Source organism: Sander vitreus, chromosome 22 (assembly GCF_031162955.1).
Source record: "Sander vitreus isolate 19-12246 chromosome 22, sanVit1, whole genome shotgun sequence".
In the NCBI taxonomy this organism is placed as follows: Eukaryota; Metazoa; Chordata; class Actinopteri; order Perciformes; family Percidae; genus Sander; species Sander vitreus.
The window spans coordinates 14,436,407-14,552,522 of NC_135876.1; the positions used below are offsets into that span (position 1 = coordinate 14,436,407).

At 40.3% G+C, this 116,116-nt stretch overlaps 7 protein-coding genes and 1 non-coding gene across 15 annotated transcripts in view; 5 read left to right on the forward strand and 3 right to left on the reverse strand.

Annotated features, from left to right (window-relative positions):
• The window catches only part of prex2 (phosphatidylinositol-3,4,5-trisphosphate-dependent Rac exchange factor 2), a 91,407-nt gene extending 87,939 nt beyond the window's left edge, over positions 1-3,468 (reverse strand). For both annotated transcript variants that reach the window (XM_078280451.1, XM_078280452.1), the window contains exon 1: positions 3,011-3,468. In XM_078280451.1, coding sequence (XP_078136577.1) covers positions 3,011-3,148 — 138 coding nt within the window. In that variant the 5' untranslated portion in view covers positions 3,149-3,468. The remainder of the gene's footprint in view (positions 1-3,010) is intronic.
• Positions 3,469-11,177: 7,709 nt separating this feature from the next.
• cpa6 (carboxypeptidase A6) lies at positions 11,178-29,727 on the forward strand. The gene is made up of 11 exons (XM_078280423.1): positions 11,178-11,550; positions 14,444-14,519; positions 20,363-20,487; positions 21,805-21,919; positions 22,856-22,957; positions 23,057-23,161; positions 25,186-25,296; positions 25,808-25,898; positions 27,534-27,736; positions 27,842-27,926; positions 28,458-29,727. Exons 1-11 carry the CDS (start codon positions 11,435-11,437, stop codon positions 28,670-28,672), a joined length of 1,344 nt encoding a protein of 447 aa, XP_078136549.1. The 5' UTR covers positions 11,178-11,434; the 3' UTR covers positions 28,673-29,727.
• Positions 29,728-30,680: 953 nt separating this feature from the next.
• Positions 30,681-86,058, forward strand: arfgef1 (ADP-ribosylation factor guanine nucleotide-exchange factor 1 (brefeldin A-inhibited)). 7 transcript variants are annotated; one of them, XM_078281274.1, is made up of 41 exons: positions 30,681-31,014; positions 51,715-51,745; positions 55,819-55,975; positions 56,152-56,298; positions 57,586-57,765; positions 58,226-58,279; positions 60,419-60,782; positions 61,523-61,642; positions 62,836-63,083; positions 63,607-63,740; positions 65,723-65,791; positions 65,943-66,177; positions 67,233-67,332; positions 67,614-67,753; positions 67,875-67,983; positions 70,020-70,221; positions 70,313-70,424; positions 71,789-71,994; positions 72,121-72,205; positions 72,347-72,512; positions 72,992-73,143; positions 73,232-73,360; positions 73,457-73,615; positions 74,126-74,270; positions 74,440-74,530; positions 74,714-74,754; positions 74,914-75,083; positions 75,650-75,801; positions 77,135-77,307; positions 77,504-77,670; positions 78,095-78,225; positions 78,479-78,608; positions 78,775-78,910; positions 79,422-79,560; positions 79,879-79,951; positions 80,110-80,269; positions 80,355-80,494; positions 80,641-80,812; positions 82,068-82,206; positions 83,954-84,071; positions 84,683-86,058. In XM_078281274.1, the coding sequence occupies exons 1-41, from the start codon at positions 30,891-30,893 to the stop codon at positions 84,902-84,904; spliced, it is 5,922 nt and encodes a 1,973-aa protein (XP_078137400.1). In that variant the 5' UTR covers positions 30,681-30,890; the 3' UTR covers positions 84,905-86,058. The 7 variants fall into 7 exon arrangements, with proteins under 7 accessions (XP_078137400.1, XP_078137402.1, XP_078137401.1 ...); XM_078281276.1 differs by having other exon boundaries at positions 77,504-77,664; XM_078281275.1 differs by having other exon boundaries at positions 61,526-61,642.
• A 144-nt stretch (positions 86,059-86,202) lies between these two features.
• Positions 86,203-97,956, reverse strand: cspp1a (centrosome and spindle pole associated protein 1a). The gene is made up of 28 exons (XM_078281282.1): positions 97,908-97,956; positions 97,714-97,811; positions 97,547-97,627; positions 96,886-96,987; positions 96,340-96,704; positions 96,137-96,214; positions 95,441-95,532; positions 95,209-95,305; positions 95,061-95,118; positions 94,414-94,703; positions 94,197-94,321; positions 93,250-93,337; positions 92,885-92,990; positions 92,382-92,529; positions 92,113-92,259; positions 91,896-91,966; positions 91,579-91,722; positions 91,337-91,486; positions 91,148-91,246; positions 90,990-91,050; positions 90,716-90,842; positions 89,657-89,790; positions 88,466-88,603; positions 88,357-88,391; positions 88,187-88,250; positions 87,498-87,607; positions 87,182-87,338; positions 86,203-86,729 (listed from the first exon to the last, which is right to left on the reverse strand). The coding sequence occupies exons 1-28, from the start codon at positions 97,954-97,956 to the stop codon at positions 86,536-86,538; spliced, it is 3,408 nt and encodes a 1,135-aa protein (XP_078137408.1). The 3' UTR covers positions 86,203-86,535.
• trnar-ccg (transfer RNA arginine (anticodon CCG)) lies at positions 97,199-97,271 on the reverse strand. Its single transcript has one exon. It is a non-coding gene; the product is annotated as a tRNA-Arg (tRNA).
• An 872-nt stretch (positions 97,957-98,828) lies between the features above and the next one.
• cops5 (COP9 signalosome subunit 5) lies at positions 98,829-103,835 on the forward strand. The gene is made up of 8 exons (XM_078280885.1): positions 98,829-99,124; positions 99,400-99,634; positions 100,574-100,702; positions 101,120-101,185; positions 101,436-101,521; positions 101,700-101,811; positions 102,547-102,695; positions 103,513-103,835. Exons 1-8 carry the CDS (start codon positions 98,988-98,990, stop codon positions 103,601-103,603), a joined length of 1,005 nt encoding a protein of 334 aa, XP_078137011.1. The 5' UTR covers positions 98,829-98,987; the 3' UTR covers positions 103,604-103,835.
• Positions 103,836-105,897: 2,062 nt separating this feature from the next.
• ppp1r42 (protein phosphatase 1, regulatory subunit 42) lies at positions 105,898-112,118 on the forward strand. The gene is made up of 8 exons (XM_078280886.1): positions 105,898-107,204; positions 107,311-107,477; positions 107,576-107,714; positions 108,516-108,632; positions 110,341-110,458; positions 110,636-110,770; positions 111,149-111,236; positions 111,718-112,118. Exons 1-8 carry the CDS (start codon positions 107,073-107,075, stop codon positions 111,728-111,730), a joined length of 909 nt encoding a protein of 302 aa, XP_078137012.1. The 5' UTR covers positions 105,898-107,072; the 3' UTR covers positions 111,731-112,118.
• Positions 112,119-113,934: 1,816 nt separating this feature from the next.
• On the forward strand, positions 113,935-114,867 carry tcf24 (transcription factor 24). The gene is made up of 2 exons (XM_078280319.1): positions 113,935-114,378; positions 114,752-114,867. Exons 1-2 carry the CDS (start codon positions 113,956-113,958, stop codon positions 114,857-114,859), a joined length of 531 nt encoding a protein of 176 aa, XP_078136445.1. The 5' UTR covers positions 113,935-113,955; the 3' UTR covers positions 114,860-114,867.
• The last annotated feature ends 1,249 nt before the right edge of the window (positions 114,868-116,116 follow it).

The following is a 116,116-nucleotide window of genomic DNA, read 5'->3' on the forward strand; positions in this document are numbered from 1 at the left end:
TTGCTTCATAGTTAGACAGGCTTTTTTTGGGGGGGAGGAGAGGAAGGAAGCAGCTGAGGGACCACTTAATGAACTGCAAAGCTCTTTGGATTGGAATATATTAAGTTAACTTGTGGCTCAGATCTCCCTCCAGAATCAGGACATAAAAGATGTCCTCCAATGTCCCGTCTTGCATTCTCCCTCCTAAGTGCTTATCATGCAAGCAAATGGCTTTCAATGTCTCTCTATCAACAGCGAACAATGTCAGACTGTGTAAATTATTTCATTTGACACTGTGACTAGAAAAGAAGAACTGAAAACAAAAACTGCAGAAAGGCGAAGACCTCATTAAAATGACTGCTTACATTATGTCTTGATTTGTTCCCATCATTTAGACATTTCTAAGAAATCATTTTATTGGCTCGTAGCTGTCCAAGATAAACACCAGTGTCCACCACCGCCAACTGTCTCCAGCTATAATTGTTCATTATGTGAGATAGGCCTGATATTTTTTAAACAGCTTCCCTAGAGCCTTCCTCTCACTGTCCGACTACTGTGGAAGTTTAGTACACACAGTTTGAAAAGTGGTCCTTTAATCCAAAGAAAGTCAAATTTAGACTTTCCAATAATGACACCTTCAAGATGTAATCTGCATATTTTCCCACGGGAGGTTAGGTACGGCCACACAATAGGCTCAGACTGTTCTGGGACAAATTGCTCTAATCATCCATGTTGTTTTCTACTACCTTAATAGTAAGGTATGTGCGAGGTGCATTGTGTTAGGGTCCCACAGATCAGCAGCAACAATCTCTGCTCTACAGTTCAACTTTGGCTACTGACCACCGCCTCATTGTTCCCCAGCATTTCCTAACCTCGGAGGAATTCCTCCTCCAGGAAATATGGTTTACAAGAGAAGGCACCAAGCCCAGCCACTTGCGGAGACTCAAGCCCCCACCCCCCACCACCCTTCACCCTCCTGGCAATATCTACTGTGTGATCAGCTCTACCCTTTTCCCTTCTCCCCTCAAGCAATATTCCATTCATCTCTCTCCCTGCTAGTACTCGGAGTCCCCTGGATTATCCCACCAGGGAGTCGCACAGAGGGGGGGCGAGGTGTCCTCCATTCTGACCTCCAGACACACAGAACCTTATGTGGTTCATAGCTGGTTCTAGCGTGGCAGTAGAGGAAGCGGGGGAGGCAACCGTGTGTGATCAGATGAAAGTCTTTAATATGACCCCTCTCCCCAGTGGGGCTGTCTTTGATCATCTTCCACAATACTCCCTAGGACCTACCAGATGATAAGACAGTGGATAATAGTGACTCTTTGTCTTTTTCTCTCACTTTCTAGCTTCTTTATTATCATTACCCAGCTCCAACACACAGCTAAACCAACAATTGCAATCTTTCGATGTCAGATCTTAATCTGATGCATCAATTCCGACATTCCTGGGCCAGAACAGAGTTGCCTTGTAAGGATCAGTCACTTCTGAAATAAATCCCAGTTCTAGCACCACAGGGGAGATAAAGGAGGGGTGGCTGCATTCCCTAAATCCCCCACCACCAGGACAGAGGACACATTCCCTCATGTAATCGCCTCCTCCATTTCTCCAGTGATGCCACTTCTAAGAAAGGGCAGCTAGAGCTCCATCCCCACCCTGGTCCCTCTGTACTCCATTGGAAACATCTGGACAGTGGGAGGGAGGTCAGGGTGTACACAATACATGTGGTCTGGGAAATAGCACTCTTAATGACACACAATAAGGCGCCCCTTCAACCTGAATTCCCCGCAAAGTTCCCATCGCACTAAGAAGATGAAACTGCTGAGAAAATACAGTGGAAGCCATCCAAATCGCACAGTCCAGATCACATCATATCAGTGTTTTAAAATCCTCAACAGCTACAGCTTTCTTTGTCAAATAAGACTTGATTACCAACTGTTACAACTTTTCACAGCTTTCCGCTTTTAACCGGGGGACATTTCCAATTTTTCCCTTCCCTCCTGTCTTTGATGTTAGGTGTTATTTTATGTAAAGCGAATAAGATGACATCCCATCATTCCTGTGTTGCAGCAACCAAGCGGTAAGGTCAGTGTGCAGCAGGAGATGTATTGCCAGCTGAGCGCCAGCTCCGGTGGTTCTCATTTGAGTCCACCTGTGCCGTCTCCCACACTTCTGGATTTGATCAGAAGTTGGCAAAAGAAGCAGCAAAATACACTCACGCTGTATTTTCTATGCTGTGTGAGAAGTGGGGTAATTACATGGATGGAATAGTAATGCTGTACAGCACAAGTTACAAGTCTGGCTGTTACAAAGACACAGTGAGCTGAAATACAGGTGTCAGATCTTTCTCTCTTTCAGATTAAAAGTTGCTTTCTAATATGGAATGATTGTAAAGGTGGACTGATAAACTGTAGGTAAGGTGTAGCTAGCTACATTGTAAACACTGCCTGAATAGAAAAAACAAATAAGAAAATGGTCATTTAAAAAAGAAAAGATAAAGTAAAAAAAAGTATTTGATTTTGTTTTGATTTTGTGGTTTATCTGCATTTTTAATTTTCAATAATCTAGTGCCCCAAACGACTTGAAATAGTTTCTGATCAGACAAACCACACATGAACCTCTAACAGCCTATGAGCAGACTGAGAAGAGGATTAAACATCCCACTGGCTGTGCAAGAACTAAAGCTGTGTGCCATGTCTCTTCGTGCCTACTTTCCCAATTTCACACTTGCAATCGGAAAAGTTAATATCTCCATCAAAAAGATGGGTTCAGAGAGTATTACAGGTAAACGTTGATTGTTATGTCAGACATCCTGCTGACAGTATTAGCATGCAGGGGCGTTTGCACAGGTTATTAAAGTTAACATGTAACACTTAACGTTAGTAGACGAATTCTTGCTCTGAAGCCCGATGCACCATGCATACTAAACAGGCTATTTTTGCTTGTTTGCTTGCTTTGGGGTTTCATATTCTTGAGTAAAATGTGCACTTTTGTTTGCTCATCTCTGGTTAAAATGATTCTCACAACTCACCGAGAGAAACTCTAGTGTCCCAACGTAATCCCGTTCAGTCTTTAAAAGTTCATTTAGGACGCACACTCGTAACCGGAGCTGCTTCTCCAAGTCCTTCCCGCTTTCAGCTCTGTGCTCACTTCTGCTCTCCTCAGTCATGGTGTGTAAATGAATGCTTAATTTCCTTCGGCAAACGTTTCACATCACAAAACAGGTTTCAGTTGTGTAAAGTTTGGAGCATGGCAAACACTGAGGACAACCGGGTCGGTGTCTGCACTGGAAGTCCACAGAAAGTAGAACAACAATTCCCGGATAAAAACGCGTGAAAAGCAAGTTTAAAAATGAAAAAAAATAAAAAATAAATGGAAACGACTCAACAGCGCGAGACAGTTTAATACAGAGCGTGACTGAAGAGCGTGCAACAAGTGGACACCAGTTAGAAAGTACATGTGACTCCTAAAATCTTCATCCTAATCCAGCCTCCGAACAACCTAATGCGGAGGACCAGTGTCAAGTTAGACACAGTGCACGCGACGACTTCCGGTTGGTGTTTTCAGTATAAAGCTGCAGCGACAGGTTTTGAGAAAAATAAACACCAACTCACACATTTAACCAAATTGTTTGTATGAGCATACAGACGACCTATAATCGATTCAAATTGCCGGTGAAAACCGTTGAAAACGACACTCAGGAAATAAAATGTACACTGGCTAAATTGATGCCATGGAGTAGCCTACTTATTTTTGATGTATCATTTTAATTTGAAGAGACCATTACAGTAGACTTCTGGGATTATCGTCGTAATCTCTGTTTGTTTTGACACGCCTGAATCTTGGATGAGACAGTTAGGCTACATGTTCACAGACTATAATAATATAATATGTCCTAACCTCATAGACTATTAACATATCACATCATAAACCTAAAGGAGTATCACTTAGGAGAAAATTACACAGTTTATTTCTGTAAAGATTAGGAGAATGTCAGATAAAAACCAAAGACAGTAGATCAGCACCGTTTAAAATGTTACTCCATTTCACTCAATCCCAATCCACTGAAATGTTTGGGGTGATCTAATGGAAGGAATAAAGTGCTCTTCACTTGTTTGAGAACTCCTTGTCCTTGTCAATGATCCTGGGTTCTGCCAAGAAGACCACGCTGAAACCAGTGTCACTCTAAAGGTTAACCATGTAAGAGAATTATGTTGCATTAATTTAATTGGTTTCTTTCTCCTTGTAGCCTAATAAAGCACAGCAGTCAGTTAATGAAGTAATGAAACACAGGCATAACACCTCTGCTTAGATCATTAAGTTGCAAATGAGCTTATCACCAATATATTTGTGTAGGGACCACAGGGAACCCTTTCCATGCTTTGCAATGCCATCAGTTCTTTGGATAACACATATACAATAAGATAACTTAAAGAAGAGGGGTAGTCACAGATGGGCCTGCATTGCATCAGACCTAAAGTCCTTCTCCACTCATAATGACAGCTCTCTCAACAGACTGTCGCTTCACTTTAGTTTCCTCACTGGTTGAGCTTGCACACAGGTTCAAAACACTTTATTACAGAGATAGCGGGAGAAATAAGATACTGTGGACTGTGAGGGTCTGGGACTCTGCACCAGCCAGAGTTTAGATATTAGGGCCTCAAAGAACAATGTGAGGTTCTTTTCTCCTAATGCGATTCATAAGAGATGGTTGCACTTGAAACACATTCAGACCTTTTTCTTCCAAAGTACCATCAAAATAAAGCTATTAAAAAGCTTCTTTTTAAAACAAAAAATTATATTTAAGATATTTCTCCTAATTAAGCACGGCTCATCTTTACAAGCTGGTAATGTGAGTCCTGTCCAGTTGCAATCCTATCGACTTCAAAAAGATGCAAAGAATCACACACAAAGACGTACAAACATGCGAACAGTCAGAGTGTGAATGAAATGTTCTGTCTTTACTACAGCATTACTAATCTTGAAACCTATTTTTTGTTCTACTATGCTGGAGTAGAGTTCACAGCATTAGTTGCAATATTTCCCCAGTAATAGAACTTTTTACAGTCAGTCAGAGAGACTGAGGGGAAATGACACAAAGTTGAAGGTATTTTAAAAACCTTAAAGATTCGTGGCTTTTGAGAAAACCTTTCGGGGATCGAGCCCTAGAAGCCACCCCCTTGCTCCGCCCCTGTCTTGGTAGGTGAAAGCTATGTTCAAATCCATTCTTGCTCCCTGCTAAAGCTGCAGTGCAGGAACAGGCACTTAATACGCTGGTTAAGTGTGTATATATTGAATTAGACACAGTCAGAATCATTTAGCGCCTGCGTAAATAGCAGCACAATCAACACTAGAACAAGCTTTAATTTCACCAGCCTGATAGTCTTTTGAGGGGATTGTAGGGGAGCCATTTGCAGCCTCCAATACTGATTGGATTAACATTTCAACACGTAGGGATTCCGTTTACTTCATTCTGCAGCAAATGTATACACTTTGTTCCGTGACATTCTTTTTTTATGTATCTCAGCTTATTCTGGAGTGTAGTCTGTCTATAAAAGCACATTCTACAAAAGAGAAAAATAATCCTAATGATGACTGCTTCCATAATTTATCAATGCTAGAGGGAGTCTTTACTTTATAGAGCTATTATATGTCTCAATTACAGGTTAGTGTCAGTTTTGTGTGACGAGACGAGACGAGGACATGGCTCTTAAACTTGAGTAAATGTTGACATGCAGTATACTCTGGTGGTTTAATGTAGTACTGCATGCTCTGGGTGTATTTCCTGATGATAAAGTTATGTGCTGTACTGTTTCTTTGCTGCCACCAGAGAGCACTGTTGTTTTTGACTAAAATACTGCTCCTGCTACGACTCAAAGGTTTTCCATCAAACAGAGCTGTAGCCTGTAGTCTTAATGAGTCTATTTATTGACAAAGCCCTGACAAAGTCTGAATGGGCCTGGGTCCCAGTCTGACAGTTAATGTACTAAATCTGGGTCCTAGTTTGAAAACATTTGAGAAACCTTGACGACATTTGCGGTAGGCCAATTTAATTATGGTTTTATATTAGCCATTCCAGTGCAGGTAAATTTCCAGACCTTCAACTTTTATTGCCCATGACTTTGGTCTGTGGAACTAACTTCTATTATTTGTGGTTTAGCTGTGGGGACGTGCAGAGTGCTGCCAGGAAGTGTTCTGTTCTTCCCATTGGAAAAGGAGTGTCAAACTGATGTAAGCTGCCTTTTCTGATTACTTGCTCTTAACATCAAACATGAGTGGTGATAACAGTGTTAATTTACACTAATATTGACATGTTAGTCCTTATTTCCACCCATGTGCCTTTCAGTGAATCAGTTTATGGCAGCCAAAACCAACATTCCTACATCATATCATATCATTCCTGTGCAGAGGTAATACAGTAGGGGGATGCTAAGGTGGGTTTATTACTTTGACTGGTCTGAATTTCATTTTGGCCTGTCAGGCCAGGCTGCAGTGTAGGAAAACACATATCTTTATGCATATCAATCAGATAAAACCTTTTCCTGGCAGATTTGTAATGCCTGTACAACATCTACATATGCCAGTTAAGAAAAGGAAAACAAGATATTTGCCAAAAAAAAGTAATTCTATGTTGTTGAATGGCAGAACTACAGCCATGAATGGGCAAATATTACAAAAAGGCTATTCATATCCCGCTTCAGGTCGTAGTAAGTAACAATCAATGCATTATGGTTAATCTGCACTAGTTCATATTGCAGTGGTGCGCAACATGCAGTCAAGATAAGCGCTTTAATAAAGTCATGGTGTGTTGCTAATTTATGTATTATTCTTAAAGTTTTGTAGTTAACCTGTTTTCTCCTCTTTCTGCCAAGTTTCTGTTTCCTGAGTGATTTATGTGAATACAAAGTAGTGATATCACTATCACAGGGATATCACTTACATCCCTGCAGCTATTAATCAAAATCTAGTAAAAAGTAGTATTACTGTATAGATTCCAATAAATAACAAGGCGTCTCTCTAATGAGAAATGATCGGTTCTCAACAGGCATAAAGGGCGCAATATGTTCAATCAATGGTATAAGAAAGAGATTAGGATTATCAATGATTTGCGGTGAGAAAATAGTTTAATATTAATTAATCTGATTCAATCTATATATGGAATACCTTTAGCTTACATTTCTGCTTTTCAGATTTAAAATATACCATCTCTATGCTATGTGGAATACATTTTGTTACACATGGGAGGAGTAATCACTTTATATTCCCTATTTATAAACTCTTTTTCCACAGAATCCACTAAAAGGACTGAATCACTTTGGAAGAGAGTATTGGTAATTTAACTTAATGAGGACGATTGGAGTAAATTCTATTAAGTCTGTGTTTATTTGTAATCGGCTATGTGAAGCACTTGCACATTTTCGTATATTTTTATAGACTTTTATCACACCTTCAATATTAAGCAAATTCAATTCCCTCTGTGTGCACTAAATCTAAGTTACACACTGCCTCCTTTGTACCTCCTGTTTGGTCTTGTCACATGATTCAATCTTTTTGGGAGGGTGATTCAGCAACATTAATTACGTTTTCCAGCGCTCTGTAAATGTTCACCGACCCTTTTTCTCCTCAATATTTATAAGAGGACATTGGACCTATTTAACTCTGAATTGAAATTTCTGCTTGCAAGATAAATCTGAAGGGTTGCAAGATGTTTAGATGTTCCTCTTTTTTCTTATGAATTACTGTATTATAATAGTTTTACCTTTTCAGTCAGTCAGTTTTTTGTTTTTTTTAAATGGGAAAACTCACTCATTTAAAGGACCAAAAAGCCAGAAAGGTTGGGAATCACTGACATATGATAATAGCCCGTTAATTCCTTGGCACCGTTTCTCTGCTGCCAAGGCCCCCTGTTCTTCATTTTGCCTCTCCCAACTTCACTGATTTCTATTACTGTAAGCAAGTCTTTGAGCTTTGTAATCTAACACATCGTCACCTTCCTAAAATAATGGCCTAAGTCATTTTTTGACAAAAATGATTTTTTTTTGCCTAAATCATCTCATGGTGCTGGCCACCTCTGGTAAAATTGCCGTCATCTTCAGTTGAACAGGTCTTGTGATTCTACACCTTTAGTATAATGGTCTATGTCAAGCGTGTGACTTAGGCCGTTTAGTTTTTTGTGTTTTCTGAAAAACCTGAAAATGACTTAGGCCATTATTTTAGGATTGTGACAATATGGAAATGTGTGGGCTGCAGATATCTGAGCAAAGCTTAGTGTAACTCATGTTTCATCTTTTGTCTCACCATGATGGATGATTGCAAACGAAGGTTCTCTTCATCGAGATTATCTTCCCCTAAATTCTCCATTGATTGTGAGAGTGACACATTTATATGGCTGCCAAATGGTCCACTTTGTGCAGCCTCCCAGACTGTGTCTAACCCCATCTATCCACTCTACTCATTTTCTTTACTTCTTCTCTCAGGGTCAAAAAGTCATAGATGTGCACTCAGGGTCAGCTGGGATCAATCAGATCCTGCAGAAGTCCTAAAGGCATCACAAAGAGCTGCAGTTAGCCCCACAGATTGACCAGAGCCCCCCCCCCCTCATCAACACCACAACCAGTGCAAGCCCCTGCTCTCTGACTGCATGCTTATCAAAGAGCTCATTCACACCCCTCAGCGCGGTTTGAGACTCACAGAGGAACATGGTGATTTATTGGACCTCGTGCCATTCTAAGATTGTACAGCGTTAGCTCTGAAAGATGCTTGGTTCTTCACCTTCCCACAGACCACAGCCAGCAGTGCCACACGCCCAGGTCTGCGTTCCTGTGTGTTAAAAACAACACGGAGACCATCACACTGACTCCCGGCGTTGCCCTCAACCTACGTCTCCGTGACCAACACGTCATGCTTAAATGACCAGCCAATTTAACAGCCTATACATGCAAGTGTTTTAACTCTTCCCACAAATCCCTGAACATGATATACATGGAACGCAAAGCAAGCATTTTATGAATATGCTTCTGTGTGCAGCTGTCGCGGTGCTCAAAAACACTTTCTGGGTTTATGTTATTTTTTGAAAAATAGCTCAGTCAGAAAACCCCTCTTTAAACCTTGGTACATTCAATTTACGATTTGACGAGATTTTCCAATAAAGATGTGGATTTTTTATGCTGTCTAAACCAACGATGTATTCACTCTGTGAAACATCTTTGATGTTATTCTAAAGTGCCCTTCACAGATGTATAGTAAATAAGAAATTAAGATCCCTTTAACCCTTGAGTTTGTTGACATTGGCTTTCCTTCCTAACTTGTTTGGGGTCCCACAGACCAAACTGCTATAGGCATGTATAAAAATAATATTGATAATAATTGCAAAATAATGTCTTTCTTTTTTTTTCCTTTTTATCTTACCTTATTTAAACTATTGTAAATATGCAGAAAATGATGACTCTTCCCATGGGCTTGCACATTTGATGAAGGTGATGAAATACAGAAATGACCATAAAGCTTTGTTATTTCACCAAATAGGGGAATATTTCATTCCTTTTGCTTGCCAAAAAGTCATCCGCACAAAAAAAATGTATAGTATGTTATTCCACATGGTGATGATACTTGTGTTTGGGGTCATGTTGTAGATCCCATAATGGTCTTATTCCCTCTTAAACTGCGGTTAAACTCCAGTTGCAGATATCCAAATAGACTTATTTGGGATTTGGGCTGAGTAGCTGTATATAAGGTAAAAGTCAACACCAAATTGAACCATGATTTAAAGCTGAGGCCAAGCAGAAGTAATGCGTCATTTTCTGAAGTGGGCTTCTGAAACATGCCATCAGTTCCAAATTATGTTTTGTTTTTAACAATTGTCATTAAAGTATAGGAAAAGTCATGAAGTATCAAGGCGATAAAACAATATTAAGTGTGTTTTTTAAATAGCTAATGACAAATGGCTGCAAATCTACTGTGAAGTCTTAAATCACAACAAACACACAAAGAACATTTTTATCTCAAAGCCATTGCGGCTATTGGTCTCAGGTTTGTATCATCAATAAATCTTTCAGCCTGTCCTGAGTTTAGAACTAAATGCAAGAGACAATGAGCCCACTCCACAAACTCCCTCCTCAAGTCATCAAACTATTTATTGCTATGCTGATTTGAGCACCTGTGTTCTGCAAATATCATTTATCACAACTGTATAATAAAGACCCTAATTCCACTTCTTCTTTGTGCAATGAAGTACGTGTTGTCAAAAACAGCATACTGTAATGTCTATGTGCAGCGAGCAGGGAGTTGTTTGGGGTCTGTTGTACAGTAATTGGGTGTAAAACAGGTGGTGCAATGTTGACACTGGAGAGAAGCATGTGAAAAATGTGCTGCTGCCATGCAACCACAAAAGAAAAAGGCTGGCAGTTGACTTAGACATTTAATCACTGTGTTGCGTGATAAGTAGAGGATCAAACGGAGGAACGAAAAGCCTGGACTAACAGGGAGAACCACCTTAAACTTCACAGAGGGATTCCTGGTAGAGCCAAGCCAAGGCACTGACAGACCTGGTAGCTGGTTATCAGTCATGGCTTTGAGGTGAAGAGGTATACAGGAAGCCGAGGATCCAGGAGCTCAATGAACAATACTCCTTTATTGTTTTCTGGATTCATTATGTTCTTCCTATCCCATGTGGGACATGCAGTACATTTGATTTGTACTGGTCAAGTTTGGTGACATGATGGCACTATAATAGGATTTTCATTGGGACATCCTGCTGTTCTTGCATGCATCAGAAAAACACAATTGTGCAGATGACAGCTACTTTGTTAGAGTCTGAACTGCATGTGTATCATTATATAGATGGGTCAAGGTATCATTGGATAACCCAGATGATCCAGTGGACAGCAGCACAACACATTTGACAGTTTTATCAAGACAAGAGCTGAGTGTCTTCTTCAAAGGACCTGAGCTGAGAACACTAGAAGAATAAGCCTGTTGTTCCGAAGTGATATAAAATGAGTTAGGCTACTTGATACAGTTCATGTCTCCACACAAAACTGTATGCATCACTTAACATGTTAAAAGAAACATCATTTTCATTTGGTGAACGTGTCCATGTGTTCCCGGCTCACTGTAGCTGATCCCTTAGAGCACACTGATGATCAGGGATCCAGTTACCAACTTCTCCGACACCGGGCCACGTGACTCAGGTCCTCCTCATTTTAAAAAGAGCTGCTACCCTGTAATTCCCTCCACAGCTTCAAAGAGGTGCTAAATGCTTCCCCTGTCCCAGATGACCGACTTTCGCACCTTTTGCACCTTCTGTGTCAGAGGGACAACTACTGGAGAGTGCACCGCGGCGAAAAAGTGACTTGTGCGCTGGACCGAGTCAATCACATTTCTTCTCCGATAAGTTGGCGTGCATCCTGCAAAGTAGCCTCATCGGTATCCTCCGTCTTTGATCTGCTGGCCAAAGATGGTACTGGACCATAGGAGCGCATTTCGCGCCTCCGTTTTACTGGCATGTGTGATAATCTGCGGTAACGTGCTATGTCCCGTCGGTGCCTATCTCTACAGCAACCGCTACGCAGGGTGAGTAAAGACCCCCCATTCATTTCTGGGGCTCACGAGAGCTTGCATTCTACAGGAAAAGCGCTCTGTTGCTATCAGAAGTTTTTCTGCAGAGACTTTACAGCAAGAGACGGGTTTTATCTTATGTTCTGAGTTGAGAGTATAAACAAAGAAAGTCTTTATGCTAACAATTTTCCTTATCGTTTTGGGACATATTTCCCCCTGTTTGAGACATAATATAATGTTTAAAGTTTACCCTACACTGATCTTGTTGTCTGATGGCATTTGGATAAGACTGTCTGCTGTGCTGCATTAAGGCATTCAGATTGCTCATGATAGGCACGGATGACACTGGGGATACTTGCAGCAAAAGTGGCCTGTCAAACTGCTTAAAATATTCATTTAAAAAAGTATAGCTGGAAGATGGCAGCAACTCCCAACTCTCTTTGTCTAGCCATGTGTTTCTGTAATCACAAGAGAAAACAAATTTGTCATTTTTATCAAAAGTCCTGGCATATCAGTCTGTCTGCTGTAAACATTATAGGTTGTTTAGGCTGAATGCGGGGCACACACGTAGCCCCTAAAAGTAGCTGGTAGCCTAATAGATGGTCTCCAATGGGACCACCTGGAGCTGGACGCGAATAGTAATTTGGGTAGACATGTAGAGGACATGACTGGACCATGTAAGGATTTATGGTCTGTTTTTCAAAAGAGCTTTTGATGCAATTTATCATAAGTGGAGGGAGACCACCTCTGATGGAAACCCCCTCCTTGTCTGTCTTAAACAACATATATTTTGGATATAGTCCAACAATTGCGTGCCTCACACCACCTCTGGTTTGACAGAACAAGTCCCAATGTGCAGCACTGTGTGTGTGTGTGTGTGTGTGTGTGTGTGTGTGTGTGTGTGGGGGGGGTGTTGTGGTGGGTGCTGTTTATGTCAGCCTCCCAATGAGCCTTTAGTCTAAAAGGAAGACTTCCATTGTCAAAATATTTCATATAATTCATTAACAGATTGTATTGTATTATATTACAGTTTCAAAACACTGCTGACAGTCAACTCTTGGCAACTTCTTGGTTTGAAACAAATTGCTTCCATTCCAGAGAGAGTACTGCTGTGGGAGTCAACAGACTGACAACTTAAGGACAGCTTTAGCTCCGAGAGCCCTGCAGCTGGTAGATTCAAAGCAAAAAGCATTTACCAGGCCAACACTGTAACAAAAACAGTCTGTCGTCTTTGAGAATCACTACAAGATGAAGAAATGGTTCACTGTGGACTACAGTAGAGCTCTGGGGTGCCACTTTATTTTCTCATGTGTGTGCATTGTGTTGTACTTACTCACATCAGTGAGGATCGATTGAAGATGTGGAAATGTGTATTTCTCTGATGTTTCAGACAGCGAGACTATATTACACTACAGGCTTGTTTTTAAAGTTTGCAGTCTGTCTAGATTGAGTTTGCCTCATTTCTATCACATGCAAACAATATTCTTACCTCCAAAAATGACTGACTGTCCACTTTAAAGTCTGTCTTCTATCACCATCGTTGCCATGGAAACAGGCTGTTTTTGGACAATTTGTTGTGGTGGTCACTGAAATGGGGTGGCCAGCCACTCACGTGGGACACCCGGACCCCTTTTGTTCCTCAAAACCTTAAAGAGGCCGACTGCCACCTTTGTTTAGGGGGCCCGACTTCCTGCGTGACACATTGTAAAAAGCTATTTGAAATAAGCAAAACATGAGAGAGGATGACACCGAGAGAGAGAACGAAAGGGGCTAAAAAAAACAGGGGAAGTGAGACATGGAAGTGGACATTTATACAACCTGGCAGACAGACAGGTAACTGGGAAGACACAGAGACTGTAATGAATTATTGGCAGCATGTTAGCTCTAAGGTCAACCCCGAGATCTGCAGAGTGAAAGCAACACTATGTGAGACTCATGTTGAGGATAATATAATATTGTTTTAATATAAAATATGTGGTTTGCAGGCTCTCAAGCTTATCTATCTACTTAAGTGTTTGTTTTAGTTATGTGCCTAGACCAACATGTGAAGAATAATACTACTGTGTAATTATGTTTTTATATTGAATTATAACTAATCTCTAATGTATACCATAACAAATGATTTCACGTTTTTCTGCATTTAACTAAAATGAAATTCTTTTTGATTCTCAATTAACACACTTAATTAAGTGTTATTATCTGACCACATATGTTTAAATACAGTACAGTACAGCTTTATTTAAGCCTCATCTTGTTTATAAATTCTAAAAACAAAAAACAAAAAAAAACCTTTTTGTGGTTTTAACCAACCAAACACCTTGTGCGGTGTTTCGGCCTTCACATTACAGTTTTATAAATCATAATGATGATGTTTTCTGTGTATAAACACTATACACATGAACAAAACAATGTTGCACTGTCAAACACATTAAAGTATTGGATTATACTTGTTCATATGTTCAGGTGTTTTTCACATCTAGCTACATCACATATTAGTATATGAGGGATATATTTCATATATCATGTGTGAAAATGTGAAACGGCTGCTGCTACTGTATCCTCCAAAGAATAGTTCCAGGTGCTACCTACAGAGCTGGAAACGATGAAATATAATCCTTTAATGAGGTCTCACCCAGCTTCTTTGACTGAGGTTTGACCCTGTCATCTATAGGACTCTGAAAGAGGAACCACCCATTTCACCATCAAACATCTGTTATTATAAGTGTCACCTTCAATCAGCACAAAAGCAGGTAGCATTACGTGTGACTTCATGGCCTAGATGTTTTTGAAATGATGTGCACTTAGTGAAAATTGATCCAAGGCCTGTTACAGTGAATTTTAGTGTGGTTAAAATCCCTTTGGGGCACTTTGAACCAAGCACTTAAAAAGAGCTCTGTTGTTTTTGCAGTGATCAAGTCTTCAGGATAACCCCGACTAATGATGAGGAGGTCCGAGTGCTCAAGAAAATTCTGGGACACATGGAGGTTGGTGCATATTCCCCCCCTCCCCCCAAAAAAAAACACACACACGCTGCTCACTATTCTGACTTATATTTATGACTGTATTCATCATCAGACACCATTTTAAATAGTTTCACTTAAATAAATCTGTTTGTTTTGACTTTTTATTGTTGTGTGTGTTTTCTGAAATGCCATATTAAAATGTCATATCAGTTATTATTCTGCTCACACCAGCCTATAGTCCCTTAGTGGTCTTTTCTATGACACTTGAACAGCAGTCACAGACAGAGTGAGGCGTGACACTGGTGGTAAAAGCGGGGTGATGTGACAGAGGGCTGGGGACAGAGAGGCAACGAGCAGCCGAGTGCAGTCATCAGTCACAGTCAGAACATATTCCCTGTCTGAAAGAGCCAGATACTGTTGAAAGGAGAACCCCCAGGAGAAGAATGGGAGAGGAATACAAAAGACTTCTTCATAATGACGTCTGAATGTTTGGATCTCTTGCAGTTACAAACTGTATGAACATGTGTTTCAAAGACACTGAAATAAGTGGGAATCCCTGGAGGACACGAAGCTTTGCTTCTTTTCCCAAACTCATTTGGCAGTAATTACCCATCAGCCTCAGGAGCATAGATGACCTTCCTTTGCACATTGTTTTAGTTTGCAAATATGCAGCAAAGATTGTTTGTAAAGCATAAACATTATGCAATTATAGACATTATTGTGCAGCAAATAGTCGAAGAACTTCTTTAAATAATTGGTTGAACTGTTGATTTAACTAAAAATCTGCGTTTCAAGTATTACTGTCCCTATGCAGATGAATGGTGCATTTAGAGGAATCATGCTTATGAAAGACCAACGCATATTTGTGAATATTAGAGTGATGCTGGTGATTCTTTTTTCCAGTAATAACCAATGACTAATAAATCAAAGACAACAAAAACCTCTGATAGCATAAAGGTTTCTAAGACAGGGCAGCCTTATGTCATACTTATTGGAATCAGTAAATCAATATTTGTAATCCATAATTGAAAAGCGTACACTTTTAAGTCTGATTCCAGTATTTGTAGACTTTAGATTTAAAATATACTAATTAAATAACTAATTCAGTATTTCTCCATCAGAAGTGTTTATCATGGCAGTGTGGAGAGGGCTTTGAAGCAGAATTTAGATTTCATGTTGAAATAAAACAGTAATGCTATAATCTCAACACAAGGCCCACTCACGTTTTTTAGGTTTAACTTTTATTGCCATCTCACACTTTATTTTACGGGTCTGTTTCCTAATAATTTTCTAGGAAGATTCCTGGAAGGAACTATGTAATCTTGTACTAATTATAGAGAAAATAGAGGCAAAGCTCTGTGAGTGTTTTTAGTTAGGTTTGTTGATTTGATATGTTTGGAACAATTTCCTTGAAATAACTGCTCCATTTAAATAAAACTTTCAGACAACATAATTGAACAGTTAATTGAGAAAATAAAATATGAAACTTTCTGGAGACTGTTGCAGAGATTTCAATGTGCCACATCTCTGTGGCAGCGTGGTCCGTTTCTCCAGTTTGGTTTGGTCCACTTGGGTTGTATTTGTGCAGCCAGATGCCACACCAACAGTTATGGAAGGCATCTGTTCAGGTTTAGGTCAGGCTATTGTTTAGTGGTCCAGAACCAATACAGCACTGAAAAGGGAACGAACAGAAGAGGACAAAAAAGAGGATTCAGTAAATGTTTATGATTTGTGGTGAGGGATAGTAGGAGAGAGCCAGGGTGCTGGTCGGGACCTGGCCGAAGCTTTACGTATGTAAGGGCAGCGGACACGGTGCTCCAAGGCCAACCGAGGCAGTGGCAGCCTATTGTTTGGACAGCTGTGGACTTGTGTTTTCAGTAGCTTAGCCACACTGCCATGACTCCAGTGCCAGAGTCAAATTTTTCAGCCTCAGGCTAGACATGGGGTCAAATAATAAACAACTACTGGCCACTACAGAATGCAAGAGAATCAAGAATCAGATCCATCAGCAACAAAATAACCCATTTCTTTCAGTAGTTATCCAAGATTTTTGTTTGGCTATGCTCTACGGTTGACTTTACATTGAACCTAAAACCCGTGAAGGATTTTACTTTTGCTTTTTTCCAAACACCTGTTGGTGGGTTGGTCATTCCCAAGAAAAATCTTCTGCTACACAAGAATCAATGTTTCTAAAAGCAGCAACAACAATAGTTTAGGATAAATGTAAGCAACCTAAATGGTAGACAGCACGAGCTGTGAAAGCCACCATTATTGGACAGAGTCTGATCTAGAGAAAGCATTAATACAGGTTTAAATTAAACCTCACAGTCCTGGATGCGGTGTTTTTTGACTCACAGGTGAACTCTGGGCAGCCTAGAGAAAAAACACAACTGCTCCTGAATGCACCCAGTAAAGCAAATACCTTCACCAAAGCTATGTATGCATTGTCAAGATAAGATATTTCTACAGTACATGTTGAATTTTCACAAAAAGTTAATAATTACCACTTCAGCTTCTGGAGAACATGTTTATGATTGTACCTGAAAGGGGACTCAAGATATTGACTGTTGATACTGTTTAATCATTATCAATTAATCATTTGATCTATAGTTTAACTTAATCTATAATTTCCTAAAACATAAGGTGATAAGGAGGTTAAATGTCTTATTTTGTCTGACAAACACTCCAAACCCCAGATGTTAGAAAGAAAAGCAAATTTTCACAATAGAGAAGCTGGAATTATGCATGGTGACAGGTGACTTAAAGCTATAGTGCGTAGTTTCTGTCTCCCCCATGAGGAATTCTAAGTAATGACAACAAAACTGTCGGCGCATCCACATGATACAAGCCTACGTGATCGCGCACGCCCACACAGTTGCTAGTAGCCAAGGAGGACACGGAGGATTAAAAAAACATGATGGACTCTTCAGAAGAGGTAATTATCTTCACTTGAGTTTCTGCGCGGGAAAGTAACCGGACGACACAATCTTTTGAACATAGCCATACTGAGAAATACAGAAAGAGTTGTGTGGAGCTGTGCTGATAGTCTTAATTAGTTTTGTAGCAACTAATTTGGCAATGGCTTGACTGTAACAGATGTTTATTAATATCAAAAAGTTACACACTAAAGCTTTAAAGAATTAATTGATTATCAAAATTGTTGCTGATTCTGTTGATCAACTGATCAATTAATCAGCTAATTGTTTCAGAGACCAAACTGAAACAAAGAGAAATCTCCAGTGACCCCTTGTTGTTTGAGGGGAGCGATGACAGAATGAGTGGCAGTCTCGTTCCTGGATCATAGAAGTTAGTTTGACGTGTTCCAGGGATGAAATCTGCTAAACAGATGCACCAATATCACAACCACAATGGCTGCTGTCATTGCTTCCTAGTTATTACATTATTTACTGTCTATCGAGCAGTTTCAGCATTTGTCTATTGATGACATCATCTCTCTGTCCTGCCGTCGGGGGGAAACTGACTGTTGTGGACATTGACATTTTAGAAAATACAAGTTTGCTCTCTTGCCGAGAGTTAGATAAATACAGTAAATATGAAGCTGGAGCCAGCAGCCGGTTCGCTTTAGGACTGGAAACTAAATTCCTCGGGTTTACGCCTGGCAACTTTGTGTTGACAACTGAACTTTTTTTTGCAGATTAAACAAACAAGATATAAAGTGTTAATTAGTTAGCTTTAGAGGTGCTGGTCGGCAGATTTTGTTACTTTGGACAGAGCCAGGCTTGCTGTTTCCCTCTGTTTCCTGTTTCCTTTATGCTAAGCTAACCAGCTGCTGGCTGTAGCTTCATATTCACTGTATGCACAGGAGAGTGATATTGGTCTTTTAATCGAACTCTCAGCAAAAGAAAATGAATAAACGTATTTCCCTAAATGTTGAACTATTCATTTTTATGTTAGAGCATCCAATATCAGGCTGTGAAGCCAACAGCTGGTATTTTGATTATAATACATATTCACTTAAAAACTGTGTTTTACTTTGGTGTGTTGTGTTTTACTTAAAGCAACAGCTTCACCGCATCTGCCAGCTCTTTTTATTGAACTATAACTTTTTCTTTCTTGTTCTGCCCATGCCAGTGTTACATCAACCAAAACAACACAAATGCAATTTATAGCTACCCTGTATACACAGATACACACATAAAAAAGAAGGATCACATTAAAAACGAGACAAAAGATTTGAAATACAGACGAAGCATCTTTAGGGCTCATAAATACAGCTATACAATTTTAAATTGAGAGAATTGTTTGTGAGGAGTTGCATTATCTGATCAGAGATATTTAAGTGCCTTTTAGGCCTATGTGCTTTTTGTTTTGTTTGGTGGAGCTAAAACATTTGGGGTACTTAACCATTTGGAAACGCCATAAAAGTGCAGCAGTACATAGCGGTTTATACTCCAGGGCACCAAACATTCCAGTGGAGGATTTTCTACCCCTCTGCCACTAAACAAAGTTAAATAAACTGGTATGCATTCTGTAAACTATTAAACCAATTGACACATTAACAAGCATGTGTACCAGCCTGCATGTCTCTGCCCCCATGTACAAAATGAAAGCCAGCTGAGGACGTTCACACATGTCTGCTGAAACACTGACTATACAGAATTCGAGTCTCTGCAGTGACTACTGTGTGTATCATATGTAGGTCAGCTCCAGCTGTTATTTTATCAGTTATCACATGATGTCTGTGTTTATATGGGTGGCTAGCTGTTTCAGCTAAAGCTAACAGACCCGACTTTCACAGCCTGATAACAGCCGTGGAAAGACAGGATTTTTGTTGCTAATACGGAGTCAAACGGTAGAGAGGAAAGCAGAGGAGGAGACATTCACTGCAGATTGTTAATGGGACACATCAGAGTGTGTTTTGCCCCATTAACGCTGTAGAGTCATCAACATTCCCCTGATTTAGTCCATTGCTTGAAGGTAGAGACTAGAGGAATGTTAAACTGTCCAGGTCTTAACAAAACAATGTGGTCATTATCACCAAATGTTTGATGCTATTTTTAAACATCCACCAGAGAAGATAACACATAGTAGTCTTTTTTTGGGTCAATTCTTTTTCTAAAACATATGCTCTTTACCCTTTAACTTTAGTTAAATTTTTTAGCCAGATCAGTATCTGTGTCATGCTGACTTTGTTAAGTGGAAGTGGGTATCATCAGCCAAAACATAACAGATCTACATTAAATATAGATTATGGTCCACATCATTATAAAATGTAATGTTTCCACAATTAGTTAAAATTATTCAGTCACAACTGGCCACAGACTCAGATTTTAGTGCCACAGTATACCCTTGCCTTGTGTTACGTCACATTAAATGTATCCTTTCTCTGCAGTGTGATATACATTTTAAATTGGTGGAAAGGAGAGCAGTGGTATAGGATTGGTGCTCTGTTTTGGCAGAAACCCTAATTTGACCAATCCTTTTCATTTCAAAACCTTTTCATTATTATTGTTATATAACAATATGTAGTGGAGATTTTGATCTGTTTACAACGTGGTTGCTATCCCTTTATTATTCTTGGTGTATGGGTTGGCGGCAATGCTGAAATGAATGAGCAGAGCTAATGCATGGATCAATATTGGATTTTTGCATCAATTTGATGAAGTATTTTGAAATATGCCTGGTATTTCATTTGCTGGATTTGCCAAAAACAGACATTTCTGTCAGATAACTAATGACCATGAACAGTTTCTCAGTTGATTTTCCTTATATTATCTCACGATACTGATATTGCAATTTCGATTTTATATATATCGCCTTCTCCTACCCCTCATAATGAAATCCTGTAGGGTGTTTGTGTCTCTCTATTCCCCGTTCTAATATATTTGTCCTTTTTTCTTCAGGTGGACTTCTGGCAGCCCAACAGTGCTACTCTAATCTGTCAAAATGCCACTGTGGATGTCCACGTGAAACGCAATGACACGCGAGGTTTACATGCACGCTTAAAGCAAGAACATATTGATTATCGGTAAGAATGGAATGACCACCGGCCACAAATACACAGACATACTACAGTACACATGCATACTTTATCACATTTGGTAATCTTGTTAGAAGAGTGTCTACACCCGGAGACACATCTGTTATCCAAAGGGCGTTGCAATTACCAAGCTTTCCCTAGCCAGAATATATGATTTGCACATGCAGACTCGGCCATACTTTGCATGCAAAAGAGCTTCCTCAAATCTGGGACACACACACAGTACATCAGAGCCCCTCTTCCAATCTGCTCCAAAAGCCGCCCTTTCATCTCCCAACCCCATCTCTCATCAAAATTAACATTGAAATGATGGCGTTTTATCAAAGCAGCCGCAGCTAGAAAGAATTCCATTGTCATCTCTGTCCTAAGGGAGGAATTTCAGATCTGAGAATGAGGTTGTTTTTTTGTACTCTGTGTTGATTGACTGAAAAAATGGTTCACACTGCAGGGGACATTTTTTAGAAGGTGGTTAGGTTTTGAGGGAGTGAGGCGTCAAAGATCTCATTTTATTCTTGGGGAAATAAGATAGCTTTTTTAGTGTTATTGAAGTAGTTATAGATAGAAATGTACATATAAGGACCTCCATGAGGAAATGTATTTTAGGCGAGTCTGGCTGCCCACATAGCTGCTATGATAACAGATCACATCAGCTGTTTTAGGTTGGAGTGGGCAGTGAAGAGGCAGAGGTCTGATCAGACGTGAGACCAGTCTATAAACAGATAATGATGGTTATAATGATGGTTTTGGCTCATTCAACACATTTCATTGACTGATAGACAGCAGTGTTATAGCTAGTGTCATCTGTGCTATCAAACAGGGGGAGTGCTGATGTAGAAATCCGGTTTGGATGTTGGATTAGAAGAGGATAAGTGCGAGCACTTGCATAATCGGTGTTAGGAATGAGTCAACAATACAATTCTTCAAAAAGTTAGAGTTCATGCTGTGTACAGAGACACAAACAGACAATATCATATATATATATATATATATATATATATATATATATATATATATGCAGTAATTATTAATGCTATTTAATGTTTTACAGTAGCTATATATGACCTGCACTCTAATAAATAATGAAATACTGTGTCGCTGTATGTGAAGATTTGCTGCTTTTCTTTGGCATATACTGCATATCATTGTAAAATGATGTATTTGGGTTTGGGACTTTTGGTTGAACTAAAAAAGACATTGGACAAGTTGTGATGGGTTTTTTTATTGGTAAGGATGCACGCTGGTAGCTTGCTACTACTAACTAGCTAGTATCATGTTTCTGTCTAACTCCGTCTCTTCTATCCACAGGGTGTTTATCTCCAATCTGCAGAAGGAAATTGAAAAACAGACGGGATATCGCTCCTCTCGCAAGCGGAGGTCAGAGTCTCAGTATGACTACGAGGTTTACCACTCTCTGGAAGAGGTAGATGTGAAGCCCACCGTCGGCCTGCCTACCTATCTCTCGCTCTCTAATCGAATGCACACAGAGTAAATAAACATCGTCTCTAAGGTGCTCTCGAACTCCCAATTACCCCATTCCACAGGTCTCTCTCCCACAGCCTCATGCTCTCACACACAGAGCACTGCACTCTACTTCAGACACTTCACAGTAGAGTGTTTATTTCCCCAGGTCGATTAGGCTACTGGTTCATGAATCTGTCAGGCCCTATGAAGCAGCATGAATTCCACACACAGATCCTGAGAGCCTACACAAATCTTTAGTACTCTTAACTTTGATCCCCTCCTTCGCTGTGAAACACACACTTACACATGCATGCATCCGTGTGTGTTTGTACACAAGGTAGTTAAATACCAACAACTCCTAAACACGGGATGGCCAAAAAGAGGGGATAAACAGCTTGCAAAGTAGTGTGCCATATCTGCTATTATATGGCGGAGACGTTGCTACTTATACCCTTAAGAACTGAGTATTGTGCTTATTAAGTGATATTGTGAAGACGTGCTGCATGCTACTGGTCCATGAGTTTGCGTATGTATTGTACTGCATCTGCAATATTTGTGTCCCTGTACCATTTTTCTTCATGTAGACATAAATAAATGGTTAAAATGTGTGTGTGTGTGTATGTGTGTGTGTGTGTGTGTGTGTGTGTGTGTGTGTGTGTGTGTGTGTGTGTGTGTGTGTGTGTGCAGACCAGACACATTGTGCAGACAAAGACACAACCACGTACAAATGCACATACTTCAGAGGCACATGGAGTATGTCTTAGAAGGTTTTGTCAGATTGTCTGAAAGGTTAAATGCACATTAAACCATTATTTTTTTCCCATTTAATCTTGAAAACTTTGTAAACAAATCTTTGAGTGATATTCGCTCTTCTGCATTATTTGCTGTCCTTAAGATCCAGAGCTGGATGTTTGAGATGAACAGAACCCACACTGACCTGGTTGACATGTTCTCCATCGGGAAGTCGTATGAGGGTAAACCGCTTTATGTGCTTCAGGTAGGAGAAAAAGTATGAGACACAAAAAAAATGACACACGGGTGCGTGCACATGCACACTCATGCTACTCTAAAACTGACAGTGCTTGTCTCCTGTCAGATAGGAAAGAGAAGTCGTCATCAGAAGAAAGCTGTTTGGATCGACTGTGGTGTCCATGCCAGAGAGTGGATAGGACCTGCTTTCTGCCAGTGGTTTGTCAAAGAGGTAGTCTTGTTTTTCTAGTCTGCAAACTTGAATATAAAAACACTGTTTAAATTGCATGCATTGTTTGCATCAATGCATGTGTCAACACATATCTAAATGATAGCCTATAGCTAGCAAGTCTGTGATGTTTGGTCTCTGGGGTCCTCAACAAAACGTGAACATCTGTTCACTCGTCATGCACAGTCATGCAAATACTAAAGATTACCCTTTATTGTTCAGATGTTGAACACAACCCTAGGCGTGCACACAAGTTCCATCACACCCTTAAGGTCTTAAATACTACCCTCTGAAGTGAGGACGGTACCAGACCAGAGCCAGACATTAACTGCAAGAACCTTTAATGGCTTGTTTTATACTTCATAGATGCCAGATGAGTGGGATTTGCAACACAGTGCCAGAGCATTAAGATAATTAAAGGAAAAATCAATGAATATTAATGCAGAGCACTGAGTCACAGCCTTTTTTTGTGGAATTCTTGCATGATAGACCTCAACTGAAAGGTACTTGAAAAAGGCTTAAACAAATGCTAAGAAATATTTTAAACTCTAGTAACCAAATGAGCTGATGTTGAGTAGCAAATAACGTAAATGTGCCACTATAAAGAAGCACATGCACATTCTAAAGCTTACTTTGTCTAACCTCGGTCACTGGACCGTACCATTTACAAAACATTATTTTGTTGTGCTCTATAGTCATTCTGTTTGCACGCAGACACTTCTTGAAATGGCCTCCATAATGATGGTTTAAACTAAAATGCTTGACTAATTCACCTAAGACCATTAGATGGACTTACAAGTTCAGTAGGGAATTCTTCAAAGAAGGATAAAGTAGGAGTAGGAAGTGAGTGACTAGGGGAGGGAAAAGACAAATAGCAGCAGAAAATCAGGAACACACTGACATAAAAATGAAGAAAAAAAGAGAAAACATTTAAGGAAGGAAAACAGTCAAAGATGTTCTACTTGGCGCAAATATGTGCCCTAAAATGGGAATCCACAGTCATGTAGTTACTAAGGTTGGCCACTGGAGGTCAGGGTGCCATCTTGGTTTAAGGCTAAAAGCATTTTAACCTTGGCCGAAGTCTGATTAAAGAGCAGGTAAAAGCAGTATTAGCCCAGTGCCGAGATCTCCCCACTTCAAATCCTCATCTATAGTCTGAGTATTAACCTACTGCAGTTGTGCATTTAATGAACCGTGATAGCAATCATGCATACGGTTACAAAATAATAAAACATAGCATAGTAATTACATTTAACTGTATGATTAGACCACAATCTAGCTCGGTGCTCTATAATTATATTTAGAGCTGTAACAATTCCAAATTTTGCTGTACAATTAATTGTCTCAGAAATAATTGTGATTAACAATATAATTGCCTCTTTCTGTCAAATTAAAAAAATATTTATTACTTTATTACTTTTTCATACAAATTAAAGTTTTGAAAGAATGCCAAGATACGTTGTTTGGTTCTATCACTGTTATGTGATCCAGATAATGTAGTAACACAGGTACACAGCTTATGAAGTAAACCACGCCTCTTTATTATCATAAAACAATGTATTTGGTTTCTAAAATGAATAATAATAATAATAACCCTCATCAATAAAAAAAAACAAAGCATTGGTCATAACAAAAACCAGATTAAATTAAATTAGGAGTACAAAAAAAAGTCATCACTATTGGTAAATCTATGTGGCAAAAAAGTCATCACTGCTTCTGTACTTACGTTTTTTTCTAACTGTATCCCCCCCCCCTTGTCATTTTTGTTGCTATGAACGTGTAGGGACAAGTTTACCAACAACTAACAAAAAGCATAGCTTTAGCTCATCAGTCTGACCAAATATCCCTTATATAATTACAATTTGCATATCCAAACAAAATCAACAATAACTATCAACAGCCATACCCCTTAGGACCTTAGCTAATGTTAGCAATTAATTACGGTTAATCGTAAAAATATTGACATTAGACAATTATGTAATAATTATTACAGGCCTAATTATACTGTTTTCATGTTATAATTCAAGGCAATCAACTCATACCATTATGACTCTGTGATGAGACGACTGCTTAACCAGCTCAACTTCTACGTCATGCCCGTCTTCAACGTGGATGGATATGATTTCAGCTGGACCACGGTACTGTAGGTCTTTCTACATACACAATACAGACTAAATCCTGCATGCTCATTCATTCATTTTCAAACAGCATGAGTCAGAAGTTTTGATTGTAAAGTATTCTGATGCTTTGCAGAATGCAGGGCCCAGAGGAGAAACACCTCTATGTTATTCAGGTGCTTGTATTCAGAACAACTGCTATCATACAATCAACAACCTTCCCACATATTTTGAATAATTTCAAGGCAGTTTGATGAATATTTTGTGTCCAAGTGGATTATAATTGATACAGTAATTGAAAAACTTAAGAGCAGAGAGATAACAATGTGTTTTTGTCATTATGCAGCCCTTATCTCTGTGAAAGAATCTATGTATACTTCAGTGAAAAATGCTCCTCATCTATTGCCTACATATCTGGAATCTAAATGAGTGACAGATGGATTATTTGGAAGATGGCAGGAAGCTCCATTTGTTCGATAAGTCTGACAGTCAGGGGACATACACAGTGACAGTGGCTTTTTTTCCCCTTTAGGATCGGTTCTGGAGGAAAACACGGTCCAAAAATCACAAGTTCCACTGCCGAGGAGTGGACGCTAATAGAAACTGGAAAGTGAAATGGTGTGGTGAGTTCAATTACACTGAACTTCAACTGAAATCTGAGGAAATTCAACTGAATCTCTATCACACATATACAGCACACGGTGACACTTACACTGCAACTTGGCAAGGCACTCCTTGTAGTCTGTTGCTGATGAAGTCTTTTCTGACTATTAATCAGTGTAAGCTGCGGATAAAATATTTGTGTGGTGACAACAATCTGTGTTTAATGTCATTTAGTCTCTGGTGGGAGGCGGGTGGAGGGGTGGAGGGGTTCTGCTGAGTCATCATCTGTCCAGGAGGGCTCTGAAAATATAGCAGAGATGTTTGCAGTACATTCAGATGTGATGTGAGTTGAGAAACAGAAAGAAACTGAGGAACCAAGTTTTGCCCTCTCAAAGGAATATTAAGCTCACAAATTGGCCATTTGGATAGTTAAAGCGTAACTTTCACCAAAATGCAACCTAGGGTCTTTTTGTGAATGTACCCGAGTCAAACTTTCGTTTAAAAGCATATTTAGGACGGAAGCGCCACTTTTAAGATTTACCGTATTCTCATTTTTCCGTCAAATGGCCTTTTGAGGGAGTGCTAGGGGCACTTTTATGCTAGCCTCAAAATAGCTATTTTTAAAACACTAAGAAGGCTCGACACAACATTAAACTTTGCTCGAAGTATCACCAGGGACTCTACACCTTAACTAAAGCATTGACAACATTGTTTGTGTACCCAGAGTTTACTTAAAAGAAAGGTTTTGAACAACTCACCGTAGGTCTTGTTGTTTCCTGCGCAGCCATTTTATCAGTCAAAAACAATCGATTTCCGAATGCAACATAACAGGGAGGAGAGTAAAGATGGAAAGCTCCTAAAGCTTAGTTCCATATAAATGCACGGATTATTTATTGTTTTGTCGTTATTGAAAAACAATATTGACCTCGTAGTTGAAAAAGGAGCCTCATATGGAGTCCGTTCATTCGCATTCAGATATTGACTCGTTTTGACTGTCGAGGTGGTAGCGGCCAGAAACAACAAGACCTACGGTAAGTTGTTCAAAACTTTTCTTTTTAGTAAACTCTGGGTACACAAACAATGTTCTCAATGCTTTCATTAAGGTGTAGAGCACCTGGTGATACTTCGAGCAAAGTTTCATGTTGTGTCAAGCATTCTTAGTGTTTTAAAAATAGTGATTTTGAGGCTAGCATAAAAGTACCCCTAGCACTCCCATTCGAAAGGCCATTTGACTGAAAAACGAAAATACGGTAAATCTTAAAAGTGGCGATTCCGTCCTAAATATGCTTTTAAACTTAAGTTTGACTCGGTTACAGTCACAAAAAGACCCTAGGTTGCATTTTGGCGAGAGTTACGCTTTAATTTAAAAGCTTTTCTTAAAGGGAACCCACTGTCAGTGATATGTGAAATATATATGAAAGATGGGAATTTAACACGATTACATGGAAAAGACCTTGGTTTATACTTCAGTAATGGACTACTGAAGAATTGCATTAAACAGGACATAGTCAGTTCTGAGATAACTTTCGGCTTAACTAACCTAACCTAACTTCTTTTATGTTTAGTTTGAAAATCTGAATGGAATCTAAATCTGTCCCTGAATGCATTCTGGTGTGATGAAGAGAATGCTTTTTTTCCCCCTTCCTTTCCTTCAGAGGAGGGTGCCTCCTCTCATCCCTGTGATGACACCTATTGTGGTCCCTTTCCTGAGTCTGAACCTGAAGTCAAGGCCGTCGCCAAGTTCCTGCGCAAGTACAAGAAACGCGTCAAAGCATATATATCCATCCACGCCTACGCCCAAATGCTGCTTTACCCCTATTCCTACAAGTATGCCACTATCCCCAACTTCAATTGCGTGGTAAGACACCCATTGCTTGATAATTAACCCATAAACGGTTATATGTTGGAGTTACTTAACTAGATAGGATCACTAATGAGCTGACCTTATGCTTTCACTGCCCAGGAGTCAGCAGCTCATAATGCAGTGACAGCCCTGTACTCCGCCTATGGAGTGAGGTACAGATATGGACCTGCCTCCACCACCCTGTGTGAGTACTGTTCTTTCTCTTCATTGTGTCTTCAAGGTTTAGAAAACGTAAAAGAATGGATTATGTGTTGTGTTGTACTTGTTGCTTTGTGCTGTACTTCCAACCACATCTGTGTTTCTTTCACCTGCCGACAAGGAAAATACAGTAGATCCTCATTCATGTTATGAAGTAGGGAGACGTACCAGTTTTCTATAAATACACGATCAATTTAGTCTTTCACTCAGTGTACTGAAGGTACCCCTTGAGAGGATCCAAATGCAGAGATGTAAATGTAGCATCGATGAGAATGAAATGCTTTCAGACTCACCTAAAATTGAATAAATTTGTTGTCAGCAGTGGTGGAAGAAATATTCAAATCATTTAGTTAAGTAAAAGTAGCAAGACCACATTAACAAGTAAAAGGCTTGCAATCAAAATGTAACTTAAGTGTAGTAAGAAGTAGAACTAAGTACAGAAGTAGAATTACACGTCTAAATGCTTATATAACAAAATACTGTCCTAAGCTTTTCTTATTCTGTAACTCCTTCACAGATGTTAGCTCAGGCAGCTCTATAGACTGGGCCTACAGAAACGGGATCCCGTATGCGTTTGCCTTTGAGTTGAGGGATACAGGATACTTCGGCTTCCTCCTGCCCGAGTCCCTGATCAACCCGACCTGCACTGAGACTATGAGGGCAGTGAAGGCCATTGCATCGGGTCTGCTTAAGAAGTGTGAAACAGACAGGGACAAATTTCCATATATATGAGCTAACTGTAGGTCCCCCGCCGGAGCTCCACCTTCCCAGTTCCTTATCTCAACAAATCATATTTCTTTGAGATTTCATATTCCTCGCAGATATTATCAGGTGAAGAGCTGAGAAGGAACAGCAAAGCATACATTTTAATTTGCTTTTCTTGTGTTTAAGGTTGTTCGCCTTTTTTCCTTTTCTGATGAAATATGAACTTATGGGGGTGTTTTCTGTGTGTGTGCCAATACCCATGAATCCTATGAGGGACAAGCCTGTTTACATACAATAAGATCACACATTTGGAGTCAAAGAGCATCTTGCTTGATCATTGGGCCATTACAGTACTTGCAAATTCAGTGTCCTGAGCTTAAATCCTTTCTAGCGCGTAATCCTCTCCTCCTTCCCCAAATTCTAATAATGCAGATTTTTCCATGATACAAGCTGAATGGTGGTCATGTGAGCACTTGTCACGATAGAACAGCACTTTTTTTTAAAGAAACAGCTACGATTATAATGTTTTCTAAAAATGTGTTATGTTAAACAAACAGTTTTTAATAACCCTATCGCTATTTTTATTCTGGTTGCGTTTTATTTTGAAATGAGTCCTACCAAGTTCCAGTAGTTTAATGTTAATGTATTAATGCCGTTATTACTGCAACATTGTTGGTGTACATAATATGCTATCACCTGACAATCTTAGGTTTGGTTTAAATTGAGATGTTTTTTGTTAGATTATTGTTGTTTTTTTTTATTTGGTTCAGACTGAAATTTGGATTGAAGGACCTGTCACTTCAGCAGCTTACTGTGTCATTACTCAGGTATGGATCAATGACAGAGTCAGAAATGTTTACTTTTGACAGCTTATGTGCCAAATATGAGATTCTAATAAATATATGACATCTGACTTGAATAAATGTTGTTCTATAACACAGTAAATGTTCAGTTCATCACATTCATTTCATCTTTACATCTCTAGTATTTATTTGAAAACAGCAAAATGTCAGTTGTATCCCATATTTGTGTTTTGTAGATGTTGATAGGGATGGTTAATAATAAACATTATTTTACTCACATATCTTTCATTATGATAAACTCACTGAACTTTTTATTATAAAAAGCACAACACTTTCAAAAATCCTCCTCTTTTTATTTCCCACTCTTCATATGCAGTCTCTGATTCTGCAGCTCTGCTCTTATTTATGGATTCAGAAACAATGGAACTGACATCTTAAAGTGAAAGTGAACTTTCTGCCGCCCACAACTGCCAAATCTTTGTTGTCTATTTGCCAGATTTCCTGGATGTATTTGTTGTTGGATATTGCTTAAAGTTGTGCAAAGTTGTGCAAGGCTGTAAAAGGCAGTGTAGCACACGCACAGTCACAGATGAGGTGAAGCAGTAAGCAAAGTGATGGCAGAGTTGAACAAAAAGGTATAGTGATAATTGCAACAATGACTATAGACAATAACTTAATCTGAGCTAATGTTTTGAGATTATGTTTACGTTCTTTATGATTATATTGAAGAGGAAAAAATAACCATACAAAATGGGTTGGGGTGACAAAAAAAAAATCTAATTTCAGGCAAGATGTGTTTACATCAGTAATATTTGGCTTGAGTGAAACATGTCTATTTTCAAATATCATCTGAGGAAACGTCTTCCGTTATTTTGAAAACCTGTAATTTAGCTGTCAAAAAAAAAAAATTGGATGCTCAGTTTTCCTGTTCATACTATTATTCACACAACAAAATACAGCCTTATATAAATGCACTTACATCTCACACATAAGTTGCCTACATTGTATAATGCCTATATATTTGTAAGTAGGCTATTTAAGTGGAAAAGTGACATGTTTTATTCAGCTAAAAAAGAAAGAAATTCTGCACACATTGAATGTGGCATGCTGGTTTAATTCATACCATGCATATATGCCAGTTATTTCACATTTAATACGCCCATAGGCTTATACACGAAAGCTTAGCTGAAGAGTACGCTCATCTCCCTGCTGCCCCACTGCGGCCGTTCTCGAACGTACGTGACGTCGTTTCCTCTCTCCAACATGGCGCAGGAGGCAGGTCGTTAATGGAAATCTGAGGGATTTACCCCACCTTCTGTGTTTATTTATGTTTGTCTGTTAGGGGCTCTGTGGCTGACATTTATAAAGGAATACATCTCCATTCGAGGCGGCTGCAGCCCCCCTCGGGACCACGCACACCTCGCCTTAAATTCCGGTGCGACATGTTTGAGGGCAAAAAGACGAAAAACATGTTCCTAACACGAGCTTTGGAAAAGATCCTGGCCGACAAGGAGGTGAAAAAGGCTCACCATTCACAATTGCGCAAAGCCTGCGAGGTGGCACTTGGTAAGTTATGTTGTTTTAGCTGCACATTTTTGCAGTCTTGGACTCATTGATTTAGACACGTCATGCACCCTTTCACTTTAACCGGTTATCCTGCCACAATGTCGCAGTGTTTGGCAACACAGTGTATTTTACATTCATAAATGCTGGCTGCTTATAATGTCTTATTGTGTTACATTATAATAAAGGAAAACCTTCGTTCTTAATTGACGTGGCACGGGCTCCGTGGAAATGATTCCGTGTAGAACACGGAAATGGTGCAAGAGGGTGGGTGTTTGCAACGCTGTACCGATGCTGCGAAACTAGTAGCGATGTGAGAAAAGGCCGAGCACTAGACAGAAAACAAAGTTGTTGACGGCTGTATCCTCCGTCGATATCAAGCAAACCAACAGCTACATCTCATACATTCGTCAAGTGTAAACTATATTTATCTAAACTGCTTAATTCCATGTGTTTAACCCCATGAAGGTGAGATGTTAGTGTCTCTTCCTGGTAATGTACATAAGACGCAGCAGTGCCCGTTCACTAGATTGTTGTAGACATATTTGTCCTTTTAGAGCTTTTATTTATTCGCCAGTTAAATCATTGAATACTCTGGGCTCTCGTCATCATTATTTTTTGTAAAACTACGTGTGAAGTCGGGTCAGTGAGGGCAGAAGGTGTCAGCTGCCAGTAGCACTAGCACCTCTATGCTAGAACAACGTCAAGCTGTTGGTAATAATAAGACGTGATTTCCGGTCAGATCTGAAATAAAATGACAACTGAAATACACGTGAGACTGATAACACCAATACATGGTAATACTAAATTGAAGAAAAAAACAATAAGAAAGAATGAATATGAAATAACGAACTTTCTCTACGTATCGCATGTGTATCAAGACCATGCCAGCTAATTATCACATTGACTGTGCTTTTATTTTGAAGTAAACATCACTTAACGTCCGGTTGTAAATTAACTGTATGCTGTAGCTTTATGAAACTTTGTTAGCAGGTGGATTTTCCGAAACACGTCCTTGCGGAAACTATTTTTTTTAAATATCAACAAAACATAAATTCACATAGAATCAAAGCAGCTAATAATTAACAATTACTATACCATAGCCAATGTTATTTTCCCATGCCAGACTTTTTCTGTTTCTGAGTTGGAACAAGCTGGGGGTTGTCTTGCAAAGGGAGTAACATGACACTACCAAAGAAACAATGAGTCCATGTTGTGCAGCAGCCAAGCATCCAACCTGTCCTGACAGTTGCTGCTGTTACCAACTCATTCAGCTGTTGTAGGGTTTTGAAATGGCCTTGAAGGCTAAATACACCAATCGTGTTTGTCTAGGCTTGCTCTGATGTTTTGTGAAACCAACACACCTACAGAAAAATTATATATTCCATCCCCCACTTCATTGTGTGCAGAGCAACAGTGGGGAGTGCAAGAGGTTAGCCTTTATTGAAAGAGTGAGGCTCTCACTAGCATGGGTTGAAAAGGTAAATACACCATGAATTGCTCCAGTGATCTAGCTGGAGTCAGTATTATCCCCTTACCTGGGAATCAGAGCATAGGGACTTGAATTGAGGATGTCATCAGGCGACACTTTGTCCATTGTAAGTGAATTAGTCACCCTGGGTGACCATGGGTTTTATTGAAATGTAGGTTGTGAGTCAGAAAACATTCACAAACCAATAAAAACCCATCATGGTTGCTGACTGTCATATAGCATCCTATCAGTAATTCACTGTTTATGGAGCAGCACCATATTTCTTTTCTTCAGATGACATCACCACTACGTTCTGTCTCTATGCTACTAACTAATATTCACCACTTAACACAGAATTCTATTTAAGGGTGTACTTTCCCTTTTTAAAAGCAGTGTTAGTCACCCCGTCAAGGGTTGTGAGTCTCCTCAGGTCAGAAAATAAAAGAACAATATTCAGGAAAAACTGAACTTAAAATCTATGAAATGATCTCTGTAATGAGCGTAGCAGTGGTACAGTAGAAGTTCATATAAAAACAACCGGCTGACCCAGTATACTGAGTGACTTACGTAATCCCCTCCAGCTCTTGGGGCTTTGAGACATCTCAGAGAGTGTCTGTGCCAAAGTCTCCTCTTTGCTGTCACTGAACGTTCTCCTGTTATTCACAGTGCAAAACTAGGTATTGTTTGAATTCTTGCTTGTATAAGACAATATAGTATATTTTATTCAGCTTTTCATAACTATTTGATCATATTTCGCATATAGACTCATGAATTATCACTGTTTGGTTTTAATGCATAGGAATGAGGCAAAAGGCTCCGGCTAGGCTACCTTTGCCAGACAGTCCACCCTCCTCCCTCCCAAACTGACCTTTCTCTTGGATTATCAAAATGTCACTCAGCAGTTTCCCAAAAAGAACACCATCTCAATTTCTCACACTTTAAACTGTAGCGGTGTAGGCTCCTATTATCTTTGGATCGCACCGACGGCTTCTTTGAGAGGAGCTGTCTGAAAGCAAGAGACAGACAGAGGGTAAGTCTGACAGTTAACTCAAAATATCAAAGACCCACAGGCTGTAGCTGCCTATCACGTCTCAGAAGCTAACATAGAAGCTCTGGTTCATTGCTATCACGCATTGCAAGATTCACATGATGCCGGCTTTGTGGATGGTCTTATTGTTTTTAAACCCAACCTCTCCTCTCTGACTTAAGATGTTCACGTAGCTTCACTGCTGCTGCAAAACAGTCATACTGTGAATGTGACAAGCCAACGCAGGGGACTCTGTACAAGCTACCACGCTAAGAGGAGTGAGTACTTGTATCCAGGCTAGTAGTCACTTAAAGAGTTGAGTCCTGCTGAGCACATTGCTCATTATCTCTCCCCTTAGGGCGTATCATCTTAGGATACAGCAACATGGAAACCTGTTGCAGATGCTTTCTTGATTCCTCAATTTTTGTTCCATGCAGATGTGTATTCTGTCCAGATTTTGGAGGCAGTCACTGGAAAGAGAACTCCACTATGTCTGAAGCTTTGTTGTATACTCACTTTATTTCCTTTTGTCACGGATCACTCAAGATAAATGATTTACTCTGTAGATGTAGCTGAAATGTAGGTCAATACGTTGTAGTGTGGACAAAATGAACATGTTACCAACAATGTACCTACTAACACATCAAGCAGACAGAGCAATATGGACATCCCATTTGATTCATCTCCATTGCCCCCTGACGAAATCCAAGCGGTATTTTGTTTCTGGTTTGATCCACCAACACTTGAGAGAAACATCCGGCTCTCATTGCTTTCTAAATTCTTGATTTTCTTCTAACGTTTACTTCAGCAGTTTCACACTGGGTGGGTAAGGTGGCCTTTGATTTTTATGGGTCGATGTGAAGTCAGTGTGTGAATTTTATTCCAGATAGTTGTGTTGCAAGCAATTAAACGTTATCGTTGTCATTTGGCTTGTCAACTTTCTTGCTTGAAGATATTGACCGTTTGAGTGCCTGTGGTGTTCCTGGTGGTCTGTTGACATTCATTAAAGCTGAATGCTTTGCAACATGGGGTGGATATGAGAAACAAAATTACAATAAACCAGGAGCTAGTAGCTATATTGAAATGGTCCACTGCCCCTTGCCACGCTACAATGGTAGTGTTTGTTTCTTTTAATTTATTCATTAGTCCCCTTCTCCTCCTCTTCATCGACATGAACCTTTTCTTCTTTCAAGTGTTATGTCTGGTGCAGATGAAAGTTGGTGATGTTGTTGGGCATTTTGTTACTGACTTTTCTAACTTTGGGAGCTCCTAGACTGGTAAATCCATTTTAAAAAAAATTTGAACAATTCGAAGTAAGAAGATATTATGTTGATTTGTTTGATCACTTTAATTCAGAAGATCTGAAGGTAAGTGTTCCCTCTTAGAGATACTTGTGATTCAGATGTTTCCGTAAAGAAAGCTATGAAAGAGATGCAGATTTGAGGCAATTTCCTTAATTGATTCTCTGCTACATTATGGTCTTACCATCTTATAATCAAAGGCTTAGAAATCATTATCAATGAATCATTAACATCCCTACGCGCAATGTACTTGTTAATGATTAAGAAGTGTTTCCTGCTCATACATGGGATGTTTGCTTCACTGTAAGATTTAGGGGCCATCCACATGGAAATGCTTTTTGGAGCAAACGCACGTTTTGCATCGTTTTGGCCGACCGACTGACTAAACAAATCCTGTAAACGCACCGCCTGAAGACGCACTTTTTTTAATTCTGGTCCCAGGGTGAAAAATTTTGAAAACGCCGTCCTTGCGTCGTCGTTTGGACAGCGAAGCCGCATACTTGCGTATCAATGATGTCATCGCCACACCCCTCGACCTCTAGCCTTCGATCTCTTATCCCGCGACGACGTTTCACAACAACAACGGCGGACTACATGCTTTCTATTTCTGGTTTCCTTGCACTAGCCATTTTCGTCGTTGTCTTCTTGTGTTTGGTTTCTTCTTCTACTGTCTGTTTGTATACAGCGCACAAGCTTTATGCGCATGCTCTGCCTCTTCTCTGTTTTTTGGTGAATTTCTGTAGCAGAAACAGCGCCATCTATAGGCCTGGAATATGAAGTAGCGTGTTGAGTCATTTACAAATGGATCCGTTTGGACGCATATATTCTTGAAACGATGCCAGGGAAGACGGGGGAAATAAAGATTGTTTTGGTACGTGTGGACGTGTCCTTAATTTAGACCAAACCATGGTTCAATGGTGGCGAAACATTTTCCTATCCAAGGTCAAAAGAACCTTGAATAAATTGTAAATACAGACAAAATCAAAAAGAGTGCTCTTTTGCACCAAATTCAAGGCCACTGCATTCACTGGCCACCTTTTCTTCAGAGTTGGCAAACCTGGCAGGGAAGCCAATGGGACAACTGTACCTCTGATCATTAGGATGGCGAACACATGCTCCTCCACGATAAGCTGCACCATAGTCACCACATGCTCACCCATGATAAGCACCAGGCTATAAATGATTCTGTTTGTTCGTTAAGGTTTTTACCACGACTCCCGAAAGACCCACAAAGCTTTTCCAAAATATGAAGTGCAAGAGCTGAGAGCTGATGTCAAGGCAAGCCTCGGATGAATAATGAAAGCTTTCCTGATTTGTGTACCTGACAAGCTTTTTTATCAGCATCCTTCATATTCCTGACAGAAATGTATCAGCCCAGAAGTTAGAATCAGGCAGTTTCATTCTGATTTCCATGCAGCGGAGGCCAACTAGGTAACTGCTGATGAAACTGGATGAGAACATTTTAATAAGGGAAGAGATGGCAGCTGTCAGCTACATTTTTATGTCACCTTTATTTGTCAGGCTGCTGTAAATGGCACTAAATGTTCCACTGTTTGACTTGGAAACAGATATATGTGCATGTATGTGTGCAGTTTAAAAGATCCTTATCTTCTTCCACAGTGGAGCTACAAACAAATGGGAGACCATACTAGACTAAACTCTATTGGAAAAGCAGACATGCTTTGTGGCAGTATTTCCCCTTCCAGCCTGTTGTAGGGCTGCAGCTTACTATTATTTGCCTTATTTATTATTCCATTGCTTATTAAAATTGGAGAAAGTAGTTCTCAGTCCAAAGGGCAAGAGGTCTCACCTGGATTTTGAATGTGCTGTATGTGTTGAAAAGTATAGTAAATGTGTTGTGATAAATTGTTCCACAATCAAGTCTACTGCTACATTTCCCTGAAGGAAAGGGAGACATAAGAAAGGATGAGAACCTGTGCTTGGTTTCTGTCTCGTGTCTCCCCTCCAGACTTATGACGTTTTTCCATTACATGGTACCTGCTCGACTCGCCTCGACTCTACTCGCCTCGACTCGACTCAGCACACTGTGCGTCCGTTTTCCATTGCAGATTTTAGTACCGCCTCAGCGTGGCTGGTCGTTATATGCCGGCTCGACGCAAACACCAGCGCACAAATATAAACATCAGGCCACTTGAGCTTGTTTTACAGTTCTGTGGAGGCTCCACGCAGAGCTTTCGCCGTAGCCTATGTAAGTGGCCTGATGTTTATACTTGTGCGCTGGTGCGTGCGTCGAGCCGGCCGTGTGTGTGTGTACGTAGGCTATGGCGAAAGCTCTGCCTGGAGCCTCCGCAGAACTGTAAAACAAGCGGCGCCGCAGGAAACTGCCGTGACCTAACGCGACACACACACACAGACAGAACGTTGAAGATGTGTTGTTGTTGCCACAGCCAGAAGACACATTTATAGTTTCAAATGAAGCTGGAGGCAGCAAAACAAAACACAGCTGGCTAAACTATTTAAAAATAGTAGGACACCCCCGTCTGTCGCTTTCACATCACCTTTTCGGCTCACCTCAGCTCGCTTGGAACCTCGACTGAGATGGTACTGAAAAAAGTACCTGTTAGCAGGCACCAGGTACTTTTTTTTCGTAATGGAAAACCAAAAAAGGCGAGTCGAGCAGGTACCATGTAATGGAAAAGCGCCATAAGTGACACTTAAGCAGCTTGTAACCCCAAAGGTTGACTGGTATTCAGATGAGCAGTGGAGTAGTCAACACGGCAGGGCCAGTGGTCGCTCTGAAAGCATTAATAATCCTTTTTTATATATATATATATATATATATATATATATATATATATATATATATATATATATATATATATATATATATATATATATATATATATATATACGGACAAGACCGTTTAGAATTTAGAAGGAAAAATCTGTTTTTTTTTCCTCCTTCCTTTTTTTATTATTTATTTTTTTACAGTGATACCTCCATACATAATACATTATTTCTCTCCACTGATGCCTCCTTCAGTCCCGGGACAGGTGATAAATTAATTATACCGCAAACAGATGAGACGAATGAATAAAAACCCTCTCATTTCTCTCTTCCTCCTCTGTTTCTGTTTCATCTGGTGTTGCTTGTATTTATCTGTATTATCTATTTTGTGTTTATCTATTATCTGTAATTGCCCATGCACTTGGTTGGTACCAAGCAAATAACACATCACCATTACCGAGGGAGATGGAGGGTGGAAAAGGCATGAGTAAAGGAGGCAATGTTACGCTGAAGAAAATTTCAGTTGAACTGAAATTGAAAATACATTTTTGCTACTGAATCAGTGTATACAGTATATCCATGGTGTTTGTTTTTGACTTGTGTACTTACTTGGCCATAATTGTTCAATGGTTCTAGGGTTGAGCATCGTTTTTGATTTTAACAATGCTGATTCAAATTTCGATTCCTCCTTTTGATTCCGTTTTTCATTGATTCCGATTCTTCTTTGAGGGGTGGAGTTGAAACGGGTCACATAAGTAGTGTGCCCGCTACGGAAATTCTCCAGACGATTGCGATTTAAAAAAAACAAACAAACAAAAACAAAACAATTCCATTGGAATCGTAATTTTTTTTAAACAATTGCAAGTTATAACCGGTTCTCGATGCCCAATCCTAAATGGATCTCTCCAGCGAGCATTCATTTTTGGTTTTGACTGACACAGTAGGTACTAGTAATTTGATAAGTGCAATATCTGTGTGGAAAGGAACATAAGATGTATAAGTTTATAATATAACGTCAATTCCTGAAGTTACTCCCATCTGTGGTGTAAGCATTTCCTGCCTTACTTTGTGACTCTGTACATCACTGTATAATTTAAATCACTTGGTAATATATGGTGTGCGTAGGTTACAGAACAACCAGTTGCAGTGAGCTTTTTTTTTTTTTAAGTCTGGTCATCTCGTCCTTTTAGGCAGTAGCACACTATGGAAGTTGACGATGCGTCTCCTAGCAACGCCAGCTCCCAAGTGTCAGTTAACCTTAACCATAATCTTAACCTGAAAAGGTGTTTCAACAAATATGTCCAAAAACTACATTATCCGCTTTTAAAATATGTAACGGTATGCACAATAACTGCAAAGTTTGTCTCACATAGAGCACCTCTGTGAGGCTTTTACTCCATCATAGCTTGCCGCTAAGCATGCTGGGACCTAAAAGAGGGCAGGTTGGATGAGAAAGAGCACTTTGGCTGAATGAGCTGAGGAGGATGCAGTTCACAGTACACATATTTATCTTCCATTGACTAGCTATTATCTCCAGCTTGTGCACCACTGTCCAGCACAATAATAATAGCCCCATTTCAGAGGGCAAAAAGTGCAATTCATAGCAGCAGAAAAGTGCCAAATCATGTATCAGCAGCAGAGTTATTAAAGATGAATTCATTTCAATAACAAAGCCAACAGCTGAGTAATCAAGGCCCTGTGGAGGCTGAGTTTTTTTATGACTTTTTGGCTAAGAAATGAGAGCCTCGATTCAGCCATGGCAGTGAGACTAGTGATTAGACACAGGCTTATGCAAGTGCGAGTGAGGGGGTTGGTTGGACACACGCACACAGACGTAACGCACATATACAGGCGTGCACACACACGAGCGCACGCACGGTTAGGTAGCCCAGACAACCTCTGACAGTGTTTCCTTCTTCCCCTCCAAATGTAATTACTGCTGTGCAACCTTGCCTTTCAGGCTGGACAATATAAATGTCAGGGGGCTGATTTTTCTCAGGCTCTTTGTTTATCTATGTTTGGTAGGAGGTGGAGGTGTACATCTACACACAGATTAATCCGTAGGTTAGCCAAATTTGGCAGCACAAAGCTACAGTGTAGTCTTTATTATAATGCCTATGGACATTGTCTCATTACAAACTATTCCCAAAACTGTTTCTTGAAAACAATCAAACCAGAGATGTAATAATGTTCACAGCCTGGATAATGGGGTCAATGTTGGACACTTATTGGAGATACATCTTTACTTTTTACATCTGGCACCATCATAAAGCCAGATTATGGCCATCTGAGTCCTGAGGGTCCTTTTCTTGTCCCCTCAGCTTATTTCTCTTAAGTCGCCTACACATGATCTGTGGCAAAACCATGAGGTAGGGCACAGAGCAATGAGGCAAAGCACAGCGCAATACGTCATCATTGCTTCTGGAATTGGTTGCGCCTTGAAAGGTCAGCGGCACCGAGGTCAAAGTTGAAATAATTTGAATTTAAGCACAGCTCCTGGTGGCAATTCCAAGCGGTGTGTGTGCGACGCCAGGGGTAGTGCTGCACCTAGTTGGGCGGCACCGCTCTCCCCATAGGAAAACAATGGAACGGCCAGCGCAGAGCGGTTTTACCATGGATCATGTATAGATGGCTTATTCTGTCCGGCCACACTCGCACAGCTTTTTGTCTTTACCTTCTTGAACATCCTGCACAGTCAGTGGTCCATATCTGGAGACACAGTCAACGTGACCACTGTGTTTTACTGAGGTGAATGCAATCAGGCACTGGATTGAATTTTAGCTGATCACTGCAATCAGAGTGGTTTGAGCCAACCATGGGATCCATGCCAGATGCAGATGGGCTCTAAGCTCTTTGAAATGATAATGATACTGCGGGAGGTGGAATGCCCTTTCTTCTCCAGCTCCTTGCTCAGGTGATGGAGACTGAGTCAGACCTCTAACCTCTCCTCTGTGTCTGTGTGTTTGTAAAGATTGTTGGAAGCCCATTAGGAAGGTGTTCTGTTATCATCCATATTTTTGACCCAACCAAAGGGCAGGAAGTGATTAGGATGCATTGAAATTCTTTCCATTTTTCCTTCTCTGTGCCCTTTTCTTTTTTCTTTCTTCCTTCTTTTCTTTCTTCCTTCCTTTTGTGGTACTGGATTTTAATGTATAAGACTACGCACAGAAAGAACCAAACATGTCTTACTTCAGTGTAAAACGAGACCTAGCATACTGTTCCTCTCTAGTAGCCTTGTAATATGAGCAGCACACACACACACACTCATGCAACATGTGGACACAAACCATAGAGCTGGCGAGAGACATGTTTATATAGCAAATTTGTTTTGGAAGCCAGCTTCGTCCTTGTCCCTGCTTTCTCTCGCTTTCTCCCTTTCCTCTCCTCACCCTATACAGTATGTCTGAACCTGCTGTCTCCCTCCCAGCGAGGCTGTTTTCTTGCTGCTGGTCTTGTGACGTACTGCAGAGTGTCTCCAGAGAGCTGTCAGTTTATCTCTGTCCCTCCTGCAAGGGGAGCAGCCGTGTGCAGGCTCTACCGTGACTTAATTGATGAAATGTTAGAGCTCTCATGAGATTTTTGGTGTGTGCATGTGTGTGTGCATGCATATTAAATGCGAGTGTACTGTATCTGTGCATGTTTGATTGTGATTCTGTCGGCTTCTTAGGTGATTGCAGAATGTCTACTTATTGAATTAGTGTTGATACAACAGCTTTAGTCAGCAAGAATATTTGCCCAGGTGTGTTCAGGTCATTGCAATGGCTCTATCTGCTTTACAGACTGTTTAAGTCTACTCTAAATTTTGTGTGTGTGTGTCTCATGAGTCCAGTAAGTGGATAGGGGTACTTTGTCAGATAGCTAGGCTTTGGTAAGAGATGTCGCGTCTTCTTTTTCAACCTTTTAATTTATATGGTATAAGGATTTTAAAGTAGCCATGTATATGCAACATTACTTTGTTTATTGTAAATCCATTGCACTCCAGGTGTGCCATCTCTTTTTGTACACTGGGGGGCATTTTAAACCTTTATTTCCACACGACCGATGAAGACATGAAAGGGGAGAGAGGGGGAATGACATGCAGCAAAGGGCCGCAGGTCAGAGTCGAACCAGCGGCCGCTGCGTCAAGGAGTAAACCTCTATATATGTGCGCCTGCTCTACCAACTGAGCTAACCCAGCCACCTTTTTTGCACACTTTTACACAGGAGAACGGCAGGGCTGCATGAACAAACGAATAGCAGACGGGTATTTTGAATAAAGTGTCCACATTGACAGCATGCGTCAGCGAGCAGAGCCCCCATGAGTTGAAATAATGGTTGCTTGTTTATGCTTGGGACGAAAATGAAAATCCCGTCCAAACCGTCTTTCACAACAGATTTCACACTGACACTTCACTCTTCATGGGTATTATACACAAACACTGTAAGACCCTTTACAAAACACTACAGGACAGCTGTGATGCAGGCTACATTTGTTATGGCTATCAAGCACAACAACATTTCATTGGTTTCCAAATATAATGTAGCCCTCATTTAGGCTATGGGGGCAATGTGCAGCTGTATTATGGACCTTTGTTGTATATGAAAAAGGATGGATGGTCACAGTTAAAAAAATATGAAAGCATTTGTTTCTAACACACTTGGTACTCAATGTACACAAAATCATAACTTTGTATATCTAAAAAAACGTATTTAAAGGTGCCCTGTGGACTTTTCTTGTAGTGTTACTCACCAAAACGCTTTGTGTGCATTGGTGAGGTCTAGGGCTGGGACAATTTGTCGACGTAGACGACGTCATCGATTACGTAAATGCGTCGACACAAATAATTTGCGTCGACACATCTTGCGTAGAAATTTTAAAATAACATGGCTGCCTCCAGCAACAGCACAAGTATGGATTCCTCACAAGTTCAACAACACGTTGAGAAAAAGGCTTGCACACGGTCTTCTAAAGTGTGGGAGTATTTTACTCATAATGCCAACAACAACGTGGTAGTCTGTAGACTTTGTAAAATAATCCCTGAGTCAGGATAACAGCAGCAAAACACCGTAAGTTCTGCTCACCTATGCCTCTCCAGCTTCTCCCGTAGCTCACCCGTATACAGTATGTCCTGCACTGACTTGAGTGTGAGGTAAACCGTGCTGCGTCTCCCCCATCTGTAGCACTGTCTTTGATAATTGCGTAACCAGGCCAGATTGTTTCAGATATCTCACGAGTCCTTTATAACTTCAGTTATAACGCCCCACGTATTAAAAAATGTTCTGGTTTAAATCAGGCTCGGGCTCATAATTCCCTTTTTAGAAAGGAGAGAGAAAAATTGCACTTTTTTTACTGTTTTTTTATTTTTAAGTTTTTTTTATTTGTGTATCCCTCCTGAAAGTGGAAAGACTTGAAATGTTAATTTGTTTTATTATTAATATTTATTTGATACAGCTGATTTCATATGTTGCTAAAACTGCACTTTTTTTTACAAAAAAGATTAAACAATAGCTTATTCATTATTTTACCTACTATTGTTAAAAAAAAAGCAAATACAGGCTACTCTTTTTGCACTTGCTCTGTTTAAGTTTTTATTTTTGTATTCCTCCTGAAAGTGACTTTATTTAGTTGTTAATTGACTGATCATCATTGATCTGGCTTCAGGTTGCACTACAAATTCATTTTACTTGAACAGTGCAGTGTTAAACAATTTTAATAAATAGAGATTTGAACCTTATTGAAATTTGTTTTGTGTAAATTGTTAATAATTGAGCAATGGGAAAATAATCGCTAATTGAAAAATGAATCGTTTGATTAGTCGACTAATCGAAAAAATAATCGCTAGATTAATCGTTAGGCTAGATTAGCCCTAGTGAGTTCTAACAAATGTGTTAAAGTTACCAGACTGTCGTAACCTTTACCCACTTAGTCATTACACGTCAAAAATATCGTGATATTTGATTTTCTCCATATCGCCCAGCCCTAGCTAGCAGTCTTCTTCCTTGCCTTTGTTGGTGCATTGCTGTGTATCTTGGCATGTTACCCCACCTGTTGATCAGTGGAGTAGTGTGAAACCATTGGCAGGATCACATCACACACACATGCCCGTCTGGTTCTCGTGTGCATGCAAAAGCTAAACAAAACGAGGACTGTCTCTTTAAAAAAAAAAAAAAAAAAAAACTGTATAGTGCTACTAGAAGTCAGCATCAAGTGTTAAAAACATAAACATTGCAATTTCAGCACTGATTGAGGAAATCTTTTTTAATAGTCCTTACTTGTGTTATGATCCGGCTCTTAGGCCACAACAAATAGGAGACACACCATGATTAAGTTTAAAAAAAAAAAAGTACTTTATTATTAAGATGTGGGGTGTGGTTGTCAGTATAGTCGTTGGTGTAAATGTGCATGAGTGATGAATGTGTGTGTGTGTGTGTGAGTGTAAAGTGCAAGCAAAGCATACAGATAAACTAAAGCCACATAACAAACAGCAGCAACTGGCAGGCAGAGTGCAGCCAGGCTTAAATAACCTGGGAACACTCGGGTGTTCCAGGTTACCCTAATAACGATTCACCTGCAGCGTCAGAGAGACGGGTGAATCACACAGACACAGCAGGGGTCGTCACACTTGCAGCACAAGTAACTGATGGCATTACATTTTCTTAATGCGCTGATGCACAAGCGCGCATTACATGACTACTAACGCACCAGGGGAGGGGATATCAATTGTTATTCCAGTGTTAATGGTCCTGGCGATCAGTCATCCCAGTGGCGGACACCCTCTGCAGGGTGCTCTGCTGCTGCTGCTGGCTTAGGAATGCTTTGTCACGCTACTAAGGCAGGGTGGCACCCAGGAAGAAGACTTAAGGTTGTGCCTTCCTCTCACACAACAACAGCTGTCCTTCCCATAGGATTTCAGTAGCTGTCATATAGCCCACAGTCTTCAGACACAGGGCTGATCGATCACACATGCACCATGCTAATTGTTACCATGCTTTTACAACATTATAGCTGACAGAGATCTGGCATCTGGCTGTTATGTGTGAGGTGACTTCGGGCGGAGGTGCTTAAGCTTTTGTCTTGATGTCATCATCATCTCATGCATTTTTTACAGACAGCCTTGTTATGTAGGTGTCGTATATCAGATGATGTGAGGGACCTAGGCTATAATGTAGTGCTGGGCGGTATACCGGTTCACACCGAATACCGGTGTATATTTTCGTTAAGATATGAATTTTTAATATACTGCCATACCGGTGTATTTGATTACACAACGTTTGGAACGCTAAGCTGTGCTGCTGTTTCAGATGGGACCCTTTTCAATGTTGCGCTTCTAAACACGCATGGTGTGACTGAGAGGCGTGGTGCTCTGGTGTTACGTTATGGTGAAGATGGATAGGATAGATAGTTCGAGAGTCGAAAAAGAAGGGTTCACTCGGCCGTGCTAACGTTAAGGCCTGTTACCTCAAGCATGCAGCGGAGCAACCTAATGAACGCAATAACAATCCACCTACGGTCCCACTATAGACCGTCGAGAAAGACAGCTGGGTTCAGAGCAATGATTAAAACACTGGATTTAAGATGTCTTGCCTCGCCGAAATACTTCTGCCAAACCACTAACGTTATTCAAACACCGAAGCAAGCTGACAGCGGAGCTACGCCCACTGTACTACAACAACCTAACGTTACCTGTGGTCAAGGTAGTGTTTAAACAGCAATCTTACAACTATTTTGTTTTGAAAAGGAAGCATGTTAAAGTTATGTGTATTTATTTAATTTAAGTTTATTTTACTACTTTAAATTTGCATATAGTTTAGATTATATAACTGTTTCATGCATTCTCCTTCATATAACATTATTGTATAATATTGTGGAGCCAAGCAAACCCTTTAGTAATCAAAACCTTTAGTAAACATGATGACATTGAAACGTTTGTTTTTTGTTTTTATATTCTGACAGTATTGAATACTGACAGTAAAATAAGCCACTTTAAACCTATATAAAGACCCAGTCAAGCAAAAGAAAGAAAATACTGTGATATACCGTGAAACTGCTAGAATCTTAAAAAAATACCGTGATACAAATTTTTGGTCATACCGCCCAGCACTACTATAATGTTTGCTTTAATAAGTCTGCCACTAAGGCTGATCTACAGGGATGTTTGTGCAGTGTTGTCTTCACCAGACAGCATATTTCATGTATTAATCATGTAGTAATGGTTGGCAGCATTGACTCAGCAACTTTGTGTATCAAAACAGTAGCCTAAGTTGCAGGGCTAAATGTTTTCTGAAATTCAGGAAGTGTTTTATTTCCCCATCAGGAGGACAAAGGCCATTAATACAGTACTGTTGGTTGGTGCTACAATACCATTTGACAGAGGGGAAGTACCTGACTGGAGTGTGTGTGCCTTTACCCGCTGCAGTCATGCCTGTCCATTTTGTACACTTGCTAGCTCTCAAAAATCTGCCTCTTCCCACTTTATCCAGGCTTGGAGACTGCAGAGTGGAGAAATGATTAGCCAGCTTTTAACTGACCTTCTCCCCTGCTTAGAGGCAGCTTTAGGGGGCCCTTGAATAGAAGCCAACATCAGGGTATATGGGATTCAGTACAAACTGAAACCAGACTAAAAGGCTCACACTTGCACTGTATTTGGTCAGGACCGGATTGGTTAACTGGCCTTTGTGGACACTGCTGCTCAAGTACCAGGAGCAGTAGGCCAATGCAGTAGTACACCAGAGAAATAGGAAATGTCTACATGTATCTGACCCACTTTTCTCTTGATGATGAAAAACAAGTGAGATGTAGGCCTAAAGTGAGATGTAGGCCTAAAATGACTCTAAGAAGGAATTTGGTGGTCATTTAATGTCTTACTGTCATCTACTGTAAGGATCTGGGTCAAAGTCAGGGTACGAGGGGAGTAAGTATATTAAAAATGAGTGAAATGGTGGAGGTGATTGGGGGCTTAGCAGGCTACTCTCATACATTATGGAGCTCTCAAAGGCTTTGTGTTGTGGTCGTGCTATAGCTCACAGGAGAGCAGGAAGGCCTCCCTCTAATGTATCAGGTCAGTGCAATAGGTGTATTATGTATGTCACTTCCCCACTGGGGTTTAGTAAAAGCAGTGTTTCAGCCATAGTGTTTGTTTTAAGGGGAGCATCATGGGGGCCAGTAATCCTATTCTCAACTGCTGAAGCATCAGCACAGCAATGATGGTAATGGTAACGAGGGAGCAAAATCAAGCCTGTGCTGTAATTCAGTATTAAGTGTTATGACTAAAGTTATAGCAATTTATACTCCTTAACAATGCGTTTCCAGTACAAATCCATTTGTTTTAATAGATTCTTTGAGTCAGTTCAAACAAGTGGAGTGATTGCCTTTATTGTGCCTTCATTTTCACAGTTGTATTTTCACACAATAGTTTTAGCTTCTTAGAGAATATGCTTTTAAGAGGTAATAGGAGAATAATGAATTTGTGGAGACAATGCGATGAATGCACAAATTTTGGGTTTTGTGGTAGTCCATTTCTCTTCATTTCAGTTTCACTCGATTGACAAAAAGCCCCTAGTCCTTTTTTTCATGTGGACCTATTCGATTGAAAAGTGCTGAGACACTCGGTTTCATCTCATCACTGTAGAATTGTGTGATAGCAGCTTGGAGGAGGTTGTACCCACTACACTGAATTAGTACCGCTACTGCTGCTGTTCTTTGGTTCTACCAAGATCCTGGGACAGACCGGGGCACAGAACACAGAGTCTTCAAGGTATTTTGTATGACTGTTGCAGAGCTGAGGGAGAGTGGGGTTGGGTTAATAAGTAACAAAATGCTGCCATTTCTGGGCTTATAGCCTGTACAGAAAAAATTCTAAACCTACCACAGAACACAGAAATATGTGAGGTATTTTCATTTGATACAAGCTGCTTTAGAACTTGCCACTCATCGACTCAGTGTTTTTAACTTGTCCACTAAATTACAACTTCCCAGTAAAGTATTCTTGGGTTCCTGTGCTTATGAAGTTTTTATCCAGTGTTTGGTTGATTTCGGGACACCTGATCAGACTATGATTAGCCATTTTGTGATGTCTCACCTGTCTGCTACGAGGCAAATGCAGACTAAAATACTTGTATTCAGTTTTCTCCTACTGGGTTCAGTCATTGCAGTGTTTGTTCTGATTATATCATGGCTGAGTTGATAAAAATGAGATGAGATATAGTTTTGCATGTGCGTTTTAGTCCCACTCGGCTGCCTGTGCCTGCCTCCCGGCATATGTTTGCACTCTGTAACGGTGTGTGTTTGTTTTGAAACTGGTAGTTGCCGGATCAGTCGTGATTCCACAGCTTTAATTTGCTGCTCGTGTCTGCCCAGTCCCAGGAGTATCCAGCACGTATATATCTGTTCTTTCTCATCAGCAACACCACCCACCGTTGCCATGGTTTCACTGTTCAAATCCTTGGGTGACAATTTCTCATCAACACTCCTGACACACCAAGCTAATTATCTGACGGTTACTACACAGACAATATGTCAATCCCTACCCCTCCCATCAAAGTGTGTGTGTGTGTGTGTGTGTGTGTGTTTTATTAAAAGCAGAATAGCCTGAGGTCAGTGCTTGTTTGTAATTTCACACATCCTGGATAAGAGACCTCTCGAGTCCTGCTGTAACTTTTATATTATGGACTACAGAGCGGCAGACCTGCACAGACACTAAGCAGCAGAGCAGGAGAGAGACCAACTTTCACTGTAGCATGCAGTACAGTGTGATATTACTCTAGTTTTCTCTCGGGTCCAGCTCTGTGATGTCGGGCTTTGTCTAGCACTCCAGCTAAAGTGAAAGGGTAGCAGGGAGAGATCAAAGGTTGGACTGTGCTGATTATTCACTTTGGTGAAAAACTCCTTTTGGATTTCAAAGTTTGAAGGGAATACACCGAGCGAGAAGATTCTATAGATTGATATTCATGGGTATCATAGTGCAGCATTCATGATCGTGATATTATTACTGCTGAAACAAGTAGTCAATTAATGGATGAGTTGATCAACAGAAAATGAATCAACAACAATTCTGATAATGAATGATTAATCGTTGTGGTATTTTATTAAAGAGCAGCTATTATATTACTTTTTCTTAGTGTGTGTGTATATATATATATATATATATATATATATATATATATATATATATATATAGAGCAGCCTGACATAATCCACCACACAATAAACTATGTAGATCGTTGGGAAACTCTTACTGTCATCTGCAGCTCCTCTGAAAGCTTGGTTTAGGTTCCTCATCTTTTTTTATTCTTCTTATCATAAGTTGCATCCTTATTGTTATTTGAGTATTCATAAGTCATGTATCAAGGAAAATACCAAATATTTGCAGCTCGTTAAATGTGAGGATGCTTTTCTCATTATCTAATTATGAATTTTAATGTATTTGGATTTTGGACTATAAGTGGGAAAAGACAAGCAATTTAAGGATGTCACCTTGAGCTCTGGTACATTTATAGACTAAACAATTAGTTGATAAATAGAAAAATAATCAACAGACTAATTAGTAGTAGTAGTAGTAGTTAGGGCTGCTCGATTATGAAAAAAAATCATAATCACGATTATTTTGGTCGATATTCAAATCACGAGTATTTAACACGATTACTCATTGACTTTTAAAAATATGTCGCAAATATTGAATTTATAAACCGTGAAACAGTTAAACAAATCAACAGTGCAAACACCTTGATCTGTGAAATTTCACTTACACACACACACACACACACACACACACACACACACACACACACACACACACACAGAGAACTGAAAGACAGACAAGGCTCCACATTCCAATTCAGTCTGTTTCAGAATAATAATGTGAAAAGATGACAAGGCAATATGTGCTTGGATCTCATGTCAGATTTTGGATCCACAGTGACTCAGCAGTTTCACTCCTGTCGGCTAATTGTGACTACATGTATGTAACAGATTTATAGATTAGCTTCAGACGGTAGCTTCTTCTACTCAAGACTATTTCCCTGCATGTCCCTCATGGGTAGTACAGTAAAACATGGTTGAAAACCAGCCTTAATTTAATTCCACGGAGTGTAAAGTGCTAAATACTTCCGGCAAGTGGATTTCTTTTAAAGGGGCTGTTAGCCTTCCAGCAGTGAAATAATTGGGCTGTTGTTGCATTTCTGGGGTTTTTCCCAACCATCACAGGCTGGTGCAATTCTGTGAGGATTTTGCCAATTGCCACGGTGTTTTAAAAAGCTTTCCTCATTGAAGGCCCCCTTTTAATGTCTAGTACCAGTTGGCCTCTCTTTCGCTCTCTCCAGCTCTATTTCTGTCTCTCTATCTCACTCATCATCCCTCCCTCTGTGTGTCTGTCTCTCTTTTTTGTGCTCTTCTGTGCCAGTGCTCAGCAAGTTCATACAACTGCTTTCATGCCTAGAGATCTGTGAAATAAACACAAACGTTGGCCTGGCTCACGGACACAGCGCAGGGTGAATAATGATTACATTTTTGAGACCAAGCTGCAGCTGAGGCAATACATTAACTAGGCTCCTTTTCTGCGTGGGGGTGGGATGTCAACAAGACATCACTATGACGACACAGTGACATTCACAAAAATGTTATGTTATATATGCACTGCAAGTGTCACAGCACAGTATGTACAGTATGTAGCCTAATCCTCTGGGAGTGACACACACAGCTTCAGCTTCCTACAAGGCTCTGAAAAAATCATCTGATCTGATGTGCAAACACTTAAGTTGTGCATATTGTGCAGATTTTCTAAAAACTGTCCTTCATAAATAAGTCCATTCCTCTGTGCTGCCATGCCTGACATGTGCTATACTCCCCACAGTGTCATTAGCAGAGTGAAATACTGCAGAATTGACATTCCCCAAGGCTCATACTTGATTAATTTAACACCTCTTCTAGGGATGTAATGGTATAAATATTTAACCTCACTGTTATAGTGACCAAAATGATCATGGTTTTCGGTATTATCGCGGTATTTTTAAAAGTGTGTTCAATATGTTCAGAAAGCACTGATAGGCCTACACAAGCTGAAATAGTTTCAAAAAGTGTACCAGTGTTTATTATATTACAAAAATATAGGTAATAGGCTTGTGAAAACTATTGAAAACTGGCTGCTGAAACACCGGCCCGCTTTAGGGTATCTGGTAAGAACTTGGACCAGAGATGTCTGATTTTGAGATCCAGGAAGATTTATTTACAACTCCAACATGAAGTTAACTATGACGTTGTATTTGATGTTACATGTGAAGTTGGATGTGGTTCTGAAATATAAGCAAATAATAATGCACATTAATAAGCATCTGACTTACTATGAACATTATTTAGCAAAAACTAAATGTTATAGTCACCAGCATATTACAAGAAACAATACTAAGAATTACATTAATTTCTCTGTAATAATTAACATAAATTTAACATATTGCTCAGTAACATAAACTGAGAATAAGCCACATCTATTATAGCACACATATCCATAATGGAGCAAACGGTGTAATACACCTTTAGTAGCTAAGCACGTGGCTCCACAAGCTAGTCTGTTTACTGGAGATTGCACGTTGCTAGCAAATATCCCTAACACAACCTGAATATCAACACGTGGCTGCACAAGTATCTATCAGCTATGCAATAAGAAACACAGCAATATTATCAAGGCGATAATATATATATATATCTCTCTCTCTCTCTCTCTCTCTCTCTCTCTCTCTCTCTCTCTCTCTCTCTCTCTCTCTCTAAATGTCATGTTGTAACACGGGCTAAACTTCCACATCGTAGCAGAACACTTATTAAAGATAACAAGGCAGTAAAACCCATGACAGTTTAGCAAGCTACAGAATAGTTATAACTTACTTTCTGGGCTACACACTTCACTTCAACAAGTCGGGAAAAGAATGATAAAGAAAAAAGTCCGTTAACAGCATGTATTAGAACAGCTTCTACATTCTATCCCCTTCTCCTGTCTGAGCGCAGTGCGCCTGCGCAGCAACTTCAGGAGCCTCGGATGAAGCTGGGAAGGATTAAACACAGATACCGCGATAATAAGAATATTTTAAATGAAAACGGTAATTGTTACCGTCAACATTTTTACCGTGGTTTACCGTTACACTGGTAATCGTTACATCCCTAACCTCTTCCCTTTTTTTTCTACTTCAGAGGAAATCAAAGAGGAATCAGAAAAATTAAGGTAAGCAATTGATTATTACATACCACAATAAGGCATTGAGGATTAATTGATTGGTTTTGTCTCTCTTTCTGCAAGTTAATTCACTGTAAAATGCATGGCTCAACTACAAGCCTCTCTGTTGCTTTCTCCTGTGTTCAGACTAGTAAAGGGGATTAGAACTGTGCATGTGTGTGTGACTGTGTGCGTGCATGCATGCGCAGCCCCTAGTGTGTTTTTGTTTGTATCTCTCTGCCTGGTCTGTTCCAGCCCCTTGCTTTTCTCATTAATGGCTTTCTTCACAAACCCCTGCCTAATGCTGAACTTGTTTTTTGGAGTCTATGTGTGTATGCGTGCACATGCTGTGCTCGTGTATTGGCTGCCAAGTAACATGGGCTTGGAATGAAACGTAGCATGAGTGTCACCTCTCCTCTTCCCCATCATTTCTTCCTCCTGCTGTTTTCTTTTCCTCAGTTTCCCTTCTCTTACACACAGTCCCTCCATATTCACTCCCCATTATTTCTCTCCTGCTTTTCCATTCCCTCCAAATTAGCATCACCAGTGACCAACTTCATCCAAATTTTACCCTTAAGGTTAGGACTGCTAGATCAAAGATAGATACATAGATGTAGGAGCAGTGTGCAGCCACACCCAACTCACACAAACGCTGCTGCTATTGGATTCATCTCAGGCACAACACTCACCTATTTGTCATGTTATATAGATGCAGTAGTCTCGCAATGCCACCCAGGAATACAAATGTACTTTTTTTGTGAGCCTGGAGTCCTATTTGAATTGTTTCCTTTTGTTCATTAATTCTGTAGCAAAGTTGCATACAAGGCCAGATTTAACAAGGAGAGCTTTAAATCTCAGCAATAGGGATGGGACATTACTATCACAGTATGTCATTTTATAACCCTCTAGAAACATACATCTTGATGTCATAGATTTTTTGTATATTCAATTTAAAAACCATTTATATAGTAGATAAAAGGACCAGATGGGAATAACTGAGCAATATTAGTAATTTAAATACTGTGATATTTTAACGCTACTGAATAGACATATAACGATGTGGGAATCACTATCGTTGCTTTAGGAAATGCTTTCAAAATAAACTGTAAAGTGAATGTAATGACCATGTAATGACCAAACAAATGGAAGGATTTACTGTTAATGTTATTGAGATAAAAACACTTTATAAAATGAATTACTTATTGTAAATCCACCTTAAAGATCTGGAAATGAAAACTTTAGGTTACTTAACGTAGCCCCGGTTCTTTGATAACAGAGTGAGGTGTTTCACTAGGGGAATCGCCTCGGCGTGACCAACTATGGAAGCTCCAATGACCCCACTTCTGTCCGTGACAGACAGGTCGAATTGTGCTAGGGCCACGCCCCCTCATATAATCACAGTCGACCAGCTCCTTACGAATCATTCCAGATAGGTTTCTTTCTGTGTCTCTGCAAGGAGGGACGTGTTGGTGAAACACCTCACTCTGTTATCAAAGAACTGGGGTTACGTTAAGTAACCTAAAGTTCTTTTTCTAACTCCGTTTCACTATGGGAAATATAGACCACTCCCGGATTGCATGAATTTCCCAAAGCCAAAATCATATTGAACCGAGAGTCACACTGACCCCGGCGCCGTAGCTTCCAGCACAGCCTGTGCCAAGGACGGTCCGGAAACATCCAGCCTGTAAAACCTCACAAACGTGTGAGGTGTAGCCCAGCTTGCCACCACACAAATTTCCTTCACTGACACACCCCTGAAAAGGGCCCATGAAATGGCCCTGCCCCTTGTGGAATGAGCTCTCAGGCCCTGGGGGGCCTGCAAACCTTTACACTCATTGGCCCGATGATATGGCCTCCACAATCCAGTGGGACAGCCTCTGGCGGGACAATGGCTCGCCCTTATGGGGAGTAGCCCAGGACACGAACAGCTGATCTGCTTTTCTGAACAGCTAAGCAACTGATAAACAAATACCGAAAACTGTGAAACTAGTGAAACACCGACCGAAGTTAGAAAAAGAACATTTTACGATCTACAAAAAAATCTGCACACAAAGTCTACTTACTTACTTGCTTATTTTGGAGCTTTCAACTCTATCACAGTCTTCCTTAGTAGATCAAGTGTAGATGTTCAGATGTTATTTATGTTGGTTTTAAACAAGTACAGTAAAAGGAATAGTTAGACATTTGGGGAAATCGCTTTCTTGCCAAGAGTTGGAAGAGATTATTGACACTTGTATCTGTCTGCTAACAATGAAGCTACAGCCAGCAGACGGGTAGCATACCGTAGTTTAGCACAAAGACTGGAAAGATTAAGATCAAGATTAGAGCTGCAACTGACGATTATTTTCATTGTTGATTAATCTGTTGATTATTGTCTTGATAAATTGATTAGTTGTTTGGTCTATAAAATGTCCGAAAATGGTGAAAAATGTCGAACAGTGTTTCCCAAAGCACAAGATGACGTCCTCAAAAGTCTTGTTTTGTCCACAACTCAAAGATATTCAGTTTACTGTCCCAGAGAAGTGAAGAAACTACAGAATATTTACATTTAAAAAGCTGGAATCAGAAAACTTGACTTTTTTTTCTTAAACAATGACTCAAACCGATTAATTGATTATCAAAACAGTTAATTAATGTATTAGTTAATTTAATATTGACAACTAATCGATTCTTTTTTGTTGCTCTAATCAAGATATTGATATTATATTGATCTGTCGTCCCTTCCCTGACAAAATAAAAGCCACTAAACTTCAATTGCAGCACCCCACAATGGCACCAGGGAGTCGTAGATACAGACCTTGCCGTCTGACTAAAACCCAGTTAATGGCCATATTATATTTTACAAGCAGGCTAAGTGTGACGTTAGGCAGATTATAAGGGAGAGAGCAGGCCAGCTGACATTAAGCAGGGAAACCAGGGATAAGCCAGAGGAGACGAGCTCCCTGCAGACACACCGCACAACAGCCGAGAGAGATGGAGACTGGGTCAGACCATGCTGATGAGCCAGCGGAGTGGATGCTCTTTGCTGAATTACAGCTCCACTTTATTCTTGTTGTCCAGAAAGCTGTCTAAGAGATTAATTTTTTTTATTTTTTTTTATAATTCTATGCATAAATTTGTCCTGTGACTTACCCTCTCCATAATTTTTGGTACTCGATGCCTGTTTACTCTTTTGTTTTCCGATATTTCTTGTGATAATATTTTTTGTTCCCTTTCTTTACTAAGCTCTCCACTCTTCCTCTATTCGTCTGTTTCGCTCTGTGATCTCTTGATCCCGCTCTAATTCCTTTTAAATTCATGCTACTCAATGTCCGTTTCCTCTTTTGTTTCCAAATAGCTCTCTTTATAATATTTTCTCCCTGTCCTTAACAAGGCACTTCCTCTCCACTCCATCCTTCCTCTCTTCTTCTGTTTCTCTCCGTGATTGTGCCCTGCTATACTCTGTGAGGTTGTCCCTCTAAAAAAAGCTGAAGTCATCCTTTTTCATTGCCAAGACATAAACAATGCAACCCCTCCCTTCTTTAGCTGTCTCCTTCCCTCCCTTTCTCTGTTCTTCTCTTATTCCAGCTAGTGGGGTCTGGGTGTGGTGGTTGTGCTTGGGGATGCTATAGACAAATAGCTGCTGAAAAGCAATGGTCCATATTTTATTTCTTTGTCTCTGGTCTTTAAAAATTCAGAAAGAAATCAATGTATCGTTTGATTTAAGGCCAGAAGATGCTTTGTCAGCATGAACACATGGCAAAGCCTGAATAACAAACCTCTGGGATTAGTTACCCCCCTCCCCTCAAGTGAAAAATTTGAAGCAGTCAGGCACTACATTAAACTCAGCGTAATAAATATTGTGTTACTCTGCATTTTCCCAGAGGTACAGGATGTTGGAGGTTGTTTTCTACAGTGAAGCATGCCATTCTTTGTTTGCACTCACTTTTAGTTATTAGTGCCTGGATGCCTGGGAGTGTGTCAGGCAGATTTTTTAACCCTGCTTCTTTTCTAGAGACTCCAGTTGACAGACTGGACCGTGTGATCGCTGTGTTTATCTCACAGTCTCCATCTCTTTTTTTTTCTGTATTGTTCCTTCCTAGTCCGCCCAGTGGAGACGGCAAATCGGGTTCCAGCACTTTACCGCCAATCAAATCAAAGACCAACTTCATTGAAGCCGACAAGTACTTCTTGCCGTTTGAGCTGGCATGTCAGTCCAAATGTCCCCGCATCGTCATCACCTCGCTCGACTGTTTACAGGTCAGTGGCAGGACACGTTGGACTGCAGAGCCCCAAATGTTTGCCCTGAGATCTTATGCCTACCTCGACCAAGTCAACAACAAAAAATAAAACATTTAAGTATTTTTAATAGGGTCATTGTGCATAAAGTGTCATGACACGCATTCCCAATGTTAGCATATGTTTGTGCCTTGTAGAAGCTGATAGCGTACGGTCACCTGACGGGCAGCGCCCCGGACAGCACGGCTCCGGGCAAGAAGCTCATCGACCGGATCATCGAGACCATCTGCGCCTGTTTCCAAGGGCCGCAGACTGATGAGGGCGTGCAACTACAGATTATTAAGGTGTGCTGCTGTCCACCTCCTATGAAACACCTTTGATATGAAGTCCGTTTTATTGATATTAAATTCATTAACAACACTATTAGTGGCTGCATTTTAAGACAAACATTGTTTCAGCTTATGAATCAGTATGTCATTTGAAAGACTAATTTAGTTGGTGTGTAATTATGTTACAAATGTGATCATTTACTGGGAGACAAGCCGTAACTAGGCAATTAAAATGTGGAGTGGAGATTGTAGTACACTGCAGACATTTTGCCTATCCTACACACACACGCACACCAAATAAAAAGTGTAATTATATTTGTAGTATTTGTATTTTAGTATTCATGACCTGTATAAAGGTCACTGAGTAAAGTGTCCCATACTATGACTTGGCCTGAGAAAATGCATACACAAAAATATCCTTTTGATTCCTCTAGAAGGATTTTTTTAGTTGGTTTGTTTTGTCGTCACTGCTGGAGAATGACAGTGAGTTGGAAAATGTTGCCACCAAGGTAGAAGAAGCACGCACAGTTTGCAAAAGCTGCCTGAATAATAGATTTTATTTAGTGTTGAATGGCTGTTCATCATCATAGCTTGATTGCAGATCATAGGCATTGTTGGCTGGAAGCTTCAAATCCCCCATAAACCCATGAAATGTGTTCATCAATTTCATCATCTGTGAGATAGGAATTGTAATACTGCTGCAATGTTTACAATTTAAAAACGTGCAAGCCATCATAGTTTTCTTTTTTTCTTTTTTCTTTTTTTTTTTAAGTTCCTATTTTGATTTTATTTTTTAGCTAAATGTGTTGCTGGATTTGTATCCCGTAAGCACTTGGTATGAATGACTGATGATGTTTCTTGTGGTCTTTTGTGGTGCTGCACTGTGGTGGAAAAAAGTCCTCTGAGAAACAAAAAAATCTGCTCTTGTCTGTTCTGTAACTTCCTTCAGATATCTGATCTATCTGTTAGTGATTCACACTTGCATGAAAGTGTTAACCAGGTCCCAAGCAGGTAAAATACCAGCAGGACTTGGCAAAAGATTCAGGACTGTTTTTGAATGTGACACTGATGTATAAAATGTCCAGCGCATTTATGGAGTGAAGCACATGTGTATAAAAAGGCCTTAGAGACATATTGACATCAGCTGGCCCAAGTCAACCAGGTATAGGATTTTCTGCACTGACTGTCAAAGTATTTCCTTGTACAAGATAAATATTTTTTTTACCACAGCTATCCATTTGATGCTCATCTCAACCTGCCTCTGCCACTTTGACACCTCATGTCTTCCCTCCTTTCCTCCAGGCTCTGTTAACAGCTGTGACCTCCCAGCACATAGAAATCCACGAGGGCACTGTGCTGCAGGCCGTCCGCACGTGTTACAACATCTACCTGGCCAGCAAGAACCTCATCAACCAGACTACAGCCAAGGCCACGCTCACACAGATGCTCAACGTCATCTTCGCGCGCATGGAGAATCAAGCAGTATGTCCCACCGTCTGGAAACATTCACTTATAACACATAATCCTGTTTATGTAGAAAGACACACACAAGTGAGAGAGAGAGGGTAACTCCTCCCTTGAGTCATTATCTGATGGAATTTGACACAAAAGCCAATGTAGCAAATTGTAAGACTCAAAAATCTACGAAGTTGCAGTTAATAATTCTGCAACAAATTAGAAGTATACAAAACAGTTGTGGCATGGGGTCAGATCGGATTGTAATATACTGAAAGACATATTCTGTGGAAAGCTTTAAGCTTGATGGTTTACCCGAACCACTTTTTACTGATTTCATTAAAGTCTACTGTTTGCTTTGTGTCCAGAGGGACATTTTAGGTGTTGCCTTCAAAACAAAAGCTTGCTCTAATGTCATCTTTTTCTTTTTGAATGACACTTTTTCCCCTCCTCACCTGCCTCCCTTCCCTTCCTTTTGGACACATAGCTTACAAATCACAAGCTATCTTGGTCTCTGGCCTCCAGAAAGCGTGACCGCCAGGTAAAGCGTGCAGGATTGCCGTGACTTGCCTGATCAGAACTCTCAAACTCTTCTCTGTGTGTCTGTGTTTGCGCTTTTTTCTCCTCCATCCATTCATGTTACTCATCCGTTCTCTTCCTTTGCTCCTACACTGCACAGGAGCAGGTATGCTGTGTACTTTTTTTCCACCATATGCTTGCCGTGGCTTTTTTGTTGACTTGCCTACACATCATCTCGTTTTCCTGCACCAATTTACATCTTGGTTCACATTCACACCTGAGCGTGGGTAAATGTTTTATCACAGGTCAGCTACGCCCGTCTCATTCCTGACAGCTTTTTGTTATGTTTTCTTTCTCCAAAGGCCTAACGCAGTTCTTTTAGAACAATGAGCGACTGGTATGGAGTCAGACACAGACGGAGAATTATAAAGAAGCAGTCAGGGGTAGAGATAGAGAGACAAGGCAGACTTTGAGGCAGAGGCCTATTGTTGTGTTGTCACTGCTTGTGTAGTGTTGTGCTGCTGCACAGGGAGATCCACTCTTGTTTGTGTGTAGATGTATCCTCCTGACTGCAGCTCAGCATGGTATGATCACACACACACACGCTAACTCACACAGACTCAGCCTTCACTATCCGACTGAGGTGGCATTTAAATAATGAGCTTAGTTTGTTTGCGCTGCCTCGCTTGTCCCCTCCAGCCGAGGTGCGTCGTCTGGTCTTGTTACGGTTGCTCACATTCAATACTAATTGTTTCATTCAGAATACTGTGTCATGGAATTAAGTTGCTTACATTTAAATGTGACAATAGCAGCAGGCTCATTTAATTGGAGTCGAACAGCTTCTGGAAGTGTGGTTTCAAAAACAAGACATAATGGGTTTAATAAAAGAAGTTTGTGTGTGAAGTAATGTGAAATGCAGTCTTTAATTTGTGAGAGAAAAAATCAACTTTCTATGACGAAACAGCATAAAATATATCGTATAATTATGACTAGTGGCTAGAAAGGGAGATGAGACGCACTACTGACATCTCCAGTGTCCCTGCACTTGGCAGATTTATACTGTTAATTACAGTTATTTATTGAAAAGCTAGTCAGCTGTAGATAGAAGGATCGCAATCTGTCACCACTGTTTTGTAAATGTGTCATGTATTTCCATCTGTAAACCATACCTCTATTTAGTTACTGTGCTTTTTCTCTTTGAGTCACTCAAGTCTATAATTCGTTTTCTTTACTTTTTTTTACCATTTATGCCCAACAAATCTACAAATGCACTTGGATTGAAAATGCACCATGGGCTGCTGTTAATTTAGCTTGGCTGAGAGAACCTCCACTGCTTGTGATTGTTTGCTCTCTCTTTTGGAACTTGTACCGGTGTTTGCCATGAAATAGTGACGTGTGTAACATATGCATATAATAAAGTACTTTTTCCCTCTGAGATCAGCAGTAGAGATAGTTTAACTTTTTTCAAAAGCAAACTTTACCTCTGCCATGAAGCAATCTATTATCTAAGATAACACAATATTCACTAACATCACATATTCTTTTGGCCACAACCGTGTGCAAATGTCTTGTGACCCATTTTTAGCAACACTTTCCAGTACTCCATATCAGAAGCAGTGGTAACACATGTCAGCCATGACGCATCAGGCAGAACATGGCTGTATGAGCCATTTTCCATCAGAAATATCTTCTGCCACCAGCTATCTAAAAAAGACTCAGTTCACACCAGCCAGCATGAATCGATTCCACAAAGTTTGTCTCATCGCTGTTTTAGTAGCATGTCCTACTTCTCAGTGAGTGCGTATTCATACACATTTCCATAAGAACACACATCTAATGTATGCTGACACTCTAGATGTTAAAACATATTTTACAATAATCTAAGAAGTGTTGTCTTTGCTCTCTGCTTTGACATCTGGAAGTGTTGTGGCTCTGCTTTGGGTTCAGTGAGCCCTCAGGGAATCTAGACAGGTTGTTCAAACTTATAATTTCTGTTATGAGTTCGTTTACATATTATTAACCTGTACCTTTTCTGTGTGTGCCTATGTGTGTGTTGCATGTGCCTGCTTGATGAATGCTTTTGTTGTTTCTTTATGTGTATTGTCTGTGTATGTATGTTTTGTTTTTATTGTTTTGTGTGTGCGTGTGCGTGTGCGTGCAGCTGCAGGAAGCAAAGCAGCTGGAGAGAGAGCGGCACCGGCAGCACTCCCCGGTTACCCAGCAAAGTGAGCCAGACTCCCCCCAGCTCCAGGCTCACATCCACCCGCCGGCCAAGAGTCTGTCCCAGGAGGCCAACGGGCCCGTCACCCCTCCAACTCCCAGCATCACCATCCCATCCACCCCGTCCACCCCCTCGACACCCGCCCCAGAAGGCAGCAGCAGGTCTGGGGAGCAGGAGGAGCAGAGGGAGCAAGAGGAGCAGGGAGAGCAGGGGCCTGTCTACGAGAGCCCAGATCCAGAAAATGGTTCTGATTTCTGTGAAAATGAACAGACTGAGGCAGATCAAGCCACCGCAGCAGCACAGAGTAAGGCTGCGCACAAGGATTCATTTTATTGTCCTTTATTTTTATATTCTGTATCCTGATTTTCCTTTGGTCTACCAACAGACAAAGACAAAAGTACTATAATGACCGAAATGACTTGACCCTCCGCATCTTACAGTATCTTCTTCCCCAATATCTTGTTTTAACAAGTTAAAAATGTAATTATCAGAAGCAAAGTAATGACGAATGCCATTTAATTGTGACTTTAAAGTAATTAGGGCTCCATAAGAACACACTTGATAAACAGCCACAGCCACTGTTTAGGATCACATATTATTACTTTTTAAATTTTAATTAAAATGTAATTTAAATTTTTAATTTAACTTTTTGGGTGGCTTTTTTAACGGATAGGACAGCTGTAAATAGGAGAGGGGGGAGAGACTACAACCGCTCATTCACTGCGAGAGCTGGTGTAGAGTATGAAGAGTTGGATTAAAAATGTCTGTCAACAATGACATTGTAGATTTATGGATGCTGTCCCAGAAAGCACTATGCTTATAGCAGAAAGGATGTGTTTGCTTTCTGCATCTTTTTAGTCAACAAAGAAGGTGTGTTTTCTTAATGTGTGTGTGTGTGTGTGTGTGTGTGTGTGTGTGTGTGTGTGTGTGTGTGTGTGTGTATGTGTATGTGTATGTGTGTATGTGTATGTGTATGTGTATGTGTGTGTGTGTGTGTGTGTGTGTGTGTGTGTGTGTGTGTGTGTGTGTGTGTGTGTGATGCAGCAGCCCAGCAGCATCCACAGGCAGGTGAGGAGGAGGACGAGGGGACCCCAAACTATGAGGAGAAAGCTCAGGAAATCGTCCAGAGTATTCTGCAGGAGGTGGTCAATACTGTTGCAGGAGGTGAGATGTGTTCTGTAATGTATGGAGTAAAAAATATATATGAAATAATAAAATTCAAAGGCATTGGCTTATTATTCTCTGAGTGTCCTAAAATAATATTTTAATTTATAAGCACATTTCTATTGTTAATGTTGTAGGAGTCATTTAACTATTTACAAAGGAAATAAAAGCACACAGACCAAAGAAAAGATCATTTGTTCAACCCACCTTAGAGTAACTATCAAGTGGGAGTGTTTGTCATTGTGCATCAGCAGCTCAATGAACAGCAAGTTCAAATACTTACTCTTTATCCCGGGCAGCTCTAATGAGCTCCCATTTCAGTTTGCTCACCCTTTGTTTGCTATAGAATACAGGTTTTTTTAATTCCCACCGAATACCTGTGCCATTTTGTACCTGCTTTTTGTGAATCTGAGAATTTTTTATGTGAAACTGACCCTTGTAAATGTAGTGATCTAGCAGAATGCAGTTCAGCTGTGGAATCAACCACACGTTTAATTTATCTTTCCATTATTTGCACATTCCTTTCTTAAATACGTAAGGAAAAAGGAAAAGAGGTGCTCTTTACTGATTATACAAGCTGAACCTCATCCGCGCTTCCAGGCTGGTGCCCCCATTAAATAGATAACAAGCACATTTTTGGGTACAAAATGTGTCTGAAAGGAGATGCAAAAGTCTCTAAACCCCACTCTGCTAAGAAATAGTTCCTGGGAAGCTACACTATAATTTTGGGTCATGTCAAGTTCCCTGAAGTTCCCTTTGATGGTGACAAAAAGAAGGCAAAGCTCTCACAAGTTAAAAGAAGCCTTTATTTTTCTATGGCTGCAAAAAATAAAAAATAAAAACTTCATTAACTTGTACACACAAAAGAGTGGTGCTTTGGCTTCCATTTTCAAAATTTTTTTACCCTTGAGCAGCAATTTTACAAACAGGCTTTAATGGTCGGGAGGAACATTGAGGAGAAATGCACTCCAGTATCCTTTTTTAACCTAAAATGCTGTTGAACATGCTGTTCATCCATTTTTTTTATTTTTTTTTTGTTTCAAGTGTACATCATACAACTCCAGATTAAGATGTGACTGTTTAATGTTGCCTTGCCAGTCATGTTGTTTCAGGGTGTTTTAAGTATCTTCATATTGAGACTAGAGATCAATGTCCTGTCAATCCAACTTCTCCCTGCTCTGTCATCACCACAGGGCACTGCTTGGACCCCACAAACCTCTGCTCTGACACCAAGGAGTCTGGCGGCGATGGCGAGCCAGCAGAGTCGGAGCCGACTGAAGCGCCGACAGAGGGCACCCAGAGCTCCCTCGAGGACGAGGGCACCCTGGGTAGCGACAGCGAGCACGTCCATGCCAACGGCATTCCCGGCACGCCTATTTCTGCCAGCTTCACCCCCTCGCTGCCTGATGACAGACTGTCTCTCTCGTCCAATGACACTCAGGTAAAGGACGAGCCAGAGTTATTACATATCTGCTGGTTTAAATGAAATGAAGTGAAAAACAAAGTACACAGCAAATCATTTATTTTATGCGTTTCATATATAATATGTGTTCTGATTCTTGGCTGGAGTTCATACCCATTTTCCAAAATATGTAATTCTTGTTTATGATGTAACATGTTGGCCCTGCTGAATAGCTGTACTGGCTGAGAGTCAGAGGATAATGAACAACTTGATTTAATCAAAAGACAAAATAATGAAAAAGACTTGCACTGTTAGGACTACTAAATCCAGTTTCCTTACTGAATACATTTTCTGGAATGTCTTATGTAATCGCCCTTCTTTTCAGCTGTATATGAAGTCCCCAATCATTGTTGATTGCACTCCTCAGTGATCAAGGTTTAACCAATCTAATAGACCTGGAGGCTTTTAATCATACACTTTGTATGTGTAGTATAGGCTGAGATTCAGTAAAAGAAGATGTTGGTAACTGCACACTGGTTTTACTGTTTTTGTTTCTCTGTAGGAGTCAGGAGCAGCGCCGGGCCAGCCGCCAGGTGCAAAGTTCTCCCACATCCTCCAGAAAGATGCCTTTCTTGTCTTTCGCTCACTCTGCAAGCTGTCAATGAAACCGCTGTCAGATGGACCACCTGATCCCAAGTAAGAATTCATTCCATGTAGTGTGCAACAATGGGTTATCAGTATTATTTGCTTGATCATTTTTGTGCATAAGTTCAACCAAGTGAAAGAATTATTGTGCACAAAAAGTCAGAGCTATATACTTTAACACAATTGACTAATTATGATCAGAAGGTGTAGAAACAGGCTGTAGTCTGACTAAGAGATAACCTCAGTGACATACATTGTTCTTTGTCATTTAGATATTTTCCAGCTTTTGCTCCTAAGCACACCAAAAGTGGAAGGTCGTGTTTTATTCTAAAAATCTCACTGTTTGTTAAATGGCTCTGTTGCCTCAGTTATGATTCTGTGTGAGTGTGTTGGGTATAAGAATAGACGTGAGTCATGGTTTAAAATGAGGATGGCTGAAGTGATCACGGTAGTGTTTTGATAAATGGTGATGAAGGAGACAATGAGGCATCGCTCAGCATTTTCTAAATCACTTCCTGGTTTCATGAATCCCTTTAACGGTTTCTCTTTTTCAAAGCACCAGAAAGAGGAACATTAATTAGATTTTGCCATCATTCATTATTACTTCTGACCACGCTCTGGTTTTGCCAAATTGGCTCATCCTGATAGCAGTAGCTTTTGTGAAACATGATTTCCTGCATCTGGTTTCTGTGTATAACTCAATTCACACAGTGCCTGTGGGGTGACTAATATTTGTTTACTTTTGTATTTATCTAATCTTTTCAATTCTTGAATAGTGTTGTTGGAAAATGAATGTGGTGGAAATGCAAGGTGTGTGTGTGTGTGGGATGAAGGCCACGTCAATTACCTCAGCACTGATTTGCCATGTCACTGCCAGATAGAAACCTTTTACCCTTCTAACAAGGCTACTCTGATGTTTCACTCTCTGTCACGCACACACACACATACAGCACAGCACACAGATGGAAAAGCGGCATTGTTATTATCTTAACTATCAGAAAGTACTTTGCATCTTCATGGTGGACCAGGTGGTACACATCAGGTCTCAAGAGGGATTATTATACGCCTGTTATGGGACATCTATGATGATTTACGGTATAGGTACATGTACAACACAACGCTGTCCCTCAAACAAGTGTAGAAGTCGTAAATGTGTTAAATATGGATAAATCATCTTGACCAGGGCCACATTGGACATTTGTCAAATCTGACATTATTCTCTCTGTGTAATCCTTACCGCACTTTAGTTAAGTCATTGTGGTTCAAAAAATACTTTCAAAATGAAATGACATGAAGTGTAGTTTGATTGATCTCACACAACAAACAGTATCATCTCTCCTGTTCTGTAGAATTATGTGTAATGTAGTCTTTTATGCAACACTTTGGATTTAGATTTATTTCTGCATCCTGTTACCATTAATAAATGTATAAATGACAATAATATACATATTTTACTTTTAATCATAAACACAAGACGTATATTACTAATAATTATTTTTTTCTTTTGTTTTTCTTGCTCTGTAGACAATGAAAAACAATGAACAAGAATGCATGTGTACGCTTTGACAGAAGTAGCCTTTTTAGGGAAAAATGTCTGTTTTTGGGCACTTGCAGAAGCAGTAGAGACATTTTGTTGTGCCACATAAATCCTACTTTGTCTGCTCGCCAGAGATGGAAGACATTGCAGAGAAGCAGCCAATCTCAGCATATAAAGTAGCTGAAAGTATTTTTTTTTAAGTCCAGTTCTTCTGTCCTGCTGCAGCAGAAAAACACAGACAGAGGAGCTTTGTTTTAGTTGCCTTATCATTTCTTTGATGGCTGTTGAAGAGTTTAACTCTCAGATTGAGAAATACAGTATTATGTGGTCTCAGTGTGCATTACGCTGCTGTTTCTTTGAGGTGTAACTTTTCTTAAAGGACAGATAATTTGCCTATTAGTACTTGGTTTTAGCGAGACTTCTTTGTTTTTCCCGCGCTGAATGTATTGTACGTCTGAAATGTTAATGCTCATCCGATTGGACAATGTGTTCTCAGAGTCTTGAACAGATGGCTGGAAAAAAGATACAGACAAGGACCTGCACTTTATGCACAAAAATACACACAGTCAGTCTTTTCCCTCTTATTGAAATATTCAGACTGATCTCATGATAATACCAGTACTGTGTCTTATCCTTATTTTCCCCTGACTATACACGAATAGTCCCATGGAAAGAGTGCCTGAACTTCCTCCTCTGATCCCCCCCCACTACCTCAGGTCCCATGAGCTGCGATCGAAGGTCTTGTCCCTCCAGCTGCTCCTGTCCATCCTGCAGAACGCCGGGCCCATCTTCAAGACCAACGAGATGTTCATCAATGCCATCAAGCAGTACCTGTGTGTGGCCCTGTCCAAGAATGGTGTCTCCTCCGTGCCTGAGGTCTTCGAACTCTCTCTCTCCATTTTCCTCACTCTGCTCTCCCACTTCAAGACGCACCTCAAGATGCAAATCGAGGTAACATATTCACTGCAGCGTCTTGTGCTTGTCAAGAAAATTTCAGGTTTTGTTGACAGCTTCTCATACTGAAATTGTAAGGGTAAAGAAAATAACAATTTCTCTGCTGACAGCCTGAGTAGACCTTAATGCGATGATCATAAAACACTATATTTTGCATAGTTTTTCAGTCTTAACACCTGATGTAGTTTTTCAACAACTTCTATCCTACTCAAACTTTAACTCAACACTTACTGCAGCTGCTTTACAGTAACCACAGCTTTTAACGTGTTGCAATAAACGCCGTCCACATTTCCAAAACACACACACACACACTTGCTTTCTGACAACTGTTACCTGCTGCTCTTGTTCATCAGCAGTTTGCTCTTCATGTGTTCAGTTTTTTTCTTTTAATTTTGATTCATATATATAGGATAAAACCTGATGGACCAGTTGGCTAGTTACATTTGCTATATTTATATATCCACCCACCACAATGGGAAGCAACAGTTTCACACCTTCTCTGACAGCTGGGCCTGGCAGTGTTTCTAGGAAATTAACGACAAAAGTGGAAGTATTGCAAAAAATATTAATCACAACAGATTGCAAAATTGTTCCTATAAACATCAGTTTCTACCTATGTGTACTCCTTTCAACACACGTTACAGGTTAATATTCACCTGCTTTACTATAATTAAATGAAATCGACATTGTGGTTCTTTTCACCGTCTTCTTTCCCTGTTGTTGAAGAACACCACACACAGCATACTCTGACACTGACAGTCTGACTCCATTTCTCAATGCAGCTGACACAAATGATGTATGGGAGATGTGGTTTCTCACAGAGTACTGTAACATTCTTCCACTTCGGAGCAATTGAGAGTTGCTCCATGATCTCCTTTCTGCTGCCCACAGTTGATCGTTGTGTTTTAGTTGGCCCAAGGTTGATGACCACCTGCTGTATTTGCTGTGTCTACTGAAAGAAACTCATGTGGGCTCCTGGAGAATGCTGTGTGTTGTGTTGGCTATGCAGGCAGTTGATGTTTTTTTCCCCCCTCTCCTGACTCTGTCCGCAGGTGTTCTTCAAGGAGATTTTCCTCTACATTCTTGAGACGTCCACAAGCTCCTACGACCACAAGTGGATGGTCATACAAACCCTCACTAGAATATGCGCAGGTTTTCATTTTAATCAATTGTATTGATTGTTTTGTCTAATTTGATAAAGAGGCAGTAATGGAGGCTTCTGGTACACAATACCTGAAGTTTACAAAATAGGTGTCAGCTAAATGTGTTTAATCACATCATCATTTTTTAAAGGTTTCAGTTAATTTAATTTAATTTAGCCTATAATTAACCTTTAATTATTGATGCTTTCTTCAGACTCCATAAAAAGCTGTGTACACAGCCTGTATTTGTTTCACAGATTGTCACTGACAAACTCCATCTGTTTCTCTCAGATGCCCAGAGTGTGGTGGACATCTACGTGAACTATGATTGTGACTTGAATGCTGCTAACATATTTGAGCGGTTGGTCAATGACCTCTCGAAAATTGCGCAGGGTCGCGGAGGCCATGAGCTTGGCACAACAACCCTACAGGTGATGTTTCTTCTCGCTCTCTCTTTACTTTAGTTGGTATTTTTGTTCTATAAAGGTTCAATATTTATTATGTTTTTACAGTTATTTATAATACCGTAATTATTTTTGTATCCCTTTTTAGGAGCTGACCCTGAGAAAGAAAGGCCTTGAATGTCTAGTGTCCATCCTGAAATGTATGGTAGAATGGAGTAAAGACCAATACGTTAACCCCAACTCCCAGACCAGCCTAGGTAAGACACGCTGAACATGAATATCATTTATCAATCAATAAGAATATTACCTCTCTGTTTGATTCTACACACTAAATATCTAGTATTAAGACACAAATGTGGCATAAATCATGTTTGTATTTTAGTCTAGGTCAGTGAAAGAGAAATTAAACACATAATTATCCCATCACTAGTTTGGAAGGACTAATTAAACTCCAGTTGGAAATCTCTGTATTCCATATTATTATATCGAGACGTGATCAGAAGTGGTTTGAATTTACGTTCACAGCTTAATTACAGATGGTACATGCTAGAATTGTGTGCCTGCAATGTTACACTTTGTTGGCTTTGCCCATAAAAACCCAGATTGTTGTTTTTTTCTCAATGGTCTGTGGAGAAGGGTTAGGGAAGGTGTATGTCAGAGATGAGACTTCCAAGGCTATAAATAAACTTTTCCTCTGATCAGCCTGTTTTATTGGCAACAGTTTATCCTCAAGGTTAACTGCGGTAAGTGATAAAGCTTAGTCTAAAACGGAGCAATACTTGCAGCCGAGCCGCTGTGAAACGCCCATCTACAACATACAGAGCAAATCCTGTGTATGAGACTGGCCCCTGGGTCTTCTGCACACCGGAGGATTTCTGTTGTTTTCCAAAGAAAACTAAGGAGCAAGTGCAACTTTGTCAAAGGACTGGAAAAGATATCCCACAAGCCACTGGAACATGGACACTGGAAATGTCAGCTTTGGGCCAAGCTGTCAAGACTAACCAGCAGAGGCAGTTAAACTTAGTACAAGTCATTAGTAATATAGCAGGAGCTCACGGGTCAAAATTTAAACTTTGAATGTTAAATCCGCCCTGCTGGCTGTTAGGGATTTCAGACGAAGGACTATTTTCTACCGTGTACAGTCGAAGTGCAATAATATTTTTGAAATGTGTACTGCATTCAAGCACAATATACCACATTTTAATTGTACCTTGTTGTGTCATTCCCCCCCCCCCCCCCCCTTTTTTTTGTACATCTTCAAAGCAAGAGCAGGTAATGGTAGAACAGTACAGAGCTTTTGCTAGAACGTGTTGCTGTGATAAGAATTGGTTGTTTTCAGCCTGTTGTGTCTGTAGCTTTAGATGATTTTGTACTAGTCCAGCCTTCAATAACCTGTGTTGTTTGTAGGGTTTTCCGTTACCCACTTACGCCCCATAGATTGTAACCAGAACCATGAATGGATTCATTAAAGTAACGGTAGAAACACTTTTTTCTGAACTCGGTAAAAATCATGCTTGTTAATCTCATGAATATGTAATGAACACATAACCAGTACACATCTTAAACTTTCAGTTCATTTTCCCTCCTCCCTCTGTATTCCTCCGTCTTTTTCTCTCTATGATGTACGCCTAAGAATGGGGAGCACACTGCCAGCTCACATTACTGTGACACTGTCCTGAATGTTTTAAAGAGTTTCCGATGGGTAATCAGACACCTGGCCCTAGCACAGGGTTACAGGGTCAACCCACTCCAGCAGCAGCAGCAGCAGCCGATCCCCTGCACCTGTCTCGGCTAGCTTAAAAAAAAAAAAAAAAAACTCTCTTGGCCTCTAAATTTTTGCTGCTTCCTCTTTGACTGCCTGGAGCTTTTTAGATAACCCACCTTTTATAATAACCTCCCCACATACCATGCCTTGCACCTGCTCAGTGTGAGTAAGTGTGTGTTTTCTGGAGTTTGTTAGGCTGTGATCTTGTGTGCATGTGAGTAACACCAGTGTGCATACCCTCCCTGCCAACAACAATCATTAAGATGGGCTTAGGGTCATTTTGTTCTCTGTGTTGCAGTTTCCACTTTCAATTACTGAAGTCTCTCTCCCACAGTAGAAGAATTAAGTTAGCTAATTTTTTAAGACTCCAGGCTGGCTTTGTGTCAGCAAGAGTTTGAATTAAAAACTATCACCTTTGTGATGGTTTCAGGATTTTGGTTCTTACAGTAACAATATAAATACTTGGTTTATTTCCATTAATCTATAACCCCTTTTGGATTATCTTATGTCGTGTTTTTTGCTCTTCAGGCCAGGAGAAACCATCAGAACAGGAGAGCACAGAGACCAAGGCCCCAGAGACAATAAACCGCTATGGGAGCATTAACTCTCTGGACTCCACAGCCTCATCTGGCATCGGCAGCTACAGCACCCAGATGTCCGGTACCGACAACCCTGAGCAGTTTGAGGTCCTCAAACAGCAAAAGGAGATCATCGAGCAAGGCATTGACCTGTACGTTCCACTACGTACACTTCCATGTTGCATTTTATCCTTACTGCGATGCTGCATTGGCTACAGTATGTTCTCTGTGGATTCTACACAGGTTTAACAAGAAACCAAAGAGAGGAATCCAGTACCTTCAAGAGCAAGGCATGCTGGGTACAACCCCAGAGGATCTTGCTCAGTTCTTGCACCAAGAAGAGCGGCTTGATTCGGTAACAAGTCACCCTGTTTTCATTCAGTTTCTCAGCTAAAGTCAAGCGCAGACTACAAGACCTTCAAAATCATAGACATGAGGGCGTACAAACTGATCTCAGACGAGGTGTGCTGATTACAAGATTATTCCACTTGAGTCAAACGATCACAATATTCATCAAAAACGTGAGAAGTCACCGTTTGTTAAATTGCGCGAGTTTTTGAGGTGTACATGTTATGGATTCTACCCCAAAAACTGTTGTATGTTTCAAACAGAAGATATAAAAACAGCACAGATGAAGGAAAAAACAGGTTCTTAGAAAGAATTACAGAAAATGTGATTGTACAAGCAAACGGAGGGCAGGGAGTTGTGGTTTTTGTTGTGATAAACACACAAATAATGTTGTAGGGCGCCTGTGTAGCTGACCTGGCAGAGCACGCGCCCATATATAGAGGTGTACTCCGACCTGCGGCACTTTGCTGCGTGTCGTTCCCTCTCTCTCTCCCCCTTCATGTCTTCAGCTGTCCTATACAAATAAAGGCCTAAAATGCCCAAAAAATAATCTTAAAATTATTCAGTATTCCAGTAAAACATGATTCATATCAACATCATCACCAGCCTCAGCCTTTGTGCCGACTTGATGCCTTTGTCTCAGAGCTGAGAAATATGTCTGGGACAGGCAAATCAAGGGAAAGTCTTATAGTCTCTACTATCCTATGGACAATAGACAGCTCTAAATGCTTGTCAAAGAAACAAATAGCCTCAGCAAACTCTGCACTTTCTCCCTTGTGCATCAGCCAGCCAAACCACACCGAAGCCACACAATAATCTAATCCCTGTCCACCAGCAGTGGACATTGTAACTCTAATGAGGAGCCCACTCGCTTTGATTGGACAGCCTCGAGGGTGTCTGTGCACAGCGGTAATCAGCATTAAAGAGTGTTCATAACATTTGGTTAGAAACAAGGGCCCTTGGTTGCAGTGGCACAACAGCAGCATTAAACAGTGGATAACCATGAAAGTCTATCATGTATTTATCTAATCCACACTGACTGGATAGACCTGCTGTTAGAGCAGTGCTTCTTATTAGTGGAAAGTGTAAGTGGTGAAAGGCAGAAAAATAAGTTGCTCTTTTACAGTGTTGAAGTACATTTTCTTTGTCTGCTTTCCCTCTTATGACATGAGAAAGGTTATGTGAAGAGCAACTTATTGCAATTCTAGTGTGTGAGTGTTGAGCTCTCACTCTGTTCAAACCAAATTCAAAACATGGGGGTGTAACAGCACAGCCTTTCTGTTCTTTTGGCAGGATTTTCTGTCTTGTTCTAATTTGTATTTTACATTGCAGTATGTTAAAATAAGACTGCCCTAACTTTTGCTCTCCTAGACTCAAGTGGGAGAATTCCTCGGGGATAATGACCGTTTCAATAAAGAGGTGATGTATGCCTACGTGGATCAAATGGACTTCCAGGGCAAAGACTTTGTTTCTGCACTAAGGATGTTCCTGGAGGGCTTTCGGCTCCCCGGAGAGGCCCAGAAGATTGACCGGCTCATGGAGAAATTTGCAGCGAGATATCTTGAATGCAATCAGGGGTGAGTTTACATCTCTGGCTGGAAAATCCTCAATATGGAAGTAGCTAAATTTGATTTAACATAAGAGATATGCTATTGAAATGCATTGTGTCTTTCCTTCCCTTCCTCTGTCCTTCAATTTTCCAGGCAAACCCTCTTTGCCAGTGCTGACACAGCATACGTCCTTGCCTACTCGATCATTATGTTGACAACAGACCTTCACAGTCCACAGGTAAGCACTCCACCTCAGGGAGGCGGCAGCCTTTGGGAATGTCTTTTGACAGCAGTCATTCCCTCAGATATCATTGCAACCTAAATCACTGGGACTGCATGTGCAGATTTTGACCCGTATCCTTGTTGTCGCCCCCCAAAGGTGAAGAATAAAATGACAAAAGAGCAATACATTAAGATGAACCGTGGCATCAACGACAGCAAAGACCTACCTGAGGAATATCTCTCAGCCATCTACGACGAGATTGCGGGAAAAAAGATTGCCATGAAGGAGACGAAAGAGATCACCATAAAATCCAACAAGCACAGTGAGTCTCGCTGCTATGGGATGTCTCAAAGGGATAATAAATACTAAGACTAAGATTCCAGTTATTATCAAGAGCCGATTACCTTATGTCTTTGTTGCTGTAATGGTTTTGAGATGAGACCCACAGAGCAAAGAAATCACAAAAACTCATTCAGTGGAAGAGTTATATGCAATGCTGGAACTCTTTTTGAAACAATACAAATATTAATAATAATATTAACCCTAACAGACAGTACGTTGACTTGTTCATATTTACCATCAATTGTTCTGTGAAAAACACTTAAATCAGCCGCTTAAAATATCAATAAGCTAAAGAGACCTATTTGAACTTTTTGTCTCGCGATAGTTCAGCCTCCTTTTAGACACTTTGCAGAGCTTGTTAGATAAAAGCTGCAGTGTTGTCCTTGCGGAGTTTGTTGGGTGTGTATGAGACTGTGAGTATTCTGTGTGTTCATGTCGCTGTTGTTTATTCCCGCTTAGGTGTGGCTAGCGAGAAGCAGAGGCGTCTGCTGTACAATGTGGAGATGGAGCAGATGGCCAAGACGGCCAAAGCTCTGATGGAGGCCGTCAGCCACGTGCAGGCTCCCTTCACCAGTGCCACACATCTGGAGCACGTCAGGCCCATGTTCAAGGTAGCAGACAGAGACACACGCACACATATGTGGGACATACGCAGTTTAACACAAAAATGATACACGTCGTCCCTCTGTTGTTCCGCAGCTGGCATGGACACCGTTCCTGGCAGCTTTCAGCGTGGGTCTACAGGACTGCGATGACACAGAGGTGGCTTCACTGTGTCTGGAAGGCATCCGTTTTGCCATCAGGATAGCATGCATCTTCTGCATACAGGTACTGTAGTCTTAACTGGAGGATTAGTGTCTGACTGTTTCTTATACTGTACATTGCAGTATTTTGACACACTACCTTTTAATTTTTTTGTCTCAGTTGGAGAGGGATGCGTATGTGCAGGCCCTGGCGAGGTTCACCCTGCTGACAGCCAGCTCTGGCATCTCAGAAATGAAGCAGAAGAACATTGACACCATCAAGACCCTCATCACTGTGGCCCACACCGATGGCAACTACCTGGGCAACTCCTGGCACGAGGTATGCTGTTCTACATAATCTCTAGTATCTCACCTCACCGTTCCTTTCTTTCTCCTTTCCTGATTCAAGCAATGAGTCACAATAGGCCTCAATTCCAAATGGGAAACAACATGAAACAAGGTTATTACATTAAAAAGATGTCTAAATTGTATTAAAAACTAAATACAGTAACATTTTAGTAAATACAGTTTATTCTGTTTAACCTTGTTGCTCAAGCAGTACAGGTTTTAAACAACATATGAAATAGAAGCTGACTCAATGAAAATGATTGGTTTGACTTCAAATCATAATGTTAGGGCATTTATTTAACCATTATGCAGTAATAGCTGTTTGTTGGGCAGCCAGTTGGACTTTGTTATTGGATCTTTCTGACATCTCCCTCTTTCCTCCCAATACACATATCTCCTGGTCCCCCCTTCTTCCATTCTGTCCCGGGCCTCCCAGTGTCAATTTTTGTTACTTTCTCTATGCATTTGTTTCTCTAAATATGTCCTGTCTTGTCTCTTTCAGATCATGAAGTGCATCAGTCAGCTGGAGCTGGCTCAGCTGATCGGTACAGGGGTGAAGGCACGCTACATCTCAGGGACGGTGCGCAGCAAAGATGGCTTCATTACAACTACGAAGGAGCAGAGCAACGACGAGTACCTGGGTCTAGGTCAGCACCAACTGATAAATACATATTGCAAAGCAAGTCCAATGTCCCAGATTATTCCTGTGTTTTTCAGTGGAGCTATACTTTTAATAAAACGTCAAAACGACAAGCTAAAACAAGCTCATTAATAGTATTTGTTTTTAGATGTAATCATCTGTGCTTTGCTCTGTAGTTGGAGGGACAGTGGACCGTAAGCAGATCGCCAGCATTCAGGAGTCCATCGGAGAGACCAGCTCTCAGAGTGTGGTGGTGGCTGTGGACAGGTACTGTAGTCACTCTGAACTGAAAAGAAAAACTGGAAAACTCTATTTTTCATATAATTCTATGTTTTGAGCAAACATCTTTTTTGCGTCAGACATCATCCTCTTATGGTTTTGGCAGAAATGCAAATTTGTCCATGCATTGTGGCTTTTAAATAATAATTGTCACGTATTTTTCTACTTTAGGATATTCACCGGTTCTACCAGACTGGATGGTAACGCAATAGGTGAGTCTAGCTGAACTAGCTACTTTATATACTGTATATACTATTCCTATTGCTCCAAAGACAGGTACATTCAAACTATTTTTGATCGCCATGAGTCACTTTGCCCGTACAAAGCACTCTTGCTTTGCTCATTGCCAACATCTTCTATCTATTCCTCAGTTGATTTTGTGCGCTGGCTGTGTGCTGTGTCCATGGATGAGCTGGCCTCGCCCACACACCCACGCATGTTCAGCTTGCAAAAAATAGTCGAGATCTCCTACTACAACATGGGTCGCATCAGGCTGCAGTGGTCCCGGATCTGGGAGGTTATCGGAGACCACTTCAACAAGGTGGGTGAGGATTGGTTACGCCAGGGATGGAAATCGTGAAACAGAAGCACATTTTTTAGACATGGATAGATAAAGTATAGTTCTGTTGTATAGGAAGAAACTCAAAATGGTGTCACTGATAATCTACATGGCCCAAAATAATGAGGTTAAACTATAGATAGAGGACTATTTACTTTCTCTCCCACCTACTGCCTTGCACAAGGCTGATTTCAGTCACTGATAAACACAAAGTGTTGCCAGAAAAGCTTTCTGCTAGTTTGTTGTTCAAGGACACATCTCTCAATGAGTAGCTGCAAACTGGGTTTAGCATTTTTTTTCAAATCAAATCCTCAAAATAGTCATTTATCATGTTGGAAAGTAGATTTTAAGATTATTGTTTTCCTGCTGGAGGGTGAACGGTTTCTTTTGTGCATCAACAGTAAATGCTTGTTGATCATTTGCAAGTCTTACTGAAGGAACTGTTGGAAAGCTGCACTTGACTTACATTCAAGAAAATGGTTTAAAATATGAAATGTAAAAAACAAAACAACGTGATGTTACTGAATTATGTTTTTATCTCTGTGCAGGTTGGCTGTAATACCAATGAAGATGTGGCAATTTTCGCAGTGGACTCTCTCAGGCAACTGTCCATGAAATTTTTGGAGAAGGGGGAGCTGGCGAACTTCAGATTCCAGAAAGACTTTCTGAGGCCCTTTGAGCACATCATGAAGAAGAACAGGTAAAGTAGTACATGCATATACTGTATAAGAGATAGATAGATAGATAGATCTTTTATTGTCATTGTGCTCAGAGTACAATGAATATCTGTACAGCAGCTCTTTCAGTAGTGTGCATAAAAACAATTTAATAAATAGAACAAAGTTAAGTAAACAGTGGCTACAGCTCTTGGAAGGAAGCTGTTTTTCAGCGGATTTGTTTTGCATTTTATTGCTCTGTACCTTCTCCCGGAGGGAGGGGAGAGAACAGGCAGTGTCCAGAGTGGGATGGGTCCTTTATTATACTGCTGGGTTTCTTTTTCAGTCGGCCAGTGTAGATGTGGAGTGAGTGCTTATGTTGCTCCTCCCGTGTAAATCTGTAGTGCCGGGAGGTGCAAGCACAAGGCCTGTGCTGTGGCTTTGAGTATTTCCTATTTCTGGGTTTCTCACATGGCTGCAGACTCACACTCTCCTCCTCCCCTCAACCTCAACCTGTAGCAGCTCTCTGTGTCGTCTGATATTCATTCTCTTTTTTTCTGTCTCTTTCTTCCTCCGTCTCTACTCTCTCTCTGTCTTTCTTGTAGCAGTGAGTAAGCATACTGTTTACTCAGAGAAAAAGCAGCAAGCAAACATTTCGCTTGACCCATTTCAATCCGTTTTCATTACCCTTTCAGTGAATTCATGTGAAAAGCCTTTTTATTCCCTGCTTGGTCCGAATCAGTCTTGAATAGATTTTGAACAGCTATCAGTTATAAGTGAGTTTGATTTTGCTGTTGTAATTGCATGTGTGCAAAAGGCAAGCTGTTGCACTACAGCACACTTTTCATTCATGTGAAAGAGTAGCAGTGTAAGTATAAATCCACCCACAGATTGAACAGGCTGAGAGCTTCAACAGAGAGGAGATGGCAGGCAGCCATGTAAACCCTGCAGCGCAGTGTCCATTAGACTCACTTACACTGCCCTTCTCTGTGTTGGTGTGCGTGTGCATTGTAAGCAACGGCAGAGCTCTTCTCTCATTCATAACTACTGAGCAATTGGGAAAGCTCTTCACTATGGCAACAGTTGATGTAAAAACCTGTCGTGCTAAGACTAGCCAGTGCTGGATTAGTGATGCTGCCTGAAAATGGGATATCAAGAGCTTTTAAAGATAATTGACATTAATGAAGAGATGAATTTCCTTCTTTTTAATTGATTGACTCTTATGCCCCCCCCCCCCGACTCTTTCTTGGCCTCTTTCTTATGCTTCTTCATCTGCTGCTCCCCTTCTATCTACTCCTCTTCCTCAACTCTTTTCCTCACTGTCCTTCTTCCAATCCCTTCTTCCTCTACTCTTCTTACCTGCTATTTCCTGTCCAGGTCTCCCACCATCAGAGACATGGTGGTGCGCTGTATAGCCCAGATGGTTAACTCCCAGGCGGCGAACATCCGCTCTGGCTGGAAGAACATCTTCTCTGTCTTCCACCTGGCTGCTTCTGACCAGGACGAGAGCATTGTAGAGCTGGCCTTCCAGACCACCGGCCATATCGTCAGTGAGTCCAGCACACACACACAGACACCTGAGAAAGATTTCATACCTACAATGACAACCTTCCTACTTTGTTGTCAGATTGGATTTGATCTTTTTTCTCTCTCTCTCTCTCTCTCTCTCTCTCTCTCTCTCTCTCCCCTATCTATCTTTATCTATCTCTATTATTCTGCCTTATTCTCCCTCTATCCTTCTCTCAGCGAATGTATTTGAAAAGCACTTTGCGGCCACCATCGACTCCTTCCAGGACGCCGTCAAGTGTCTGTCAGAATTTGCCTGTAATGCCTCCTTCCCGGACACCAGCATGGAAGCCATCCGCCTCATCCGACACTGCGCCAAATACGTCTCAGAGAGGCCACAGGTCAATGTCAGGCCCTGCTTTATACTGAACAGTTTATTCCTTACTGTGAAGGTGCCATGTGCAGATCATTTTGCAGACACTGTAGCTTTTAATAAACATAATGTATCTGAGCAACACATATAAATGTACCTCTTAACTAACATCTAAAGATGGGCAGAATATAAGCACGCTGTGATCATAAGCTGTTCAGTACAGGATGAATTTATTTGCAAGTGTGCAGTAGTATTTGTACCCCACATCTAATGACATCATCCAGTGTGCATTAAAATGTGCCGTGTGCAAATGTTGATACAGCTTTTGCATAGTGCTATAATATTTTTTTCATAAAGAGAGAGAGAGAGTAATAGTGCAGATCATGGCCCCGTACAGTATGCACACAAATGTGTTTAAGAGGGAGAAATGGTAAACACGGCTCGTATTTCCCTGACAGGCCTTCAAAGACTACACCAGTGATGACATGAATGTAGCGCCTGAGGACCGCGTGTGGGTGCGGGGGTGGTTCCCCATTCTCTTTGAGCTCTCCTGCATCATTAACAGGTGTAAGCTGGATGTCAGGACCAGGTAGGCGGGATTCATCTTTAGCTTGCTATTTCAGATGGTGGGTGGTCATTAAAGGCATAAAACTGTACATTTTAACACATATTGTTTTAGATTGCAAGTGAGTGTAAAGACAGCGACAAATACATGCTGTTGCACATCCAATGGTTGCAAGTCAAAGCTATCTAGATTTTTTTTTTTTTTTAAAGACTGTAATGCATAAAATGTCAGCTATAGCATCAAGAAAATGACAAATCGGTGTGTGTTCCTTTCCCAGAGGGCTGACAGTGATGTTTGAAGTGATGAAGACCTACGGGCACACCTTTGAGAAACACTGGTGGCAAGATCTGTTCAGAATTGTCTTCAGGATCTTTGACAACATGAAGCTGCCTGAGCAACAGACTGAGGTACACGACAAGTCTTTCATCCTCCACAGCTGTTTCAAAGCCTGTGTTTTACAGCTGAATGCTCCAAATATGAAAATCTCTGATCTCTAAGCTGTGGTGTTGTGTTGTAGTTTGCGTTCTCATGGTAATGGAGGAAATTCTCACTGAGGTTGTGTTGCCCCCTCAGAAAGCAGAGTGGATGACCACCACCTGCAACCACGCACTTTATGCCATCTGTGATGTCTTCACTCAATACTTTGAGTCTCTCAATGATGTCCTGTTTGATGACATTCTGGCTCAGCTCTACTGGTGTGTGCAGCAAGGTGAGCACACAGCAACCCTTGCTGTTTCCTGCCATATTTATCTTTACACAAGTATCTGTGATTGGAGTTTGTGTGCAGTGTTAGGGTCCAGATTGTCCTCTTGTCTTTAGGCAGCAACACAAAAAAGGGGGAAGTAATGTTGCTTTTGATGCAGGTTATGGAGGTCAAAATAATAAGAGGCATTAGGACAGTTACCGGCCTTGGCTGCAGTGACAGAACTTAGAGATTGCCTCAGAGCTTTTACGTGCTGCATCAATACGTCACCACTTTGTAAAAAGATGAAGGTGAAGTCAATAAATGACAAATAGTCAATACATGTTTTTAAGTCTTTTGGGGTTGTTAGAGCATCACTGTAGACCGTATACATCAATACATCTTACCTTTATTTTATTTATTTATTTTTTTTACTCTTATGTGTTATTTAATTTATCCTTCCCTTGTCTCTCCCTCCTCTCGGCCCAACCCTTCCTCCTCCTCCTCTTTTTCATCCTCTTCTTCTGTGCTTCTGTAGATAATGAGCAGCTCGCCCGTTCAGGCACCAACTGTCTAGAGAATGTGGTCATACTGAATGGAGAGAAATTCTCCCTTGAAACCTGGGACAAGACCTGTAACTGCATGCTGGACATCTTCAAGACCACCATCCCACATGCGTAAGCTGCCGCACTGAATATAAAACCAGCTTCTCTTCAAAATTCAAAAACATGCTTTGACATTTAGATGTAAATAAATCCGCTGCCTTAGATTTAGCTGTGATTCTGATAAACAAGGACATTAGTTGCTTAATGAAAGTGGTAAATGGAAATACAATAAAGAATGGACATATCATTCAACAAAGACTTTAGCCGAATTTAAACTAGCTTTAGCTTGATGGATTTTCTAGCTCAGGTAGTTTTCTTGTCTGGAAGTTGTTAGCTGTTTGTCATTCTGTCCAAGAATGAATGGGATTTACTAAGTAAACTGTTTTTCAGGCTGTTAACATGGAGACCAGCAGTAGCAGAGGGAGAAAACATGACAACACCGAGCCTGTCAGACAAACAGCTGGTGAGGGAATACACCCTATACACTATTTGTTCATAGTTTATTTCAGTATCTTTTGCAGAATTGTACTGCTAGGAAACACTTCTTTTCATTTCTTGTACGTCATTTATATACCTGTATTGTGTATATACACGCAGTAACTCTGCCCACTTTGCTCTCAGGACTGCATTTCCCAAAAGTCAGTGGATATTCAGTGCCGCTCTGACGACCAGCATTCCATCAGCAGTGCTGATAGGGTTGCCTTGGAGAGCCGTCGGCAGAGTCAGTACAGCTCAGCCTCAGGCATGTGTGAGGACGGCTCCAGGAGCAGGACCCCAATAAGTAAGCCTGTCGCTTTTCTTAAAGAGCGACTGCTGGTGTTTGCTAGTGTGTGTTCTGATGGAAGTTTCCCCTCTATGTTCCACAGAGGTCCAGGAGCAGCGCTTATTCACAGCTTTACTGATAAAGTGTGTCGTGCAGCTGGAGCTGATCCAGACGATTGATAACATCGTGTTTTTTCCTGCCACCAGTAGGAAGGAAGATGCTGAGAACTTTGCCGCTGCTCAGGTACAAACACGCGTCTTTTCTCTGAGAGCGTAATAATCACTTGCCATTGGTTTTGTTTAGAAGTTTCAGACGCTACCCCTTTTTCTATGTTTCTGTGCTATGTGATTAAAGCCAGTAGTAATCTGTCATGTGTAATGTTTTTGAAGCGGGATGCCTCATATGCAGCTGACGTCCCAGTGGAGGCCCAGGACCAGGGCATGTATCGCTACCTGACCTCAGAACAGCTCTTCAAGCTGCTGGACTGCCTGCTGGAGTCGCACGGCTTCGCCAAGGCTTTCAACTCCAACAACGAGCAGAGGACCTTACTGTGGAAAGCAGGTAGAGCAAAAAAGACTGTGGTTAACAGTGGGCTGTTTGGAGATGATGATGATAATAATAATAATAATAATAATTAGGGCTATCAGCATTAACGCGTTAATCGCGATGCGATTAAGGGCTGAGCATAATGCGCTAATTTTTTTTTATCGTATTAATCGCATGCCGCCATTTATTAATTTATTTTCACTTCACTCGGCTTTGCGTCGTGCCTAGCAGGCTACTATTTTGCCGTACTTCCTCGTAACACATCCTGCTGCTGCAGGAATAGCAACGCGGATTTCGGTGCCTCATTCTGGTGCCACTGATATGTCTGCACTTCTCTCTGATGCTCTGAAACAGACGTTACAGGCAACGCAAACATTGCTGCAAGTGACGCTAGTCAACACTGTACTCAACAGTTAGCCTACCGCTAGCTAGTAGCTGGATTAAACACGGTTAAAATGCTGACAGCTAACGCTAAACAGTGTAAAGTGTGTCTGTATTTCACTGTAGAGGATTCAACACCGGGATGTAACAATCTGCAGCTGCCGCAGTCGGAAAAACACAGATGGTGCGTTCAATGAAACTGGTAATTTACAGCCTCGTGGTGCATTCAAAGTTGTTGTTAAATGCTCTTTTCCCATCTGGTGGTTGTTTTTGTCATTCAACAGCTATTTACTAGTGAAATAACTTATAACTAAGTTATAGTGATTACATTATTATTAAACATTTAATTTTGATGATATGGCCTTAGCAGCAAACAAGCCATTCTTTAATGTCGGCAACTGTTTAGTACACTTCTTTTTTTTTCTTTTTTTTTCTTAAAAAGTATTGGTTCAGGCACCATTAAGGCACCGGTACCGTTTTAAAAGTACCGCTTTAGCACCGGTATCCAAACCAAACAATACCCAAACCTAATATTGACTCTAGATTCAAATGTGTGACTAGATTAAATATATAATAAACAAATACAAATATTAAAATCAAGTTCATAAAGTCATTTTCTTTGCATTCATTTCATTCCCAATCACGATACACTGGTAAGAATTGCTTTCCATTGTTAATATGTACTTAAAAACAGTTCTGAAATGCAAAATAATAGAATTTTAATCATGTGATAAAACATGCGATTAACTACAGAAATTCAACGATTAATCACGATTAAGAAAATTTAATCGTTTGACAGCCCTAGTAATAATAATATGCATCATCATTATTAAAACATTTTAAAATGGCTGTGATTGTAACTGTATGCATCTTTGTGTTTGTGTTCCAGGTTTCAAAGGGAAGTCAAAGCCCAACCTGTTGAAGCAGGAGACCAGCAGCCTGGCATGTGGCCTGCGCATCCTGTTTCGTATGTACACAGACGAGAGTCGGCAGGACGCCTGGGAGGAGGTCCAGAGACGACTACTCGAGTAAGGATGGCGATGCCCACTGCATCACCCCCGCAACTGCTGATCCTGCAGTGGTAGTGGACGGTAGTCAGTGGATCTGAGAACCCTTACTCAGCTACCTCCATTGATATTTAACATGATTTCTAAGTAGTACAACATATTTCTTATATTGACAGTCATCATTGACCACATTAGCAAACGTAGCAGTGTAGACTCCCATAACTGGTAAAACATCTGATCTTTGTAATTCCCGCTAATGATGCTGTCTGCACAGAGTACACTACTCCTGCCAAACGTGTCAAGAGACAGTTGGAACAATACATATGTGTGCACATGCATGAGACTTTGCTCTCAATTTGACAGCATTCAGAAAATAATTGGTTTTGTTGTTGGTAGTTTGTAATGGAAAGATGATGAATGGTTTCGGAACAGGACGTCTTTCTGCAAATACTCTGCTAGAATAAACTGGTTTAGTTATTGAATAAGGTGTGCGTATTAGATCGATATGGCCATTTTTGGTCTGGTTATGTTTATGATTTCAGTAAAATCTGAGAATGAGTGAATGATTTTAATACTGAAAGTCTTGAGGGCAGGTTGTAGTCATTAAGGCTCCTTTTATCATCACTCCTGCAGAATAAAGAACAACAATTGGCACCACATAAGGGATATTGTTGCCAATACATCTGTGAAATATTAATATCGACTGATAGTCATCAGTTCACTCCTGGTTCTGAGCTGAGCTATTTCATCGGTCAATGCCTAATACATGTCTCACACATTCACCCCTCACTAGCTCCAACGTGGCAATAAGGAAATGACACTTCTCTGGGCACAGATGTCAATATCATCCTCAGAGGAAGGAGACATCAAAAAGACACTGACTCTGTGAGGAGGGGAGGTTGTTTTGATGTCACTATCGTCTATCCAACAGTCAGTTACTCGTTGCGTAGGCACAGCGTGCGCACAACTCAGCTCTTCTCTGTAACGGATGCCGTGCGCTGTATGGATCCAAAGGAATCAGCACACTGATGTTTCATTGTTCAGTCAGCACTGCTGTCATTGCTGCATCTTAATTCAGCAGCGCCTCAAAAACAGACGTCGCCCCCTTTCTCTCCCAGCCTCACCCTCAAATTGATGATAATATCAAGATAAAGCGGAATCATCGGCTGTCTCTCCCACTAGCATTCATTGTAAGGAAGGAGATGAGAATGAGAGGGGAGGAGGAGAAAGGACGGTGCCTGCATGTGCGAGTGGCTCAGAAATCCTAATTCATGGAGACACTGTTATGTGCCATCATGCCTGTATTTTATGTTCCTTTGCTCTTTCTCAAACATATTACGCACATACAAACGCACAAACAGACCCTTGTTTACCAGACGCAGCCAGATGTACAGCACCTATGCAAGTTTGATTAGTGCAGGGCACAAAGCAGATTTGGGAGGTGATAAGGTCACAGAGATTGAAGTGCAAGATAGCTGTGGCTTCAACTGTGAAGAAAAGTGTCCAATTGTTTTTGTAACAGCCTGAGTCAGTGGCTTTAATTGGCAGTTACTGAGCGAAAACAATATTCATCATCCCCATGCTGGCTTTTTTTCATGTGATAAGCAATGCAAAGAAGCAGATGCTTTCTTGCTACAGCACATTACAGATCAACACAGCTCTAAGGGACTTTTTTCTTTCATAATATCCAGCATTGTTTTCTGTTCAATGTTCTCCCAGTGTTAATATACATTTCTGAAATGTTTCTCTCTTTCTCTGTGTGATGTAGTGTGTGCAGTGAGGCTGTAGCATACTTCTTGGCTCTGACCTCAGAAAGCCACAGGGAGGCCTGGACCAACCTGCTGCTGCTCTTCCTCACCAAGGTGCTAAAGATCAGTGATGAAAGGGTAAGGAGTAGCAACACTTGATGACACTTTCCCTGAATGTAAACTGTGAAAATTCACAGATAATTTACAACTAGGTCTGATATCCAGAAATAACAGATTGGGGTGTTATTTTCCTCCATCTTAACACTTCAGAGTGTATCATCGCACTTCTACCATTGGTGTAACAAGCAAAAAATAGAAGGTATATAACCAGGTTTGTGGTGTCCTGTAATACTATTTTAACAGAGACCTGACAGCCAATCAGAAACTGTCCAATCACAAAAAAAGATTTTTTTTTTTTGTGTGGCCATGGTATTAATATAGTTTAACAATGAATCGAGAATCTGTATGCCAATCACATGAAGGGTGTAGATGGAGCAGAGCAAGAGCAAAACTGGTTGCATTTTTGGATTAAAATATCACATTGGAACCATTTTAATATGTAGATCTTTGTACAAAAATGTAGAAGTGCAGTTCCACCCTTTTACTCTATCGAGCTCAGCAAAACTTAGAAAATGATGCTGTTTTTTGTACCAAATAACCAGCATTTAAATAAGATTGTGTTTCTTTATTCTGTGCAGCACCAAGACATGGGTGTCTCTCTTTGTCTCACTCTCTGTCTCATCCCACAGTTCAAGGCGCATGCGTCCAGATACTACCCTCTGCTGTGTGAGATCATGCAGTTCGACCTGATCCCCGAGCTACGGGCTGTTCTGAGAAAGTTTTACCTGCGCATCGGCCTCGTGTTTAACATCTCGCAGCTGCCTGAGCCCGCACCTGAACCTCGGCCGGCACACGTTGGACGGGAGGCAGACACAGAGGTGGGGGAGGAGGCCGGGGAGGAGGCCCAGTGATGCTGCACCACAAACAGCCTCCTACACAGAGCTCTACTGCGCTGTGGCTCTGTGTCACCTCAGGGCCCTCAACGTAGTCTACGCCTGACTTAAACAGCTGATTGTCAATCGGCTATCTGCTACCACACACCCGCACCCTTAACCCTGTCACCACACACACAAACAAACACACAGACACGCCTATACACACAAACAGCCCAGACAGAGTCCTTGATATCATGATGAAAACAGTAATGTCTTATACAAGGTGTAGCGATGCCTCAAATGGATACAACTACTGATTAACAACTGACAGTTATCCATTTCTCTGATCTGCTCACAAGGAATATATTTAAAAAAAAAATGTGTGCTTCTTACTGTATATTTAAAAAGTCAAGAATGAATGGGTTTCACCAACATGCAAAAATACATATTTAATAACTATGAAATGTGACATTTGTCACACAGTGATAGTAATGATCTTTCTGTCTGCACCGCAGATGGCTAACATTAGTGTGGGTAGCCTCTTGGATGAAACTAGTTGTACAGATCTGCCGCTATGTAATATAATCTTATAACACTAGATCTCATTTATTTTTATTTTTTTTCCCCTCCTCTGGATTTGCTGCACTTGATCTCTTTTTGAATGCACTGGAGATTTTACTTTTGTGATAATTTATTTGACTCTACCATCTCCTGCAGATTGTCCTATACAGTACAATTTGTAATTGAACATGACTGTGGAAAGTGAAGGGTTAAATTATTCCATTTTATATGTTCTTAGGTTTTTATCAGAAATAAATAACTGGGCTTCTGAAACTGGAAGATGAGAGAGCAACCTGATGCTAGCTGCTTTTGAGTCACTAGTCTGTTTTCATGTTTGAGTTTAGTTTTCACTCTTGTGTACAAAATCAAAAGTTAATAATATATTTAATGTTTTTTTTTCCTTTGGTTTGGTGTGGGGAAAAGGTATATGTATAGAGAAAATGACAAATGTTAGCTGTGCTTTAAGTATGAATGGGATGCATTCTTGCTCATGGATGTAGAAAACAAAATGTATATGATACAGCAATGTAAAGTTTTCTATGTTGCAGAAAAGATTATGTACAACTTTCTGTACAATACATCATCTGGCATTCTAATCAGGTTCTAGGTCAATAAAGTTTTTGAACTTGGTCGATTTGAAATGCTGAATCACTGACTTCTAAATGATAGAACTGCTAGCTGTTAATTTTTTTTTCTTCCATGAATGATCAGCCAGGACAACATTAAAATAACATTTTATTATAAAATAAACTCTCCGGTGTATATTTATAACAACTAACTACATAAACACATATATGTTTACGGTACATTCACAGATATGCACCTTGCAAAATGTTCATGGACAATCTACTGCAGGGTAAAAAAGCACTTTTCATGCTGAGAGAAAGTCTTGCGTAAGATGTTTCTTGTCTAACAGACAATGATATTTTTACAGGCAGACTCTAAGACTTTACAGGCAGACTCTAAGACTTTAACAAGCTTTTGAAACTATGCAATCTAACATACACATTCACAATGCAACGATGTTCATTCTCAGGAGAGTCATCCAAAGAAAAGGGGGATTGGCAAAGAAGTAGCCTCACTGTTTGAAGACCAGCTAATAGGAGCTATTGGACGTGGTGTGTCAGCCAGGGTGGAGCATCCAACCTACTGTTTGGCCTCTCCCTACAGCCGGAGCGTTTTACAGTATCCGATGTGCCGGGCCGCAGCCAGGCCTCTGTGGCAACTGTCTCCCTGGAGACACGTCTCTCCAGGGCAGAACGCAGAGACAAGACATCCACTTCATCATCAGACAGCCCTTCTGGAGAGTACATAGGCTTATTCATCACACATTTCTTTTGGCAATCAGAAAATGAAGAATGCTCAAAATTCAACATATATAGATCATTGTTTTGTTTAGGAATCATTTCTACAATTTTAAGTCAAAATTGTTTTTGATTGTTCTAAAACTATAGTTAACATCCGTCTCATCGTTATTAAAAAAAAATGAAAAGGCAAAGCTTTAGTACGAGACTGAAGCATGTGTCAGAAATCTGGAGAAAAAAAAGCAAGTGGGTTAAAAAGCCAGCTGTAATATAAAGTTACATGCACTTTATTTTTATTTTGTTAATTTTACTAGTGAAAGATGTTAATGACATCACTGCTCACGTATTTCAGTGGACCAACACTCTTTGATGCCCCCATTAGCCAGACTTTTGTTATATTAGCATCCAGCTTATTTGAATACTTCTGATGTAAAGTGTTTCCTCTCACCTGATCTGCTGTTGCGATCACCAGTGTCCTCTCTTGTGATGCGCTGCTGGTTGTGGGCCCTGACTTTAGAATCCAGGTTCAAACTAGTCGGTGACTGCAAAGGCTGAGCATCTGGTTGGATGTTATGGTCCCTCTGATCCATGGACACAGTCACCTCCTGTAAAAAAAAAAGGAAGGAAGTATTCTCATCTGTTTAATGAAAACTAATGGAACTTGAGTAATACAGCATTGAAAGCATCCGCTCTGGGACTGTAGTGACTCGGATTGTTTTGACCCAAAGCAAACAAAAGAATCCATTTACTGCTCAGCGTCATACATCATAGTCATGTCTCCTCCGTGGTGCTGTCCTCTCCTGGCGCTCTGCTGAGGGCTGACGACGTATTTGCTGATGAATCTCCTCTTCACATGCTTTACCACTGTAAACATCTGACAAAGCCATTCATCATTACACACCCACACCTCGTTACAGCTGCACAAAGATTAGCAACCTAAACATTCATTCAATTCAGATATGTCTAATATGAAAAGAATGAAATCAGTCCATTCAGCAAAACCTCTCGCTGGAAGGGGTACGGATGGAAAAGGGTAAGAGGGAAAGTATTCAAAAGCCTCCCTTCCTGCTCCACTGGCTTTTTAAACAATTTCTCTACTGCCCCCATTCCCAATGGCTGGCACTGTGCTATCTCCACCCTTCAGCTGGCATGTGCACCTTGCACCCAGCACTGGCTCTAGCTGCAACAAGAGCTGGCATGTGCCACAGTGAGTCTGGCACAGAGACACAGAGCTAAATTATCCTGGCTGTTGTAGTGTGGTATTGTGAGGGTGTATGTAGCTGACCTACCAAGCCATGTCACCTTTATGGAAAATGTCTGGAGCCTTAGAAAAAGAAATATCCCAAAGCATACTATGTTGCCACTGATGTAAACACTTTCTTCATACTTGAAAGAAGAAGAAAAGAGGAACAGGGACAGTTCTTACAAACAGACTATGTTTAGCCAGGCTTACCAATGAAAGCAGTCTCAGATGGCAATATGGAGTCTCTGGGGTTGTATCGTCCAGGTTTCTTCCTCTGAGAGATGGAATAAACACAGACAAACACCAATTAACTAATTAGGAAGCGCAAACCATGAAACAATGTAAATGCATATTATGCATATAATGTGATGACCACTCACAGAATGATAGTGGTTTGGTTTCTGGTCCAAAAAGTCTGTAGCAAAACACAGAACAATGAGTTAAAGTTTGAAACAGTTTGAAGAGAAATGTGAGTGTCTGCTCACTGACCATGCTCTTCCGCTCTCTTCATAAGCCTGATTTTGCGTTGTTGTTCGCGAAGAAGGGCCTGCTGTTGGATGTCCAAACTTTGTTCGTCAGTGGGAGGGTCAGGGTACATGTGGTGGACCTCCTCACGAGATGCTGTGTCTGACAACCAAAGGAAAGGTATTATCCCAAATCTTTCCTACAGTAGCAATGAAGTGGCTTTCTTCGATCGATGCAGCAATAACAGGTGCATTAGCACAGTAATAAAGAATTAGAGCAATAAGGTCAGAGATAAGATTAGAAGGCACATTGCTCCCTTCCTGAATGTCTCCCTCTTTCCTCCCTCTCTCTGAAACAGCAACTTGGTTGTGACTCAGCAGCTCCACAGCCTGGCTACATCCTTCACACTACAAGGTGTGAATGGATGTGATGCAGCTTTCAGACATAAGGTTGGCTTAAATCCATAATTTATATCTGGAAGTTTAATAAGTCATTTGGTCAATCTGTCACAGACCAGCATTTCTTACAATGTTTCTTTGGTTTTACAAGCCAGAGCTCTGAGTGTCTTTCAGACCGCTGCTTTAACTTGGTCTGGGAACCCATCCAAAGCCATTTCCGTGGTTCGCTTGCATTACATTCTCTGTTTACGCTGCCAAACTGCCTGTCACTGATGGACGCCTTCCATGACCTCATGAGATTAACGTTTTAGTGTGGCTAGAGGGAGACAGAGGACTGATGAGACTCTGGAAAGCCTAAAGCCTAAACCATCTGGCAATGCCCAGCTGGTTTAGGACCGCAGTGATCTTCGTCTCTTGTCCTTACATCAACACCATGACCAAGGCAATTAGAGGAGGGGTTTTTCAATCACTTTCTCAAAATTGGAAGGAAAAAAAGGGGATTGGTTCAGAGTACAGAAGCAAAGTAAGCAGTGTCCAACTGGTTTTAGTCCAATGGGATAAACTGATTTTTCATCAAAGGATGATGTTCAGTTTGAATGATAGAATTAAAATAAAGCAACATTTCACTACTATGACATGCATTGTAGGACCTCTTTTTGCAGTCATGAGTCCTTGTGACCTCTGGGTCATATATAAGGCAAACAGATGGCACAGAATACTGACTTAGGGTGTTTTTGTTTCTTGCAGTGACCTGTTGCTTGCAGAAATGTTGCTTGATAAAGTGAAACCAGTGTCCAATCAGTCAAAGTGTCATTACCTCTGTATTTAAGTTGGTTAAACTCCCTGATATTTTGCATATTAACATGTGCAGCACCAGAGGAGGTACTCCTGGTTGATGGCTGGACAGCTTGCTTGTGCGTTGATTCATCCGCTCTGGGTCGTCTTTTGGGTCTGAGCAAAGGAGGGAAAACACACAATTTAAACAGGGCAATTAACTCAAATAGCACACAGATGCCCAATAGTACACTATCGCGAATGGTTTCAAGTTGTGATCAATGACTACAGCATGCAGTTCCACTTGGCCCCCGTAAGAGTTAAGTGAGTATTGTTTTAAAATATTAAGGACATAACACCTGGTTTGTGTGTGTTAAACATTTCCAAATGCTTTTATGAGACCTAAAGCATGAGGCTTTCTGTGTAAGCAGCTTATATTGGAACCAAAGAAAAGCAGTTAAACTGGCACCAGTTCAAAGGCATTTCTCTACAGATTTGCAGTAAACTTATTTGAATATAAGCAGAGACTTTTCAAGTACCTTGTAGTGCATTCCTTCCTTTCAGGGGTGGAATTAAGACAAAATACTAGGTTGCGTGTGTTTTTCAGGGTGGTTAGAGGTCATAAGCAGTCACGTGTCAGGTTGTGTGGTGTCCTGCTGAAGGTCCGCTCAGCAACATTCAGAATCCCTAATGAATCCTGCACTGCAGGTGACCCTGCTGATCTTGCAAGGTGAAGATAGACGAAAGGAAAATTTCCCTTTGGGATCATACTGTTTCATTACTGCAGTAATGATTTCCTGAAGCGAATCTGAATGGTGATTAGAAGATAGCCAATTTGACCTGGGTCACTTTCATTACCTCAGAGCACAAGAAAGCCTCCTTAAATACCAAAAGCAAATCAAAACTGCCATTTGACAAGACCAAAATTAGTTATGTGTCTTCATTCACCTTAATGTGTCTAGGGGTGTATTACTGTAGGTGAAATTGGACCTGAAGTGGTAGAGCACATCTAATAGGTTTTCTAAATGTAATAAAAGTAATAAAATCCTATTCATTCTGGGCATGGTATACAGACACAAATTCCTGTGTCTGACTATAATACCTGTTGGGGGGAGTGTTTTGACTCTCCTGTCGATCTGTCTGGTCCAGCTGAATCTCCAGTTGTCTCTGCTCATTCCTCAGATACCTACGGAGGGCTGACAGCTCTCTGATCACTTCCTGCTTACCATCTAAAGCTAGCAGAGGGATTGAGGGGAGACAGAGACAAGAAGGGGAACAATAAATATTTAAGTGGAAATTTATAATTCACAAGCAGGCAGGCATTTGATTTTTTTAGGATTGGTGGGGGGTGTGCAGATAACTCAAGACAGTCTCACCTTGTAGCTGGGGTATTTTCGCAGGGACTGGTCGGGAGTGTGGCGCTGACACAGAGCGCTCCTGTTGTGGAAATTGTGTGTTTTTTATATATATTTTATAATTTCATCAAAATAGCCTTGATGTGAAAATATTTTGATCCGTTTACTTAGTGACTTACAGTCCTGGCGGAGACTTGGCTCACAACAGACAAAGGTCTGGATGCTTCAAGATTTGTCTGCTTCCTCTGCAAGGTTGGGATTGGAGGAGATGGCACTCTCTGCAAATTTACGAGCAGTCACATTACTTGACAAAGATGTTCAATAAAACTAAAAGCTACCGTACCAATGTCTTTTCAGGCTTACTGTACCTCATAACTCAACTGCGCCTTTTTCTGCTCTACGTCCCTGGCGCTCTCAGGTAACTTCTTCTCAATCTCTTCTTTCTGTCTCACCCTCTTTTCCTCCTCCTGGTGTTGTGTTTGAGGTTTATGGATCCATTCTTGGTTTTGCAGCCTATGCTGCAGAGAGTAAAGAAAACTGTTTCTCAATGGCAAGCCCAGTGTGAGGAGACCCCTTAACTGTCAGGATAGAGGAATGATGAGCTCCTCACCTCAATCTTCTTTCGCTTGTTTTGCTCCTCCTCAAATTCCCGCTGTATGCGAGCCCTTTGGTCCGCCAGCTTCTTCTCTTCCTTCTCCTCCTCAATCCTCATTCGTTCTGCCTCCTCTGTCAGCTTTTTCTTTTTTTCCTCTATCTGTTTGTAATGACGAGTTACATGTTATTTTATTTCATTTCATTTCATTTACAACTTCTTCAAACTGCTCAAAAACACGAGCAGTATTTGTAAACAATAAAAAAAGTTGACACATGCCTTACATGAGCATCCAAGCAGTTTTCTGCATAGACTGAAGGCTGTTGTTGACCTACCTGTTGTTTCAGTTCTTCTTTGTATCTGTCCTGCATGTGGAGCCGCTGTGGAGTTGGCTGATCATTGAAACCTGCAAAGACAAGTAAGACAGACAGTATTCCTTCAATAAAGAAGAGCAATGTGTACATGTCCACACACAAATGCACAATACACTGTAATACACTGGATGACAGGACCCAGTTTGCCACAACTCTGGCACAATCACCCGAACACTACCTGATAGTCGATGGGAAATGGGAACCCTGGCTTCAACTCTGGGACTGTGTCCATTGCTCATCGAAAAGCTTTGGGTCTGTCCACTATTCCTGGACACAGGATTCCTATTTGACACCTCGTTGGTCCTGTGCATTTGATTCAGGTCACCTGTGGGCATGGAAACATATATAAGTACCTAAAACGTTCTGTATTGTGCTTATTATGATCCATATTAAAATTATTTTAGGCTTAGCAGACCTCATTAAAAGAGAAAGTGAAAGCCAACTTACTAACAAGGTTGCCTTTTTGGTCTTTAATTGGAGCGCCTCCCCCACTTCTCCCCCAGGGGTTGTACGCCATCATCTCGGCCTCTATCTTGGCATCATACCGCTCCTTCTCTTCTTTTTCTCTTCTTTTACACTCCTCTCTTTCTTTAATCTGGACACAAGGAAGGCAGGATGCTTCAAAAGTTGATGCACTTTCTCTGACCACTTCAGTGGAGTGCAAGTCTATGTTTCTCTGCTAGTCTTGCTGCAATGCATTTCTTTGCCCATGGGGAAATGCTGACTCCACAATGATCTGGTCTCTAACTGTCAAAATATCTTGTTTGTCCCTAAAAATGAGTCAATGTCTGGGTTTCCTCTGGTATCAGCAGGAAGGAAGCAGCCTGTCAAAGCAATCATTAGCATATCAGGGTGACAGCATGCCAGACAGTGTGCTGCAGTAATTATATATGAAAGCATGGGGTCTGCTAATAACGATCAGATGAAATATTGTAGATCTGATGTCGTACCTGTAGTCTCAGTGCTTCTTGGTAGCTAAGTGCAGTCTCTCTCTTCAGCTTGGACTTGTCTGCATTTGGCTCTCCAACATCCAGGGGAGACCCTCGATTAGTTGCTCTAGAAGCAGACAGTTAGAGTGTCAAATGATGAGAAGGCATGTGTAAAGGGGGGTACTGACAGTCACAGTTATTTTGCAGTGGGAGCCCTCTTCTGGAAGAAAAATAAAAGAGGCCTCATGACCATCTACTAATCTAAAAGCTTTCACACTCTGCAAATTGATTTTCAGTGTAAAGAATAGGAAAAACATGTTTAAAGTTGTGTACACTGAATTTATCATCTGGATAAATGAACTAAAAATGTAAAAATGGACACTTACTCAATGCGGCCACTGGGTCTGAGAGGAGGTGGTCTTTGAGGAGGACTGTGGAAATTCCCAGACTGCTGCACCCCTCCAGGCAGGTCATCTAATAAAGAAAATACAAACATACAAGATAATAAATACAAACAGATTTCCGTTTCATTAGCTATCTGCTGCTACAGTCTGCCAGCTCTTTTTTCCAACATTAAAATGTTTGAGAGCCAAGACCAGGGCAGAAATTTGGCTGCTAAATTAAAATGGAAAGACAATAAATGTAACCAAACACACCAGCTGGATGAAGTGAGATCCATCTGGATCTGCGGAACTCATATCCAATAAACTGTATATCCCTCTCAGTAATAAAATCAGTTCTGCTATAAAATGAGATTTATGAATTGCTATGCCAAGTCCTCTTGGCTATTGATATGGCGATAAAATGGCTCCATAATAAATGGCAATAGTTCTCTACAGAGAGGTCTGGGAGTTTATTTAAGCCAATGTGAACTACTCCCATCTAAGATAAAACTGCCAGATCCCACGAGTCACTTCATTACTTTGAAGACACTAGATACAAATATGCATATTTTACATTACTGCTGACCCTTTTCCAAAGCCTTATGTATTATTTTAGATTTTTCATGGTTTTCCTACCGCCGAACAGCCACTGGTTTCCATTCACTTCCATACAATATGAAAATCCACTTGCAGAGAGTTGAACCTTTCTTAAGATGCAGTAAATTATCCATAACATAACAGTGAACATCATGACTGCTTTTATACACAATGTGACAATGTTCATAACACACTGAAATGAATGCAAACTAGTGTCCGTTTGATATGTGGGAAAAACACAAAGCAAAAACACTACAGCCAAAAATGGTTTGCAGTAATGGAAAATATATTGATATGATTTAAAATAAAAGACAAAGAGGAAAAACAACATAAAGATGGTTGAAATACTGTACTCTGATTGTAAGGAAGATTAGGATCTAATGGATTCCTGGTTCCATAGTAGTAATAAGCTGCATCATATGGAGTCTTGTAATTATTAGTCACAGTGTGAAGAACAGGAGGAGGAACACCAGCAACCCTGAACAAACAAAATCACAGAAACCACAATGAATTTACGGCAGAGTTGTTAATGTCATTCATGTATAGGAACACAAAGTGACAGTGAGCTACCTCTGGTTGGCCACCTCTCCTAGGATGTTTGAGAAGTCCCTGTGGTAGTCCTCATTAAAGTAGTCCAGCGGGGGGACACCTTGTGCTGCTCTCACTCCAGACCAAGGCATTGTCTTCCCTGTCAGCTGACTGTAGTCCACATGGGACTGTCCTGGGGGGCCTCTCTGTTCTGTGTCTTCAGTGCGTTTGTCATTAATTCCACTTGTATTTGGGTCCTTCCCCAGATCTATGCCGGGCTTGTAGGGGACATCTTGTCTCCAGTTGTTATATTGCTGATGTACAGCCCCAAACTGCTTAATTCCATCAGGTTGGAAGAGGTGATGCATTGTGTAAAATAGATCCATTTAAAGAAACCAGGCAACATATATTGAAACAAACTCAAGAGGTGCTCAAAGGTGTCGCTCAAGGCATAACATCAAAATAATATAATCATCATCTATGATAGTTTGTGACATGTGAGATATGTTAATTGTGCTGTTGAAACCTTTCTACAATACTTTATCCAGATACAGCAACAAATGCAGGACTGATACAAGTGCTGAGTGATGGTTGGGTTAAAGTAAGATGGGATCTTTAGACAATCACATCATGGAATATGTTTCTAAAAACTGTATCAATTTTAAACAGTTCTTGCCATTCTGCTGTACCTGTTTCTCAAGGTCTCTGACTCCGGGGACAGCAACCCTCAGCCCAAGCTTCTTCTCTCTGAAATGTAAATCATCCCATTGTTTATGTCTTGTTGACTAACTAAGTAGAAACAACTCTAAAGAATATGTTGATTCAGTGAATACTCACCTGATCTTGTTTCTCTTCTGTTCAGCAATTTGTTTCAGCAGCTCTTGCTTATACTTTTCTTTCCTCATCTGAGAGGCCCCCTGCTCTTCTATTGCTCCTGCATGACAACAGAGAGCCATTAACATACAAGTGTTGTCACCTATGATGCTAACAAAGGATTTTAAATTCCATCTGTAATCCCACAGACGTCAATATGTGTCTAAAAGCATCAAGTAATAAGAATGGTATTTACCGATCATTAGTCCAGTAGCAAACTCTGCTTTATCCTTGCTGGTAGCAGGTCTAGATCTTGCAGCCATCATCATGCTGTCTGGCATTTGCTGACTATTAAACACAGATACACACACAGAACCAGACACTCCACAAGAGCTATCCAACTACTGACAGCGTAGAAGGGTAACAGCACAGCAATCAGTTTCCGTCTGAGCCACACTCAGCTACCATGTTACACTGCCTCACAGTTTGCCTGCAGAGCTTTCTGGTCTCAAAGAAAGGGAGTGAAGCCTTATTCTCCAATCAATCCAGCTACTCTTATAGAACTGGGGGTGAGTAATTGTTTGCCTGGAGCTGAGCCAATGGTCACTCTCTATCACCGCCCCACACATTCACAGCTTACTGAGAGGGGCTCAACTTCATGGCATAAACAGAAACTGAAAGGCAATGGCATGTAAGAGAAGTGCTGGAGAGCAATAACTGAGTATGGCAGCAATGATCTATACCTGTCTTCTGTTGAAGTTACCCTGTGTTGGCTCATTCAATCAGATTATTTTATTGATTAAGAAAATGTATGTGACTTTCCAGGAGGATATCATTGGCTGTCTAGCTCTTCATTGGAACACTGTTGCTATCTAGAATAATTCTGTTTCAGCATTACAAATCTCATTACTGCAGTCAACCAGAACTGTACATAGAAATGAATCTTGCTTACTCTGACTTCCAAACCCCTTCATTGTTGTTCTGATCATGAAGACCAGGTGCCTCCACCTCCTTTATGTCCCGAGGAGGTCTGCCATAGAGACAGAAAAGACAGGTGAAGAGAAATTATATCATGATACCTGCTCTTCTGTCTATGATTTACGAAAATAGCAGACGAAAATAGCTCGAAATCATACTACAGAAAAAAAACTACACCTGTTGACAGCTCTGCGTTCTCTGGTTCTCCTCTCCTCTTTGTACTCCGGCTCTGGAGTGTGTCTGTCTTGTCGCCTCCTGTGTCTGAACTCAAACTCGTCGTCTTTGTCTGTGATTGGCTCCTCCTCAGAGCTATAGGGCTCTTTTGGTCTATGGAGTTGCCAGCGCCTTCGTCTCCGATGGCCTGGACCCCAAGTCCCTATGCTTTTTCCATTATCCACTTTCTCAGTCAGAGTGGCAGCATCTCTCCTGGATGCAGGGCGCTCCCTGGGAGGACAGTGTGTGTTTGTATGGGTGTTGAGGATGGGCCGAGGAGAAGCTGGAGAAGAAATGTGCACAGCATCTGAAGCTTGAATCTGTCCAGGCTGGAAATAAAAATGTGAAGAAAAGTGAATATGAAATCCATTTACTTTATACCTGGGTGCTTTAACAGCACATAACAACAATTCTCTAATACAAACTAAGTATTTTGTTTATGTTAAAGCAGAATTGTTATTATTTTGCAAAAATGGAACTATCAATGTGTTTATTCATTATTCGCATTACCTTTAACATAACGGGAGGTGATCCCCTCTTTAACCTTCCAATTTGAGCTTTTTCTTGTAGGAAGAGGTTGTATTCTTTTTTTCTATCCTCTCTTAGTTTTTCCTGTGAGAGAAACAAATTTAGAGTCATGTCTCTGAAACAGCCATTTTATTCAGATAGGGAACAAGCTAGATATTTTTAATGCTGTGTTTGAATCTGACTAATTAATATCAATATAATGTATCCTCCATACAATGTTGCATATATTAATTTGACAGACCTCAGTCTCACAGAGCAATGCATTTTGCATGCAATTAATCTTTTATAAATTTAACGACCCAGGTGGGACTTGAACCCACAATCCCCAGCTCCGGAGGCTGATGCCTTATCCATTAGGCCACTGGGCCACTCATTCACCTTCCACACCCTCTTACGTTTTGTTAGTGAGTAAGCACTTGTACACAAACACAGTTGCCATGTGACACAAAGCCCTGTACAAACAACAATGCACTGCACTACAGTATATCAATTCCATTAGTGTTGTGACCAAGTTATGTCCCCCCAAAAAAGTCCCACTTTGAATACCATTGACAGTTACCTGTTATGTCACACTCGGGGACTCGGGGACACAGAAACACACACACACACACACACACACACACACACACACACACACACACACCTGAACTGATATTCTGTCATCAATAGGTAGGGAGAAACCCTGGGGTTGTGGACGAGGTTCACTAGTTTTCAGATCCTTTTTCTGGAGGAAGAACATGACAACAAAGGACAGGATGGTGAGGAAACATAGTGAAACATTTCTTAATGATTGTTTTCATATCATCAGACCTTGGCAGCATAATGTTTGTAGTCCAGTTGAAGCTCCTCCTGAAGTTTCTTCTTCTTCCTTTCATAGTCATTTCCCAGCAGGAAACTTAAGCCCAAACCTGGAAAATATCAAATATATAACACATAAAGTGTATGACATAAACCTATACTCAAAGAATGTAATCTGTTCAGTATCAGTAAGACTTGCACAATACCTCTGTCTGGATTGGGCGATATTCTTTGTGCTGCTGATGCTGGAGGCATATCTACACTGTGTTGTTTATGTTACCAGCTATTGACTTGGAGAAGGTTACGAAGGTTAACACATTACTTAACATTCCGTATTTTTGCGCTTTAAAACAACGTGGTAATCATCAGAGCACTGATACTTCATATAACGTTACCTCGATGTGCAAGTAGTGTATCACACTTCAGTGATGATGATACATCTTTGGGTGTTTCCTCTTCATGCTCCTCGAAAAACTTCCCATCTTTCTTCCATTAATTACTTTGTACATCAAAGCTCAGCTGAAACAGAGGTCATACATAATATTATAGCATTATTCGGATTTACAATATTTGCATTTACAGACCATACAGTGGCAAATGCTCTTGTCTAGCTTGTCAGCAAGGCGCAAAGCATCATTCCGTTGCTATAGGCAACCATGACACAAAAGGTTTTCTGATGAGAGGCTAACTAACCTAGCTAACACAAGGCGCTATAACAGAAAAAATACCTAATACCCGTGGTTTGATAGTTGTTACATTAGTAAATAACATTGGCTTTGTCGATTCTTAAAATGCCTTAGCCCTCACCAAAAGTGCAGTGCCAAAGAACTGAATGCTAAAACCTCAACGAGGGAGTCTGCTTTTCTGAAAAGCGCCGCTAGATGTCAGTGCGTCCCCGACGGTTGGCTGTGAGTCTTCCCAGGACTAAACCATGCATGCTGGCAGAGGGGTGATTACGCTTTACTATTAGTGATAGATACGGTAACAATCGCTTCAGGTGAAATGCTATTTTTATATTTATAGTTCCATTTTGGTGTTAAAAAATGTCATGTAACGTTACCATACAAATATATCAACGTCATATGTGAGTAACATTATGACAAACGTCCCCTCCGATTGCACTTTGGTATATTGGTATCATTCACTGTCATGGCTACCTGAGTAAGTGGACATTTAGCTAGCCCTGTTACGGAATCAACGTCTTTGGAGAAAAATAACATTTCTTCACTTATTGGGGGCAGTAATAGTGGTTTTAACGACTATTTGGTTGGCTTAGATAATTCATCATGGCGGGGAGTAGCACCGCTCAGAAAACATGGGAGCTATCTAACAGCATGCAGGAAGTTCAGAGCATTGACGAAATTTACAAATATGACAAAAAGCAACAACAAGAAATTCTCGCTGCGAAGCCATGGACAAAGGAGTAAGTACACAACAGTAAAGTGGTATTTAGTTTAGCTAAGTGTTTAAGTAATTCTTGAGCTAAATGTCGGGATCGTAACGTTATGTTGTGTCACGGTAGTTATTCTTAGAACACATGATAGCTTAGCTACAAACTAGCATTAGCTTGTTTGTAAACAGCGGTACAGCTAACGTTAACTGTGTGGTGTGTATTTGCAAATGTATCTACTCCTTAACATTATCCCTGATATACTTAATATATCTGATGTTGATTGTGTGTCTTTCTTCGACCCGTAGTCATCACTATTTCAAGTACTGCAAGATCTCAGCCTTGGCCCTGTTGAAGATGGTGATGCATGCCAGGTCTGGAGGAAACCTGGAGGTGATGGGCCTAATGCTGGGGAAGGTGGATGGTGAAACCATGATGATTATGGACAGCTTTGCCTTGCCCGTGGAGGGCACAGAAACTCGAGTCAACGCCCAGGCTGCAGCATATGAATACATGGCTGCCTACATTGAAAATGCCAAACAGGTCGGGCACTGACTTCCATTGAAGAGCATCTCACAGATTTCATGATTGAGAAAGGAGTTACCAAACTGCATTCACACGGTTACACACAGTTACATTATTTTGATTCATAGTTTACTTCATGTAGATGTAATTGATTGCTACCGTGTTTTTAATTTCGGGACTTTGGTTCATTTTGATTCAATTGTTCAAGAAAACCTTTTATATTTGTAATATGGTCTATAACATCCACATTAGTTTTAATGCTGATACCAAGATGTGATAGTTTTTCACTTTAGAGTTGGGTGATATACAGATACAGTCATTTGATGATATATATGTCAGATTATATACATTTGATTTGTCTGCCATTAAATATGGTAGCCATTGCTTTATTATCCTTTGTTGTATTAGCCCATTATGGGCAAAAAGCAATAAACAAGAATACTGTATGGTAATGTTAGAACTATTATTTTTTGCATCAGTGTGAAAGATGATGTACCTTGATCTGTAGGGGAATCATTTACTGGTTTAGTCATAACCAAACATTCCTGTCTAATTATTTTATCCATAAACTGTTTCTCAATTGATTTTTAAATGTCCTATATATCGATATTGCATTATGAAATGATATATACTGTGAAAGAATGTTGTTATCCATATCTCACCCGTATCGTCCAATACTGTTATTAATTTCTAACATGGCTACTACAAAATGGATATGAGTTTTTCTTCGAAAAAACCCCATCATACTTTAATTCTGTTGCCACATTGTCAGTTGTTTGAAGAAGCATATTCATAAAAAAAATGCAAATTATACCCTGTACTTAAGTACAATGCAATGATCAAACATTTGATCGATATTTTCCTATTATCTATATTTTCTCACTATCTGTGGTGTTATTGTATAATGGTGCGGTTATGCCCTGAATAATAACCTACATCTATCCTATAATCTCTCAGGTTGGCCGGCTGGAGAATGCTATTGGCTGGTACCACAGTCACCCGGGCTATGGATGCTGGCTCTCGGGCATAGATGTCAGCACTCAGATGCTCAACCAGCAGTTTCAGGAGCCTTTCGTGGCCGTTGTGGTAAGACTGAGGAAATAGTAATCATTTTTCTATCAAGCTAAAAGCTTAATTTACCGTGATTTGTAATTGCACCCCATGAAAGTGATATTCAGGAAAGAGAGATTTTTTTTCTTTCTAAGTTTGACAATACAAGTTAATGCATGTGTAATTGAGAAGGTGGTGAGATTGTTGATGCATGAGTTGTAGGTTTCCATGTAGTACTGATGAATATTTTGCTGTTGCAACCATATATGCTATTTACACTTCATTTGGTTTAGCAGTGCCTAAATGCCATGGGCATCATATAATTAAGTGTGTATTTTCAGCCCACTGACAGCCATAGTAAAAGGCTCCTGGTGGCCGGATTTGAGTGGTCCCTGGAGGTTTGTATGACCCCTGACTTTGTTTTCCTGTTCTACTGTATCTTGCGTCCTACAGATCGACCCCACTCGGACTATTTCTGCAGGGAAAGTCAACCTTGGCGCCTTCAGGACATACCCAAAGGTAGAGCAACGACTGTATATAGCGGCAATTCTCCTGAGACTAGAATTCTAATAGTAATAAAATAATTTGCTGTTAATTATTATTTAATTATTAGTATTTGTTGTACTATATAAACTAAAATGCATGATCATTTAATTGCTTGTCTATCTCATTACTTAAATCCGTATTAGTGTTATAATTCTCTGGATATGGTACAGAAAGTCAGTTTCGTTTGTTGCTATTTCTCAGCATTTCCTCTGTGGATGTTTAGGGTTACAAACCTCCTGATGAGGGACCCTCAGAATACCAAACAATTCCCTTGAACAAGATTGAAGACTTTGGTGTTCACTGTAAACAGTGAGTATTGATTTATATCACAGTGTTGTCACCATATTACAGATATGGATAACAGTACTTCTAACATAAATATCATGTAAATTATATTTTTTAAATTTTACCTTAATTTTAGTATTTTTAGAGTGTACTTTTTACTGTATACGTGGCTCACGTTTTTTCTTTGATTTGTTTTATTTAGGTATTACGCCCTGGAAGTTACTTACTTTAAGTCCTCCCTTGATAGAAAGCTTCTGGAACTCCTTTGGAACAAATATTGGGTCAATACCTTAAGTTCCTCAAGTCTCCTCACGGTATGTAGGCAACTTCAAAAAACGAAATGTTTCCTAATTGTTTGACGTTTTGATTTATGGTTAATTATTACACTATAACTCATTGAGACATGTGGTCACCCGCTTGTGATGTCATGATTTATTGCTGCTGAGTAGCCAAGAGTCGCTGTTTATTGATTTTAGTAATAAGCTTAATTTAAACTTTTTAACAAGAGATAAGTTGTAAAGTTGGACCCAACTCCAGTGATACAGATGTTGTCATGGTTCCCCATGGATCCTCTGCTTTCGCCCCGCAGTTCATTCTAAAGATTGAAAGCCCCTCATGTGAATTCCCATTGTGGATGCAGTCACTCTGTCCCGAGCTTGACTAAACAGTCTAAATAGGCATCAGGCTTATCCAAACAGTTAGCTCTTTGGCAATCTGGATGAAGATGAATTGACTAGATGTCAAGGATGAGCTGCTTCTTGGGTGACAGGCTTTGTCAGTTGCTACAATGTCACCCTACTCAGGGGCCCCTGTGTCATTGTGTTTTAATTACCTTTTCCACTAAAAACACGGCCTCACCTTAAGCAAACTTTTCACTGGCTTCTTTTCATTCACCACAACACACAACGTGTTCCTTCAGCTTGTTGGACTCATTTGTTGCCACTCTGCAAAATTCTTCTTCTGGTGGAAAATCTATTATTTAGCTTTTTGTTGGCAAATTGTGCATGAATTGGTTTGGGTGTTTATGTGTGCGTTTGTTGGATGGTCAGAACTCGGACTACACCACAGGCCAGGTGTTTGACCTGTCGGAGAAGCTGGAGCAGTCTGAGGCCCAGCTGGGCAGAGGCAGCTTCATGCTCGGGTTGGACACGCATGACAGGAAGTCTGAGGACAAACTGGCCAAAGCAACACGAGATAGGTAAATCATGTTCTTAGAAGAAAAAGGCTGCAAATGTTAATGTGAACTTAATTTGTATTGGGCACTATGATTTCTGTTTTTCCTGTTGCTTACTGTATTCAAAGAAAAGTGGTTGATGTTATTACTTTTAATCCATTTCATCATATTTGTTACTGTGTCATATACAGTATTTTCCAACTATTTGTTGATTATACGTTATTGTCCTTATGTCATAGAACGTTTGTGTCAATTTGAATCTTAAAATTGTGTTACATGTTTAATTTAGGGCTACAACCAACATTGTTTTTTATCACTGATTAATCGGCAAATTATATTCTCAATTAATCAATACATCTTGTTTCTATAATTAAGAATGCCCATCAGTTTCCCAAAAGATAACTTTCCAACTGTCCAAAACCCTAAGAGATGCAGTTTCAATGATATCAGTTTTTTTTCCCAAAAAGAATGATTCAAACGATTAATAGATTATCAAAATAGCTGCTGACCAATTTTCTGTCAATCGATTAATTGACTTACAATTAAACGAATTTATTGATCTGTATTAGATGTGTGATTTAAGAACAGAAAAAGACAAATATAAACTATTACATTTTTCCATTATTTTATAATTCATTAAATATGTTTGTAAAGCTAAGCCAATTAATCGGTTTATTAATACTGGTTTCATTTATATCTGATACACAGATTGAGACACCTTCACTATGTATTGATCCTGATAGTCTACTGATACCTGTGTATGTGTTACATCTCTTTATGTTGTGCCTGTTTTGCTGGGGTAATTGAGCTAATCTCCATTTTTCACTATGGTTTGTTTTAGCTGCAAGACAACCATAGAGGCGATTCATGGTCTGATGTCTCAAGTCATCAAGGACAAACTCTTCAATCAGATCAACACATCTGGCAATTAAACTTGAACTACGAGCCAATTCGGATTTCACCTGGAGGTCTTTTCTTGTGCATGTGTAGCACTTTTTGGTTTATGGTTTATGTTTCACTGCTAAGGGTAGGATTATCTGTGAATTATCTTGGGGGTGTTTTTAAAAAAAAATAATAATAATTAAGTTTCTTTTTTTCTCCTAGTAGTAGTTAAGGATTCATACAAAAAATACTCATACAAAAAATAAAACATAAAAAGTGCAACTGCTGTATGTGAGTATTTCTTGCTAAACAAAATTATATGATTTTTATTTCACTTTATATTATGCAACATTAAGCTGGGAAATTAAACAATTTCACTGGTGTATAAGGTGGACATTTGACTTCATATATTCAGTCGTGTAAATATGGTACAGTGTTCTTAAGGTGTGAGGCAGTGCAGCATTGTTTCTCTTTCCCTTCATGCTTTGGCCGTTAGTAAAAAATCTTTTTGTATGTAGGGCCTGTGTTCTTCTGCAGCCCAACATTTCAACACGCACCATGGTTGCATTTAACGCTCAGCCTAACCTAGCACCAGTCATTCAAGTGTAGCAGTGTCACAGCATTACATAATGGAACAACAAACTCAAGCTTCTGCATAGGCTCAAAGGGATTCGGCTGCCATGTGTGGGATGTCTCTGTGGAATCACTCCCAGCGCAGTTTGGCTTTCGGTGGTACACACTCCGGCAGAGTGGCCAGTTCGTCAGGTTGTGGTGTGGCAGTGATGCAGCGCAGAAACAGAAGCCGTACACACTGGAATCTATTCACCCAATGCGTCTGCTCTCCATCGAAGCAGACACTCCCAAAGTCTGCCTTTTTTAACAGCCAGCCCCTTTGGCCTGGGTTCGTGTCATGTCTTTTTTTTATGGTATTGTAATGGCTAAATGTATATTTTTTTATGTCATGTATCACAGAGAAGACAATCCCAGCGGGGCAGTGGAGGTGTCTGTTTTTTCTCATGCGCATGAGCTTTGGCACCTTTTATAATGATTTTCTTTTACCATTATTTTTGCCTTGTCCTAAATTGGAGGGTGTTCGGTGTAGCGGTTTAGGAAGAGGAAACTTATTAGATTATAGTTAATGCAATTTAGGAATTTGAAATAGTTAAATAGGTTTTCTACACACACACAGTCTACTGAATAGCTCATGTTTTTGCCAGATATTTAAATGTATTACATGGATGACTGTCACAGTGCTGAGAAAGTATTTAGAGTATGCTCTTCTAAAATAATTTCACTTTATGTTTGGTCTTCCATGGTGATTTAAGAATCAGTGAAACATATTGAACTTGTTGGACATGTAAATATTGTGATTATCACCAGATGGACATTTATATGCATGACTAAATGTGGAATAGGAAAATATATGTAAATTCTAATCAAGTCAAATTGTGGGCAGCCAAAAATCCACCACCAGTGTATTTTACCTTACTCTTTTAACATTTAGCAGTGTTCTAATTCCAAAGTATGCTCCCCATTAATGTAAAAAAAAAAAAAGATTTCACAGATTGCAGAGGAATGCCTTCTCTTTTGAACAACTGGGTGATTTGGCAATGTCTGATATGAGAGCAGAAGATTAATAAGACTCATGATTAATAGCTATGGGTAGCTACAGTATAGCTCTAATGACCCCCACTACAATCTGGAGATGTTATGTTTTGTTTGGCTCTCAGAGGAATTAACCCCACAAGCATGATCCTGTGTGTGTGAAGAAGTTGATCCCAGCTCAGAAAGCTGGAGGTGCTACACTTCCTCTCTGCCATGTGCTCCTGCATAAGTGGAGACAAGTCACTCCCTTACAGGAAACCCAGGTCTTGGCATTATAGATTAACACTGCAGGGGTCACTGGGAGAAGTTGACTGTGGTCCTGATTTGGTATGTGGCCTTGAAAGATGGACACTGCAAAGTCAGAAAATATAAACGGCATAAGCTTTAGTATACATTTAGTTCAGTAAAAGTAATTTCTATTAATATGTGTGTGATAAGGCAACTGACTTACAACCTGCACTGCAAAATAGTTTGTAACATTCCTTTTAAATTCCAAACAAATAGTAACCAATTCATTTTTTTTTTTAAAGCTATCACTGGATTGTAGAATAATAAAGCAGAATTTAGTTTGTCAGTCCCTTTTGTCAAAACGACAAGTTATGTATAATCCCATCATAACCATTATCTTGCTTTTATTTGCAATTATACAATTAAAATGCAAATAACATAAATATTAATTTCATTGCTTACTTCCGCTTCTCCGGTGTTGCACCACATTTTGTGAACCATCAAATTTTGTGACAATGCGTTGCTTCCGTGGTTTCCATAGCAACATGATACTCTCAAACAAAACAGCCTCGCGGTTCGCTTTATCCCTGCAACCTCTTTAAAACAGTTTAGCTACCTAGTTCACATTTCCAAATTTTCTGAAGACCGCAAGAGGTAGGAGAGTTTAGTTAATATTTTACACATGTCCAAATTCATCTAAATGCAGTTATAGAATACGCTAACGTTACAGTGTTACAATAGTTTTTAAGATTGCTAGCTAGCTAGCTAACTATGAATTTTTAAATAATCCGGGCCATTTTAAATTCATAATACTACTGACATTTCTCTGGGCCTTTTCCAGGTGTGTGAACATCTTCGCCACCTTTCACTGGCTATCTGCAATCACTTTAGTGGATATTTCCTGTCCCTCACGTACTGCACCCGGACATGAGGACTATGAGTGTTTGACAGTGATAAACTGCGGCCCCTGAGTCCCTGGAGAGGAGAGGTCTATGGGTGTATAAGTTCAGTTAGCCTTTAGCTTCTGTTCAGCTCTGGTTTATTGATCGGTGCCTCTTGTGTCCTATAACTTCGGCCTGATGCTGTGTATAAAATACATGCTGTCACATCTGTCTGCTTTTCTCTACTTTCCACCATATTTTAGCTACACACACTGACTGCTGTATAATTAGCAGGTGGAAAGGCGATACATAATAACACCTATTTCTTGCAAAGTAATATCAAAGTGCAAGTTTCACATCTCAATGTCAGGTCAAGCTAATAAACAAGCCCCATGGGTACCGAATGAAAGGAAGTAGTGGAAGCTCAGCTCAGTCTGCTGGGGGAATTGACCACTCTAATTACAACATAAATTGAGTGGTCACCCAACCTTTGGCCTCTTAGCAAGTTTCCTGGAGAATGGTGATCTTTTTCCCCCCATCAATTATCCCTAATTGTGAATTGACAGTTAAGGTTTTAAGCCATTTAAAGTTCGGTACAAGGTTAATCTTTGCCTGTCATTTGTGATTAGAAATGCTGAAGTAATGGGGCGTTATGGAATAGTTATTCAGAGGGACATTTGTTTTGCCGCTAAGGTGTTTTTGTCCATTTTTCTCCGAAACAGACAGATCTAGTCACTGCTGTGGGCTGAATGCTTGGCTGAAGCTGAAAAGATTCTCTCTAAAGCAGCGTCTGTGACGAGCTACCATGGTACGCCTCACCATAGATCTGATTGCTAAATCTAGAAACCACTTCAAAAAGAAAAGGGGCCTCTCCTTCCCAGACTACCTCAAGACACTCACCCACCTCCACTTTTTCAGCAGGAGTATCGAAGATATCGTAAGTAGCCATTATGAAAACTGGCATTTTAATGATGTGCTTTTCTTCCTCTTATATGCCTCATTTTTAAATTATTTTTAAATTATTAATTAATTCTTTCTTTCAGGGTGATCTCTCCATGTGTAGAAACCTCACTGTTCTTTACCTGTATGATAATCAGATCACACACATTTGCAACCTTGGCTTTGCCTCCAACCTCACCCATCTGTATATGCAGAACAACAACATCACTCGTATAGAGAATCTATCCAATCTGCAGAGGCTCTCCAAGCTGTGAGTAGATAAGTTTAACTGATTATTGTCCTACGCTGTGATAATCATTTAAAGTCTAAGGTATGTCTGAACATGTGTTTGGTTTTCCTGCTGTGTAGGTATCTTGGTGGAAACATGATTGCAGTGGTGGAGGGCTTAGAGACTCTCTGTGAGCTCAAGGAGCTTCATCTGGAGAGTCAGAGGCTGGCACCAGGGGAAAAGTTGCTCCTTGACCCCATGACTCTCCTCTCACTGGCTGTATGACCTATTTTTACACTGCTCAGTATAGAGATAATTTGAGAACAGAAGGATGATCCATACTCACCCCCAATATGGGCTCTCTTCATTTAAAATTATATATTTTTTAAGTAATTAACAGGTCAGACGAAAGCCTAATTTTCTCTTTTTATACACAAGGATATGTGTGGTGTATCAACCTGGTAGGTTCTCACATCAAGTTTAAAAGATCTCAGATTTCTCAGAGGCCAGTGATTCATGTAAAAGCAGTATTGTGCTGGGTTTGATGATGTCAAAGAGACCTCTGTTGCTCTCTCTGGTCTGACAAATCAGTTAGGTCTGTTTACTTCGTTTACTGCTCAGGCCATGGATAAACACACCAAAAGTCTCAGCTTCTTGTTTGTTTTGATAATTAAAGAAATTGCTGTGCAAATTTAAAGAGTTCCAGCTTTTTTTTTTTTTTATAAATGTGCCGTTATAGAACTTCAAACCAAGATGAATATTTAGCAACAGCACTATCTAGAGTCTGATTTGGCCATGATCCCAGTAGATCAGATTCAGGCATATAAAGAGAACACATCAAAATGCCTAATCCAAATGGATCACAAGTGAAGAAATATGAAAATACTGTAAAATGTAAAAAATAAAAAAATATATAGCCACATAAAATAGTAATACAGTTACTATTTGAAAAAATAAAAAATATATATATCTTTTGTGTGCTGGGTTTTCTCCTTTAGGGCCACTATGTAATATTTATTTGTAATATTCACTGTATTATCTGTAAAATGAACGCTTCATAAATCTGAATTCTCTGCACAGGAATCTCTTTGTGTCCTGAATATCAATAACAACAACATTGATGATATCAGGGATCTGACAGTGCTGAAGGAACTCCAGAAGTTTTCTGCTGCTGACAATCAATTGCACAATATGGAGGTAAATATAGTTTCTTCTTTTTTTTTTTTTTTTTAAACTAAAAGTGTCCATGAAACCAGTTCAAGACTTCTTCTCCAGTGTGATAGAGTTAGAGACTGGCTGCATGATGTGCAGTCAAAGTAAACAGTACTACATCACAGCAATAGTCTATGCATGACATGGTGTATTAAAGTCAACATACCAGCTATCAGTTGATTGGGTCAGCATTACCATTGTTCCAAAGCTTTCTGCAGTGATGTGTGAAATGATATGGAGAACAGGGTTCTAAAGAACCAAATCCTGCAAATCTCGCCATAGGTTCCCAGTCTCCATGACTCGCACAGGGTCAGAATTATTCAACAAATCAGCGAGCTATTCCCCTGAGACTTTTCTTGCTGACAGCTTTAAACAAGCACAAGTTTCTCTCTTTCCTTGCGAGGCTGATTTTTCCTCTCTGCCTCAGAATCCTCTATTTGATACCCTAAACCACCAGTTCTTAACTTTATGGGAGATTCATCTGAGGCAGAGATAGGATTTATGCTCACTGACTTCCTTGAAAAATGACCTGCTTGTTTTTGACTTTTTCAGTTTGAATTGATATATTAACTGAAAAGGTTGATGCCTTCTTCTTTCTTACTGGAATTTAACACTAGAATGACACATTAAAAGAACTTTATAATTGACTACATTGCTGAGGCAACTTTTTTTTTTTTCAACACAAGTGATTTTCTTTTGAGAACGTTGATGCAGGTAATTGCTGTACACGTGTCATTTTTAGCAGATATCTCCTATAATTTATACAACCCGTCTGCCACTATTGATCCTGCAAAGACAGCCCTCCAAAGGATCAATCCCTTCTTCTGCGCCATTTGCTCAGAATCCAGAGGAAACATTATGGATTTTTAAAATAGATTATGACAGGCAGTCAGCTAGGGTGACAAATGGGGAGCATCTTCAGAGGCCGTTAGCTGTGTGCAGGGCAGAGAGGACAGGGGAATCGAAGCCCTGGTCAAATACAGGTTCATAACTGGCCCATCATTAGTCCAGGCGAGAGAGCCAGCCAAGCTCAGTGAGTATCCAGCCTTTGCTGTTCTCCACTCCCCCGCGTGGGGGGCAATTTGGCGCTGGGCTGCTCTTCGGTGAGAGCCTTGTGAGTGACGGCCCTGACACGATCATTTATCAAAGCCTGGGAGCGCGCGGTGCTCAGGGGTCCCCTCTGAACTGATTGCAGCACGGGCTGGAAAAGTGGAAGCGCTTTGGCCAAGACAGGAAGGCAATGAACAATCAGAGCGTGTCCAGAGAGTATTCATATTTCCAGGCTTGGATTAATGTGCCTTTAGATAAACATACAACTGCAGGCAGCTCGCTGGAGGAGCCAGCCTCACACTGCCCCAGGAGAAAACTTGTAGTTACATGACACCGGCGACACTGTTTATTAAAATAGACTGATGTGTTGTTTATGCACTTACCGTTGGCTTTTGTACTTCACATTACCATTCACTTATACCATGTCTTTACACGTTTTCATGTTTGTATGTGATTAGGAATTATAAATATGCATCATATATGTTTTAAAAGAAAGTTGTTGCTGTGTCCATTGTTTCCTGTTTAGTTACTGAGCATAGCTGTAGAGACACACTATTGCCATTTGAAGCATTAGTGGTTAAAATGGAAACGGCATATAATACAACATATTATAGGTGAAGTTTCTCTTTTTGTGTACTCTCAGGAGTTAGAGGATGTGTTCAGCCACTGGCCTCAGTTGCTTGACATGGATTTGGGTGGAAATCCTGTGTGTAAAAAACCTAAGTACAGAGACCGCCTGATAACTGTGTGCAAAAGCCTCGGTGAGATATTATTCATTCTCCTTCTCAATGGCATCCTAATATTAAAATGCACTTTATTTCTTTGACTTGCACAGGCTAATATTTAAGACACTACTTAACCATAAAAGTAAGAATATACACTGTTTACTTATTCATTTCAAATTAAATGTTTGTTTTATTTATGTATTTGTTTTATAGAGGTTCTCAATGGCCGAGAAATTAAGGAGTTAAACAGACAGTTCCTTATTAACTGGAAAGCATCCAAAGAGGCCAAGAAGAAAAAAAATAACAAACATTTGATTGGTGGACCGTTGAGCTCCTATCCCTTAATAAGTAAGTCACTAAATTCTGTTTTTAATAAATCTACCCTAACATCTTTGCCAACATTACCACAATTATCCTCTCATTTGAATCAATTGGATCAGGTATAGTTAGATGTATTAATTAGTTAAGTGTATTAGAAATCGTATAATATAGAATAATATAGATAACCATAATATTGAGAAACAGCTAAAAACTGTCATTTTTCAGTAAAATATGGAAACCATATTTTAATCTGTTGTTAGGCTACATTTATCATTCTTTACTTTATTATACTGGGTGGGATTTCACACATTTGTGCGTGCGTGCATGTGTGTGTGTGTGTGTGTGTGTGTGTGTGTGTGTGTGTGTGTGTGTGTGTGTTCTACTGTGACTCTGTTTATATTCCAGATGACTTTAACATGGGTCAGGATCCACATCCTGGTCACGTCTGCAGCCACGCTAACGTGCAGAGGTGGAAGCCGCAGCAGCCCCTCAGGTCCATCATAGTTCACACAGACCTCACTTAACGCGAGAGATTTCACATTTTTGTCTAACTACATTTCAATACTCACTAAATAGGGTAACTATAGACGTCAAATTAGCAACGTTACAACCAGCTGTCAATTTGCTTACAACATGATGAAATGTACAAATAATGAGTGATGACAACAACTGCTAATAGGTTTGAACTCACCCCACATCCTGATTCATCTTACAATTCTCCCCAAATTCAAGAAGACACGTTTTTTCGATTAGTTTCATTGTAAAGTGGTATCAGTTATTTTAATTTCCCTCATTCCTTCCTCTTGACAAATTATTTGCTATTTTGTGCTCATGTTCCCTTGATTAACAGTGGTGTAATAGTGCTTTCAATCTCTATTAATTTAAGGCCACAAAGTAATTGTAAGAGGAATCTTCTATGATAGCTGACCCATGATTTGATAATGCTTGTTCTTCTTTTTTTTCTGATATTATAGGGCACAAAAATAAAAGATTCCTTTGAGCGGACGTCTCAATCGTGGGGCTGTCTCATCATCACCCATCTGCAGTCATGTGGATGCTTAAGACAAACCTACCAGTCCACTAAAATCTCCACCTCCTCCTCCTCCACACATGCAGGACTAACCCTGCTACTGCCTTGTTTAAGCGCCTCAGTCATGCGGTGGATCTTTCTTGCTTGTATATATTTAGCAGGACACAGAACAGTCACTGTCACCCACTTGCTGTGATGTCCATAGCTGTAGTATAGTGAATTATAGTGGTTTAAAATGTTTAGTTTTTTCACAGCATATTTGCAAATGTTTTGATTTGATCTGCCCCTCAAAACTACATTTCTATAAAGTAATTAATAGGCTGGGGAAAAAATCTACTGAAATGAATTAAGACATTAAAGAGTAATACAATGAATAATGGTTTGTGCACATTTCTTTCCCTAACTTTCACAGCTGGTTTATTTCTAATGAAATGTTTTGGGTCTTAGGATATAAATAATCTATCCACCTACTCTCAGTCCTACAGTTCCTATGGTGTGTGTCATTTTTCTTCTGCATGCATTTCGTTAAATAAGTGAACCACGAGATGCAGAGTGGCACAATCTAAATGATCACTCTGCCCTACCATTACAAGGCTTTACATAATGTAAAGCTAACACATGCTTCTATTCATACAACTATAATAAATCATTCAATCCTCTTTTATAGCAAATACAGTAACAACGGATGTATTTATTGTCATCATTGTCACTAAATGTTTGAATGAGGATCCAGTGGGTGTGTAACCCCTGAAAGACGCGGGGTTATTAGGGAAACAAGCTTACTTAACCTTCTTTTACTTCGACTTATAATTAGTGGCCCGGAGCAATACTGTTACTCCATCCTTACAAAAACAATGTTTATTAAGAACAGTCCGAGGATATACATATTATGAATAATTCCTTTCATTAATTTGCCGACATCTCCGTTTGGAGCCTTGAAAATCAGAGTGATTAATTGATGAGTCTCACAAGAATTTCCTCAATGCATGCCTGTTGATTGCAGTGCTGGAGTTTATTTATTAGCTGTTCCAATAAGCTTGCAATTCAAGACACCCTGGCAATTAGTCAAATGTTTTGCATATCACCTTACACTTGTCAGCCTGTCTTCATGGTGCATTGCAAATAGGGTTTTTGAAACACTAACCTTTATTTCTTACCATGACGAGAACATTTTTGAGGTAATTTTGACTAACTTTCTTCCCGTTGCCACTTTTTGATAGGCTTATAAAGAAAATACAGTGTCATATTCGCAGCCAATTAGAGTGGGATATGGCCTAACACATATCAGGGTTAAAGGAAAAGAAAGTCCTGCCTCTGGCGTTGAAAACGAGCCTCTGCTGCCCTCAGATAGAAAGAAGTTAGGAAAGGGTAAGAACAGTCTTCTCCACTGCGAAGGAGTGTTATGAGGTTAGTGATTAATTACGTCGGAGTGAAATACTTGTCCGCCGCTTTGTGTATCCAATAAATGAAGGGCTCCTGAGACTTTTACGCACACAGGTGAAGTATTGGATGAGCGTACAGGGACTGCTGCGCACCTTTACTGCAGACGCACCACTTTATAAGGATAAGCTGCACGTGGACTGGGACTATTCTACATTGAAGAGCAAATTCTCTATCCCATCGAAGCCCTCTTTGGATTGCCTTCATGTCGTTTTTGAGAGATACCCGAGGTAAACTCCATATCAGAAACTGCTCTCATGAGTTTGTACACCGGCAATATGCCTGGCAGGGACTTCATTTTTACTGCAGTTCCTTTGACATGTCACTGAGCAATCAGCACAAATTGGTGTCTGCATTGGTGTCTTAGTACAACTTTGGACAGCTGATTCTCTTCAGTCTGTTCTCTTATTTGGCTTTTTAGACTAGGAATGTGTTGTCTGTTTAATTTGCTAGCACCATGCATTTTTGACAACAGATATTTTTTTTATTAATGTACTGCAGACAACTTGAATTATGGTTTAATAAATAAATGCAAAGGCAATAACTTAAATGATCATATAAGTTAAAAGTCAAGTTAAAGGTAGAACAGGGCATATAGGCTAGACAGCAATACATATGCTAATGTATACATTGTCTCTAATATAGTCTTGTCAATTATAACTTGAGCTTACTAAAATGTGCAATATAATGGCCAGGTTAAACTACATCTGATGCAATTCTTCAGGTCTGTAAGTGCACCCCGATGGCTGGAAGACAGGCGCTTCGAATGGACAGTGCTAATTGCTCCGGGGCGGCTGTGGATGACAGCCCTGCATCCAGTCCGAGCTCCAGTCCCAGTCCGGACGGTCGTCGGGAGCTTCAGCGGGCCAGGGTGCTCCAGACCGGCGGGCTCGGCGGCAGAGGACGCCCGGCAGCAGCTAACGCAGCGCGGGAGAGGAGCCGAGTGCAAACCCTGAGAACCGCTTTCCTGGAGCTACAAAGGACTTTGCCGTCCGTGCCGCCTGACACCAAGCTGTCCAAACTCGACGTGTTGATACTGGCCACCACCTATATTGCCCATTTGACTCGAACACTACAAGAAGAAGGCACGGAGGAGGGAGAGAGCACAAAACAAACAGAGGCGTTACACTCATTGAAAGGTGATGGCTACCTGCACCCAGTGAAGGTCAGTAGCATAATAATAATAATAATAATAATGTAATGATGATGATAATATTAATACTATTATTAATAGTATTGTTATTATTATTATTAATAATAATAATAATAATAATAATAATAATAAAGATATGCTATAGGTTAATCTGTTTTTGTTGTAAATTACGACTCAGTGTTTTATTGTAAATCGTTTTGTTTCTGAACGAAAATTATCATAGAGCTACAATGCAAAAGATTAACTTTTTAAACAATGATAACTTATAGGCTAGGTTACTTATTGATGTAACGCATTTGCATTTTCAAAGCGTGCAACATCATCCGCGGTGACCTTTGGGCCTATTTTAGCAGTTAATATACTAACAAATGAAATGTCTTTACAGAAATGGCCCATGCGATCCAGACTGTACGTCGGAGCAAGCGGACAGTTCCTCAACACAAAACCTTCACAGTCAGAAAATCAAGGCCCATCATCGTCCACCTCCCAGTAATGGGCTTAAATCATTTGTATGAAACCATTTCATATTTGCATGAGTTCATTCTGTTTACTGTTACAGCAGCATTATGCATTATGATTGTGGATCAGATTTTACTTCCACCAAAGACCAAGGAAGACATTGTAAATTAATATATTACGTGAATTTTATTGTATACATTTTGAGAAAACATACATTATGTTCTCTGTTGTTATTTTGACTTATCCTGTTTGCCCTGCATTGTGCAGTTCCGTACATGTCCCAGGTATGATATTTGTAGAAATTCCACGGGGTAATGAGCCCGTCATGCTTGAGGTGTGCACTTTCAGTTGAAACATTTGCACTAAATGCATGTGAATAACTTAACATCTGTCATGTGAAGTGGTCTGTCAGAGAGTCAACAATGGAGGCTCTTCGTCTCATGTTCCTTCTTATTTTTACATGCATGGTTGTAAATGTGTTTGTGAATAAATGACTTCAGTGAAAGAGGAAGAGTCTCTAAGGTTTTGACGATAATAGAAAATCTATGAAAGTGTCCTTTTTTATCATTAAGTCTGTTTAAGAAGAAAACAATATGCCAATTTAGAGTCCACATAGAGGTTTTTAGAGCATTAGTATTGTTATTAGCCTATTATTATTATTATAATTATTATTATTATGCTGTATTATTCGGTATTATTCTTCTTGCAATTTAGGATTATTTAGGATTGTTCTTTTATTTTGTATTACAATTACATTCAATCAAATACAGCTATGGTGCTCGCTTCAAGGCTAAAAAAAATGTTGGTTTTAATAGGTCACAACACAAAATGTATTTGCACTGAAGATTTATGACTGAAGAATATGCAGCAGTTTTGGCTGAGTAGGTTTAGCTTACTTTAGAAATCCATTGGGCCAAACGATAATAAATATATGCATATCTTACATTAGTTTCAGCTGTGTTTATAGTGTAAACATGTTTAAGAAAGCAAACCATAATTACATAGGCCTATAATTTTGTACAAATTAAAGGCGTAAAGATTAAACAAATTAGCCTCTTGCCATTTAACATTTTAACAATTTACAATTTCAGTGGAAGCAAAAGTGATGAAGTTGTTTTTTTTTACACTCATTAGAAAACGTTTTCTTAATTTGACTAATTGATCTGATCACATGATGCAGCTTCTTAAAATATAGATATATGGACAGGCAGATCACAACATCTTTAAGAGGAACTACATAAATGGTTATTCTAGCCAGTTTGAAAGAAATAAGGGAGGTTATAGGTCTACA

Excerpts from the sequence above, each read along its gene's own strand:
- cpa6 (XM_078280423.1), top strand. The coding sequence starts at position 11,435 with ATGGTACTGGACCATAGGAGCGCATTTCGCGCCTCCGTTTTACTGGCA. Across the intron at positions 20,488-21,804 it reads CAAGAACATATTGATTATCG|GGTGTTTATCTCCAATCTGC; the intron begins GTAAGAATGGAA and ends TTCTATCCACAG. Across the intron at positions 23,162-25,185 it reads GCCAGTGGTTTGTCAAAGAG|GCAATCAACTCATACCATTA; the intron begins GTAGTCTTGTTT and ends TTATAATTCAAG.
- arfgef1 (XM_078281274.1), top strand. The coding sequence starts at position 30,891 with ATGTTTGAGGGCAAAAAGACGAAAAACATGTTCCTAACACGAGCTTTG. Across the intron at positions 79,561-79,878 it reads AAGACCACCATCCCACATGC|GCTGTTAACATGGAGACCAG; the intron begins GTAAGCTGCCGC and ends ACTGTTTTTCAG. Across the intron at positions 79,952-80,109 it reads GCCTGTCAGACAAACAGCTG|GACTGCATTTCCCAAAAGTC; the intron begins GTGAGGGAATAC and ends CTTTGCTCTCAG.
- cspp1a (XM_078281282.1), bottom strand. The coding sequence starts at position 97,956 with ATGCCTCCAGCATCAGCAGCACAAAGAATATCGCCCAATCCAGACAGA. Across the intron at positions 93,338-94,196 it reads TAATCTTCCTTACAATCAGA|ATGACCTGCCTGGAGGGGTG; the intron begins GTACAGTATTTC and ends TTTCTTTATTAG. Across the intron at positions 91,247-91,336 it reads AGGCGCAGTTGAGTTATGAG|AGAGTGCCATCTCCTCCAAT; the intron begins GTACAGTAAGCC and ends GTAAATTTGCAG.
- cops5 (XM_078280885.1), top strand. The coding sequence starts at position 98,988 with ATGGCGGGGAGTAGCACCGCTCAGAAAACATGGGAGCTATCTAACAGC. Across the intron at positions 99,125-99,399 it reads GCGAAGCCATGGACAAAGGA|TCATCACTATTTCAAGTACT; the intron begins GTAAGTACACAA and ends TTCGACCCGTAG. Across the intron at positions 101,522-101,699 it reads TTTGGTGTTCACTGTAAACA|GTATTACGCCCTGGAAGTTA; the intron begins GTGAGTATTGAT and ends TGTTTTATTTAG.
- ppp1r42 (XM_078280886.1), top strand. The coding sequence starts at position 107,073 with ATGGTACGCCTCACCATAGATCTGATTGCTAAATCTAGAAACCACTTC. Across the intron at positions 110,459-110,635 it reads AACTGTGTGCAAAAGCCTCG|AGGTTCTCAATGGCCGAGAA; the intron begins GTGAGATATTAT and ends TTTGTTTTATAG. Across the intron at positions 110,771-111,148 it reads GAGCTCCTATCCCTTAATAA|ATGACTTTAACATGGGTCAG; the intron begins GTAAGTCACTAA and ends TTTATATTCCAG.
- tcf24 (XM_078280319.1), top strand. The coding sequence starts at position 113,956 with ATGGCTGGAAGACAGGCGCTTCGAATGGACAGTGCTAATTGCTCCGGG. Across the intron at positions 114,379-114,751 it reads GCTACCTGCACCCAGTGAAG|AAATGGCCCATGCGATCCAG; the intron begins GTCAGTAGCATA and ends ATGTCTTTACAG.